Source organism: Phocoena phocoena, chromosome 13 (assembly GCF_963924675.1).
Source record: "Phocoena phocoena chromosome 13, mPhoPho1.1, whole genome shotgun sequence".
Taxonomy (NCBI): domain Eukaryota; kingdom Metazoa; phylum Chordata; class Mammalia; order Artiodactyla; family Phocoenidae; genus Phocoena; species Phocoena phocoena.
The window spans coordinates 64,436,653-64,573,966 of record NC_089231.1 but is presented as its reverse complement, the minus strand read 5'-3'; the positions used below and the strand labels follow the sequence as shown (position 1 = coordinate 64,573,966).

At 53.1% G+C, this 137,314-nt stretch overlaps 7 protein-coding genes and 1 non-coding gene across 9 annotated transcripts; 3 read left to right on the top strand and 5 right to left on the bottom strand.

Moving 5' to 3' along the window:
• Positions 1–28,519: 28,519 nt before the first annotated feature.
• Positions 28,520–31,235, top strand: YPEL1 (yippee like 1). Its single transcript, XM_065890038.1, has 4 exons — positions 28,520–28,636; positions 29,949–29,992; positions 30,344–30,452; positions 31,146–31,235. The coding sequence occupies exons 1-4, from the start codon at positions 28,520–28,522 to the stop codon at positions 31,233–31,235; spliced, it is 360 nt and encodes a 119-aa protein (XP_065746110.1).
• Positions 31,236–35,033: 3,798 nt separating this feature from the next.
• Positions 35,034–57,939, bottom strand: PPIL2 (peptidylprolyl isomerase like 2). Of its 2 annotated transcripts, XM_065889268.1 has the most exons (20): positions 57,830–57,939; positions 56,038–56,087; positions 54,398–54,443; positions 52,618–52,680; positions 51,669–51,720; positions 49,048–49,099; positions 45,721–45,812; positions 45,081–45,170; positions 44,172–44,247; positions 43,311–43,471; positions 42,241–42,316; positions 41,695–41,801; positions 41,449–41,538; positions 41,213–41,246; positions 40,564–40,681; positions 36,371–36,427; positions 35,694–35,766; positions 35,523–35,585; positions 35,295–35,434; positions 35,034–35,130 (listed from the first exon to the last, which is right to left on the bottom strand). In XM_065889268.1, exons 1-20 carry the CDS (start codon positions 57,859–57,861, stop codon positions 35,034–35,036), a joined length of 1,569 nt encoding a protein of 522 aa, XP_065745340.1. In that variant the 5' UTR covers positions 57,862–57,939. The 2 variants fall into 2 exon arrangements, with proteins under 2 accessions (XP_065745340.1, XP_065745341.1); XM_065889269.1 differs by lacking the exon at positions 35,034–35,130 and having other exon boundaries at positions 35,291–35,434.
• A 1,535-nt stretch (positions 57,940–59,474) lies between these two features.
• LOC136132599 (uncharacterized) lies at positions 59,475–69,293 on the bottom strand. The gene is made up of 6 exons (XM_065889493.1): positions 69,151–69,293; positions 65,300–65,509; positions 64,979–65,102; positions 63,396–63,595; positions 62,408–62,471; positions 59,475–59,649 (listed from the first exon to the last, which is right to left on the bottom strand). Exons 1-6 carry the CDS (start codon positions 69,284–69,286, stop codon positions 59,475–59,477), a joined length of 909 nt encoding a protein of 302 aa, XP_065745565.1. The 5' UTR covers positions 69,287–69,293.
• Positions 69,294–72,243: 2,950 nt separating this feature from the next.
• On the bottom strand, positions 72,244–74,188 carry SDF2L1 (stromal cell derived factor 2 like 1). The gene is made up of 3 exons (XM_065890416.1): positions 73,959–74,188; positions 73,465–73,661; positions 72,244–72,643 (listed from the first exon to the last, which is right to left on the bottom strand). Exons 1-3 carry the CDS (start codon positions 74,167–74,169, stop codon positions 72,362–72,364), a joined length of 690 nt encoding a protein of 229 aa, XP_065746488.1. The 5' UTR covers positions 74,170–74,188; the 3' UTR covers positions 72,244–72,361.
• A 3,592-nt stretch (positions 74,189–77,780) lies between these two features.
• On the bottom strand, positions 77,781–83,064 carry CCDC116 (coiled-coil domain containing 116). The gene is made up of 5 exons (XM_065889492.1): positions 82,993–83,064; positions 81,592–82,155; positions 80,883–81,476; positions 78,937–79,717; positions 77,781–77,953 (listed from the first exon to the last, which is right to left on the bottom strand). Exons 1-5 carry the CDS (start codon positions 83,062–83,064, stop codon positions 77,781–77,783), a joined length of 2,184 nt encoding a protein of 727 aa, XP_065745564.1.
• A 2,441-nt stretch (positions 83,065–85,505) lies between these two features.
• Positions 85,506–87,024, top strand: YDJC (YdjC chitooligosaccharide deacetylase homolog). Its single transcript, XM_065890361.1, has 5 exons — positions 85,506–85,666; positions 85,753–85,912; positions 86,109–86,208; positions 86,285–86,462; positions 86,647–87,024. Exons 1-5 carry the CDS (start codon positions 85,509–85,511, stop codon positions 87,014–87,016), a joined length of 966 nt encoding a protein of 321 aa, XP_065746433.1. The 5' UTR covers positions 85,506–85,508; the 3' UTR covers positions 87,017–87,024.
• Positions 87,025–91,675: 4,651 nt separating this feature from the next.
• On the bottom strand, positions 91,676–134,800 carry UBE2L3 (ubiquitin conjugating enzyme E2 L3). Its single transcript, XM_065889652.1, has 4 exons — positions 134,744–134,800; positions 121,023–121,118; positions 97,072–97,258; positions 91,676–92,408 (listed from the first exon to the last, which is right to left on the bottom strand). Exons 1-4 carry the CDS (start codon positions 134,768–134,770, stop codon positions 92,254–92,256), a joined length of 465 nt encoding a protein of 154 aa, XP_065745724.1. The 5' UTR covers positions 134,771–134,800; the 3' UTR covers positions 91,676–92,253.
• Positions 106,692–106,764, top strand: TRNAW-CCA (transfer RNA tryptophan (anticodon CCA)). The gene has a single exon. It is a non-coding gene; the product is annotated as a tRNA-Trp (tRNA).
• Positions 134,801–137,314: the final 2,514 nt, after the last annotated feature.

Here is a 137,314-nt window from a genome sequence, read left to right as displayed (position 1 = left end):
GTACCATTTACAGGGGCACAACACTTGCCAAAATGTGTTATATACAGTTCTGGGTGTTTGCAAGACTTATGCAAAAAGACGTAAAGTGGCGGCTTCTCTCAGGATTTGGTGAGAGGTGCGCGAGGTCATGCAGGCTGCCCAGGTGGTGTGGGGCTGAGCTCCACGCCCAGTGGGCACAGGTGCCACGGGCACTGTAGCCACGCTCGATGCCTGAGGGTCTAGCGGAGAGGAACACTGCGTCTTTCAATGAGAAAGTGTACACTTCCTTTTCCTCCTACAGCATGTCAGCATCTCAAGTTCATTTTCAACCTACAATATAACAGTTTGTAATAAAGCCTCCGTGAGCTCACGACTGGAGCACTGTTCTTTCGTCAAGTGCTCGCTCACGTCTCTGATGTCACCGAGCTCAGGCCGTCAGGAGCAGCTAGAACTAGGTCCTGCGTGCGAGGAGCCTTAGCCCCTGCCCTCCTGAGCCCTCTAGTGTTTGTTCCCGCCGCCGCACCCTGTGGTGTGGACTCGGTGTTCTGTCCCCGTGCGGTGCCTCCTCTTGACTCCCCCACTGCTCTCTGTGGTGAGAAATCTGCCTTGTTCAGTAATTACTGTACCCTCGCATGACTGTTAGAGCTTTCTGTGCGGAGATGACTGTCCAAGTGCCACATGCCTATGATTGAAACAAAAAATCTATTGTTACCTCTGAGTTGTGTTCCACGGAAAATGCTATCCAGCAGATCACTTAGGAAAAATAATTCTATTTTTAGCTTTTCATTTCTCAGCTGTCCTTTTTTTCTTGTTTGATTTTTGACAGCAATGGAGAATGGGTTATATAAAGACTGCCTGCTAATATGAACAGCAATGCACTTGTAATTCATGGAAATAAATGTACATCTTCTATCTTCATATTCATGTTAAGATTCGGTGTTGATTTCCTCTGGATTAGCGGGTCCAAATGGACAGTCAGGCTCAGTCTGTGCTTTAGAACAGAAAGGCTTGCAGGCCTCCCCTTCCCACCAGGCACTGCCCGAACACTTTGCTTTACGTCAGGTGATTTAGAAAGCATTTCTGGAGGGTTCTTTTTTCCTTCCACACAGCAGAGAATCAATTCTGACATGTTCGTTTCTTCAGATCATAGGTCTACAGTGTTCTGTCAGGCTCTGATGAAGCAGCCCAAATGTCTCAGGTTGGATTCTCTGATTCTTTCTAAAGAGGGCCGGCCTGTGTCCCAGTTGAGTGCTGGAAAGGGCTCCACCCCCCACCCCCCAGCCCAGCGTGCTGGTGCTCACCCCTCACGGGCCAGAGCAGGTGGCTGACTCATCCTCAGAAATCAAAACTACGTCTAGGTTTTTGCCCTGAGATACGTGATTTTCACCTCCATGCACAGAGCTGCCTTGTGAAGGTCCACACAGCATTGAAAAGATACAGAGATTGGACTGTTCCTTGATACATTTTTAAAGGAGCATTGATAGTTTTATTGCTCTTGTTTCTTTGTATTTTTTAAATGGAATGTTAGCAGTATTATGAGGTTAACCTGCAGTCCTCTAACTAGAAAGAAAGCCATAGCCTTGGTTACTAATCCCTGGGGACTCTAGGCTCTTTTTCCCTCCCCCTCACTGGTACCATGGAGTCAGATGGGCATGAAACCACTAACTGCATCCTAGAGTCCCTGTAGCCACAGGTTGTGTGCTTTTTACTAATCATGCTAAACTTGGTTTAACAGGTCAGGAATTGTCTTAACCAAGGTACCTGTGAAAAGTACTAGCTGTTAGGTGTGAAAGACTCATCATTTGGATATTTCATCTCTAAAAATGTACAGGTTAGGTCATCTAAATTCATGCTGGTGATCCCGAATGCCTCCATTACTGCTCCACGCAGATAAGTTTCAGACTGATGGCTTTTTTGGTGTCTAAAATGTAAGCAAAAAATTCCTGTCGAAACATTCCAGTCCTTTCACTTAGTATGAAACAAAATACCTAGCAAGCCAGCAGGATGGACTTGAGAGAACTCAGGACGACTGTGCAGACACAGCCTTCAAAGCTGGTAGAGACACGCAGCCCGTGGACACGAGGGTAGAAGATCACTGCGTTGGTGTGCGGTGTGTTCACGTGACTCCTGCTACTGCGTGCACAGCGACAGGTGGGGCGGGGCCACAGTAGTCAGTGGCGGTCCCTGAGGCAGACAGGTGTACTGCCTACGACAAGCCGAGTACCAGCCATGCGCAGACCATTCAGAGGAGACTGACCTTTATTTGCTTACGTGTTAATACAGATTTTAAATTGGTAATTTTTCTATAGTATGGTAATAGTATGTTAATACACATACATATGCACACATGCTTTGGGTCCTTCCATAATACTTTTATATTTGTAAATCAATGTTTTGGAGCAATCCCAAGTTTAAGGGAAATATTTTTGTAAATGTAGTGGTTTTGAAAATCTGAGCAGTCCTTTTGCTTATGTTTTAAAGCATTTGTGCTTTAAAATTGTCGTGCTGGTGTTTGAAATATCCTCCTAGTACAGATGAGAGGCGTGTCCCAGCAGAGGAAGCGCCGTCTCCCTCACTGCAGCCAGCTTGGCATCGTGGGTCAGAGACGGGAAATCCAGAGGGATGCTGTAGGCTTGCACCAGCTTCCCTGAAGCTCGTGGCCTTTTCTGTGCTGTTTATCCGTGTAGAGCACTCAAGATCTGAAACTGCTTTGTTATCTGCTTTGTACTGTTGGTGCCTTCTTGGTATTGTACCCCAAAACTCTGCATAGATTATTTAGTATAATGGTAAGTTAAAAACAAATGTTAAAGGAAGATTTTATTAAGAATCTGAATGTTTATTCATTATATTGTTACAACTTAACATTTATTTGTGGTATTTGTGATTTGGTTAATCTGTATAAAAATTGTAAGTAGAAAGGTTTATATTTCATCTTAATTCTTTTGATGTTGTAAACGTACTTTTTAAAAGATGGATTATTTGACTGTTTATGGCACCTAACTTGTAAAAAAACAAAAACTACAAAAAAATTAGAATCATTAAATTGTGTCCGTGTTACCAAAATAACATAGTACTGTGCATGTCTAGTTTAACTGGAATTTCATACATGAAGATATGGAGTCACCTGGTCCTTTATTACATTTCCCAAGCAAGTGCATCTTCTGGTTTGACTTTGCTCGTAGTACGTGGCAGTAGTACTGTCAGCTGGTGCTCTGGAGGCACTGGAATCCTAGTCTGTCCAGAGTGGTCTTCAGACCTTTGGCCGTAGGGGGAGAAGGCGTTGCCACACGCGTCTCCTCTCATCTCCCTGAACTTCAGCGACCCCGCTGCTGGGCAGGTGTCACTGGCCGCCTCTTTTCAGACCAAGAAATCATGACCACGGGAGGGACTGTTGGACATTTGGTTCCTGTCACCGTTGGGCATCGTGCAGTGGCTTATTTACGAGAAAAGATACCAGCAGTGTCCACAGTGAGACAGCAGGAGCTCGGCTCTGGGCCTCGGACCCACAGCTGCACCGTGGAGCCAGCACACTCGCCTTGAGCACGGTGAAGGTTATATACAGATACTTCAAGTGCCTAGCGTAGTACCTCCAAGCAAGCGGTAAATCTTCCTAAATGTTTTTTTATTTCTTTAAGTTTTGTTGTGAGGCAGCATGACAGTGTCTGCTAAGCAAACTATTTCCTGTTCATCTGAGAGGAAAACTGCCCCAAACGTTCTTCAGGCAAATGAGCGGATCCCACCTGAACTGGGAGTTTCTGAGGGGTGTTTGAAGCACTGGTATTGCATTTGCTTTCCCTGGAGAGGTGAACACGCTTTGCTGTTGTCCCAATCCTTTAGACGATTCAAATGATCCTCCAGTTAGTGGACACAGGAGTCTGATAACCCTATGTTTCCCATTTTAATCGTGAGCCCCGGCCTTAGCAGCAGTGCAGCCATTCTGGTTGGCACTGTAGATGGCATCTCGGCTGGCCCAGTTCACTGTGTTCAGTCAGAACCAGAGTGTCCAGGGCTGACCGTGACTGCAGAGCAGGTGGAGATGGGAGGGAGGGGGAGAGGAGCCGGGGTGTCTGCAGAGGAGTAGCCGAGGGAGGCCTGGTGTCATGGGGGCTTGGCCACCTGCGGGGCTGAGGCTGGGGGGGCGGGTCCAGGCAGACCCAGGCCATGGGGGCGCTTTCTTTGAGTCCAGCGCCAAGGATGGCTGAGGACAAAGCTCATCTTCTAGAAGGGGTGGCAGTGCTCACGACATGTCTGTCCAGGTGAAATGGGAACGGTGTTGTGAGGAGGAGGAGATCCGAGGAGGCCTGCAGTGGAGCTGACCTGAGGGACCACGTCATCAGCAGTGACCCACAGCTGGACGATACGGGGCCTGGGAGAGACGGCTCAGTGACAGCCACGGCCACCAAGGCTGCACAGGCACCTGCCACTGCTGAGCATGCGTGGCGGGAGGTACAGGAAGGTAGGAGGGGATCTGGTGGTGTCATACCCGGGTCCTGTGCAACTGAGGCTCCTGGGGCTCGCCAGGTCACCCTCGGGGGGTGACAACAGTGAGGGGAGGGGAGAGACCCATCACCTTGAGCTGTGACCACCCCTGGAAGACTCCGGTCACACTGACCTCCTGCTGGCCTCAAGTCTGATCTGCTCGCAGTGGACTGGGTGCCAGGCCCTGCCTGCCGGGAAATCCGTGAAGTTGCCGGCCTGTGAGGGAAGGGGGACCTCTCAGCCAGAAGAGGCCCAGAGGACCAGAGTCTACCAGCTGTGCGATAATGACCATGTCTGCGCAGGTCCACAAAGATGTGTGGATTTAAAATCTGAATGATGACAACAGGAATGTGAAAACGAGTCGTTTTTATCAGAAAGCAAAGTTTTGTCTTTTTCTGAGCAGATCAGGGAGACCCTGCGGGTCATCCTCACTCCCTTCATGAGGGCCTTGAAAGCCACCCCAGTGCTGTGGACACAGAAAATAGGCAAGAGCCTCCTCATTTCAAAATTAAGGCATCTTTAATCACTAATGTCTGGACAAGTTATTTCCTGTTTTCTCCTTCCCCTTCATCCTGTTTCCTAAATAATTTCTTTCTAAAATTGGGAGTCTAAGGAATTCTATATATAACAATGTGCATTCACATGTTGGGTGTCGACATGGCTTTCCCCCAGACCAACCAGAAGCAGGTACTGGGGTCCTGACTCAGCCTGTGCTGGGCTGGGTCCGAGGATGGCCTCCAGCTCTTTTCTGCTGTGGCTGCAGGCTTGGGAAAGAGGTGTTGGGGGGTGAAGGTATTAGGTAAGGGGAGCACCGAATTGGGTGGGAGTTGGAGAGGATTACGCTTGAAATTCTTGGCCAGAGGGGCAGGGGAGTCACCGCCCCCTTTTCAGTAAGACCAGAAGGTAACAAGTCTGGTATCAGCTGTGGAAATAGTGGGAGGACCAGAAAGGGTGCAGCGGGGCTGGGGGGTGGGGCTGGGGCCTGGGGCACCGGGGCCAAAGCTTTCAGGTCCGAGCGCTAGCGGGTGGTTGGGGGGTCTGTGCAGCCTGGCGGTGTGGGCACACAAGCCAGCTGTCCGTCCCCAGTGGGTCACCAGGCTGACCCTAAGGCCAGAATTGGGCAGGAACCAGTGGCCACATCGCCACTCCCAGAAATCTATGCCCGCTTTTTACTTTTCTCAAAGCCCAAATGAGTGCTCTTACTCCACACTGAAGTGTTCGCATTCCGTGAGTGTGGGGAGCTGGCCAGCTCTGTAGGCTGAAGCGTGTGGGGTTCCTGAGGTTGAGTCAAGCACCCAGGGAGCAGGAGAACACGGGTGCATGACCACAGCGATAGACCCGCCGTGGGGACCAGTGGGAATGGCACCAGGGAGCCTGAGCTGATTTCTTCTGAAGAGCTGGGGTTTCTTAGATTGCTTTTGAAAGTCTCTGCTGCACTTACACATCCGTTTTTCAAAATTTCAAGTATTTTTTATCACCAGTGCCCTTTCATGAAGTGAACTCAAAATTCACCTGCTCTGAATAAGCAGGGGTGGGGCAGCCCAGCACCCCTACCTGTCTCCATCCCACAGAGCATGATGTTTCTTCCTCAGAAGAACCAAAAGATGATCATTTCAGAAGCCATAGAGAGAAGAGCAGATGCCACAAAAAGGCAGCAATTGAAGAAACAAGGCCACAGAGGACACCACGTCCACAGTGGACCAGGGAGGGCCAGCAGTGTGGGGGTTACCTGCGGGAGTGCCTCACCGGTGGATTAGCTGGGATCAACCTCCTGATTTAAAAGTGCAGGAAACAAGCTCGGCCTGGTGCTCTGTGATGGCCTAGTTGGGTGGGATGGTGGGGGAGGTCCAAGAGGGAGGGAATGTGTGTATGCGTGTGGCTGATTCACTTTGCTGTGTGGCAGAAACAAACAGCCTTGTAAAGCAATCGTATTCTAATAAAAACAAAATATATTTTTAAAAGGGCAGGAAGCATTGTTAAGACCACTGAGAAGTACAAATAGGGAGTGGGGGGATAGATGATAAGGAATAAGAGCTTGTAAGGATGGAGAATGAAGTGTCCAGTGTTGATGCAGCGTCTGGCAAGGGCATGTCTGCAGAGGCAGCTGCGTCGTCTGTGAACATGCTGGTTCAGAAGGAAACGCTGGGCCAAGCAGGTTGCAAGGAGGAGGAAGTGACCGTCAGAGGAGGCCTCTGCTGGCCAGGAAGTACGGGGGGCTCAGGACGGGCGGGGAGGGGGGATGCGTGCTGCCACCAGGGTACATTCCCTGAAAAGACGTAGCAGACAGGGCAGACAGAGCATGTGGGTGAAGTCAGGAGGACGAAAAAGGCAGATGATGGATGTCATGACGGCTGAGCAAACAGGACGCCTAGTCTGCTCTCTCCCAGATGGAGGCTGGGCACGGGGCCCCTCCCTGACCGCCCACCGGGTCGTGGGATGGCCCGGCTGTTCCACAGGGAACAAGGTCTTAGAATAGCCTGGAGCCTAAGAGTTTTGGAGGGAGTCACAGGCTCGTCTCTCCCTTTTTCAGATGTGGTGGCTTAGACTGGCCTGGCCAGAGACACGTAGCTGGGTGACTGTGGGGTCTGACCCCATCCGCCACGGTGGCCAGCAAGGGCACCGACCTGGAATGACCTGTAATGTGCATTCTCTAGTTTCCCACACTGGCTGCTGCAGGTGCGGGTATTCAGCCCACCCACCCACCGCTTGATTTGAAATCGTGTGGCCATCAGGGTAGGATGCCTCGCCTGGGTTCATAGGACGCAGGTCCACGGGCAGCAGGGGCTCCAAAAGGCAGGCAGACTCACCCCTAGTGCCCTGAGCTCCTGCTGTCTGGCCGCTGAGCAGTTGGCCAGGCCCACTTCGGTCCCTGCTGGGGGGAGGGGCGCAGCCCGGCGGGGGAGGGGTGGGAAGAGATGGAAGCCTAAGCCTGACCCTGTAGCTGAGGTACTTCAGGCTCTCGGGGTCTCCACTGGTGAAATTGGGATGGCGGCTCCCAGGACTCAGGAGGACGGGTGTGTCCTGCATCTGCAGTGGGTTCCACACCAGTGCTTCCCCCCTCCCCCCCACACCTTCCTTGTCATTTGTGTTTTGATGCTTGGCTTTGCGTTTTGTTTTCCCTTGAAGTAACAGGTGTACATTTCTGGTTCTGGAAGCAGTATCAGGCCCCCAAGGGAGCTTGCCCCCATCCCTCTGGTCTTCGACACCACATCCCCACCTCTATCCACTTGGACAGCAGCCACGAGCCTCAGGGATGAGATCCCCAGGTCACGGTGATCTCCTACTCAAAACCTCTCCCCTCCTGTGGAGGATCTGCTTTGCTGCCCACCTACTGCTTCAGCCCCATGACCCCACGCCCTTCCTGGTTCTTCCCTCCAAGCCCACCCACTGTCCTGGCTTCAGTGTCAGAACAAACTGGAGGCTGGAGACCACAGGCAGGGAGCAGAGAGCTGAGGCCCCCCCAGGATGGAGGCCAAGCCCCGCTTCGCGACAGCCCTGCCACCGGAACTGAAGAAGAACTAAAGAATTGCACACTTTGACCAGCATCTCCCCATTTCCCCCACCCCCTAGCCCCTGGTAACCATTATATTCTAGTTCATGACAGCTCATCGTTTTCATCGCTGAATAAGAGTTCACTGTATGGGGCTTCCCTGGTGGCGCAGTGGTGAGAGTCCGCCTGCCGATGCAGGGGACGTGGGTTCGTGCCCCGGTCCGGGAAGATCCCACATGCCATGGAGCGGCTGGGCCTGTGAGCCATGGCCGCTGAGCCTGCGCATCCGGAGCCTGTGCTCTGCAATGGGAGAGGCCACAACGGTGAGAGGCCCGCATACCGCAAAACAAACAAACAAAAAAAGTTCACTGTATGGATGGACCACAGTTTGTTTATCCGTTCACCTACAGAAGGACATCTTGGTTGCTTCCAGTTTGGGGCAATAATAAAGTTGCTATAAACACTTGTGTGCAGGTTTCTGTGTGGACATAGGTTTTCAAGTCATTCAGGTAAATACCAAGGACCGCAACTGCACCAGGCACAGGTTTAAGGAAGAAATTATATGGATTCTCTAAAGTTTATTCCAGAAAATAGAAGCAGAGGGAACACACCTAACTCATTCTATGAGGCCATCATTACCTTAATACCAAACCCAGATAAAGACATTACAAGAAAGGAAACTACAAACCAGTATCTTTTATGAATGTAGATGCAGAAGTGCTCAACCAAACACTAGAAAATGGAATCCAATAATGTATAAAAAGAATTATATGCCATGATCAAATGGATTTATTCCAGGCATGCAAGGCTGGTTCAATTTTTGGAAATCAGTTGACGTGAGCCATCACATCAACAAGCTAAAGAAAACTCATATGAGCACATCAATAAACGCAGAAAAAACATTTGACAAAATCCAACACCCATTCATCATTAAAATTCAGCAAATTAGGAATAGAGGGGAACTTGCTCAACTTGTTAAAAAGCATCTATAAAAAACCTACAGGTCACATACTTAATAATGATGCTGCATGCTTTCCTCCCCAAGATGAGGAACAAGGTGAGGATGTCTCCTCTCACCACTCCTGTTAAACATTGTAATGAAAGAGAAAGAAAAAAAAAAAAACCTTGTTTCTTGTACCAGTGAAATTATCCTTCAAAAATGGAGAAATAGGGACTTCCCTGGCAGTCCAGCAGTTAAGACTCCACACTTCCCCTGCAGGGGGCACAGGTTTGATCCCTGGTCAGGGAACTAGAATCCCGCATGCTGTGCGGTGTGGCCAAAAAAAAAAAAAGAAAGACTTTCTTAGACAAAAACTAAAGGAGTTTATTGCTGGTAGATCTGCTTTGCAAAAAACGTTTAAGAATTCTTCAGAGAAAAGGAAAATGTTACAGATCAGAAATTTAGATCCATATAAGCATTTAAAATATTACAGTCCTCTCCTTGCTTGTGTGACTTCTGACAAGAAATCTGCTGTGATTCCTATCCTTGTTTCTCTATAGTTAAGAGTGTTTGTTTGTTTGTTGTTTGTTTTATTCTGGCTTCTTTCAAGATACCCTCTTGGTCTTTGGTTTTCTGCAGCTTGGATATGATATACGTGCAGGGAGATTTTGGGGTATTTATCCCATTCAGTGTTGTCTGAGATTCCTGGAATCACGATTTGTTTTGTCATTAATTTTGGAATATTCTCAGCCATTATTACTTTAACCATTTCTTCTGCCCACCTTTCCTTCTGGAATTCCCATTGTGTACATGTTATACCTTTTACAGTTGTCCCACAGTTCTTGAACATTCTGGGTTTTTTTTTTTTTTTTTCATTTTCTCTGTGTTTTAGTTTGAGAAGTTTCTAGTGGCATATCTTCAAGTTCACTGACGCTTTCCTTAGTGGCATCCAATCTACATATGAGCCCATGAAAGGCGTTCTCCATTTCTGTTAGGTTTTTTTCCCCTAGAATTTTCTTTTGATTCTTTCTTAGCATTTCCATCTCTCTGCTTCCATTACTCATCTGTTCCTGCATGTTGTCCATGTTTTCCATTAGAGCCCTTAGCATATTAATTGTAAGTGTTTTAAATTCCCAGTCCACTAATTCCAAAATCTCATGTCTAGGTCTGGTTCTGATGCTTCCTTTGCTCTTCAGACTGTGTTTTTCCTTTTCTCTCAGCACATGGGTAACTTTCTGTTGAAAGTCAGACACAATCTATTGGGTAATAGAAATGGGGTAGACCGGCCTTTAGTGTGAGGTTTTTGTTTTTCTGGCTAGAAGTAAGGCTCTGCTTACTGTTTGTTCAGATGTAGGTGTCAGAGGCTGAAATGTCCTCCAGTATCCCTGCTTTGTTTCCCCTGTTGTCCCTGGGTTTCCCTAGAGACTCCTCCTTCTTAGGTGGAATCTGAGCCTTGCAGTTCTTTCAGCGGTAATTCTCTGCAGTATACAGGAGCCCTGTTGATCAGTCAGAAGAAACGGAGGGAGAGGAAGCATTTTCTGATCATATGATTAGGTCTCAGTCTCCTAGTGGGCCTGTGCTTCTCGGGGCTTTTTGGCCCCCTTAAGTAAGACAGGCTAGGGAGGTGATTTAGGTCTACCCTTCCCCTGTGTTGGATGAAGCTCTGAGAAAGTCATCTCCCTTCCTTGCTAGCTGACCTTTCTTGTGGACAACAATCTGGGCGTGTTTCCCGATGGTAACTTCCCCCGTCCCTAGTCATGCACAGGGGATTTTGCTTCAGTCTTCACTGTGAGAACCTGGTGGGGTTCCTTGGAGGTAAAACTTGTGAAAGTGTGGGGCCCTCTTAGACTGGGTCCCTGTGACTTTTTAACTTTCAAGCCAGTCCACTCAGCCTCCAGCATTTCTTCGATGGTAACATCTTTGATGTTACCATTTACGGGGTCATTTGAGTGTTCCTGCCAGTTCCTGGCCCCATGGCTTTTGTTGCTGGTAAGCTGTGATTCTCTCTTCCAGTTTGTGGGGTTGGGGTTGTCCTGTGACAACCATCTGATGGATCTAGAACTCACAGTTTATTCAGTTTTTTTCTTGTTGTGAGGGCAGGTGATGACTTCCAAGCTCTCTACATGTTGAAGCTAAAACTGGAAGTTAGTTTTGCACTTGCTGCCCCTCCTAACAAAGGCATCTAGAAGGGCAAGGAGTTGGTGCAGCAGATGTAGCTGTAGAAAACTGTTAAGTCCAGTGTCTTGGACAAACTGGAGGATTGGAGAAAAACATGTCCACATCTGATTTCAACACAGACCCATAAGGACAACAGTGCCGGAGACACCACGGGAGCCAGGGTCACATCTGCCATGGGGACCCAACAAGAAAAGTCTATTTTCCAAAACATAAAAGAAGCTCAAAAATACACCTTGCCTCATTCCCAGCTGATAGGCGATCAAAGAACATTGTCTGCTTACAAGAGGAAAAGTACCCAGTGTCATTAGTAAATAGGGAAATGCAAATGAAAATAAAGACACAGTGCCATTTTGTGCACACCTATTTTCTGGGGGTTTTGTTGTTGGTGGTTGGTTTTTTTGTTTTTTGTTTTTTTAAGCAAAGGTGAAATTATAAAAGCCGAACATTGTGAAGTTGTAAGGCATTGCTAACAGTGCTGTAAATGAGTATGTCCGGCAGAGTGACAGGAACAAATCAGAAGATGTGTTTTGACTCAGTAATTCCTTTACTGGGATTTTTTTCCCAGACAGTAATTCTAGGGAGAACGGCCACGTGTACAGAGGTGTTTGTCCAGCATTATTTGTAAGAGCAGAAAGAAGGTCAGTAGCCTGCATGCCCAGCATTAGGGAATGATCTAGGGGACTTAGCGAGTGGACACAGTGGTGACAGAGTCCGCGTGTCCTCACTCACCTCCCCTTCCCCGACATGCAAAGCCAAGCCTCGCTGGGGAATCAGGTAGCTTTCTGTCCTGAGACTTTGCCTCTTCTCTCATCCACTTGCCAGGAAGTTCCTGGAAAGCATGCTGCGTGGTTTGCTCGTTTGGGTACGGCCGTCGCCTCCCTCAGACTCTGGTACAGAGAAAGTCTCTACTGAAGCCTGATGCGCAAAATAATAGACTGTGGACCAGCAGCATCACTGTCACCTGGAGCCCATTCAAAAGCAGAATCTCTGCTATAAGGTGGCAAACGACGGTATGTTTATTTTCCCACAATTAAACATTAAAATGCAGAATCTCAGGCCCCACCTCAGACATACTGCATTTCGGCAAACGTTTTAACAAATTCCCAGGTGATTTGTTTAAATTTTGAAAGTCTCTGTCCATTGGCTATACAGTTATTCTCAAAATATAAATTTCCATCGTTAGTTACCATTTCTCGTTAAAACGCAGCCTTGATTTTTCTCCCTCACTGCGAGAGGCTGGTTTTAACTTCTCTCGAACCCCTTCATTTGGACCAAGAATGGAGAAGTCACAGCAGCAGCTGACAGACTCCAAGGACAGCAGGATGCCATGGCAACAGCTTCCATCGGTAATTTAATTTCATCTCTGCTTTTACATCTTTCTTTCATCAGTCCTGAAGCTGGGAAATTTTTTTAATTTGGAAGGAATGTAAGATGGCTTGTGGTTGCTATGCCGACAGCAGCTACTTCCTAATGGGCTGGAATATCACACAGGAAACCAGCAGTGACGCATAGATTTTAGACCTCAAGGGGCTACAGCGAACCTTCGTCCCCTCGCTTGGCTGAGGGCTCCAGGCCCCACAGCCACACACCAGCCTGCCTTGAATTCCCTACGCAGGCTGCTTGGCCAGGCCACCCAGGGGTCTTAGGCAGACAGGGATGGAAGGCAGGTGGGGGAACCCTGTTGGAGAATTGCTTTTGGTCTTTTTCTACCCCTAAAACCCAGTGTATTTGCTTGCTGGGGCCGCGATAACAAAGCACCAGAGACTGGGCAGCTTAAATAGCAGGATTTATATCTCACAGTCTGGAGGCTGGGAGTCTCAGATCAAGGTGTCCGCCAGTTTGGTTTCTCCTGAGGCCTCTCTCCTTGGCTTGTAGACAGTCATCTTCTCCCTGTGTCCCTGTATGATCACCCTCTGTGTCTCCATCTTCTTATCTTATAAGGACATCAGTCAGACTAGATTAGGGCCCACCGTAATGGCCTCATTTTAATCTAATCACCTTTAAAGACCCCCATCTCCAAGTACAGTCACTTGAACTGGGGGGGACACAGTTCAGCCCGTTGACACCCACCTGACTGGGTCCTCGCGGAGGCTGCCTGCACCCCTGCCTCCGGGACACAGCTGAGAAGGAACCAAGGCCCTGCCCTCCGTGGCTGGCGTCCTGGTGAGGGGAGGGGGCAAGAAACCAAACCAAGAAGACGCTTGCTGGGGGGTGTTAAGGAGGGAAAACAAATCCAGCGGATGTGAGGGGGTGAGTGGTGGGCATGGTTGTCCCCCGAGCTTGGAGGGCATGGGGACACATTTGAGAAGAATCCCGGGAATGAGGGGCCTTCGGGAGAGGGGATGGCAGGTGCGGAGTCCCAGAGACGGAGCGGAGTGGCAGGAGGAGCTGTGTCTGGAGGCGGTGAGCAAGGGGGGGCTTCCTGGGAAAGAACTTACCATCGCCCCTTGCTTCTGGGAGGTGGTCTCTCAGCCCTCACAAGAGCGTCCATTTGCCTGGGGGACTGGAGCCTGAGATCAGTAAGTCATGCCTGTGTGATGGAGCCCCAGGAAGAACTCTGCCCTGACCGTGTGAAGGCCGAGTTTAATCTGGATCCTTTCTCTGCTGTAAACTGAAACCATGAGTGTGTAACATTTTCCACGAGTCCTTCTCTGAGACGGTCAAACCTGAGGGTCATCTTGGAGACCCCAAGCCTGCAGTTGGTGTCAGAAGTCCTCTCCCAACGTCCAGCTGCCTCAAAGCTTGAGGGGACAGAAGCGGGAAGTTAGGGGAGCTGGGGACCAGCCATGCCACATGGGGCATTGGAGGGACTCTGGCTTTTAGTCTGTGCAAAGCAGAAAGCTTCTGGGAGCTTTCAGAGGTGGCAGATCTGGTTGTTGTTTTAAAAGCATCTGTCCACAGAGAACACAGTTAAGGAGGCAGAGCCTGCAGCTCAGGGCCACATGGGCTGGGGCAAGGATCTAGATGAGAGGAGTGTGGTGTGGCCCTGGGCGTGGGGGCGGCTGTGGGGTGTGATGGGGAGAGAGGAGGTGAGGGGCTGGGGGTTCTGGCCGGTGCTGGGAGGGGGCAGCGCCTTCTGCCAAGGTGAGGAAGAAGGCAGCTTGATGGAGGGTGTGCAGAGCTTGAGGTCTCATGGACCTCTGAGGGGGATGCAGTCGGCAGCTGGACGTGAGCCTGGAGTGCAGGGCTCAAGGGAGTTGTCTGTGCTGGGAGCTGTTGGGGCCCCAGCCTCAGGAGGGTGGGAGAGCCGGTGACGCGGGGCCAGAGAGGAGGAGAGAGCAGAGCCCAGGACCAGAGTGAGAAAGCGGTTAAAGAAGATGACCAGCTGAGTGAAATGCTGCTCGGACTGTCCTGTCAGATGTGGCTAGGATCAGACCCGAGGTTTGGTGGGGAGGGTGGGATGGGAATCTCAGAGTGGGAGGAGCCGGGCTGGCTCTGCAGGGTTGCAGGGAAACATGGTGACAGCGGAGAGGGGTGTGGAGATGACAGCAGGTCCCATAATCTGCTGGGACCACCCAGGGAAGAGGGGACTGAGGATACAGTAGAAAGGGTGTGTGCACTGGTGGACCACATGGACTGGTGGTGGCAGGTGGGCTGGGAGACGGCTGGGAGCAGGACACAGCAGAGGGGGAGGAGCAGAAGGAGGGAGGAGTGCCATCCAGGAAGGGGGCTTAGACGGACACAAGAGGTGTGGCAGGTAGGGTAGCCAGGAGGAGGGCACTGCCCCGGAACCCAGTCTCCCCGAGCCACGCAGAGTCCCATCCACCCGGGACGGGGTCTTCCCAGAAAGTATGTGGTGTGAGAAGGGGGCCGAGGCAGGAGGTGAGACATGAGGGTGGGTAGGTGGGGGGGGGGACAGTGAGTGTGGCCCTGAGTGTGGTGACGGCGGCTGTGGTGGGGACGCCAGCAGGAGGGGGCCAGGGAGCAGAGTGGTGTCCCAGAGCGGGCTGCCTGTAACTGAGGGTATGGAAGGTGGTGACCAGGCAGTGGGTGGCAGCCTGCTGGCTGTGGCGGATGGAGGGCTTGTGAAATTGTGTAGGGAGTCATATGCAGGCTGTGGTTAAGTAAAATAAAACAGGAGAGTATAGAAAATATTAGGGCCTTGCACAAGGATGCAGATTAGATCATGAAACTTGTCCTATACATGTGGGTGCTGGATCATAATGTAGAATGTGTTTTGTACTATTTTTTACTATAGTAAAGCACAATAACGTAACATTTGCCATTTTAACCATTCTTAAGTTTGTAATGCAGTGGTGTTAAGTGCATGCACATTCTTGAGTGCAACCATCCCCCCGATTTTTCATCATCCGAAACAGAAACTTTGTACCCATAAAATATAAATTTTACTGTGGTCATAGTTAAAAACATTTGAAGGGCACTGGTCAGTGGCCAGCGAGGGGGTTCGTGTCTGGAGTCGCGCAAAGGGCAAGATCCTTGCAGGAGAGGGCCAGTGAGCTGACAGGCCAGGGCACTGTGGCTGCACTCACTTCCATTCTAAGGGAAAACTGTGTCTCCAAGAAGGAAGCCAGGAAATGCAAAGAACAACAGCGAATCTGGTGCAAAATTTTTCAAAGAATGAAGGGGTTTGAAGAAATAGTGCAAAACTAATCGAAGTGCCCCACTACCACTCATAGCTAGATATTTAGGTTAGTATTGAGCAGCCAGGAAAAATGTTAAAAAACCTGCAATAAAAAAAAAAACCTGCAATAACAGAAAAAAAGCAGGATACAAAATTATAAAACTTTGGCTCACATTAAAATTAGGATTTTTTTTTCAGCAGAGGACTGGCTGAGAAAAAATATTTGCAATAGCAAAAACAACCAAAGCTTAATATTTTAGACAATCAAAGGAATCTTGAAAATTCACAAGAAAAAAGAAACGCAGTTGGAGATGGAAGGAGACCTGATAGGCTCAATAGTTCATGAAAAGGTGCAAGAACCGTCTTCAAGTCACTTAGCAGCGGGCTCTGTGGAAGCCGGGAGCTGGGGACGTGGCCGGGAGAACGGCCGCGCTCCAACAGCAGATGGGACTCACCCAGAGGCACCGAGAGCTGTGCGGATACATTGCATCGCAGGAAGGAAACAAGATCAATCAAGGGCGCTACCATGTATAGGAAGGATATCTACGCTGTGACGCAAACGGGGTGGGCTGATGCTGATGCTGGGATTTAAACATCAATCTAGGGAGAAAGGCCGGGGGACCCACACAATGAACACAGGGGAGGCCTGCGGGGCGGCGTGCGGACGCGGGGCGGGGCGGGCTGTTCGGGGCTTCCCCACGGGCCACGTGTGCATCCAAGGCGCTCAGGTCCAGCAGCTCGGAACGGCCGCGATGGGGGCGGGGTGGCGACGCGGAGGACCCGCCCTCGGGACGGGGTCGTCGAGGGGTCCGGCCAGGAAGCCCGGCCCGCGCCCCCGCCCCCAGCCCCCAGGGCTGTGAGCCGGCGTGGCCTCGGCCGACCCACGTGTGCCGGGAAGAGCAGGCGACCGCCAGCTTCCCGGACTCGTGATTCAGACCGCCACAGAAACCGCTGGCCGAGATCTCAGCTGTGGGCAACCCGCGCCTGCGCGCCGCGCTCCTCTTTTTGAGCCCGCCCCGCCCTAGTCCCGCCCCATCCCCGCCCCTTGCGGCCCCGCCCCCGCTTCCCTCGACTCTCACTGGCGGGATCCGAGGCCGCGCTCGGCGGGCCGGCCAATGGGAGCGCGACGCTCCCCCCAGCGGCACGTGCGCCCTGCCCTGCCCAGCTGAGGGCGAGCCGGCCGAGCTGTGGGCGGGGGCGCGCGGGGCGGGGGCGCGCCGTCGGGGCGGGGCGAGGGGCGGGGCGCGCGGCGTGTCTGGGGGTTGGGGCGCGCGCTGATTGGTCGGCGCCGCGCTCCCAGGCCGTTAACGGCGGCGCGGCGGGGCAGCGGCTTCAAAACAAAGGGCAGGCGGCCCGGGGGCGGCGGCGGTGGGCATGTCTCGCGCGCAGCCGGAGAGGCAACGGCCGCAGCGCGTCCCGGGCCGCGCCGGGGCCGCCGGAGAGCCGCGCCCGCGCTGAGCGAGGCCGGGCCGATGGGCGCTGCGGGCTGGGGCGCGGACCGGCGGGCGGCGGTGAGTAGGGCGGGCCCGGCGGGCGCACCGGGCGGTGTCGGCCGTGGGGTGGGGGGCGCGCTGCGGCGAGACCACCTGCGTTCGGCGCGGACCGCGACTCCGGGTCAGGAGCGTTTCCCCGGTTCTCCCTCCTCCCGCCCTCCCCACCCCGCCCTGGAGAAGGCTCGGGAGGAGCCGCCCGCCTGACGATAACAGGCTTTTCCCCTAAAAGAAAGGTCGCGCCTGGGGAGGGAAATGAGGACAAAAGGGGCCTCCCAGCGTGTTCACAGAAGGGGGGCGTTTCAAGTTGCCCACGTGAAGGGCGAGGCCGAAATGCCTCGCTCCGCATTCGTTCCCCACTTGTGGCACCGACTGAGTTTCACGGGCGCAGAGCCTGCAGGAGCCTGACTCCTCTCCCGGGCGGGGCCGGTCTCCAACGGGCATCGCCGGGAGTCCAGGTTACGTGTCAAGTTCTGCGTGGGTAAGGGCTGCAGTTCCGTCTTAGATGGACCACGGTGTGGACGACGTTGGCGTCCCCACCCCAAGCTTCTTCTGTGCAGTTGCATTTTTCTTCTGTATGAAATATACATACCTCAACCTGTTGTTTCCTTGCAAAGAATGTTATTCTTTCCACCCATAACCCTCAATCTCCTGAACTCCTACCTAGGCCTCCTTCCTCCGGGGATGGCCTTCAGGTGCGTCCCTGAGCAAGCTGCTGCTCTCCCTGCACCTGTGCCTGCTGCGGCCTCCGCTCTGCTCCGAGATGGAACACACGTTGGTTGAGCCCCTGCCCCTCCGCGGCAGCTGTGCTTAATCCCGGTGTTGAGTGTTGCGATCCTGCCCGGGTCCCCCCGACCCTCGCCGTGGGATCTGGTCTGAGGGGAGCTAATTCAGGCTCTGGGAGCCCCTCCCGCTGCCTCCCCTTGCATCTCAGGGGCTAGAGTGTCTTCTGCGTGTGGGAGCCCCTCAGCCAGGACCAGGGGGACCCCATCTTAGCATAGCTGTAGCACAAGTCTTGGCCTGTAGTGGGCACTTTAAAAAAGTAACTGAATGATCTTAATTACCAATCTGATTAATCGTTTTTCTGATTTTATTTTTTTTAATTTTATTTATTTTTGGCTGCATTGGGTCTTTGTTGTTGCGCGCGGGCTTTCTCTAGCTGTGGCAAGTGGGGGCTACTCTTTGTTGTGGTGCGCGGGCTTCTCGCAGCGGCTTGTTGCGGAGCACGGTCTAGGTGTTCAGGCTTCAGTAGTTGTGGCACACGGACTCAGTAGTTGTGGCTCTTGGGCTCTAGAGCGCAGGCTCAGTAGTTGTGGCACACGGGCTTAGTTGCTCCATGGCATGTGGGATCTTCCCGGACCAGGGCTCAAACCCGTGTCCCCTGCATTGGCAGGCGGATTCTTAACCACTGCAGCACCAGGGAAGTTCCCGTCTTTCTGATTTTAAATCAACTTCTTTATTTTGGAAACTTTAGATTTACACAAAAGTTGCAAGGATAGTACAGACAGTCCTGACGTGCCCCGCACTCCGTGTCCCCGGTGTTACCATCCCATGTTGCCATGGTATGTTTGCCAAAGTTAAAAACTGTTAGAGGTATATGCCTTTGACTAAACTCCAGACATTACTTTTTCCATTTTTGAAGCACTAAAATTTATAAAGCTCTTTATGTTGAGAGCCTTTGACCCCCTACCTGCCTTCACCAGGTTCCGCCAGGATCCTCTCAAGGGGCGGGGGTGGCGGGTACAGAGGGCAAGGACTTTCCATGCAGTGTCTTTTTCTCCCTGGTAGGCTGATGAGTGGAACATAGTTTCAAATATGAAGAAGCAGTAGAAGTCCCCTGCTTTAAAACCTTCTCATCTCTGACACTTTATTCGCAAGTCACTTGCTTTTAACTTCTTAGAAAGTAGTTAGATCTGCTAATCAGCAAAACCTGCAGGGAGTGGGAATTGTGAGCAGAGAGTTGAGTGAGGGGAGGATGGAGAAAGTTCTGAACCGCCAGGTCACTGGAGGCTGAGGGTTCCGGGGAGGACAGTGTGAGTTGAATTCAGCAAAGAAGTCGAGAGAATGAGGTCCAGTCAGCTGCCGGCGACATCACTCCCGTGATAGTGGCACCGGCACTGCTGAAAGCCTGTTGCCGGTGATGGAGCCAAGCCACGTAGTCCATACCTGGGAAGCCTGAGAACCAGGACCAGGGTTCCCCATGGGGTTTGTGAGGCGTTGAGACAGCTTGCCAACCCTCGGCTACTGCAACAGCAACCTGACACCTGGTGTGATTCTTGGATCCTCCGTGGGACTCACGATTCACCCCCATTTTACAGATTGGGTACCAGCTCAGCTTGAGGCCCCACAGGCTCTGCGTATGTGGCTTGGCTGGGTCTAGCCCCCTCAGCAGCCTGACTCCCGCCGCCACATGGCCCCCAAAGCCCCAGCACCGGCCCCATTCTGGCTTCTCTCTGCCTCTCTGTTTTTTCCCTTCCCTTCCCCAACACAGGGATGCTTAATTATGTTTCAATTAGCATGTGCTTAATAAAATGGCATAAGATTCCCAGGCTCTTTCCTCCCACTTCCAGCTGAAGACAGGGCAGCCCTCCCTCTGTCATGCCTGCATCTTCCCTTCTTAGCGAGGAAAAAGGCAACCTCTGCTAGGAGGCATCCCAGGGCCACGGCTGGGAAACTTAGTTAGTGGGAGAAATTAAAAAGAATGTATCACAGGTTCTTAGAAAAGAAAGGCTCAGTGCCAGCGCCCTCCTCAGCAGTCTGGTGGGAGGAGGTGGAGGCAGGCCACGCTGGGGGAATGAGGGGGCTGGTTACGGGGGGACGTGGGGGCAGCTGGTGGGGCATGAGGGCAGAGGGGGCTTCATCTAAGGGCACAGGAGGCGGCCGGGAGAACTGAAGGAGTCTTCTTGCCCCTCCCAGCGGGTCCAGGAGTCCAGGAAGGCTGCGGTTCCAGGGATGTGGAAAAGAGCTTTTCACCCTCTAATTTAAGTAGGAAGTCCATGTGTGCGAAGGGAAGCTGGTACTGCCCAAAGCAAATTGTACACGTGCTGTTGCTCTTTGAAGGACACCTTCCATGCCCCCCCCCAACACCTGTGGGCCCATGTGCTGTGTGTGTGTGTGTTTGTGATCAGTACCTACACTTGGTATCAAAATCAAAAGTTACAAAAAAGTAGATGGTGAGAAGGAAGTGGCTGAGGCCCCACCTTAGAAACAGTTCTGTTAAGTCCATCAGTGCATTTGGCCAGTCTCTTGGTGAGACGGGAGATGGTTTCTAATCTCTAGTTATTACAGGCAATGTTGTAACAGCCTTTTCCTGGGTTACTTTGCACAGGGGCCAAGCAGCCTGCGGGGAAATGCCGGGGATGGACCCTGGGCCTGGGGCCTGCACCTGGGAGCGCCAGTGGGTGCTGCCAGATGGCAGTGATGTCCCAGGTGCCTTCGCCAGTGGGGTTGTCAACTTTAAAAAATTTTTGCCAACCTGCTAGGTTGTAAGACAGGTACAGTGTGCCTTTGGTTTGCATCCGTTTGTGATGCTCACACCTGCTCACGTGTCTACAGACACGTGTTTACAGGGGTCCAGGGTGTAGATTCTCAGCTTTGAATCCAGCTGCACAGCTTGCTTACTAGCTCTCGGGGTGTCCGTTTCCCTGTCTGAACGGTGGGACTAATCAGACCACTCGTGTCTTAGGGCTGCTGTTAATTCATGGGATTCTCATAGACCAGCAGCAGCCTGGGCCACAAGGCTCTTGGGCACCTCGTGATGGTGCTGGATGGGCTGCTCTCTCCTTGCTGGATGGGACAGGCGCGTGGGCAGCACCTTGGCCTTCTGAGCTGTGTTCTTCCCCACTGTTGCCAGCGCTGGAGCTTGTGCACCAGCCCCAGGGAGACCCGCTTCCTTGCCCGCTTGTGCCTCCGTCCCTCCAGATGGGCGAGGCAGGGCTGGGAGGACAAGTGAACCCATATGGGGACGAGAAGGGCCGGGAGCCCACGCCCTCCCGGGAGTGTCAGCTGCTTGCTTGGGAGCTGGTTCTCAGGGTTTGTCTTTGGAAGCGTGGTAACAGCACCATATGGACATGGGCCTGATTTACGCTGTCTTAAAATAAATATCCATGCTTATTTTAGGAGAGAAACTTCTGGAATCCAGAATGTTGTTTTTGGCCTAAGAACTTACCCCACACTAACATCTTCGTGGGGTGGTGGCTGCTCCCCAAACCCCGGGGACACAGCGGCTGCAGTAGAAGTGAGGCACGTGATGCATTGCACCTCAGGTACTAAGGTGGGTCCTGACTTGTCAGCAGGTGTGGTTGGAAGAGCCCGTCTGTGTACTGGTGGCTGGAGAACTTGGCCAGGATTTCCCTGCCTCGGGGACAGCCAGCCTGAAAGCCTAGTTAAATCACGACATGCTTCTCTGTGACTGAGATCCAGCCAGGTTGAGCCGCTGCTCCGCTAGGACCCCTGGGAGGGCGGTGACAGGGGCAGAGGGCGGGACGCCAGGGTGGGAGGCACACCCAGCCTTTGAAGGGTGACTGTAGGTGCTGAGGATGGACCAGGCTCCACAAAGGTGACAGGAACCCGAGAGTGGGGCTGCTCCGAGGGAAGGGGCGTTCAGGTAGGCCCCCGGCATGTGGGGGGCATTCACGGCATGGAGAAATTCAAAGAAACAGAAACACTTGGCAAGTTGCCACTTTATTTTATTTGCGGGATCTTAGTTCCCCCACCAGGGACTAAACCCGGGCCCCCTGCAGTGGGGGACGGAGTCCTAACCTCTGGACTGCCAGGGACGTCCTAAGTTTCCCCTTTAAATAAGAGTCGCCCCATCAGAGGCCACTCTGATTTAGAAACGAGGGGTGTCCTGCTTTCTAATTATGAGTCAGAGTGGTGTCATTTGTCTAAAGGATGGGCTAAGTGAAGCCCGTTTCTTTAGTCTCTGTTCAGGTCACTGGGAGCCGTGCTTCTGCCACTAACGGGGCCCAGGACTCTGAAGGCCTGAACCACCAGGGATAAGAGAGGAGTTTATTCATTTAAGGGTCCTTTAAATACAAAGAGAAAAACTCAGGTGAAGATACTGAAACAGACAACATGTGTTCAGTCAGCACTGCAGTCAGAACAAGCGCTTTCCGTCCTTGCTAAGGCTGGTTTTTCTGTCCTGAGCCGGGATACCCCAGCCTTGGTGAGTCTGAATGACCCTGAAATGACCGCTCCCAGGCCGGCTCCGGTGCAGCACGAGCTCCCCTCTGGCTGCTTCTGGCCTCTGACGTGATGGAGTTCAGGACACGCCACCCCAACGTGTGGCACCTAGGCTTCCTGAGTATCTTAAGCTTGAAGGAGTTTGAGAAAACAGCAGAAGCGGGGTGGTCAGAGTGACCTTCTTCCCTGAACCCGGCCATGAAACTCCCCTTTGAGAGGGCCCTCTCCCTGCACCAGGAAGAGGGAAGGCAGGGAATTGGGGCTGAGAAATCTGTATAAACAAACCTTGTCTTGTCTTCCTAGTTACTCCTTCACCATGGACCACCCCAGCCCAAACCCCTCCAGCCTCGTCAGTTCTTCACAAACTTACTGATTCCTTGTCTAAAAGGTATAAAAACTTCCTGCTCCTGTTACTCTGTTAGTTTCATTTTCAAACCCAGCCAGGGACCCTAAGAGGGTCAAGGAAAACTTTCCCTCCCCTGCAGACACTTGTAAGATAAGTTCTAGACTCAAAGCTCTCTCTGTCTCGCTGACTCCCTGGCTCATTTGTACACACACATACACCCTCCTGGATTGTGATTTGAATTGCATTTAACAATTACTTTGGGGACGGTTCATATTTTTACAGTATCTTCCAGTCCTGGTCATGATTTAGCTCTCCATTGCTTTAGGTTTTTATTATACCCCTCAGAGTTTTCTAATGTTCTCTGTAAAGGTGTTTCTGGTCTTTGAATGTGCTCTTAGATACTTTATTGTTACACTGTTGTATGAGAGTATGTTTTCCCTTATAAGCCTTTTCTTGATTTACCAGCTGGCTGGGACTTCTGGTACCGTTGAATGGAAGTGGCAGTGTAGAGAGCATCCTGGTTTATTCCTGATGTCAAAGATAATGTTTTCTAAGTTTTACCATTAAGCATGATGTTTGCTGTGAGTGGTTTTGGGATTTTTTTATTTGTTTGGTAGATGCCTCGTAAAAGGTAAGGAAGTTCTCTTACAATCTTAGTTTGTGTGGAATGTTTTTTAAATTGTGAATGGATGTTAAATTTTTGTTGAATGCTTTTTTTTTTTTGCATCTATTGAGATAAACAGAACAATTGGTGGTAAATTTTTCTGATATTAAATGATCTTGCATTCCTGTGATAAAATCACCTTAATTATATTGTACCATCCTTTAAAGTACTGCTAGACCCTGTTTGGTCATATTAGGATGTTTGCATCTTGGTTTTTTTGAAGAAACTTACAATGAATTCCTTTTTTTTTTTTTTTCCCTGCACCGCGGGTCTTTCAGGATCTGTTCCCTGACCAGGGGTTGAACCGGGGCTACAGCAGTGAAAGCCCAGAATCCCAACCACTAGGTCACCAGGGAACTCCCCTGAATTCCATTCTTGTACTGCCCTGACCCAGGTTTGGTGTCAGTTTAAGCTGCATCAGATGGTTGGAGAGTGCTTCCCCTTTCTCTTTCCTGAAAGAGTTTGTGTTGGATTGGAATGAATTCTTCCTTGAATATGGTGGAACTCTTCAGGGAAGCTCCTTGCCTGTAGGTGTGTTTGATTTGCATTGATATGTGTGCATATTGGGGGAGGAGACTTTTTACCAGTGATTTGATTTCCTTGATGTTTATAGGATTATTCAGGTTTTCTATTTCTTCTTGAATCATATCTATTTTTTTATTTTTTATTTTTATTTTTATTTTTTTGCGGTATGCGGGCCTCTCACTGTTGTGGCCTCGCCCGTTGCGGAGCAAAGCCTCTGGAAGCGCAGGCTCAGCAGCCATGGCTCACGGGCCCAGCCGCTCCGCGGCATGTGGGATCTTACTGGGGCGTGAACCCGTGTCCCCTGCATCGGCAGGCGGACTCTCAACCACTGTGCCACCAGGGAAGCCCGAGGATTTTTCTAGTTATACTTTATTATTGATTTCTAATTTAATTGTATTGTGGTCATCAGAGAATATACTGTGGTTTCAGTCCTTGAATTTGTTGAGATGTGCCGTGTGGTCAACTTTTGTAAATGTGTGCAGTAAATGAGTCTGTGGTTCTTAGATACAGTTTTCTACATGTATTTTAATTCCAGTTTCTTCATCACAATGTGCAAATCCTGTATATCTGCCCTCGTTTGTGTTGTTCTACCAGTTAGTGAAAGATGCAGTAAAATATATACTATATTTTATACAAATATATACTATGTATTTATATATACTAAATGTACTATAAATATATAAATTACTATGTAAACTATATACTACAATTACTAGTCCTATTTTGATTATAAATTTATCTCAAGGTTTTTTCAATTTTTGCCTTACATATTTTGAGACTGTTATTAGGTAACAGTATTTACGCTTGCTGTTTATCTCCCTACTGTTTTATCTCATAAAGTTTTTCGATTAAATATTACTGTGTAGGGACTTCCCTGGTGGCACAGTGGTTAAGAATCCACCTGCCAATGCAGGGGACATGGGTTCGATCCCTGGTCCAGGAAGATCCCACATACCCCAGAGCAATTAAGCCCGTATGCCACAACTACTGAAGCCTGTGTGCCACAACTACTGAAGCCTGTACACCTAGAGCCCGTGCTCTGCAACAAGAGAAGCCACTGCAGTGAGAAGCCCGCACACCACAACGAAGAGTAGCCGCTGCTCGTGGCAACTAGAGAAAGCCTGCATGCAGCAACAGAGACCCAATACAGCCAAAAATAATTTTAAAAAATTTTAAAATGTTACTATATAAGCAAAATATGAATATATTTAATATAGCTTTTACTTTATTATTATTTTTCAATATTTGTTTTTAGTTTGGCTGCGCTGGGTCTTTGTTGTGGCATGCGGGCTTCTTAGTAGCGGCATGCAGGATCTAGTTCCCTGACCAGGAATCGAACCTGGGCCCCCTGCATTGGGAGTGCGGAGTCTTACCCACTGTACCACCAGGGAAGTCCCTTTATTATTTAAATACCTTTTTCTATCCTTTTGCTACTTTAACTTCTTTTTTTTGTTAATTTTTATTGAAATATAGTTGATCTACAATGTTGTGTTAGTTTCAAGTATACAGCAGAGTGATTCAGTTATACATATATACATATACTCATTCTTTTTCAGATATTTTTCCCTATATGGGAAAGATTACAGAATATTTAGTAGAGTTCTCTGTGCTATACAGCAGGTTCTTGTTGGTTATCTATTTATATATAGTAGTGTGTGTAAATTAATCCCAAGCTCCTAATTTATCCCTCCCCCCCAACCCCCTGCCCTACCTTTCCCCTTTGGGAACCATAAGTTTGTTTTCTAAGTCTGTGAGTCTGCTTCTGTTTTGTAAATTAGTTCATTTGTATCAGTTTTTAGATTGTACCTGTAAGTGGTATCATATGATATTTGTCTTTCTCTGTCTGACTTAACTTCACTTAGTATGATCATCTCTAAGTCAGTCCATGTTGCTGCAAGTGGCATTATTTCATTCTTTTTTATGGCTGAGTAATATTCCATTGTAGAAATATACCACATCTTCTTTATCCATTTATCTGTCAATGGACACTTAGGTTGCTTCTGTATCTTGTCTATTGTAAATAGTGCTGCAGTGAACATTGGGGTGCATGTATCTCTTCAAAGTATGATTTTCTTCGGATATTTGCCCAGGAGTGGGATTGTTGGATCATATGGTAGCTCTGTTTTTAGTTTTTAAGAAACCTTCGTACTGTTCGCAATAGTGGCTGCACCAATTTACATTCCCACCAACAGTGTAGGAGGGCTCCCTTTTCTCCACATCTTCACCAACATTTGTTATTTGTGTTCTTTTTGATGATAGCCATTCTGACAGGTGTGAGGTGATATCTCATTGTGGTTTTGATTTGCATTTTTCTATTTAAACTTCTTTGTGTGAATCACATACATACAAGGTATCCATAAAACAAATATACTGTTAGCAAATAATTATGATTCATAGGTCTGTGTTGCCACCACTCAGGTTCTAGCCATATCTTTTTATCCTTTCTGCATCCTTGTTTAAGGTTTGTGTCTCATAAGTAGCATCTAGATAAAGTTTGTTTTCTGTCTAGTTGAAACCTTCAACTCTAACATTTAGTTCATTTATATTTAATATATGCATTGAAATATTTGGGTTTAAATCTTCCTTCTGTCGTTGTGCTTCCTGTTCTTCCCATGGTGTTTTTCCTCCCTTCCTCACCTCCCTTTACAGGTTTGGAAGTTATACACCTGCTCTTTGTTCTTGCAGAAGTTTCATCAGAAATTACAACATTTATCCTTAATGTACCAGAATCTACATTTAATCCACACGTGGGTCTTCTTTTTTGGACAGTACCCAGACTCTGGGAGTCATTGGTCTGAGCCTTTACCCTGGCTTCTCCTGCTCACATATGAGCGGATCTCTTCAAAGTTCTGTGAGACGCTGCTGCTCTGCCCACCTGCACATTGACCATTTTCTTTACTCACCATTCCGCCTTCTTTTAGAGTCTGAAGTTTAGACTTTAGTGGGGGTTTTTTGTTTTGTTTTTCTGTCTGAATCATATCCTTGGATTTCCTTTAGAGATATTTTGCAGAAGTCAAATTTTTTAGTTGTCTGCAAATGTCATTTCCTGAATTCTTTTTATTTATTTATTTATCTATCTATCTATTTATTTATTTATTTATGGTTGTGTTGGGTCTTCGTTGCTATGCGCAGGCTTTCTCTAGTTGCGTCAAGCAAGGGCTGCTCTTCATTCCAGTGTGTGGGCTTCTCACTGAGGTGGCTTCTCCTGTTGCGGAGCACGGACTCTAGGTGCATGGGCTTCAGTAGTTGTGGCTCGTGGGCTCTAGACCGCAGGCTCAGTAGTTGTGGCGCAAGGGCCTAGTTGCTCTGCGGCATGTGGGATCTTCCCGGACTAGGGCTTGAACCTGTGTCCCCTGCATTGGCAGGCGGATTCTTAACCACTGCGCCACCAGGGAAGCCCCCATTTCCTGAATTCTTGAAAGATATTTTCACTGCATGTAGAATTCTGGGAAAGCAGTTATTATCTTTCAGGACTTTACAGGTACCTTCCCCTACTGCCTTCTGGGTTCCACTGTTTTACTTGGGAAGTTGCTGTTGAAAGGTAATTTTCCCTTCCTTTCTGGATGCTTCTAAGACTGTTTTTCTTTTTTCTTTGGTGTTCTGCAGTTTCACTGTTATGTGATCAGCTGTGGCTTTTTTATTTATCTTGCTTGGGATTGTTGGACTTGTCTGTGGATTGGTGTCTTTCTTCAGTTCTGGAATCGCCTCCTCATCTCCTCACATAGTGCCTCTGCCCCATTTTCCTCTCACTTTACCTTCTGTAAATCCACACACATCTGTGCTTTTGCTGTCAGATCCAAAAAGTCACTGCCAAATCCAACATCATGAAGATTATTCCCTACATTTTCTTCTAAGGGTCTTATAGTTATAGTTTTTACATTTAGTTCCTTGATCCATTTTGAGTGCATTTTTGTATATGGTGTGAGGCAGGGGTCCAACTTCATTCTTTCACATGTCAGTATCTTGTTTTCCCACACCATTTGTTGAAAAGATTGTTCTTTCCACATTGAATGGTTGTGACACCCTTGTTGAAAATCACTTGACTTTATATGTGAGGGTTTACTTCTGGACTGACACGTAATTTCTCAGAGATTAATACTGGATCCATCACACACGTATTCATAAATGTCATGGTGCTTTGAGTCGCCAGTTCCATTGTTTGGGACAAGATGTATGCAGTGCTGCTGGCCTCACTCAGGTGGGAGTCGTGTTGGCTACTGTTTCCCGTTTTCTGAAGCCACACAATATAAGATGTATTTGGGCAAGTTTTCTCAAATTATTTATGTGTAAAACTAGTTCACCTGCCACTTCCAACTAAATTTAGAATGGCTAAGCCATGATTAGCTATTAGTGTTTTATGTACTCATATTACTATTGAACTATTAGATCTTTAACGTCTAGGCCTGCACGTCCCTTCTTCACAACAGGCTTCCTAAACACACTTTTTGTGTTTCGTTCTCTCTGTGACCCTCTGCTCTGTGTTGACTTGTTGACAGGTTGTGGCGTTTTTCTCTCACCCCAGCTGTGTGGACAGAGCCACACGCCCTCCGAACAACAACGGCTCTTGCATGCATGTTCCAGTGTTTCTTCTGTCAGAGAGCCCAGCAGAGCTGCAGCTCCTCCCGTGCCAGCCCTGAGCTGAGCCAGGAGTGCCCAGCGGAGATGGTGAAGATGACAAGGTCCAAAACTTTCCAAGCGTATCTGCCGAACTGCCACCGAACGTACAGTTGTGTCCACTGCAGGGCCCACCTGGCCAATCACGATGAGCTGATCTCCAAGGCACGTGTCTGGTCAAGAACTCAGTAGGCTGTCCTCAGCCATGATCACTGAGGCTAAGTGTAGACAAATACTGAACCACCCCATGGCCTCCTGGGTTTGCTGGGCCCAGAATGTCTGGAGCCCTGTGGATGGTACTGAGGGAAATTGTGTGTGTTAGTGAGGGCAGCTACATCGTGGTCTTGGCCGAGTGGTGGGTTTTGGGGGCCAGGCCACGGGCCTCTGAAGATCCCACAGTAAGATGAGTCAGTGACTTGTAAGAGCAGTTAAATTCATGTAAAGCCAGAGGACGTGGACAGTACAAAGGAAGCCTGGAAAATCTGTGGAAATAGTTTCATAATAAGGGAATTAAGAAAATTTTAAAACTCAGAATGGTTAAGAAGAGAAGAGGCTGCCTTGGGGGCAATTGGATCTTTCAGGAAAGAGCCTGGGAGGGAAGCTCTGCCAGGGCCACGGCGCTGTGGGGGCCACGAGCAGCCCCCTGGGGGTGAAGAGGGCAGGACCTGCCTCATTGCCTTGAACTCTTGACTAGCAGTTTGTCCTGTTTATAACCAACCACTTGGGAACATTTAAAACAATCCCTCGGGAGACAGTGATTGTCCTCCCTCCCCGTGCTTGTGGGTCACGACCCCCACCCTTCCTCTAAGTCTGCCTCCCTGGGCAGGAGCCTTGTGCTCCTTTGAAAACAAAGTCATCAAGAAGTTTCTGGAATCCATGCTTAGGCCTCTTGTTTCAGGCAGTTAGAACATCATCTTCATCTCTGTACTTGTGATAAGGAAGTGACAGGGTCCTTTTTTTGGTGGTGGGGGGACACATGTGCGGCTTGCAGGATCTTAGTTCCCTGACCAGGGATGGAACCCGTGCCCCGTGTAGTGGAAGTGCAGAGTCCTAACCACTGGACCACCAGGGAAGTCCTGGGTCCATCATCTTAAGGGAAAGCCATCAGATAAGGTGGTGTCTGTGCCATCACTGCTTCTGTGGCCCCTCTGTGCATTCAGAAGTTTCAGTGGAAGGGCAGCCCCTCAGCACCAGCTTCGGAGCGAGAGCTGCTCCGGGGCCTCCAGATCGGCCGTGTAGCTCAGGCACTGCTCTGGCCACACGGTGGGGGGAGTGGGTTGTTAGTGTCGAAAAGGAATTTGAGGTGCTTCTTTCAAAGGACCCCAAAGCCCATAGTAAGCTGTTCTTTAAAATAATCAAGCACAGAGGCCCTCTGGGTGGAGCCGCCCCGACGTGGCCTTGAGTTCCAGCTGGTGATGAATGGCGTCACTTCCGTCTGACCACGACAAAGCCTTTAATCCCTCTTTCTTCTTTGCAGTCCTTTCAGGGAAGTCAGGGACGAGCCTACCTCTTCAACTCAGTGTGAGTATCACTGCCTTGGCCTTGCCAGTGCCGTGTCTGCCACCAGGCCCCGCGTGCTGCTTCTGAGAGCCTGCCAGTGCTCGCTGCCATCGAGGGCTCGGAAAAGCAGATGCTTTTTTCCCAGGCTGGGTGTGGTTTGTTTCCCACTGGGGTAGATCTTGATTTCCACTGAGACAGCAGGACTGTGGACCCCTCCCCACAGCCTGTCCCATCCTGAATTCTCGGGGGAGGCAAGAAGTTGTTCAAAGGTGGGGGGAGTCAGGAAGGACACCCTGTGTCCTGGGAACAGCTGGTGGGGGCGGAACTGTGGGCCCGGGGCCCCATGAGGGTCCCAGCGCCTCCTCCCCACAGGGTGAATGTGGGCTGCGGCCCTGCGGAGGAGCGGGTCCTTCTCACCGGCCTGCATGCCGTGGCGGACATCTACTGTGAGAACTGCAAGACCACACTCGGGTGGAAATACGTGAGTGACCGCGGGTCCGCTGTAATAAAGAACACGTTCCCAGTGGAGACAAAACATGCCAGGAAGCGGGATAGGTGCTGCCAGTCAAGGAACACGTTTTAAAACCACATCTTTTAGAGTCCATATACTGGGGGAGGGAGGGATGGTCACCAGCCAGGTGAGAGGTGGGGGACTGGACATGACCCTGCAGTTGTGCTCACAGCAGACCCCTCGGGGCCCACCCCCAGGACCCGCCTGGGCCCTGTGCCCTGGTCCTGTCCCACACACCACCCACCCTCAGACTCCAGCACGGGGGGGCTGTGTCTGAGCCACTGCATCCCTCGCCGAGAAGGGCCTTCCCCTGTCCACCATCTGTGGCCCTGAGGACTTCACTCCCCTGTACCTGGAGTCCCGGGAAGGAGGCCTTTGCTTGGCTTCCCTTCCCAAACTGCCCTGCACGTGGTCGGTGCTCAGTAACAAACTTGAATCAGTAGTTCCCGACAAGTTTCACCATCACTCTGCGAGTCCAGGCCAGACCTGCCCTGCTCCTGAGGGCTGGTCACCCAGATAGCCACCCCTCCCCTGCCCTGGACCACACGGCGCAAGGGGCGTCTGGGGAGACATGATACTGCAGTTATTTTCTTTGCAAAGTGTAAAATGAAGTTGAAAAACAAAACCGATTCTGTCCTGAAACCTTGTCTCTCTTTTTTCAAGGAACACGCCTTTGAGAGCAGTCAGAAATATAAGGAAGGAAAATTTATCATCGAGCTTGCTCACATGATCAAAGACAATGGTTGGGAGTAAAGTGAAAACTTTTGAATACGATTTTGTGAAAGAGACGGTAAAAGTAATGGAAACATAGGCACATCTGATGGCAGTGTTTCTTGAACTCGAGCCTCACAGGCGGCCTCTCCAGGCCAATCCCCTGGGTAAGGCGTCCCTCCGATCTGTGTCTTCTTCAATAACACGGTTATTTCTGAAAAGTTTCAATGCCCTTTTTCTAATTTCTCAAGATGTAGAGAAAAGACCTAACCAACTGGTGACTTATCCATCCAGCTAACACCTTCTTTAACCAATGCCTTTAAGCTAGTTTGGCTGTGCTCCTTCGTGTTTGATAGAAAACCAGACCGAAGCCCCAAAGCCCACAGGGAGGTCTCTTCGGAGAGCCAGGTTCCCCTCTTGTTTGGAGAGAAGGTATGGTAACTTCTCCCCGATTCGCGGAACAACAACGTTGGTTATTCTTCTTGCAGATGAGCTATGAGGGCAGTGCTTACTTAGGAATCTCTCAGAAATCTATGAATCTATGCACCAAGGGTGTTTTTTAGCCTTGTTCAAAAACAGAGGCCACCAGTAATAACATTTTAGATAAGCTATAGAGAAAAGTGTCTAAGGTAACATGTTTATTTAAGCCAGTAGCTTCCTTATCTCACAGGCGAGTGAACGAGTCGTTAGCAGAGACGGTCTTGGGCCAGTGTGCAGGCCCAGGCCCATGGGGGCTCCAGGTCAGGCACTGGGCGGCTGGTCCATGGAGTTAAGAGTGGAACGCGCTGGACCAAGGGAAATCGGGTTTCCTTTTCTACTCTGATGTACTTGAAAAAAAAGAATTTATTTTTTGCATATTCGAAAGAGGCCAGAGCAGGCTAAGCTTCCAAATTTAACATTTGCCAGATAGTTTTAAAATTTTGCAAAAGGTTACAGTTGGAAGACAGGTTTAAACTTTGCAGTGAAGATGTCTGGTTTGCTCAACAGGTCCCCGTGCCTCCCTGGTTCTGTCCTGTGGGCCGACACAGGCAAGGCCCAGCAGCCAGCCTCCCGAGTCCTGCGTTTCTGCCACAGGTTCAAGTTCCGACTTACTGTGCCTATGCACGGAGTGGGCACCACCCACGGGTTCTGGCCGCTTTGCAGAGAATGGAGGCCAAAAGGCATTCCCACAACAGTTTTCGTTTTCAGTGTTCTACCTGGCTCTGGCCAGTGGGCCCAGCCTGCCACTGGGCGTCTGGGGGCCATCAGTGTGGTCACCGGGTCATGAGACTCCTGGGACCCCAGTGCTGAGGGTCAGAGAGAGGGCTGAGGGTGGGGGGGAGAGGAGGGTACAGGCCAGCTCCCAAACTCCTTCAGACGAGGTTAGTCCTATGGCCACAAGCGTGAGCTGGCTGGGGACAGAGAGGGACTGGCTGCCAGTTGGTGGGTGGCCCTCCCCTGACCCCCAGCCACTCACCTGGGCTTCCCTTTGACACCATCTCTGCCTGGACCTGCAGCCTGGATCGTGGGGAATGCGCTGCCTGCCGGGTCGTCCACGAGGGTGACCAGCGGGCCTGAATGCATCTCAAGTTGCCAAGGGAAGTGCTTGGCACAGCGCAGACCTCCACTGCAGGCACTCTGCCGCCTCCCAAGCTGGGTCCTGGGCCTGGTCCTCAGTGCCCCATGAAGGCCCAGCCAGCACCTTCCCTGAGACGTGAGTACAAATCCCTGAGACCCCACCTGAGCCAGCGGCTCCTCAGCTGGGCCTCCTCCCCAAGCTTCAGCCTGTGGCCCAGCTGCTTCTCCAAAAGATGCTTCCTGACGCTGAGGAACCTCCTAAAATTCCTTTGTATACACTCAACTTATATTTAGAGCTTTTGTATGTTCTGGGCACAGTTACTGCTCCTCTGCTCTGAGCACTTTGGTTTTGTGCCGTCTCTGTGGTGGCATCGAAGTGTTTTTACCAGTCGTCCATGATGACTTTTGTATTTTTGTAGCTGACACCAACAAAGACTCTTAACACTTTTCTTGTTAGTCTTCTGCAAAATCCGAGCTACTTTTGAAACCAAATGAACTGACCGTGAGCAGCTTCGAGGACGGACACTCACGAGACCACAACCAGATGTGCTGGTCAAGTGCCGGGATGCGCCACCCTTTTAAATTCCTAAACAGTAAATATCACCCTGTGACTTTTATTTATTTAAGATATTTTTTTTCCTTGCGAAGAGTGGGAGGTGATGCCAGGATTATAAATGCATTTAAGTTAAACTATGTAATGTCTTCTGCACAGTACATATACAGTATTTTTATACCTTAATGCTTATTCTTGATGGCATCTGTCAGATATTAGGAGGGATCAGAAATGGGAGTTGTTTAAAAAGTTCTTTAATTTACCTGATAACCTCACCAGGGAATTAACAAAATCTGAATGTTTTTAATGTCTAGAAAACTACAATTTAAGCTCAAAATGACCTACAGACATGTAAACCCTCATTTGTCAAAGGCTCTGGGCAGGCCTGTCCTTCACTGTGGGTGGCGCTGCAGGGCTGCAGCCCAGGGTGGCCGGCCTTCCCTCAGGGCAGTTGGGCATGGCTGCCAGACAGACGGATGGACAGAAGCCCAGGGCAGCCCAAAGGTTTGCCCCTCAAGCAGGACTGCCAAGCTCACATGCACAGGCTTCCTCTGGCCCCACGTCCGGCTCTCCGTCCTCTGTCTGTGTGAGGTTTAAAAATAAAGCTTCCAACATCCAATGTCTCCTAGTTAGCAGCATCACGGGTCTCGCGACCTGATGGGGTAGCCAAGGAGCTGCTGAGGGCGGAGCCCCCATCTGGGGGTCCAGGCGCCCTAGGCAAGCGTCCCCGTGTGGCCCACAAGAGCACTTAGGCTGGCCGTCACCAGGCCCGGCCACCTCCTCCCCGTGACCCCAGCTCCCGGAGACAGCATGGGCGTGTAAGCCCCTCAATGGAGAGAGGGTTGGGAAGACGTGAGGGACAGCAGCCTGGCCCAAGGCATCGGGGGAGTGGAAAGGTCACCGTCGAGCCCAGGTCCCAGCTGATGGTCATGGGCAGGGGCCTCGGAGGACGGGGCTGCACGGTGGGTCCGTGTGCAGGGAAGGCGCCGCCATCCATGAGGACCTGCACACGAGGCTCAGAGGAGGCAGGTGAGACAGGCCCAGGGCTCAGAAGCAGAGACGCGGAAAGAGCCACAGTACCTTCTAGAACTGTTGGCACTCACTGACGTGAGGTTTCGGGTGAGGCAGGAAAGGAGAGAAACGGGACCAGAGCCCAAGGGGGTGGTGGCCTTGCTGACCCGAGGACACAAGTGCTGAGAGTAGGGGAAGGGCAGTGATGACCCTGTTGGCCTTGCAGAGGGAGTAGACGGGTCCTGGGAGGAGGCAGCTGTCCCTCAGCTTCCACGGGAGCTTCTGGAAGCCGAGGGAGCAGCATCACAGGAGGACTGTGGGATGGAGGGCGCGGAAAGGGCAGGCTTTGAAGATCTTCAGTAGAAAGAGACACCACTGAGCAGGTCCCCAGGTCGTATGTGAGCACAAGGCCCTGAGGCTGGAGAGGAGTTGGCAGGGGCTGGGGGGACGACAGACACCAGCTCCCAGGACCTCTGCTCGCCCTTTGCCAGGAACAGCGGGAGCCAGCTGGCTTTGCCCTCCTGACTGAGGCAGAGGAGCAGACGTGGAGACAGGGCCAGGCCGTCCTACCCAGGGAGAGAAGAGGTGGCCCGTGGACTCCCAAGGCCAGGAAAGAGGACCCAGGCCAATAGACCAGAGCTTTATTGAGTTGCAGCTCAAAGGGCAGACAACTCGGGACACAGTCCAAGTCCCTACCAGAATCCAGAGCAGCCAGCCTGCTACCACGAGCTGAAGTCCCCAAAACCTCGGCTGGGCTTTTTCTTGGCCACGGGGACAGCTGCACTGGTGGAGGGTTCTTCCTCTGCTACCCGTTTCCTGGGGAGAGAAGCAGCAGACGAGAGCTGCCATGTGGGTACCAGGCCCCAACCCCCCTTCCTTCACCCTGCACCAAGGCGCCCCCCAGCAGCGAGCTCATGGTGGTGCCCCCAGCTGCCCCACCCCCCGGCGGTAAGTGCAGGGAGAGCACCGTGGAGACTCACGTGACCACCGGGCTGATGTACTTGCCCACTCCCTGGCGGTACGTCTGGGGGCCCTGGCTCCCCTGCTGGGGCTGGCTGGTCTTGGCTGTGCTCTCCAGGGCCGCTGCCTCCAGCCGCGTCTTCTTCCGCTCCTCAGCGATCTGTGGCAGGCAGGGGAGTGTCTGGCCTGGAGCCCTTGGGCCGGGTGGGGCTCCTGGGGACGGAACGGGCCCCGAGTGCCCCCCTCACCTTGGCATCGGCTTCCTCGTAGGGGTCCACAAACACTGTGGTGGAGTCCATGCGAATCTCCTCCTGGTGGGGGCGGGAGGGGGTGAGCAGAGCCGGCGCATGCCCCCAGCCCGCCTAGGGCCTGCCCAGTGCCAAGCCTGAGGAGCAGCCCCCATGCTCCCGGGCACATACCTTAGGGCGGTCAGTTTTGGGGTCACTCTCCACATTCTCCATGGCCGTCAGTGTGTCAAAGCCTCCGACAACCCTGCAGCAGAGCGATGGGGCACCTGAGAATGTGCCCAGGGCAGGGCGCCCCCAAAGGCCATGTTCCTGTGCAGGCCAGGGGCACAGAGTGGCTCCAGAAGGAGCCAGCAGGACCCAGAGATGAGGGGCGGGGTCCCCGGGGGCCCGGCTGGTGGCCAAGTCCAGCTGCCTGCCAGCTCTGTCAACAAAGATTGATCGGGACCCGTCCACGCTCATAATGCCTGTAGCTGATTTTGTGCTATGACCAGAGAGGGGGTGTGACAGAGACCATGAAGCCACAGAGCTGGAAATACCATCTGGGCCTTCACAGGATGGGTACCGAGCTCCAGACAGGAGATGGGGAGACAGACAGGATGTGGCCCAGCTTTAAGACTCGGGACCATTCAAGGGAGAGCCTGAGGGTGCAGGCAGGGCGCTGGGGAGGCCACTGGGACGGGTCTCAGGTCCAGAGGGCCCAACTCCCTGCCCACCCCCATCCCCCGCCAGAGAAGCCCCAAGCCCCCACTTGTGCAGAGACACAGACGGGGCAAGTGGGAGCAGGCCCAGCCCAGGGGAAGGTAGCCGCCCACCCCCAACACACACAGACCTCACGTGCAGCTCCTTACCGCCCGAAGATGGTGTGCTTCCTGTCCAGGTATGCGCAGGAGCGGAAGGTGATGAAGCTGGGGAAAGAGGGATGGTCAGGGAGAGCCTGTGCCTCCCCACCTGCCTGCCTCGGCCCCCTACCAGGCCGTGCAGGAAGGGGCAGGGGCTCTGCCTCCAGGCCTGACCGCCGCCAACCTCCTCCTGGGCCGACGCTGTGCCCACAGCCCGTCCCATCAAGAGACTGACTACAGGACCACAGACTGTAGCCCGGAAGAAAGGAGGCAACAAGCAAGAAGGGGTCCAGACACAGACACACGTGGGAAGGGGACACAAGGGCCACCCTCAAAAATCTTCATGTTTAATTTGGTATAAAAATGGGCAAATTAGGGGGCTTCCCTGGTGATGCAGTGGTTGAGAATCCATCTGCCAATGCAGGGGACACGGGTTCAAGCCCTGGTCCGGGAGGATCCCACATGCCATGGAGCAACTAAGCCCGTGCGCCACAACTACTGAGCCTGCGCACTAGAGCCCAGAAGCCACAGCTACTGAAGTCCACGTGCCACAACTACTGAAGCCCGCGCGCCTAGAGCCCGTGCTCCGCAACAAGAGAAGCCACTGCACCACAACAGAGTAGCCCCCGCTTGCCGCAACTAGAGAGAAAGCCCGCATGCAGCAACGAAGACCCAACACAGCCAAAAATAAATAAATAAATAAAATTTTTTAAAAAAGGCAAATTAAACTCCCCGAGGACACGGATGTGAGAGCCGGCGGGTTGACTGGCGGGGGCGGGGGGGGTGTAGGGCGCTAACCAGTAACTTCAGACATTAGACGGATGTACTTCGTGGCCACAAGGAAAACGTCTAAGTTCCAAACCAGGAGAGAGCGAAAAGAAGGAAACAGAAATAGAAGAAAAGACTAAGTAGAAAACAAATTAAGATCACCAGAAGCAGCACAGTGACTAGAAAGTTAAATACACTTAGGACTGTCAGGCTGAATTAAAATAAACCAAGATCTAGGTGTGTGCTGTGTAAGATACTGCTTTAAGACTTCAAGAATCTACAAGGCTAAAAGAAGGATGGAAGCAGACAGAAGGGATACAGGCAGGAAGTGTGGCGATGGTCGCAACATGGAGCAGTCCCCAGAGAAGTGCAGCAATGCCCCCACATCCCCACAGCCCGTGCGGGACCGAGCTCCATCAACACGCGTCAGCAGCCGCCCAGGGAGCGCACGCCTTCCAAGCCCATCGGGCTGCCAGACGTCAAAAATCGCGGAATTGTGCATCCCCGACCTCCGGCCACCAGGCAGGTCTCCTATTCTCACTTCTAACACAGTTAAAGAAAAGAGAGAATGGAATAAACCTAAAGTAACAGAAGGAAAACAAAAACAACAAAAGGGAGACCAAGGCATAACAGAAAGGAAATAAAGTCTAAAATTAGCTCTTTGAAAAGACAAAACACCCGATAATATTAGAAATAAAAAGAGAAAACCGCCACCAATCCAGCAGCGGTTTTACTGGCTATTTAAGCAGAGTTGGAAATAATAAAAAAAGGTGACACCACCGGCCCTGCCAACAGCACGCAGAGCACCCACCCAGCCCCATGGGGCTAAGAAACCTGCCACATAGCCCTGCCAGGATGAGACAGACGGAACCACCAGCCACCAGCAAGCAGGGGGCGGGGGACGCACAGGCCGATAAGAAAGGAGAGAACAGAAACCAGGAAGAAGCAATTCGAGGTAGAAACTGAAAATAACTACAGAGAAAGTGAGAGCAGACAACCCTTGTAAGCCCTGAGGAAGAACGGACACAGATGTGGTCAGGGATGGGGAGAGAGGGGGATGCATGGACACAGGCTGAGAATCCAGAGATGGGTGAGTCCCATTCCGGCAAAATGTGAATCAGTGCTTGGCCGGAGCAGCAAAGCCCACCTAAGGGTCAGCAGGACGCTCTGCGGCCGTCCCTGCCCAGCGAGGTCACAACAGCTGCCTCGCCTCCAAAGCTGCTCAGCTGTCCCCCGAGAAGGCGCCGGCCACCTCGCCCCATGGGCAGCGCCCACGGTACTCAGATCCCCATCAAACCAGCACAGATGACCCAGGCCGGCCCCCATGTGGAGGGAGCAGCAGTCTACAATCTTGGCCAGGACAGACACATGGACACAGCAGAAAGGCTGGCCCACAGCCTCCAGGAGAAAAACAGCATATGTTACAGTGACAGACGCTACAGGAAAGCATCTGCAAACTCAGCAACCTCGCTTGAGAAAGTAGGTCCAACAGCAAACCTGATCGGGTGACGCAACAGAGCCCATGTCCTCCCCCGCACAGCCTGATGGTGAGGGGACCATGTTTGCACCAGGAAGGAGAGGACATCCCCTCAAGCTGATAACGTGAATGTCTACGAAGCCTAAGACAGTTTCGGTAAACTACTGGAAATATAAGAGAATTTGATAAAGTGCCTAAATAATAGTTTTTCTCTACATGAACAATAACCACCCAGAATTAGGGGAAAAAAAATGTTTACAAAAATATCACAAACTACAAAATCCTTAAGGAATTGCTTTATCCAGGAAGGCAAAGGACCCATGTGAAGAAACTGTAAAATCGCATTAGAAGATAGAAGACATCCAAGGAGAAGTCAAGGCACATCCTTAGATGGAAACTACACCACGCACGTCTGTTGTTCCAAAGCACACGTCACAAAAAAAATTTTTTTAATTAAATAAATAAATAAAACACACGTCACATCGCTCCAATTAAAATAAAATCCAGATTAGAGAATAAGCAATCAGAGCCAAAGCAACGTGCGAACAAATAGTGAGGGTGGACCTCCTGGAACTCACTGCAGAGCCCAGTGTGGAGCTGGTGTGAACAGGTTAAGTGTAACGTTGGCGGAAGGAACAACAAACAGAGTGAGAGCCAACTCCCACAGGAAGGTGCCGAGTGCCAGGGCACGAGGAGGACGACCCGAGGCCCTCATGGCTGGCGGGAAGTGCCTTCTCTGTGGGAAGCTCTCTCAGGGGCTCCGCTGGAGGATGAGCAGGAAATCACTGGGAACAAGTCACCTAAGACAGGGGACCACCCATCAGGCAGGAGGGCGTGTTCCGCCCTTCGGGGGCCCCTCCCCGCTCCACTAGTGCCCACGATGGCCGGGGGGCCAACTAGCCACCTGACAGACTGTGACGGGCATCCTGACTGTTCAGTTGCCAGCAAGGCTGCCATCCACCTGGGGAGGGGACTGCTCTGAGTGACACCAGCACAACTGGGAGGAAACAAACGCTGTGCCCACGTCACACACAATCACCACGGACAAGCGAGATCCCAAAACCAAAGCCTTCCACAACTTCCCTGAGACACACGCACGATGGCACTGGGGACTCCTTAAGCACAAGTGGAAATGCCACAGGAGAGATGTAAAAACATGTGCCACCTTTCCCCGAAATTTTAAAGTCTGAGAAAATATCTGGAACACAGGTAAAAAATTAAGGATTTTAAGAATCATGAATCAAGAAACGTAGATGAACTCATAAAGCTCCTAGAGAAGGCTGAGCGGGAGAGAAACACTCCCCTTGGGGCCCCATTCCCCATTCCCCCAGGCCACGCGGCTCTGCAGATGAAGCCAGCAAAGGTGCATGCGGGCCGCCACCCAAACCGTCCTCGACGCGCCATCAGTGGCCGTGTGGCCCAAACCAACCTCCACAGGCAGCGTGTGGCTCCTGGGAAAACACTCTCCTCTGCGGCCCCGCAGCTCCCCTGCGCCGCCCCCCACCTTCCACTGACACTTGGACACAGGCCCCCACCCCCCAGACACTTGGACACAGGCTGCCCAAGCCTGTACATCTAGCCTGTTCTCACCCTCTCAGCACCAAAACTTAGACCTACTAGGACCAAGGTGGGTGTCCTGGGCATCTAACGCCAAAACACTCACAGCAGAATTCCCGACCCCTCACTGGGTCTCCGCCCCCCGGCCAGGCATCCACATCCACACCCACATCTGGTGCCGCCCTGGCCTGTCGCAGGCACCACCACGAGGCGTGGGATTGCCGGCTGACTCGTTTTACGTGCAGGTGCACAGGCCCAGCGCTCAGGCAGGTCTGCGCATGTCCCCACACTTTCTGGATTGATTCGGGGTCGGGGGCACAATATGTAGGGCGAGGCTGACGGAGAACCTGCAGGAGCCACCCCCTCCCCGGGCCCCTCCCATGGCCGCCCATTGACTCACAACTGAGACTTGTTGGTGTTGGGCCCCGAGTTGGCCATGCTGAGGACGCCGCGGCCCGTGTGTGAGAGGTTGGGCCGGAACTCGTCTCGGAAGGGCTTTCCCCAGTACGACTCCCCCCCTGGAGGAGGAGGGGGCACATGGCAGCAAGAATGACCAGGTCCCAGCTGAGCGCAGCTCTTGGGACGCGGCCCAGCTCAAAAACCCGTGCGCAATCCCTGGGGTCCTCATCACCAACCCCCCCCCGCAGGACACCCCCGCAGCCCCAGGGCCCTCAGAGCCCCTGGTTAGGGCCCGGCCCACAGAACAGGGAGTAAAGTGCCAAGGAGATGGGTGGTTCCTGCTCACACAACACAGGGCGAGGGATAAGCTGGCCCAAGCAGCTGGCAGGCTAAGGGGGGCTTTGGAGGGGCAGCATCCAGGGTGGGGCCCAACCTCCACCCACTGTAGGCCTCCTTGGTCTGTGGACAGAGGGGGTGCCCCTGGAGGCCCAGCGGGAGGTAATGTGCCCCCAACCCTTCATCTGTGGCTGAGGCCTCACAACCACCTTGGGACGAGGAAACAGCACGTGGGGCTAGCAGAGTCCCCACGCCCCTGCCCTCAGAGCCTGTGGCGCAGCCAGAGTTCCCAGGGGCCCAGCACAAGCACCTACCTGTGCCTGTGCCCGTGGGGTCACCTCCCTGTATCTGCAGGAAGAACCAGCCAGTGAGAAGCTGTGCCCATGAGCCTCAGCCCCCCTGCCCCCCATCCCCCAGCTGCTCCTGGTGAGAATGGGGCCCTCCTGGTTCACCCCCAAGAGGCCTGGTGTGGCCAGCTGGCCCCCGGGTACACGTGGGTCACTGCAGGACTCCGCACGTGGGCACTGGGAGGCTGGCGCACGGCACTCACCACGAAGTTTCGGATGGACCTGTGGAAGAGGGTGCCATCGTAGTACTGCTTCTTACAAAGCTTGATGAAGTTCTCACAGGTCTTTGGCGTCTACAAAAAAGCCAAGGTGCTCCACTGAGGCACATGGCGGCCAAGGAGGGTACCGAGGACCCCCAGGGCCCTTGGGCAGTGGAAGGCGGCCCTGACAGTGAGGAAGGACTTGCAAGGCCCAGCAGCCAGGCACTCGCAGGCGGCCACCTCACCCACCAGGTCGCAGTGCAGCTCCAGGTTGAGGTCACCCAAGTTGGTGTGCAGCCGCACGTAGCCCTTCTTCTTCACGAACTGGTAGCGCAGCACGTCCTCGTCAATGGCGGCTGCAAGCAAAGGCCTGAGCTGCCTGCCTGCCTGCCTGCCCGCGGCCCGGAGCCCCCAGGGGCATCGGGGAGGGTGGGGCAGCGGGGCCTGATGGCTCCTCGACGTAGGGAGGGGAGGGCTGGGGGGAGGGGGGCCCAACCAGCCAAGAACAGGAGAGGAAGGGGGCTTGGGGGCAACGCCAAGGTGGGACTTGGGCTGGAGCCTGAGGTGGGGTGGCCCCAGCATGGGGAGGGCCTCCCATCACCAGGGAGCCCCCTGGACAGCCGCCCCTATCCCAAGCACAAGCCCACTTTCAAAAGGGGCCGTGCCTGGCCAGTCCTGAGCTGCCCACGAGCCCACAAAGCCCAGGCGCGACAGAGCAGCGCTGAGAAGGGCATGGACGAGGGCACCCCACCCTTGGCCGCTGTTAACGCTGGTGGTGGAGACAAAGGCCACTACCTGCTTCATGCGTGGTCTCGGGAACCATGGCAGTGGAGGTGAAGGAGGCGCTGACCTTCCCGGTGGAATAGTGGGCCTGCCAAGAAACCACGGTGGCTCCTCGGCCCGAGGCCACCCCGCTGTTCAGGCCCTGCTCGGTGCCTCTCCTATAGGAAGGTGTCCCTGACCACCACCCACAGGTGCCTGCAGGGGTCTACCAAGGGGGACAGGACAGCCCAGCCCACACTGGCCTCTCCCCAAGGGCCCAGGGAGCAGGGGCACAGTGAGCCAGCAGCCCACGGGTCTCAACTGGGCTGAAGGCCTGGCTGCCAAAGCTCTCACGTTAAGTGAAATCCAGAAAAACACACCAGGCAGAGCCTGGGCATCTCTGGGGTTCAGAGCACCAAGAACTGGAGCTTCTTTTTAAATGTGTTAAGTCCCCACAGGAAAAAATAAGCCTCAATAAACGATTTTTTTCCTTCTAAACAGAAGGACAAAAAAGTTTCTTCCCATGAGAAAGAAATACACCAAAATTCTAAGAACCATCGTGTTAGAGGTGGGATTAGATGATAAACAACAAACCTTCTTTTAGCACGCTTAGTTTTCTGGACAGTTCTTTAGGGGGGCACCTCAGAGGTCCCCCCTCCCAGGGTCCCCCAGCCCCAGCTCACCAGGTCCTGCCTGAATAGAGGAAGGGGGGCTTGACAAGCCAGGGTGCAAATCCTGGTGCCCTCACTGCCAACTGGGGGTCCCAGGACCAACCGTGGGCTGTGTGGGATGAGAAGGTAAGGACGGGTGCCAGGTACCCCCAGTACCACTGGCTCCCTCCCCCCAGCAGCTTGGCACCCCTGAGGTTGCTCTGGGCACTGAGTAACCAGCTTCGCAGGGCAGTGACTCTGCCCATACCCCAGGGAGCTGTGGGGCGAGGAACCACTGAAGCTACCGGGCAGCTGTCCACCTAGCACATCTGCTCCGGGCCGGCCACACCTATCCGTGGCCCCAGGTTTGCCAGGCCAGCCTCAGTGCAGCCCCGTCCCCAGGAGTGCCCCAAGGGGCAAAGAGGGCAGCGGCAAGGCCTGCTGCCTACTCACAGCATTCAGCCTGTCCACCTTTGTCTTCTCGGGGACCTTCATGGTGGCCGCCAGCATCTCGTCCCCTTTGAACTCCTTGTAGAGCTCCTGCAGCGTCTCTCGGGTCTCCGTGTTCGTGTTTTTCAAATAATAAGATGGGTCCTGCTTGGCCTTTTCTTCATCTACAAAACAGCACAGTCGCCCTGAGCAGCCAAGACCCAGCAGCATCCCCAGATGTTGTGACAGGGACAGGAGGCCAGAGCCACTGAGAGCCCCGGCCGGGACACGAGTCTGAAGTGACCAGAGCTTCTGTCACAGTCACAGTCTCCTGGTCACAACAACCCAGGGAGGACCCAGTGGGGGAAGAAAGAGCGAGGCCACTGCCCTGTCCCCAGACCGGCCCCAGCCCCAGGGGTCACAACCTCGCATCACAGGACCCCTGGCCACGAGAAGTCACCACCCTTCATGGGACCTCCATACCCACCCAGCGGCCAGCACGAATGGCCCATCCCTGTGGTGGGACACAATCTCTGAGGAGAAGGCCCATCCAGGCCCCCGAACACATGGGAAAGGAAGCAGCTCTGAGAGACCTAGAGCCAAGTCCTCACGGGGCGGGGGTGGCAGGGAGATGGCCAGGCTGGGCACCATGGTGATGGCCCGGCTGGCACCGACATGTCTGGCCCCCGATGGCAGGCATGGGCCAGGGTGGTCTGCCAACCCCAGCACAGAACAATGGAGCGTGGGCTCAGGAAATGCAAGACCTTTGAAAACCTGGGTGAGACTCCCAGACGCTCAAGCCCCAGGGAGGTAGGGGCTTCGCCCAGGAGCACAGGCTCTTCTACCTAAGTCCCTGGCACCCAGGCCAGCCCTGGCCATACATACCTGGGTCTATTATTTTCATGTTATTCTTAACATGAAAGAAGTTGGAGACATTGAATTTGTCCAAACTGGTGGGGTCCTATGGCAAAAAGAACACATGTGGCAGTGAGCCTGGCACCACAGCCAGACCCATCCTGGGCCGTGTGGCTGCTAGGCAGCAAAGGATGGGTGGACCGGCAGAGGGACCAGGCTGGAGGGGAGAGGCTGGGGGCTGCATGGGCACCGCAGGTCAGCAGGGACTGTGCCCTGTGCAGGGTGACGAGCAGGGGTGGGGCAGGGACAGTGGCACAGATGGCTGCTCAGCCAGCTGCGTCCCCTTCTCCCCGCACACAGCTGAGCACCCTTGGCTGTTAGCGCGGGACGTGGGGTGCCCACCTCCAGGCCTCCTGCAGGCCGCCCCCCTTCAGCCCGGCTGCCAGACTGACCCCACGGTCTGCCCTGGGGACAGCGAGCCCATCACTGGGGAGAGCCATGCACCGGCCTCTGATTAGAACGGGATGAGCCACACAGGAGGATCTAGACACCCTGATTTTCTAGGGCCGGTTCTCATGAACTCACTCGGGGCTCTGACACCTACAGGCACACCCTACACTCGCCCCTGGGTCCTGAGCACACCAGCCCCAGCCCTCAGGCCACCAACGGGGCTGCTGGGACATGGAGGTGGTTCTGGGGGCAGAGACGAGGGCCCTGACACGGCAGGGGCAGCCTCGGAGGGGAGCAGTGAGCCCCGGACTGAGCAGGCAGCCTGTGTGGAGGCCCAGGGTGACTGAGGGCAGGGAGGGTGGGAGGGGCTCTGCCAACGGCCGGGACAGCTGGGAGCTACACAGGCAGGGGGCTGCGAGACCACTGAGGCAGGAGGAGCCAAGGTCCTGGGCGGGTGGTCCCCGGGCAGGCAGGGAAGGGGACACCCACCTGTAGGGTGATGATGTCCTGCCGGGAGAAGGGCTCGTCGGTCAGCAGGTCTCGGAAGTTCTTGGCCTTGATGTTTAGCTGCTCCACCGCCTAAAGCCAGGAGAAAGTCCACTGGTCACGTTGCCTGGCCCCCGACCTGGCAGCCCAGAGCCCACCCAGAGGTAGGGAAAGGACCAAGTGGGGGCAAAAGTGTGTGCCACCAAGGGGCGGGGCTTCCTGCGCCCCAAACAGGTTGCCGTCGTCACACATCTGTCTCCCAATGAGCCACCCGAATCCATGACCCCAGAGCCCCGCGGGGCCAACCTCCACGGATGGGCGTGAAAAAGGCTTAGGGAGGGTTTCCCGCATCATGGGGCCACAGCCCTGCCATCTGCACCCAGCCCAAAGCAGGCCCAGAGCAGGACGGGTGTGGAAATCAGGACCCCCCCCGCCAACATGTGATCCCCTGGGGCGGCACTAGGAGCTGAGGTCCCTCCAAGGTCTTTGCCGATGCCTGTGGGGGGCACCAGGGAACAAGGACCTGCTCAGTGGGCAGAACTGCCCTGGTCCAGTCTGGAGGACACGAGCAGGCCCTGCCATCTCCTGGATGCGCCGGTGGCTCTCACCCCATGAGCCGGCCTGGGGCTCCCCAAGGACCCACCTCGTGGGCGTAGACGTTGCCAGTGGTCCTGATGGCCACGATGTAGCTGTTGTTGGTGAAGACGGTGAACAGCACAGGGCAGTGGTACTTCCCTGGAGAGGAGGCACACGCCCAAGGTCAGAGAGCCAAGGTCAGAGAGCAGGAGAGGCGGAACCCTGCATCAGCACGCCCAGGGTGACCCGGGGGACAGCCCACAGCTCAAGCTCCTCCTCCAAGAGCATGAATTCCCATTCATCCTGCAAGACCCAACCCCTGCAGGGCCTTCTTCAGCAAAGTCGGCCTTGTCAGCCCCCAGCCCACCTGGCCTCCCTCTCCACCTCGGGCATCCGTCACCCTTGCCCACCCACCAGTAGCCTGTCCTTCAGACCCTGCCTCGTCCCCGTACCTCCTGTGTCCCTCGCCTGGGTTACTGCAACCAGCCCCGGCTGCCCTCCGTGCCCTGCCCCACCCCACCAACACCCGCCCACAGCCAGGGAGCCTGTTCAAGTCCCAGCAAGAACACTGCAGAAAGGGGAACACTTAGAGATGAAAGACCTTGAGTTGTATGGACTCTAAAATTCCTGATTTCAAAACTACAAAGAATAATTATGAGAGCATTCTGGAAACTTGACCACTGGCTGGATAGTCAATGATACTACGGCATTCCTACTAACTTTTTAGATGTGACAACGGTATTGTGGTTATTATTTCTTAAATCTTTAGCTTTTAGAGATGCACACTGAAGTACTTAAGCACAAGATAGTATGATGTCAGGGATCTGCTTAAAATCACCTGAGTACGTGCAGAATGCTAGCATAAGTAAAATCAGACACGTTGACAATGGATGGGAGCTGAAGCTGGGGATGGATACAGGGCAGGGAGTCACACAGTAATTCTACTTTCTTTTTTTTTTGGCCACACCACGGGATCCTAGTTCCCAGACCAGAGATCAAACATGGGCCCCCCACAGTGGAAGTGCACAGTCCCAACCACTGGACTGCCAGGGAAGTCCCGAATTCTCTCTACTTTCACATCCCTGAAAATGTCAACTTGGGACTTCCCTGGTGGCACAGTGGTTAAGAATCCGCCTGCCAATGCAGGGGACACAGGTTCGAGCTCTGGTCCAGGAAGATCCCACATGCCGTGAAGCAACTAAGCCCGTGTGCCACAACTAGTGAGCCTGTGCTCTAGAGCCTGTGAGCCACAACTACTGAGCCCACATGCCGCAACTACTGAAGCCCACACACCTAGAGCCCATGCTCTGCAACAAGAGAAGCCACCGCAATGAGAAGCACACCCACCGCAATGAAGAGTAGCCCCTGCTTGCTGCAACTAGAGAAAGCCCACGTGCAGCAATGAAGACCCAATGCAGCCAAGAATAAATTAATTAACAAAAAAAAGAAAGAAAATAAATGATGCTGTCTTTAAAAAAAAAAAAAGGACTTCCCTGGTGGCACAGTGGTTAAGAATCTACCTGCCAATGCGGGGGACATGGGTTCAATCCCTGGTTTAGGAAGATCCCACATGCCACGGAGCAACTAAGCCCGTGTGCCACAACTGCTGAGCCTGCGCTCTAGAGCCCGCAAGCCACAACTACTAAGCCTGCATGCCACAACTACTGAAGCCCACGCGCCTAGAGCCCATGTTCTGCAACAAGAGAAGCCTGAACACTGCAACGAAGAGCGGCCCCTACTCGCCGCAACTAGAGAAAGCCCACGTGCAGCAACGAAGACCCAGTGCAGCCAAAAATAATTTTTAAAAAAATTTTCAACTAAAAGACAAAACAAAGCCAAAAAAAGGCAATCTCTAGATCAAAGTTAGTAAATTTTTTTTTTTTTTTTTTAGTAAAAATTTTAACAAAGGCAAAGTTAGGTCAGATCTTTCTTGCTATAATCTCTGAGTTCTCCCGTGGCCACCCAAGCCCCGCATGACTGCTCTGCACCCCATCCCACCTGACTCTGGACCACAGACCCTGCTTCCCGCTCCGCTCACCCTGATGCAGCAACACTGGACTCCTGGCTGTGCCTCGGGGCCTTTGCACAGGCTGAGCCCACTGCGCAGAATGGTCTCTCCACATCCCCACAGGGCTCCCCTCCCCTGCCCTTCCTCCCCCTCCCCCCAGATGTATACTCAAACCCTGTCAGTGAGTCGTCCTGTGACCCTCTCTCACCCTGCTTTACCTCTGACCTGTTCCATGCAGCACCTGACGCACTACAGTGATCTCATTTCCAATTTCCTCCCTCCCTTTTGTTCCGGGAGAGACCCGCCTGTCTTGGTCTCCGCACACAGCAGGCGCTCAGTGAACACTTGTGAAGGAGACACACCGAGGGCCTCCCTGAATCACCCGCTCTCAGAGCAGGGAGCCACGTGGCACCCAGGGACCATCTATGGGGTGCTGTGCTCCTGGTCACCAAGGCCCGCTTGCTCGTTCACTGCCATCTGGCACCTGCTGGGAGCCAGGCCAGCCTCAGCTGCTCCAGCATGTCCCGGAACACGCCTGCCCAGCGAGCCCCGACACCGACCTCAACCACGGCACCCGCACGCGCCCAGGGCACGGCGCCAGGCCCACAGAGAACCGAGAACAAGGTGGGTGTCCACGGAGGTCGCCTCGGCGCAGGCGTCTGGCCAATGAGAACAATGGAGGGTGTGGAGGAGTGCAGAGCAGGACCCCAGGCCTGGACTGGGGCTTTATGACCAGTGCCAAGTGGAAACCAGCCCAAGAGCCACCTGGCAAATCTGTCAGACTCCCCACACCCACTGCCTGGCTGCCTGCCCTGGGCCGCAGCCTGAGCAGCTTGTCTGCAGCGATGACTGGACCAGAGCCACGGCCAGGCAGGGCCTGTCTCCCATGGGGCCCAGCTGGACCCATAAAGGCCACCGGAGGCCCACACGGCCCAAGTGCCCTTGGGGGAAGAAGTGCCCCAAGCCGGAGGTTTCACCCCCACCCCAGCTTTAAACTTTCTGGACCTGGGCTTCCCTGGTGGCGCAGTGGTTGAGAGTCTGCCTGCCGATGCAGAGGACACGGGTTCGTGCCCCGGTCCAAGAAGATCCCATGTGCCGCGGAGCAGCTGGGCCCGTGAGCCATGGCCGCTGAGCCTACGCGTCCAGAGCCTACGCGTCTGGAGCCTGTGCTCCACAACGGGAGAGGCCACAACAGTGAGAGGCCCACATACCACAAAAGAAAAAAAACGAAAAACAACTATCTGGACCTTTAAGAAAAAATTATTAGCCTTTGAGAAATCAAAAGCAAGCCTCCAGCCTGATCAGGAAGGAACAAAAACTTGGTGAGAGGCGGGGGCCTCGGGTCCTGCGGGCCAATCCTAAAACTGGCTGTAAAGGATTACTCACCTTCACTGTTCTTTGCAAAGTTCAGCTTGATCAGGGACCTCCCGTCCAGTTTCTGAAAAAAGCGTAATTAATAATAAGTAACTCACATGAAAAAGGGCAGAGGCATCCGAACAAACTTTTTGGCCAAATCAATATCTCCTCAGCTGGGCAGTGGGGACCCAGGCATTTGCCCTGCTGTTCTGCTGTGTGACGACCCAAGAAACACCAGGCACGACAACGTGGGGGAAGAGGAGTCAATACATGCAAATGCCAAGAGGGGATGGGACGGGATCCTTTCTCAAAACTTCTGGACTTCGTCTGCGGCTCACCTCTTCTCCAGGAACCTGGACAATAAAGCAAAGTCCAGCAGCTGGAGGAAAGCTGCCCAGTGGGGAGGCCTCTGTCAGAGGAAGTGAGGGGGCAGCAGGGAGACCCTGGATGGGGAGGCACAGGCCCTGCAGCAACCAAGGGCCAGCTCCAAGGGCCACGCGGAAGAGACACCACTGAACCCAGTTCTGCCCCACGTCCTCCCTCCCCTGGCACAGTCCCCGCACCCAGCCCAGTGCCCACTCCCTGAGTCACCTCGGCCCTGCCTTCGTTAGCCAACCACCCCCCCACACACACCTATGGACAGATGGTGGGCGCCCGCCCCAAGCACAGCCAACCCAGGGAGACCCACATGCAGCACCCTCCTCCTGGGGTCCCGGGAGGTGATAGGAGCTCACAGCAGCTGACACCACAGGGACGGTCCTCAGGGCCGCGGCCGCGGGGACTCTGGGCACAGGCCGGGAGGGGCACGGGCCCCACTTGAGGACGCACCACAGACTCCCTGACAGGACACCCGCAGCAGAGGTGATGGCTGGGGGCAGGCGATTGGCATGCTGTGGGGCTGGGGAGCACCCGGGGACCGGCTGGCCACAGTAACCGAGGACAGGGGGGCCAGAGGTGGACGAGGAAACACGGGGGGCTGGGGGGCGATGGCAAAGCGCAGCCCCCACCGACAGAGGAGCGAGCCCCAGCCTCGACACAGCCGCAGCCTGATCCCAGGGGAGGCAGTGCATCCCGAAAACAAGGCCACCGCCCAGGGCCCCAGAGTACACATCCACCTCCAGAACACAGGTAACAAGCGCACAGCTGAGCAAAGACTGAACCCACGACACTTCACACGTCCGAGGCTGGTGACCAGGACCCTGCTCACACCCCTCTTCTGCCTCCCTCCCTCCCCCTAGCCTCACCGCACCCGGGTTCTCTTGGGCCTCCCCAAATACGATGACAATGACAGCCTCCACTCTCCACAGGGCCCCCAGGGTCTGTCACAGAGCTGACCAGGCCTAATCCCGGCAGACAGGGCTCTGACCACCACCCAGCCCAGCTCCCAGCTTCGCAGTGCCAGTCACCACACTGCCCGCCACTCTCCCAACGCAGGCCGGACTTCTATCAGGCTGACACCCTGGGGGAGCCAACCTGGCTTCCAGGGTCTGCAGAAGGTCCCGCCCTCCCTGCTCGCCCACCTCTAGCCCCTGCACTGCACCTCCTCAGCCTGCACCCTAGCCCAGGCTCACCCAGCACCTCTTGCCCAGAAAGTACACGGCCCCTGCTGCCTCCCTGCTTCCACCCTCACTTCCCGGAGGTCTGGTCCCGACACAGCAGCCAGAGCCAGGCTTCCAAACAGGCCAGATCACAGCTCGCTACGGCTTAACCCATCTGGCCTCCAGCCCATCCAGAACGAAGCCAGGCTCCCTCCAGGGCTGGCAAGACCCCCCCGATGTAACTCAGACTATCTGCCACCATCTCCCCTCGTCCCCAGGCCACAGCTTCCATAGCACTGCTCCACAGACGTCCCCAGGTCCCCCATCCTCCTCTGGTCAGCATCCCGTCCCACTCTGCTCACAGTGCCAGGCCCCATGCTGCACGGCTAACCCCTTTCTGTGAGTGAATGGGTGCAACCGAATAAATGTGGCAGAGGGAAGGCGAGCTGAGAAGTGAACAGAGAGCAGCAGGAGGAACGGAAAGTGGGCGCCCTGGGGCTTTACAACAAGGCATGCGGAGGGGCAGGGGGTGTCCAGCAGGAAGTATGCTGGAACTCGACTCCAGATTCTCTCCTGCACCTGTATGTGTGACACATCAACAGCTGCTTAACCTAACTCTCCACAGAGTACACGTCACAGAACGCTGGTGCCCACAAGTTACATCACCCAAAGAGACAGGTGACTCCTAGAGCTGCTGAGGGTCTAGGACATGTATCTCCCCTGACACCGCTGATGAGAGTCTGGAACAGTGCGACTCCTCTAGGGTGCAACTTGCCAGGAGCTACCAAGCCGAAAACGCAGCCCCCAGCGTCCAGCAGTCCCAGGGGTACACCGCATGTGTGACCACCATCTGCAACAGCAGAACTCCAAATGCCCCCCCGAACTGTGCCACCACAGGAGGGCGCACGGACGCACTGACACCTCGGGGGTGGAAGCAAGGGGCAGTGGGGTCACCAATCAACTGCGTCCACGACCGAGGTAAGACAGATGCCTGCACACGTGCACACAAGTGGGGAACACTCCAGAAAGGACCGGTGTGGGTCCTCCACCACGTTCCTGTACCTGACACCTGGTGTTCACCGGCATCACCAAAGCTCCTGCACAGCCACCTACCTCTCCGTTGCTGGGGTTGGTGCCATACTTCTTAAGCCAAGGGACAATGTTCCTGAAGGGAAGAGGACAGTGCGCGTCAGCGGGAGGGCCGGTGCAGCCTGGCGACAGGGCCACAGTGCAGGGGGTCTGCCTCCAGGGGGAGCTGGGAAGGGGCTACACTCCACTTCACTTTTTGCCTCATCAGAGGAAATGGGGGAATATTTCTGGCTACATGGGCTTCAAAGTACGTTCAGGGTTTTTACTCTACTTATGCATAAACATGGATAAATACCATTAACAGAAAAAGACGTACATACAATGAGATACTGGGCCAGCATCAAAAATCACACTTCCAGAGAATTCTGAATGATATAGGGGAGAAAAGCTCTCATCTGAGTGAAAACTGGATCCTGAACTATCTTCTACAGTGTGACCTCAAGCAGGTTACCACAAATGCACTCCCAGAAGAGCACTCCAGACACTGGCAGTGCTTTCCCCGGACAATGCAATTATGGCCAATTTTCCCTTTTCCTTTGAAGTATTTTGCAAATCTTCTAAACTGAATCTGAACTATGAGACAATTACAGAAGCTGGTTTACATTGGGACATAAAACTGAGCATAAAGCTTCAAAGGGAAGGACTAGGAAATTATGCGCCTCAACTATGGCTCTGCTTCATGAAGTGAAAGCTAGTCAGCTCATTAACACTCTAATAGGTACAGGGTGCGAATTAGAGCACTAGGGACCCCCACACGGGGGAGAGGCCAACGCCCCTCCAGGCAGAGGTCACAGCAGCACTGCCACCTCATGCCTGAGGCCCATCCAGGGCTCCCAAGGCTGCTGGGACCTCGGTGTGTCCAGGCTCAGCACTGCCTGGAGCCCAAACACTCCAGCTGGCCCCACAGCCCCTTCCTGAGTGGGTGTCAACAATCTCACCACATCTGTTAGTCAGAAGTCAAGGGAAAACTCACAGCAAGTCAAAGACGACGCCTTCGGGGGTGCAGACCGGGTAGACAAAGGGCTGTAGAGAGAGACTGAAGAAGGACAGGGTCACTGCTGAGCACTGCCCCCTCCCATCCCAGGAGACTCTGGGGGCAGGGGGTTACCACGGTCTGGAGGAGCCCTGCCTGCTCCTGGCTGCACAGCAGGCTCCGTTCCCGCCATGTTTCCAAGGAGCGGGTAAGTGCTCAGACAAGACCTGATGCCCGGGAGCCCTGGGTAAGTTCCAGTGCAGGGATATGGGTGTCGAAGGCCACTTCCTGCCTCGTGGAGGGTCTGCTTCAGAAAAGCAGAGCCCACAGGTGGAGGAGGATGGTATCCAGTGGACTTCCTTGAGCCAATAACCTTTTCTTCTGGCATGGGGTCTCCATCACTAGTCATCAAGAGCCCTGGCTGACCTGGCTTGTTTGTATATCAGTCACCTACGAGTTTGGTCAGCACAGGTCAGGCACCAGGACCTGGACAGCCTGGCGGCATTGGGGTCACCTCCCCGAATGCTGCCCCAGGGAGCCCTTGTGGGAAGTCCTCACCACCGCCCCCTCTGGCCCAACCTTCTACTCTAACCCAGTAGTACTGCTGGGGACCAACCAGAGCAGGACCCAACAACAAGGCAAGCTCCAAACAGCAAGACAGTGAACATGTGTCTTCTCCTAACAGGGCCTGAAGGGCACATTCTCAAAGCATGTGTTACCCAGAACCCAAGGTAGTTACAAAATGGGCGAGACACACAGCAGAGACCTCTTGGAAGAACTGGGAACCAAAGATTTCCATAGAACCAATTTACAAGACTACATTTCCAGGAGGCTGATGACAAAACTGGTGGCGGTGGTGAGAAATGCAGCTGATGATGTCTGGGCCTCACTTGTTCATACTTCCTGAGCCAAGTGAAACAGGTGAAGCCCTCACTCACCATGTGGGGAGCCTCCTGGAAGCCCTGGGCAGATTCAGCGGCTGCACCCCCAGCCTCCCCTGTCCCCTCACTGCCCTGTGGTATCGGCTGACCTGCCTCACCACAGTTCTGGGATCACCAGGAGAGCTTGGTCAGCTCTCAAGGCTCACCCTGACCTATGGAATCAGAACTTTGGTCAGAGGGAGAGGAGGGCAAGATGGGGAGAATGCTGTGTAGACACGTGTGTCCAGGACAGAGCTGACTACTGCTCAAACTTGGGGAAACTCAAGCCCATGGGGACCACCAGACCTGCCCACTCCCCCAAGCCCCAATGTGTTGGGGTTCATTAGTCTAATAAGGGTGGGAAGAGACATCCAAGTGGCTGTGCAGCTGGGTCCCTCCCCGCCCCCACAGTGACCTGCATTCTCAGGGAAGGGGGAGGGGCCACAGTATCATGACTCTCGGGGCTGCTGTTACTACTCAAACTCTGGACCAAAAGGAAAGCATTAAAGCCCTGGGCTCACAGTCAGACCACTTCCTAGATGGGATACCTGGGAGAGGGAGCTCACTCTTCGAAGCACTGATTCTCTCAACTATAAGGCAGGCTTGATGACAGAGCCTACCTACCTCTGTAGGTAAGAACAAGGTTAAAAGACAATGCACATAAATGGAGACACAGAACAAGCAGAAAACCATCATCATTTCTTTCCATTGCTGGGTCCCTTCTTCCAGTCCACGGAAGATCCGGGTGGGAGAACGCAGACAGAAGCTACACCTGCATCTCCAGGGATCAGATTCACTGTCAAACAGTTGAGTACCCGAGAACAATCACGAGGGAAATGTTAAACTCTCCAAACTCTTACCTGCAGTGGTCAAAAGGTAGACGACGAAAATCTGTTTGTGCGATATCTGTGTAAAATGAAAATAAAGGACAGAAAACTTACTCTGTAAAAAATTTCACGTATGTACTCTATCAACAAGTCAACTACGTTTTAAGAAAAAGTGCATGTAAGTCATGGGGATGAAACACACGGCATGGGGACTGTAGTCAATGATATCTTAAAAATTGTGTGTGGTGCTTCCCTGGTGGCTCAGCGGTTAAGAATCTACCTACCAATGCAGGGGAAACGGGTTTGAGGCCTTGTCCAGGGAGATCCCACATGCCGCGGAGCAATGAAGCCCGTGCGTCACAACTACTGAGCCTGCGCTCTACAGCCCGTGAGCCACAATTACTGAGCCTGTGTGCCACAACTACTGAAGCCCGTGCACCTAGAGTCCATGCTCCTCAACAACAGAAGCCACTGCAATGAGAAGCCCACGCACTGAAAGAAAGAATATGACCTGCTCGCTGCAACTAGAAAAAGCCCACGTGCAGCAACGAAGACCCAACACAGTCAAAAATAAATAAATAAATTTTAATAAATTAATAATAATAATAATTGTGTGTAGTGACAGATGGTAACTAGACCTATTTTGGGTTTTGTTTTGCAAGGCACAGAAATATCAGACCACTGCATTGTGCACCTGGAAGTCACTCAGTGTTACAGGTCAACAATACATCGATAAAAAAATAAAAACCTGTTAAGATCAAGAAAAAAAAGAAAAAAACAAAAGAAAATGCTGATGTAAATTACCCAGTGCAAAAATTGCTGTGTACTAAAACCTTTCTCTAGACAGAACCAAAACGTGGGGTACATCAAGAAAGAGCTTAGAGGAAGAAGTACATACTGCAGGTGGGTTTCTGCCACAACCCTAACTAACACCCCTGCTGTGGGGCTCCCTCTTGGCTTTGCTTTCCAAGAGGCTGGGCCAGTTTTGCTTCCACCAGTGACCGTGACAGTGCTCTTTTGACTGCAGCCTTGATAGCTTTAGGTATTATTGCTCTTTGCATTCTTTTTTTTTTTTAATTTATTTATTTTTGGCTGCATCGGGTCTTTATTGCTGCACGCGGGCTTTCTCTAGTTGCAGCGAGCAGGGGCTACTCTTTGTTGCAGTAAGCAGGCTTCTCATAGCGGTGGCTTGTCTTTGTTGCAGAGCACAGGCTCTAGGCACGTGGGCTTCAACAGTTGTGACATGTGGGGGCTCAGCAGTTGCGGCTCGTGGGCTCTAGAGCACAGGCTCAGTAGTTGTGGCACACAGGCTTAGTTGCTCCACGGCATGTGGGATCTTCCTGGACCAGGGCTCGAAACCATGTCCCTTGCATTGGCAGGCGGATTCTTAACCACTGCGCCACCAAGGAAGTCCCCGTTCTTTGTATTCTTTATTAACTTGACAGAGAAAATATTATTGTAACCTATGTTAAAAAAAAATCACCACCAATATTAAACATTTTCTCCTATGTTTAGTGTATTTCCTCTTTTGTGAACTGTGTCCTCAACCCGTCTACTATAGTTTCCATGTTCTTATTAACTGTTCATTTTTACACTTACTGCATTGTGAAGGCATCATTCCTTAATTATACCCACACACACACCAAAAGGAACAGAAGGATTTCATGCCTTACCTGGTTTCTTGCCACCATAGAAGTGAGTGTATTCAGCACAGGTAATGTACCTAGAGAGAAAGATAATCTTACTACCACCTCTTTATAAAAATAGTCTCTGGAAGTAAGAAGTTGATAACCGAAATCATTTCACTCATTTGGAAAATGCTTTTTTAACACGTACTATATGTCAGGCACATAGTGAAAAACACAACAGAACAAGGGGATACACAAACTATTAAGCAAACCCAAACGGTCCTGCTCCAAAGAGCAGGGTTAACAATGAGAAGCAGCTGGCCACACCAAGACCTGGGGAGAGAGCTTTCGGAGGCCGAGGGACCAAGCCGACTAATCACGTATAAAAGCCCTGAGGCAAGGGCTTCCCTGGTGGCGCAGTGGTTTGAGAGTCTGCCTGCCGATGCAGGGGACACGGGTTCGTGCCCCGGTCCGCGGGGATCCCACATGCCGCGGAGCGGCTGGGCCCATGGGCCATGGCTGCTGAGCCTGCGCGTCCGGAGCCTGCAACGGGAGGGGCCGCAGCAGTGAGAGGCCAGCTTACCGCAAAAAAAAAAAAAAAAAAAAAAGCCCTGAGGCAAGAAAAGCTAGTGTGTTTCCAAAGAAGGGCAAAGCCACTGAAAAAGAGTGCACATGGGGGCACAGGGCCACTGATCATGGAAGCGCAGGTGGTGGTCGTATCACAAGGGGCCTCAGGGGCCGTGGGAGGACTCTGGATTTGCTTCAGGCGGGATGAAAGGACCCTGATCTAGCATGAGTCCTCAAAGCATCACTCTGGCTGCTGTGTGCAGAGGGTCAAGCAACAGGCAGCAGAAAACCAATCTGAGGGTGACTACAAAGGTCCAAGAAGGAGCTGGCATCAACTTCACCTGCGGGAGGACTGGTGGACGAGTGAGAAGTGGTCAATTCCTGGAAGAGCCAGCAGGATGTACTGATGGACAGGAGGCAGAGGGAGCTAAGGGAAACTCCCAGGCTTCTGACCCCCAGCGAGGAGAGAGCGGTGTGACCACTGAGATGGGGAAATGGGGGAGGAACAGGCTCAGGTGCTGAAAATCAAGAGTTGCTTCCCCGTGGGGCACAATGAATTCGAGAAGCCCATCGGATCTCCAAGTGGAGGTGTCCTAAGCAAGACTGGAGAGATCCCACCGGGCAGGATGTAAATGGAGAGGAAGCCTGGGGGAGGAGACGTAGGAGGTCCGGAACAGGGGGAGGAGGATCCATCAGAAGAAACCAACAAAGAAAGACCCCTGAGGTAGCCTGAAAACAAAGAGTGTGGTGTCCCAGGCACCGTACAAGGGCTTCAGAGGGAGAGAGGCGGTCAGCCGCGTCCTACGCTGCTGAGAAGCCCAACAAAACGAGGACTGAGAACTGACTGACCCCCGGATGGAGACGCACGGAAGTTACAGGATCACGACAAGAGCAGTGCAGCGGGCAGAGCCCGACTGGAGTGGTTTCAAAGGGAAAGCAGAAAACAGCCGATCGACACAGATGTTCCTCTTCTTGTCATTAAAAAAATCAAAGAAACTCGATGGCAGCTGGTGGTGCCAGGTGGGTTTGTTTTAATTGGAAGGTGCTGTAGCCCGTGAGCAGGCTGGGGAGCGAGAACCGCGCCCGGGGAAAGCCGGCGGGGTCAGAGCTGGAGAGCTGAGGGGCCGAGGGGACAGGACTCCGAGAGACCCGCGCCTGAGGGAGCCGCCCCGCCGGGGGACGGCGGAGGCTCCCGGGGAAGTGACGTCGAGAGGGACTCGGCGCGGCGCAGAGTGCGGACAGGCCCGCTCCCGGCGGCGGCTCAACTTACATCTTGTCCTTCTGGTGCTGTCGCTTCCCCATGGCGGCGGCGGCGGCGGCGGCGGCGGCGGCAGGACCAGCGAGCGAGAAAAAACAACGGCACACAACTCACACCGCGTCCTCTCGGCCGAGCTCCGTAACTACTTCCGGGTCTCTCGGACCCGCCCCGGAAGCGGGCGCTGGGCACGCCGGGAATTGTGGTTCCTGGTGCCCAAGCGCATGGCCGGCTGGAGCAGGCGGCTCCCTGGGTCCCTGGGCTGAGCTCGCGGTTGGCTCGGCCACGTCGGGGCTGAGCTGCCTCCGCCTCGAAACCCCGTCTTCCTGGGGGCCTCTAGCTGGACCGCCTCGCCCCACCGGCCCCGGCTCAACGCCATTCCCGCCCAAACCCGCCCTGGATACTCAGGTCTTAGGCCTGGAGCCCCAAGAACCCCCAGCCTTGGCCCCATCACTGCTCCCCGCCAGGCCGAAACCTCCAAAGCGACGTACACATTCGCTGCCTGCCCACTTACCGCCCATTTGGTCCCCACCGCCTGCAGGCCTCTCTCCTGGGCGGCCCAGGGGCTGGTGCCCATGAAGCCTGAAGGTCCAAAGCCCTGATGACCCCTTCGGTCTCTTCTGACTGACCCTTCCTTCGGCTGGACCACCACGTTTGTATGCCCCGGCCGAGCCCTGGACCTCCCTCTACACTCAAGCACTGGGTGACCTTGCCCAAGCTCATGGCTTTAAACACCTGTATCCCTTGTCTCTGAACACGAAATGGCCAGCACTTCTGCCTTCTGACCTCTACCTGGGCACCGACTGAACTCAAATTTAACATGTCTGGTAAAAGCATAATTCTCCACCCGCTTCTACTCCTAGTGTCCACTCTCCTCAAGGTACCACTGTCCACCCAGTCACCCCATACACCTCGATCTCAGCTCCCACAAGGGCTTATCACAATTTGTAATCCTGTACTAATTTATCTATGTACTGGCTTACCACACACATATGGATGGGACATAAGCTCCTTAAGGGCCAGGACCCCAACTGCTTGGTCTATTATTTCCAGTCGCAAGCAAGGTGCAGGGCATCCACAGGGCTCAACTGACATCTGCTAATGGCCAGCATCATTGGGCACTTTGTGAGGACTCATGTCTCACATGCAGGTTTGATTCTAAAGTCAGGGTGGGAGGTAATCAGAGTCACGTGTCTTTGAAACTCTTTAGGGAGGTGCCAAATTGGAAACTGACACACCAGCTCATTTTCCTCCCAGGAGGGAACAGACCACTGTTTCTAAACTTGCACCCAGATAAGCCTTGTGTTTAGGAGCCAGGTGTAGCAAAAACTGGTAGTCTTGCAACTCAGTGGGGTCAAGTGAGGCACAACAGGGCCACAGAGTTACTGCAGGGAGGGGCAGCACACTCCCCACACTCAACACTCTTTCAAAGTGCACGGGACTGAGTTCCCAGGTTAGGTGCAAGTGAGGGGACTTCACTGACCTGACCACCTACTGTGTGCAGTCTCAGGCCAAAGAACCTCAGGCTTGCGCTACCCTGACCACCTCTTGGGGTTGCAGAGAGCCCGTGGGACTGCACGGCCCCTGGGTAGCGTGGCACGAGGAAGGCACCACCAGGGGAACTTTATTCATTCTCCTGCCGTGGTCTGTACAGAAGAGGTTATGGGTCCCTCTGGTGGGGCGTGGACTCTGCCCTGCCAGGGTCATTCTCTGATTCATCTTTGGGTCTGGGCACAGGCTGGAACTTGAGCAGGACAGGCGGGGTGAAGATGGAGGCCTTCACAGATGGGGATAGCATCTCCTCGGTGCTGGCAGAAGCACTACAGGCTGAGGGCCTGTTCAGGAAACACGCAAGACATGGGTCCATGAGGGGGACACGGCATACAGGGTCATCAGAGAAACACACGACAAAACCCAGGCTGTGGGATGGCTCTCGATACATTACTGCTGCTGGAAATCCCTCCCATGGATGTTTGCTCAAGGCTGTTCGTTGCAGCAATGTTTGTGATTGTGTAAACCTGGAGACAATCCAAATGTCCATCAGGGAACAGCTAAAAAAACCATGGTACAGGCATGCAGTGGACTATTCCACAGCTGTTTAAGGAACAAAGTTGGTCTGTACATCCCAGCAAGTAAAGACACCCCAATGGTACAGTAATGGAAAGAACAAGTAGCTGAGAAGTACGTGCAGTATGATCCTGATTTGATTTAAAAAATTAACCAATGTATTAGGACTCATATTTCATGTATTCATTTCTATATTGTGACCTTTTTTCCATAGAGTATGTTATGCTTTTGTAAACTTTTAGAAACCAATTTAAAATAACCCATTTTGGGGGATAGTGCCAACACAGCACAGCTCACTCAGAAAGCAATACATAACAGGAGGCTAAAAATTGTCCCCATTAATGAAATATTTCAACAAGCAAGGGTAGTTGAGTAAATGATGCTCCGTCCACACAATGGGGTGGGTATTCTGCATCTATGATTACTGGTGAATTTCTAGGTATTTTTAATGACAGGGAAGCAACATGTTCCAGAACTGGCTGCAAAACTGCTCACAGGACGCTCCTGATTACGTGACAAACTACTACCTGTGCACGTACACTCATGTCCATGGGGAACACCTACAGCGAAACAGGGATATGTGCCAACAATGGTTATTTCTGACCTTGGGAGTGAGAGTGATTGGCGTCTTTTTTGGGTAGTTTTCAAACTGTCTACAGTAACTAGATCCTGTTTCAGAATCTGAAAAATGGTAGTGCTTTTGAAAACTGTTCCTACCCTTTCCCTTGTAATTTCACTTCTGGAAATTCATCTTGAGATTCAGGGACAGCTTAGCACATAAAGATAGTGATGCCAGGGAATTCCCTGGCGGTCCAGTGGTTAGGACCCCACATCTCACTGCCAAGGGCCCAGGCTCAATCCCTGGTCAGGGAACTAAGACCCCACAAGCCGCGCAGCAGGTGCAAGAAGGGCATGTTGACCTTCACCCGTTTTCTCTGGAAGTGGGAGATAACATATTTATGCCCACCCACCACACGCATAGACACACACGCATGCACACACACATGCTGAGTGAGGGTACCGCACATGCTGGACGTCTGTCACATGGCCAAGGAAGCTGACCAATTTATGGTATGGTTTCATTTATACAAAATGTCCAGAACTGACAAACCTACAGCGACAGAAAGTAGGTTAGTGGCTGCCTAGGGCTGAGGGAGAGGGAGGGCCAAATAGGCAGAGGACTTTTGGGGCAGGGAAACTACTCCATACAACACTGTAATAGTGGACACATGTCATTATACATTTGTCCAAAACGATAAGATGTACATCACCAGGAGTGACCCTAATGTGAACCACGGACTTTACATAATGACACGTCAATGTGGGTCACAGTTTGTATTAAAGGTCCCACTCTCTGGCAGATGTTGATCGCAGGGGAGGCTGTGTGGGGAGGGCAGAGGGATATGGAACTCTCTGTACTTTCAGCTCAGTTTTACTGTAAACGCTAAACTACTCTAAAAAATGAAATCTATTTGAAAATTTTAAAAAGAATGAGTACTGCTACAACATGGATTAACTGCAAAAACATTAACCAACTGAAAGGAGCCAGATACAAAGACCACATATCTTACAATACCATTTAGAGCAAACGTCCAGAACAAGCGAATCTATAGACACAGAAAGTGCTGAAGAGGGGCGAATGGAAGAGTGAGGGCTATGGGTTTCTGGGGTGACGAAAGTGTGCTAAAATTAATTATGGTGATGCATTCATAACTGTGAATATACCAAAGACCACAGAATTGTGTGTTTATTTATTTATTTATTTAATCATTTTTGGCCACACCATGCATCTTGCGGGATCTTAGTTCCCCAATCAGGGATGGAACCTCGGCCCCCTGCAGTGGAAGCACGGAGTCCTAAGCACTGGACTGCCAAGGAAATCCCAGGAACTGTATATGTTAAATGGGTGAATTATACCATGTGAATAATACCTCAATAAGGCTGTTTAAAAAAAAGTCATCTGATGCAATGAAGCAGCCAATCTAAACACTCAATGACGTGGGAAATACTTGACAAAAACAGTAATAAAAAAACCCATATTCAGGGGCTTCCCTGGTGGCGCAGTGGTTGAGAGTCCACCTGCTGATACAGGGGACACGGGTTCATGCCCCGGTCCGGGAAGATCCCACATGCCGCGGAGCGGCTGGGCCCGTGAGCCATGGCTGCTGAGCCTGTCCATCCGGAGCCTGTGCTCCGCAACGGGAGAGGCCGCAACAGTGAGAGGCCTGCGTATCGCGATAAAACAAACAAAAAAAACCCCATATTCAGTAAATCCCTGCTTTGCAAAACACACATGTAGATAAAGCACGGGGCTGCCCACAGCTGATTGAATCGTTCCCTTCTGTTGGCCTCTGGGCTGTTTGTTTCTGGTTTCCCACCAGCACAAACTAGGAAGGGGGAGCAACTTTCCAGCACACCTGACGACATTAGGGTCCATCCTGGAAGTGGGAGCGACCATCACACTGAATATCCTTCCAGCCCTCATGCACGCTGCTCAGAGGCCAGATGGTTCAGGGGCACACTTACCCGGGGAAGCCAGGGCAGTGGAGCTTGTGCGCATTGTTCCTGGCCAAGTACGAGAAGTGGAAGCCTCCAGGATTGAGGACCAAGGGGGTCAGATCGACTACGCGGCTGCAAGACAGGGCGGGGCAGGGGACACACTCAGCTCTGGGCTCCTCCGGGGCAGGGGGTGCCTCCCCAGCCTCGGCGGGCACGGGGGCCGTACACAGGCAGATCTCTGAGCCCCAACTCCTCCCCGGGACCAAGAGGGGAAGGACCACTCAGGACTGCGGGATGGATCCACTACGAGAAGGGAGGGAATCACAGCCCAGCTGGCACACAGCAGGCTCTCCCAAACCCTCCTGTCTCATTTGCCTCAGGCCCGGGATAAATCCTCCCACCTCTTTGGGTTCGATGACAGGCCGGTCCAGTTCAATTTTGCTTCAGACCTCGAAACTTCCAATTGCTCCATCTTCAGCAAACAAAAGAAACTTTAGGACAAGGGTGGGATCCTCATCATGAAGAGAAACACCTTCTCCAAGAACTATGAGAACGATGTGCCTTCCAGTCAATCAGCAAACACATCAGGCTCATCCTCGGTGCCACCTGGAGCTTGGTGTTAGGGGGATGGGGCCCGGCGTGCGGGCTGGGAGCCAAGAGAGGAGATCCCAGCCCCGCCTGGGGGACAGGTGACGGATAAGCGGGAGTTAGGAAGGGCAGGCGAGTCGGAAGGGCACTGCAGAGGCACTTAGAGGGTGGCCTGGAGAATGACACCCACGGGGAGAGGCAGGCTTCAGGCGTCCCCTGGAAGCCCCAGGGTTGTGCTGACTGCACTGAGGCCAGGCAGGCGGAGCCCTGTGTCTCCCCCAGCCCAACTCTGCGAGCAGAGCAGCCCCCTTTCATCTATCTACTGCTGCCTGCAGAGGAAGTTCTGGGAATCACTGCTGTAGGCCCGGGCATCGTTAGGGTGCTTCTGAGCAGGGGGTTAGAGGCTGCCGCTCCCAGGGCCACTGACCGATGTGCTGGGCAGCGGAGGGAAGGGGCCAAAGACCCTGGGCAGAGTGTAGACAGAGGTTGATGGGGCCACCATGGAGGCCATGGTAGTGGCAGGCAGTGGCAGCAGGGTTGGTGGCAGGCACGGGGAGGTCGACCCGTCCCACAAGAAGATGGGTTCTGGTTTCTTCGGTTTTGGCTTGCTTCTCCTCTTCTTGGCATCTGGGACAGAAGGTGTCGGTGATCACCTATCCCAAGGCCCGAACAGGTTGGGGGGGGCACCAAACACAGGCCCTCCAACAAGGAGGGAGGCAGGCCCACAAAGGGCACCACTACTGACAGGCACGAACACACACCACCTCACTGGCCCCAAAACCACCCCACAGGGAAATGGTACTTTTGTCTGTATCTTACGAGTGGAGTGGTAAGCTTGAACTATACAAGGCCCATGCAGGGGCCACGCCAGGCTGTCTGCCTTCCAGGACAGAATTTCACAGGAAGTGATGGAGTGTCACCGCCAAGGAGGGCTGGGCTTGGCCCGAGCAGGTTGGCCTGCCACCCACCCTCCCAGGCATGGCACAAAGCCCTGGAGTCTGCCAGCAACCCAGTGGGTTGTCCAGTCCCCAGACAGTGAGCCCACCGAATACCCGCAGCTCCGGGTCATCCTGGGGGTGCGCAAAGGGTGCATGGGGAGGAAGTCTTGCAGAGGTGGGCTTGGGGAGGAACCTAGGGCCTGCACCTCCTCTCTCCTGTTCTGATGAGTCTGGGTCTTTCTACTGTTCAAAGCTGGGTCCCACCAGCAAAGTAGGAGGTAACAAGCCCCTCCTGCAGCCTCTCAGACGGCTCATCTAGAGTGAGATAAGCACTGCCAGGGAGCACTGGCTGGAGGCGGAGCACCAGCCCTGAGTCTCAGTCCAGCTCCACCACACCTGGGTGGCCTACACATGCCGGACAACCTCCCCGGGCCTCCATTTCCTCTTCTGTAAAACAGGGATAAATAACACCACACCAGCATCTTGGGAGACCGCGGTAAGAGTTACACATGCTGTGGGTCCAGCTGTTGGATGAAACGGTGCTGTGGGACCCCCTCCCCCAGGTGAGCTGGGCTCCCCGATGTGAGGCGAGACAAAGAAGCCCAACACCACCATCCATCCCTGAACACGGACACTCCCAAGGACCAAATCCAAACCTCATCAAGGCTTTAGAACGACTATTCAAGAAATAACAGGCAGAGGGGGAAGAGCAAACACACCAGTGGACCCAGACAACAGATACAAACCCATCGAGTGGGTCCCCCAAAGGACAACACAGTTCTTTAGTCCATAGCATTGGGGAAAGGTGAGGGCGCATCCCGCGTCAAAAGGAACTTCAAAAGACGAGGCCAGAATCCCCACCTGCCACCCTGTGTGGCCACTAATGAGGTCACCTCTCATTTCACTCTCCCGGGGCCTGGGGTGTACACGAATTTGCCTCCCACCCAAACAGTGTGCAGGCCTCGCTGAGTCCTGATTGACAGACCAAGCGTAGATAGCCTTCTGTGGACCACCAGGGAGGTGTGAGTCAGGTCAACCAGGCCGCTCGAGCCCAGCGCGGATGGAGCCTCACCCTGGGAGTATAAGTGCACGCGGTGGATGCGCCTCTTGAGCTGCTCCAGGCGCTGGTGCATCTCCAGGGCGCCCATGCTGTTGCAACAGTTCAGCTCCCCCTGGACGGCACACGAGACCTTGGCCTGCGACGACAGCGGGAGAGGAAGGGAGGAGGAAGCCGGACGCGTGAGCCGCCTAGCCGGGGCCGCCTCCTGAAAGACCCCTCCCAACAGCTCAAGCAGGGCGGACACCGGCGCCCCCGCCCCCACCTCGGAACCCCGGAGCCCCGCCCTCCCGGGCCTGCACCCAGAGGAAGGACAGGAGCCCACACCGCTCGCACTCCGCCTGCTTGCCCTTGCGCACCACCCTCTCATCCAGCGCCGGGTTGCGGTCGAGGCTAAGGAAGAGGAGGCGCAGCGCGCTCTCCAGTGTAGGTCGCCGCTTGCCTCTCGAAGTCCTCCTCGGGGATGAGCTGGCAGAAGGTCACACTGCGGGAACTCGCTGTCGAACTCGTCCAGAAGCTCCATTCTCAAGGGCTTCGGCTGCCCGGCTGTCTGGGGGCGGAGCGGCCGTCGGGGCGGGGCCCCGGACGCGCCCACTCCACCGGCCCCAGGAGGGGAGGAGGGAGACCCCCCCCCCCCCCCCCCCCCCCGCGAGGGCCAGAGCTCGGGTCACTATCCAGGCGGGGCCACCAGGGTCCGGGCACGCCCACCTTCCCGCCCAGGTCAGGGAGAGGAGGGGGTCAGCCCCAGAGGGCCAGGCCCGGGGACGCACCGTTGTCCCCTTTCCGCCGCGCCACGCCTACGCAGGAACCCTCCGCCCGCCCCACCGCACGGACAGCTCGGGCCAGTCTCGGGAGACCGCGGGCCAATCCGCGCGAGACGGCCACACGTGACAATGCCCGCTGCTCTGCGCATGCGCCTTCACGCTTCGACGGGGCAGACGGCGGGACGCAGCTACCCCTGGCGGAGGCCCATACCCCGGGTTCCCGCCCATGGCCAAGCCAACTCTCACAACTTCTTTAAGGCGCTCGGCCCCCGGCCGGACTCCAGTACCTCCCATCCTGGCTGCTCCCCTCCTCCTCACCGTCTGTAGACAAGGCCCCAAGAGTTCTTTCTGCCCCCAACTCCTCTAGCCCCGGACTTTTCACGCTCTTCTGACTTCCTCTCCCGCTTCTATCCTGTCTCCTCTCCTCATGAGGGTCCTGTCTTTACCATACCTTCTTGGACATCTTACCCACTTCTTAGTCCCAACCCAGAACTGACTTTAACCCCAAGTCCCTTGAGTTACAGACCCACATCTAAGTGTCCCCAGGGGACGTTTCCTGGGCATCTCACGCTCAGCACATCCGAATTGGCATGCATCTTCTTCCCTCCCACCCAGAAATCTGCTTTTCTTTTCTTTTCCCTCTCCTACTTGGTCAGTGGCCGACCCCACCATCCACCCCCCTCCTAACCCAGCCCCCTCTCCATCAGCCCTGTGATCCATGGAGTGCACCTGAGATTTTTTCACTTCCTAACACCAAACGGCCAGCCCCAGCTCTCCCCAACACAAGAGGTGGCATTCACTTCCTCTTGCTTTGATGTCACAGATCAAGATGGACACAACCAAAAAAAAAAAAAAAAGATGGACACAACCAAGGAGGGAGAAGGTATGGCCTGTGCATCTCGCCTACAGGTGCAGGCAGACTCAGATACACCTGCATCCAAATCTCTGCCACCATTCTGCCACCTGCCCCGGGCAGGTGGCCCCCGATGTGAGGCGGGGCCCATATGACTTACAAAATCAGATTTGACTTTAAAATACATAGTAGGTGCCTTTTTAAAAACAGGACAAGCATCCTCTGAGAGGTCAGGCAGACCCCTGATTAACACCCCCATCATGTTATGCTTATAATACTTTACACTTTTTCTGTTTATTTGGATTTTTAAAGTGTATTGTGCCAGGTACTGCCAAACTACATGCTCCCTGCCTTCAGGGGCTCCCCGTTTAAAGAGGGCTTCAGCCACAGGGAGAAAAATGTGATCTAACATGCTCTGGTGGAGGAACATTGGATGTCTTGGAGCCCAGGGAAGGCTTCCCATAGGAGGGGACATTTGAGCAGTGCCCTGAGTTCACAAGCCTCTCCCAGCAAGGGCAGGAGACAGCTGCATGGGGGTCTTTGGCCAATGGGTACATAATCTGCACGAGAGCAAGAGGTGGCCACCTCCAGCCATGGGCCTAAGTCAGGTGACCTTGGGATGGAGGAACCCCAAGGGGTCAGGCCTAGGAGACAGAGGAGCATGTGTCATTTCCCCTCATCCTCCCCGGGATGCCAGGGCTCCTACGCCCAGGGTGGGGGTGAAGCCAGGGTCCCTCTGTGCTCAACCATTGGTGAGGGGTACTCCCAAATGCCCATCCGGAGACCTGGGCCTCCTCTCAAGGAGACAGGCTTGAGTGGCTGTCACTGGGCACATCAAAATCTTTTGTGTCTGGTCCTGATGCTGAAGGTAACCCTGCAAGCACGCCTGGGGCCAGGCTTCTTGGCAGTTGGGCTCTACTCCCCCCGATTCCAGCTGTGAGGGTGGGCATGCCAGGCACCTCACAGTCTCTCCTGCAGGCTCAGGGCAGCACACGTCCCTGTAAGAGAACAAGTGGGCATGCTTGGAGGACGTGAGCTGCAGGCTTTGTATCCCGAGTCCACTGTCCACCCAGCTAGTGCTGCTCCTGCTGAGAACCCAGGAGAACATTCTCTCCAGAGTTTGGCCCTCCCCAGGCCTTCCAGGAAGGCTGCGCCCAGGGCACCTCCACTGAGTCAAGGTTGTTGAGCTGGCTCTGAGCCAGGCCCGGGCAAACCCTCCGTGCAAAGCAATGGGCCTCTTTCTCCACAGGGCCCTGACCAAACCTCAAGCCCACAGGCTTACCTGGGAGCTGGTTGTAAAGATCCTCTTCAAACCATAGCTTTTCTGAGTCAGAGGCCTCTGCCCCTTCCCCCTGTCCAGCCATGACCCAGATGGACAGGTTGGCGGAGGACCGCCCAGCTCTGCCCTCACCTGATCCTCCGATGGAGAGTCCAGACCAGCTCCGCACCTGCGCCTTACTGCTGGTTAGTGGAGTGAGGCAGCAAGACTCCCCCCCACCTCCCAGGCACTGTGGGTGGTGGGCTGGGCCTGACTGATGCCCTTTCATCATTGCACTGCTTCCCAGTGGCCCACAGTAGTGCAACAGGGAAAGAGTGTCAGGCAGGCCTGCCAGTGCCTCTCCCAGTGGTAGGTGGGGATCTGAGACCTGGAATGCAGGCCCACTGGGGCCTGGGGCGGGGCCTCTGCCTGGGGAAAGGGTGCCCTCTGACCCCAGAGGCCCAGGCCTGGCCAGGATCTCAAGTTTCCATGGAGAAGGGATAGGAGCTGGGCAAGGGGGAGGGGAGGGCCTGCAGGTCCAGGGGCCAGGCCTGGGGAGGGAAAGTAGCAGTGTAGGGGAAGGGGTCCCCAAGGCTGGTCCTAGATGCTTTGACAATATCATTGCACTGCTCCTCAAAGCACAGTAGTGCAACCTCGTCAGAGCACCTGTGGCCAGCAGGGGGGAGCCCCATCACCCCCAATACACGCAGAGCGGGAAGCCCAACCGTAGGTGGGTGGGGCTAGGGCCCCATTCCTAGACAGCAGGGCGGGGAGGGGATTTCAGCGGGGCTGCGGTCCTCGGAGTCCTCAGGACCCCAGAGGGGCCGGACCCTCCCCAGCACCCTCCAGATTGCCGTGGGGTTGCGACCCCAGACTGAGGGGCAGCTCCACACCCTGAGCGGGAGCGCGCCCGGGAAAGGGCGCACACACAAAGGAGAGGGGCCCGCGCTTCAACGCGGTCCGAAACCCACTCGCGCCTGGGGCGGGAGTGGATATAGCCCGAGACCCTGCGCCCTCCCACAGCCTGAGGCTCCGGGAGAAGAAGGGTGGTCCCACTCCGGGCCGACGCGCCCCTGCCGGCTCAGGCCCCCGTCCTTGGCCTCTGGCTCTTGGCCCCCAAGTTGGGCTCCGCATTCTGTCCCAACAGATTCCCTGCCCGGCGGCCCAGAGTGGAGAAGAGGAATGGGGGCTTCCCGCCCCTCTGAGGTCCCCTGCCCGGAGGGGGCGCCCGGGGTTTGGGCTGCGCCCCTCCACACCGCCCGCCGGGTAGGGCCGCCCTGCCCGCGCCCCCACCTCGGACCCAGCTACTCACGCGGCGGGACGCCCTTTCCGTCCCGGGCCGGGGCAGGACTCGGGAGGTTGCGGGGACAGGTCCCGGCGGCCGTCAGCCCGCGCTGCCCCCCAGGACCACCCCGCACCTCGTGGCGCCCTCCCGCCGCCGGCTCCATCTTTAACTCGCTGACAGGCGGCGGCCCAGCCCCCGGCTTCTTAGCATAGCGCCGCGCTCATTGGCCGGCGCCGGCGGGGGCTTCGCCTTCTGCACGCCCATTGGCTGAGGCCGGAGAGATTTCAAAATAGCCTGCGGGCCCGGATTGGCCCGGCGCAGGCAGAGGCTGAGGCTCCGCGGTTTTAACAATGAGTTCTACAAACACTTTCTCCCCATTCATAACTTATCAAAGGGAACTTTGCCCGCCTTTTCGCAGCTCTAGTCTCGGTGAGTTTTCTCGCCGCGCGGGCGAGCGCTCTTGGTAGCCCAGTCGGGGGCGCCGGCCGCGCGGCCAAGCCCGCTGGGGAGGGGGCTACGACTGGAGGAAAATGTCCGGACCCGCAGTCAAGCCTGCACCAACCGGGCCGCAGGCTGCCCCGTTTTGCAAACTGAAATTGCTCCCTGTGCCTCTCGGATGGCATGTTCGGCTGCGGTGGGCTTCCTGGCTGGGGTAGCCACCTCCCCACCCAAACCCCACCGCATCGCCCGACTTGACCCAAATGAGATTTGTCTGAAGCCCAAGGGTGGGCCTGGGCTGCGGGACCCGGTCTTGGAGCCCCTGGAGGCTTGTGGATCTGTGGGAGGCACGGGGAAGGGGGCGTCGCTTGGGTCCCTGCGTGACTGTGGATAAGCATTCATTAAATGCTTTCGCAGAACTGATGACCCGGAAGGATGTACGCGGCCCGCCTGGCCCTCATAGAGCTACAGTGTGTGTTGGAGCGGGTGGTGCTTAGGCTACTGTGCATCTGGGCCCCCTCCTCTTTTATTCTCTCAGTCCGGTGGCTGAGAGCAAATGTTTTGGAGGCAGGCAGAGCTGGGTTTGAATCTTTAGCAACCTCGGTTGCCCCCTCTGCAAAATTAAGATGACAGTTGAACGTGCTATGCTTCATAGGGTTGTTGCCAGGAGCAAATGAGATGCTCTGTAAATCGTTGGCCCAGTGCCTGGCACTTAGTTTTCAGTAAATGAGAGCTCGGCTGCTGCTGCGGTTTTAATTTTTGGTCTTGTACTGCATTCTGCCTGCAGCCCTCTCACCTGCTTCCACAGCTTTGGCCTTGATTTCCCAAGGATTTTTACACGCTGTGTACTGTTGGAGTCTGCTCTTAATTAACACTCCTCACTTTTGTATGTGTGGTGGTAGGGAGGTAACAGAGGCAGAAGTGGGCTCTTACAGCCCAGAGGGGCCAGGGGTGGATCAGAGGAATGCCCCTTAGATTTGCAGTGTGCGCCACACTTTTGGTGCCCCGCCTACACCCCCTTGGCACTCACCTCTACCAAAAGGATGTTCCCTGCTGGCACCTGCGGCTCTGCCTAAGGTCTTCATTCTGGCTGTAGAATACAGGGCAAGTGGGAAGTGCTGCAGAGTAATCCTCCCACCTGCCCAGCAGCCCTCAGCCAATGAGAGAAGATATGCTGGTTGGATAAGTACCCCCACTTTCTTGCCCCTTGGTTGGGACAACTTTTTTTTTGCGGTACGCGGGCCTCACACTGTTGTGGCCTCTCCCGTTGCGGAGCACAGGCTCCAGACGCGCAGGCTCAGCGGCCATGGCTCACGGGCCCAGCCGCTCCGCGGCATGTGGGATCTTCCCGTACCGGGGCACAAACCCATGTCCCCTGCATCGGCAGGCGGACTCTCAACCACTGCGCTACCAGGGAAGCCCGGTTGGGACAACTTTGATGCATGTTCTACATGGGGACCCAGTGCTCCCCGGTGGGATGAAGCCCTAGTTGCCCCCAGGGGTGACTTGCTCAGTAATGCAACCTTCACCAGCTGCCTTGCCTGCTCCTCTGAGCCCCACTCCTCTGCCCCAGTGTTTTCTGGGATCACTTCCCAACCATCTGCTTGCACTCCTGTCTCAGGTCAGGTGAGTGATGGGAGAGAAGTGGAGACTTGTAGACGATGCTCAAGAGGTTTGAGCAGAGCAGGACCTCATGGGGGAGGGGGCAGGGGCATAAAGGGCCTAATTATGACCCTCCTCCCCTCAGGTCTCACAATTGGCTAGAGCTTTTCTCCCACCCCTTAAGGTCAATCGATTTCTCAGAAGTAAGGTGCTCTGCTCACCCTCCTCTAAGACCCTTCCAACCAGTTGCCACCCCCAGCCTCTCCTTCGGCCCTTTCATTCTCCTGCAGGAAAGTGGCAGCTGCCCAAGCCTCTCTGACTGTAATCTCCGCCATAACCTCTAGAGGTCACCCACGCACCAGCAAAATAGCTATTACCTTCCTTTATCAGGGCCCGCCTATTTATTTCTCCTTTCTTTAAATTGCAATGCTTTGCCGGCTCAACTTGTGCCTCTTCTTCCAGGAAGCCTTCTCAGATGTCTGCAGCTGGCAGTTCTCTGTGGTTACCTTCCCTTGCAATATCTTTTGAAGTTTTGTTAGGGCCTCCGGACTTTGGAAGGTTAGTGGGGCGTGAGATGCCACACGTCTGGGCTGGCTGGGTGTGTGGGGTGCCATCTGCACCGAGAGGGATCCTGCGATGCGAATTTCCAGCAGATGAGCAGAGTCCTGACCTAGTGCTTGGTCAAAGGCAAGTGTCCAGACTGTCACAACTGCCAGTGGAGGGGTGCCAGGAGGAGGGGGTGCACCTCAAGGGATGAGGGACTGGAGAGCTTGTGCCCATCCCAGCTGGTAGGGAGTGGGGCCCCTGCTACCTCGCTGAGGCCCCAGCCCTCATCAGGAAGGTTCATGAAGCTCAGGGGCTGGGGAACAGGGGTCACTGGGGCCATTGGACCATCTGAGGGTGGAGAGGGAGCTGTGATGGCCCTGGGCAGTGTTGGGAGTGCACGGAAGAGCATCAGAGAAGTTTGGATGGGTTAAGCTGCCATCTGTGGGACAGAGGATTTGCACTGAGGAAGAGATGCTGACCTGGGCCAGCTGGCAGCTCCTGGTCGCCCTCAGGCTCACAGCAAAATGCAACCACAGGCCAATATTCTTTAATCATAAAGGCACTTGAGAACCCCTACAAACTCAAAGTCTCCCCCAAGAGTGGCCCTGCAGATGACCCACCCTGCTGCCCTCCACCCGCAGGTCCACAGCACTCAGAGTTCATCGTGGCCTGCAGAGGCCTCCACGCTGGGCTTGATGAAGATGCCTTCCATGGCCTTCCACCTATTGTGGGTGTTGGCGCTGGGCATGCCGTGCACCTCGAGCTGCCCCCGGATGGGGCTCCCGTACTGCTCGCCGGTGACCGACAGGAACACGGAAGTGCCCACGTGCTGGAAGCGCACGGCGGCCTCCCGCTCCCAGTGCTGCCCCGAGCAGCGTACCGTCCACAGGTCCAGGTCATCACCCTCGCCGTCCTCCCCAAAGGCGCTCACCTCCTGTGGGGGCGGTGGTGGTGTGGGAGGACAGTGGTCACGCATGACAAAGGGCACACTGAGTCTTCCATGGGCAATTGCCTGGCAGCTGCACTCACACCCAGGTCCTTCCCTGCACCTCTCTGAGCCTCAGCTTCCACAGCTGCAAACTGGGACACCCCCACCCCCACCCCAGCATCCAGAAGGGCCCCTCCAACACCAGCTCTTCAAATACACGCACACCCCACCTCATCTGCCTGGACGGTGACCAGTGGCCCCCACAGAACCAAGTCATCCCCCTCCTTCCTCCTCTGGGTTTCTCCTGTCCTAACCCCTCTGACCCTCACTCAGCATCAAGTCTACCCTTCAGGCTGACAGCCAAGGTTCTATTATATCATCCTTTCCTTCTGATAACTTCCCCAAAGCACCCTCTGTTCCAGTACCACCTCCCACCCAGTTCCAATGAACTCCGCTCACAGGCTCTTCCCCAGGCTTGGAAAGATGCCCTTCTCCTCTCTGCGGCCTGGCGGACTCCTACTCATCCTTCCAGGCCCAGCCCCAGTTCCTCCTCCCCGCGGGGTTCCCATTCCCCACCCCAACGGCCATGCGGATCCCCCTCCTGTGTCCAACTCGCCCCCAGGGGTGGAGCTATCCAGACGGACAGCTCTTCCTGTTTGTGTCCCCGCTGGGCTGAGGGCTCCAGGGGACAGGACCCTGGCGTAGTCACCTCTGTATCCCCCGAGGGGGCGCTCGGCAAACACTTCTGACTTGTAATTCCCGTTTCACCCAGGAAGCTGGGACTCCGAGCAGATGCCGGGCCCCTCGCACACACGCCAGGGGCTCACCTGGTTGTGGGACAGCGGCGACGGGAAATGGTGCGTGTGCAGGTTCTTGCCGGTGAGCACGTGCGTCAGCCGCACAGCCTGCCCGCAGCGCACCGGGGACCCGCGCGGACACCCGCCCTCGGAGCCGCCGCGGATCCGCCAGTAGCTGTTGGCGTCGTCAGACGCCTCCACGCCGGTCACCGACTGCTGGCCGCTGCCTGGGGGGCGACATCCCACCCCCGGGGTCGCTGTCAAGGCGGGAACTCCGACCCTCGACCCGGACACCATCAGCTTTCCCGGACAACCTCAACCCTGGGATCCAACGGCTCCCCCAGCCCCCGCCCGCCTCCGGCCGCACTCCAAGTCCCTTGGCCCGCAGCTCCGAACGGCATCCCGAAGACCCCCTCGAACCGCCGGCCTGTGGCCCTCGGCCCCCAACTACTCCAGCCCCTGATGACCCCCAGCCCCCTGGTCCGCAGAACCCCGACGTCAGACCCCAGCCCCGGCCCGCGCACCGGATCCGTATTTGATGTCGTGCGAGTGCAGCCGCACCCGGTGCTGCGTGTTGAGCAGCTTCAGCACCGACCCGCAGGTCACGACCCCCGCGCCGGTCTTGACGGCACAGCTGCCCGGGACCAAGATCGCCAGCAGCAGCGCCAGCAGCAGCGCCAGCAGCAGCCCCAGCAGCGCCGGGCCGGCAGCTCGGCCGCGGCCCGCGCTCCACATCGCCCCGGCCGGGCTCCGACAACTCGGGCCCTGGTCGCTTCCGTCTCCGCCGCCGGCCAATCCGGCTCTGACAGGGCCCGCCACGGCAGCCAATCGCCAGCCCGCACGGCGCTCCGCCTGCACTTCCATTGGGTCCGCGTGGAAAGGACCCGCCCATAGCTTTCCAGAGCGGCGGCTGGGAGGGGACTGGAGACACGAGGAGTGTTTTGATTGGTCCACGCTTCCGAGGACTCACTAATGAGTAGGCCAGGGCAGCGTCGAGCGGAGGGAGTGTGGACAAAGGCGAGGGCGACCGTCCAGCGACCGCCAGGTCCCGGGACACTCGGTTCGCCAGTTCACGAAGCCCCGTGATCCTAGACCCCCGAGCCCTCAATCATGGTCTCTCCCTCGGACCCTGGGCCCGCAGCTGCAGGGTCTTGAGGTTGCTCGACCACTAGATTATGTGGTCACAAGTGGAGGCATCTCAGATACTCAGTCACCTGGTCCTTCAGTCCCTGGACCCCGGGATTAACTAATCCCCCAGTTGCTCGGTCATTGCCCACTCTCTGACATTGAGTCACCTCAGTCCCTGGACCCTGGAGTTTCTGAATTCCCTGAGCCACTCATTGACCCCTTCCAGGGCTTCTCATGGTCCCTAGGCCACTGGGCAGCAGAGGGCAGCAGGGAGCTGTGATGTAGAGGGTAGTGGCAGGTGGTCACCAGAAAGCCCCAGAGCTGTCTTGGGAACCTGGAGCCCTGGGAGACCAAGCGACTGGGAACCAAGCCTGGGTGACTGTGTGTCCCAGGCTTGGGACTCACTGCCTTCTCAGAGGTCTGTCAGCTCAGTCGGCATAAGGGGGGAAACTTAAACCACTGTTTATTTATTCATTCGTGGAACATTCTTACACTGAATTCACTCCAGACCCATCAGTTCAGCCCAGCCCAGGAACCGGCTCTGGGATATGTTACTCAATAGGCTGACCACCCGTGCACTTGGTGCACCAGCAAAGCAGGGAGAAAAATTCGTGTTTAATTAAATCATCCAGAATTTTGCATTCAGAAAATCCAGCATAGAGCCATTTTAATTACAGCAATGGGTTATTTTTTGGTTTTCATGTCTCCCTACCCCCACCCCTGGGGCCATGGGGCTTGTGGGATCTTAGTTCCCTGACCAGGGATAGAACCCAGGCCCCCTGCAGTGGAAGCACAGAGTCTTAACCACTGGACAGTCAGGGAAGTCCTGGTTTTCATGTTTAACATTGTCTTTATTTTGAATTCTATATGGGTCAAGGTGTCTTGATCTTTTCAGTGCTTAGAGTGTCTAATATGCTTACGGTAACTTCCCTGGTGGCGCAGTGGTTAAGAATCCGCCTGCCAATGCAGGGAACACGGGTTCAAGCCCTGGTCTGGGAAGATCCCACATGCTGAGGAGCAACTAAGTCAGTCCAGTGCACCACAACTGCTGAGCCTGCGCTCTAGAGCCCACGAGCCACAATTACTGAGCCCACATGCCACAACTACTGAAGGCCGTGCACCTAGAGCCCATGCTCTGCAACAAGAGAAGCCACCGCAATGAGAAGCCCGCGCAACGCAACGAAGAGTAGCTCCCCCTCGACGCAACTAGAGAAAGCCCACGTGCAGCAATGAAGACCTAATGCAGCCAAAAATAAATAAATAAATGTGTGTCTGTTAAAAAAATGCTTACAGTCTGCCCTGGATTTGGTAGACCCCGCCCTTGAGGGCTAGAGTACAATCTGGGTGTGTCTTCTCGGACACACCAACAAGCATCTCGAACCTAATATGCCCCAAGCAGGACTCCCCGGTCTCCCTCACACTGCTCCTCCCCCAGGCTTCCAAGTCTCAGGAACAGCACCTCCATTTACAAGTTGTTCAAGCCCCAAACATGGGATTCATCTTTGATTCCTCTCTTTACCACACTCCTCACATCTACCCCAGCATGTCTTGATGGCTCTGACTCCAAAACAGATTGGAAGGCATCTCTCCTGCGTCCCCCGTCACCACCCTAAGCCAAGCCACTCCATCTCCCCTTCAGATATCGACCACCCCTCCTAGAAGATTTCCCTGCTACTCGGGCCCCTCCAAGACATTCTCCACCCAGGAAAGTGATTTCTGTCTTAAAAAGCATAAATCAAGGCACTTCCCTCGTGGTCCAGTGATTAAGACTTTGCCTTCCAATGCAGGGGGTGCAGGTTTGATCCCTGGTCAGGGAGCTAAGATCCCACATGCCTTGGGGCCAAAAAACCAAAACATAAAACAGAAGTGATACTGTAACAAATTCAATAAAAACTTTAAAAAAAAAGTATAAATCGGATCATGCCAGGTGCCTGCTGAAAGCTGCCAACAGCTTTCCATTGCACTGGGAGCAGACAATGGTAAGGACACAGCGAGTAGTCTCCCTGACAGGCAAAGAAAGGGTTCCAAGAGCAGCAGAGACCCCAGGGCTGGAGTCGGGAAGCCAACACGGCTCTCCCTGAGTCTCTGGAGCCTCATGGCTTCTCCTAACTGTTCCTTTTTCCTGCTCACCTCATGGGCAGATGCTCGGGGCCCTCCACCTGGATACCACAGTTTGTCTCCAGGTTCAGATTCTCAAGAGGGGACGTGATTGACTCAACTCAGTTCCAGGCACTGCTCAAGGTGCAGTCAGCCAAGGAGGATGGAGAGGTGTTAGTTTCCAAATACATCTGCTAACAATGCCTCCCACCCCTGTGAGCACAACCTGCTCCTCTCCCAAGTCGTGGAGTCCCTTCCCCCTCCGCTTGGATCTGGGCACGCATTGTAATTGGCTTTGACCACAAGAATGCTACAGAAGTGCTGTTTGGGAACTTCAGAGCACAGGCTGCCAGAGCACTCACTGGTGGTTCTTGCTTCCTCCCTCTAGGAAGCCAGCCCCTGCCCAGACAGACCCTTGAATGGCCAGGGGCAACGGGGAGACAGATGATGTAAGGGGAGGGTCCACGAGGGATGTCCTAGCCTCAGCCCAGTCCCCAGCCGAAAGCAGCACTCCCACCCCAGCCGCTCTGGCTATACCACTGCCAGCTGAGCCCGTAGAACCCCCTCAGAATCATTACAGATGATGATTTTGTTTGAAGCCACTTAAATCTTGGTTTGTTACATGGCAACAGATGCCTGAAACAGGAGCTAAGGGGAGCGGTCTCTAGCATCATGTGCCCGTGGTGCCCAAAGGGGCTGCTCCCACCCCAGGGCCTAGATGTGTGCCTCTGAGGCTGGGGTGGGGACATACACTCTTCTCCCTTGAAGACTGGGCAGCAGGACCTGGAAGCCAGAGGGTATTGGATGCACCAGTAGGGCCAATCAACAGTGGCCAAGTGATATGGCAGTAATGTACAAAGCAGCTGTTGTGGCCTCACATGGCGGCGGTGGTGGCAGTGGTGGCCTCGGAGGATAGGCATCAGCACCAAGCATGTGCTTTGAAGGATCCTTGTCACAACAGTTCTGTGGGAAAATGGGTTCCTGACTCCCCACCTAGGACCCTGGCCCCTCTGCCAGTCAGAGGAGCAGGTCCTCCTCCCCGAATCGCGGGGTCCTCCCTGCCTGGTTCCAGAGGAAGCTCTATAGTTGCTGTGTCCTCACCTGTGGGCCACTGAGCACGGTCAGGCCGAGCCGAGTAGGTCTGGCCTCTGCGCACCTGGCGGGCTCCAGGGGAGGCATGAGAGATCCACCAGCCTCCCCGAAATGGCGGCCTGCTCAGCGAGGCTAAGCATCTTCTCTCCACCATAGGGGCAGGGTGGGGGTAGGGGTGGAGCTGCTCCCTGGGTGAAGATGCCTGAAGGGGAACAAACAGGCTGCCTGAGGAAGGCAGAGGGGAGGAGCTGGGGGCACCGGATGGCCAGAAGCTCCAGGAGAACCTTGGACATGAGATCCTCTGAGCACAGCACCAGCTGAGCCCATAGACCCTTCAAGAGAGAGAGCTGCCTTGCCCAGGGCCTCTGCGGAAGGGATAGTCACACAGCCAGCTGGGTCAGCCAATCCATGGCTTGACCTACCAGCAGCCCCTGCGCGACCTCAGGAGCACGAGCTGAGAAATACAAATTAGGAAGACAGGGGCTTCCATGGTGGCGCAGTGGTTGAGAGTCCGCCTGCCAATGCAGGGGACACGGGTCCGTGCCCCGGTCCAGGAGGATCCCACATGCCGCGGAGCGGCTGGGCCCGTGAGCCATGGCTGCTGAGCCTGCACATCCGGAGCCTGTGCTCCGCAACGGGAGAGGCCACAACGGTGAGAGGCATGCGTACAACAACAACAAAAAAAATTAGGAAGACAGGTAGTGGTGGGAGCATCAGGAGAGGGAGGATACGCCCTGGCAGAGGAGGAGCCCTAGGGAAGTGGGAGTATGATGCACAGGGGCTGTGAGGGAGGGGACCATGAGTCCTAAGAGGCTTGAAGAGGCAGGAAGGTGCAGACTGGAGTGCAGAAGAGCCAGCAGCAGAGCCCAGGAGGTCACAGGGCTCAGGGCACCGGCAGCTGCCGTGGAGGCCTGGCCCAGCTCTCCAGAGATGCTCCCCGGGAGCAGGTGGTCAGAAGGATGGCTGAGATCTCTGACAGGAAAACCGTGTTCCATCAACACAAGCTTTATTTCTCCCGTTGGCTCCCCTGAGAGGCTCAGCAGAGCTCCTCGTGGGCACCAGCTGCTCTGACCTCTGCTCAGGGTGGGATGGCTGCGAGGGCAGTGGCTGCTGGGGCGGAAGGAGTGGGGAATGGAGCACTCGGTGCACTTCAGGGGCCCCATGGGCAGTCACCATGGCCCACACCTGAGCCTGCCGCCGTGGCACTGACCATGGCCTCCTCTTGAGGCTCCAGGGAGCTCTGGGGTTCACCCTCATCTCCAAAGTCATCCTCGTCCTCTTCCTCCTCCTCTCCATCCTCCTCCTTGTCCTCCTCCTCCTCCTCGATGCTCTGGTGGTCCTCCATGTCCATTGTCTGGGCGGACTGATGGGAGGCCACGTTGGTGTTGGCGGGGGACAGGAACAGCTTGGGCTCTGGCGGTCTGGCGGGCTCCTGCTTCGCGGCTGCCAGGCGCTCCTGTGAGGCAAGCAGCCGGGGCCCTGGGGACCTCATGTTGAGGCAGGACCCTGTGGGCTTGTCCTGGACCCTGTGGGTCCTGGCGGCCAGCTCGGACAGCGCGGTGGGTGTCTGCATGCTGCGCTGGGGGGTGCTGCTGTGCTGGGAGGTGTGCCGGGAAGGGGGCCGGGATGCCCGCTGGGGTGACCGCTGGCTAAACTCGGCCTCCTCCAGCCTGTGCAGCAGGCAGCTCCAGTCGATTGTGGAGGACAGACGGATGCGCGAGCCCTTCACCTTCCTGAAGCCCAGGAAGAGGTCCAGGAGTGCCTCGGTGATGGGGAAGGAGATGAAGCCCAGCTGCCCAGTGAGGTCCTTCTCAAACCTGTACTTGCAGGCAAGCAAGGACACAGCCTGGCCCTTCAGGTAGTCAACGAGCTCCTTGTGCCAGGGGTTGGAGAGGCGGGACATGGTGGTGGACTTGGACAGGATGGAGGGCAGCGTCTTCTTCTTGGTGAACTTGTAACTGGGGCTCTGTATGGCAGCAGGGAGGGAAAGGGAGACACGTCATCCACTTCTGCCTGCCACCCTGGGTGCCCTCCCGCCTAGAGCATCCTCCGCATCACCCACGCGGCGCCGCACTCAGTCCACTCAGGGTGCGGCCTCACCGCATCTGCTCTGCTGGCCCGATGGAAAGCTGAGCTGGGGTCCTGTGTGCTGGCCCACTGCCTACTTACCACCCTGTTATCATGCCAGCCACACCAGTCAGGCCTGGGACAAGGCCAGTGACATCAGTCACTGTATCAGCCAAAAGGGAGCCTGCACAACCCTCGCCCAAGCCAGGGTTCAGAGGAGGGAAGCACGCCTGGGCCTTGATGAGTGAAAGCAGGGTCAGGGGCCACACTGGGGAGCCGCCAGGGTTAAGCCACCAAGTCCTCTCCGCACCCTTCCCAAGCAACTCCCTCTTGGCGGGGCAGACACACTGGAGAGTCCTGTCCTGCGCAGCAGGACCAGAGGGGGCTAGACTGCAGACACAGGGCCCTACTCTGGGCTCAGACCACTGTCCACGAGGGACAGGACCCTCCTCACATGGGAGGGCCTCTGAGAGTCACATGCAAACGTTAAAAAAATACCCAGAATAAAAAATAGCCTTTATTCATCTTTGACAACATGTGGTAGTAGCTAGGCCAGGATTCCTGGTCCCCTCATCAGATCATCTACTACTCAGGTGGTTTTCACAAGGGCAGGGTAAGAGACCTGGACCCTGGGCACCTGCTAGTGACAGTGGCCGCTAGGAGTGGTGGCGGTAGGAGCCCTTCCAGTACAAACCCGCCCCTAAGAACCCTGGACCCAACCTTGAGGAGGTCACCTCCGGATATGGCACAGCAGGAGATGGCAAGAAGCCCCTTACCACGGAGGTGTGGGGTGAGAACCTGGGGAGGCGGTGGGAGGAGGATGGGAGGGAGGAGGCCAGCGGAGCTGAGACCGGGGTGGTGACATGGGTCAGTCGTGAGGGCACTTTCACCACAATCCCGGTGGTGGGCAGGGTAAGGTGCAGGTTCCACCAGGACTGGGCCCTCTGGCTGGAGCTCAGGGGCCCAGAAGTGGGCATGGGTAGTCTCTGTACTTTGGGGTCCTGGTCAAGCCCCTCCTTCCTGGGGTGGGGTGAAGGGACCCTGGGCTCTTCTGTGGGTGTCACCTCAAGGCAGAACCTGGTGGCCACTTGGGTGCTAGACACCGGGGAGCCACCTTCCTTGGACTTGCCGCGTCCCCTGTACTTGATGCTCTTTCTGTGCTCCATCCTGGGGCTGGAGGTTGTGGTGGGCAGCAAATCGTAGGGCTCCTCCCCATCAGTGGGTGTGGCCAGCTTGGAGCTGGACTCTGGGGAGGGCTCCCATTCTGACGGGAAGAGAGGGCAGCCGTCTCTGTAGCAGGCACCACTGAGCTTGTCCACAGCCTGGCTGACCACGTCCTGCAGGGCGGAGAACAGGTGGTGCTCAGCCAGGAAGTCCAGGGTCCGATGGGGCTCTCGGAGCGCACAGTAGCCGGGCAGGTCAAAGGACCCTGGCTGGCTCAGCAAGGACTTCATCTTCTTGTTCAGCTCTCGCTTGAGGAAGATCAGCTCCCGCTCTGCTGGTCCCAGCTCCGACGCTTTGGGCGTGCCTGAGCTCGAGCCCAGCAGGCCTGAGAACCAGGACAGGGGCTGCTCTAGGGTCCACTGGCTGCTGGTCTGGCTGCCCAGTGAGTCCCATGGCAAGGAGTCCCCATGGGGGCAGGACTGCCCTTGGCCTTTCTGCAGAGAGAGGAGGACTCTCAGAGGCATCCAGGGGCAGCCAAGCCAGGCCTGGCCCTGAGCTCTGGGCTGGGGTCCACCCCCGCCCCACCTGGGCTGCAGCCCCAGACCTCACCCCTCTGTTCTCCAGCTGCAGCAGCCGTTTGAGGTTCTTCTCCAGCAGGAGTTTGTCCTTCATGGGTGGCAGTGCACCTAAACTGCGGGCACCCAGGTCGCTGTCCCAGCTATGGGAGCCTGGCCAGTTGCCCGTGAAGCTGCTGTGGGAGTCGGACATGGAGCTGGAGCAGGACGGGTAATTGTTGGGGCGCCCCATGCAGAGGCTCGGCCGGGTGCAGTGCTGGTGCACGGTACTGAGGATGGGCCGGGCCCGCGTCTGACGCCCACCCCTTGGCACCTCCATCGGGTCCTCCACCTCCACCAGCGGCACCCCAGCCTCTGTCATTACGGTGGCCATGAGCTCAGTTGCCTCCTCCACCACCGTCTGCAGGCTGTCCAGCACCTGACCCTCGACAAGGAAATCCAGGAAGCTCCTAAAGGGTCGAGGGCCCTTGGGGTTTCGGCGGTGGCTGCGGAGCCCTGAACTGCCTGAGGGGCCGTGCGTCGAAGTGGGGTGTGGTGTGTGGCCCAGCTTGGAGGCTTGCCCCATTTCCGGGAACAGTGACTTCTTAGGTGGCTGGACCTGAGCAGACAGGCATATCACAGTGGGCAGTGATGGCCCATGGGGGGAGGGGTCCCCTGGGGTCCTCCTAGGGCACCAGGAACTGGGTAGGAAGTGGGCAGTGGAAGAAACTGTTTTTCCTTTTTTTTTGGCCGTGCCATGCAGCATGCAGGATCTTAGTTCCCCAACCAGGGATTGAACCCGTGCCCCCTGCAGTGGAAGCATGGAGTCTTAACAACTGGACTAGGGAAGTCCCAGGAACTAGGTTTTGGAGCCAGGCAGCCCTGGATTTGGACCCTGGCTCTGCCAGCTTCAGGCCATGTGACTGTGGGCACGAAGGCCCCTCTTGAGGTCCAACTTCCTCTCTTGTAAAGTGGGGATCTGTTCAGGGTTGCCCTGAAGGCTCCCTGACATGTACATTTCACATACCCAAGACCTGGCTGGGGAGTCTGAAAGCCCACTTCTGCCCTCACCCAGGACGTGAATCACAAAACCCCTTAAGCCCCGTCCCCACTGCTGGTCTGTACAGACTACCTGTGGTCCTGAGCCCTGTGCGCCCCATGGCTGCTTCTGCCCCTCGAGCCGTAGGCCCCGAGTAGACTCTATGCTTCCACTCTGGGGTTCTAGTCCACCATGCCCCTCCCAATCCGAGATCAGGGGACACAGGTAATGAGACGGAGACCGAGGTGACTAGGTAGGGCCCAGCAGGGGTAACTAGGAGTGGTCAAGGCAAAAGGTCACTAAGAGGTCCAGAGAGGACATCAGTAGGAAGTGAGAAAGGGGGCTGTGATCTGGGGCGCCAGAACTGGTGAGGAACATGTTGGAGGCTCAGAGTTGGGCCCTGCTGGGAACACTTACCCGGGCCACGTAGGTGGTGTGGCCAGACTCGTCGTCCGCCAAGTATCCCGAATGGTGGCGACAGCTGGTCATGGTGCAGGTAGCCGGGCCCACTGCCCTCTTCCTCTCTCGTTGGTTCCGCGATGCAGCCGCAGATTCCTCTCTGAACCGGTCGGGGAGATGGTGTGAGGGTGCCCCCAGCCCTCCGTGGGTCTGCGTCTCCCTCCGTCCGTGGGCCGCTGGTCCCTGGCTCCCCGCACCCCACGTCCTTCACATGTCCGGCCGGTCTTCTGCTCGGAGCCCCGTGGGCGTCTCAGCACCGTCCGTGTCCAGAGTCGTCGGGGTTGGGGTCCCCGAGGGAGTGCGCATCCAGTCTCCGTCCATCTCTGGGCCCAGTGGGTCCGCCCTCCGTCCTCCTGGCCCTGGTGCCCTGGCCCCGGGAGACCCGCTCACCAAGTCCGCACCCGCTGGGCACACGCTCCAGTGCGATCCGCGCTGGGATCTTGGCGTCCGCGCCGCTCTGGGCCGCTGGCGGGCCTGCTTATTTGCATGCCGCGTCCTGATTGGCTCGCGCCGCGCCGTTCACCGCCCGCTCCCGCGACACAATAGTTGGGGCGGGGCCCACGCGGCTCCTCCCCCACTTTGCCGCTTTTGCCCCGCCCACATTCTCAGAGGGAGCGGGCGGCCGTCGCTGCTGCTGACCGGCTTGGTCCGGCCTGGAGGGGAACCTAAGGGACAAAGCCACGGCCTGTCCCGGTGACACAAGCACCTTCCTCGGCTCCCCTCTTGGTCGCTGTGTTGTCCTTGGCTCCTGCTCGCGGACTGCTCCTTTCCAGGGTCCTCCCCTCGCCCAGTGTGGACACCCCAGGGTCTGTCCCCAGTGCAGTGGGAGGCGTCCCGGCTCTAAGTCACAGACGAGCTTTGCTCTTTCCTGCCGGTGTGACTCAACTTCTTTAATCACCTGCTCCTTCTCTGTAAGTGGAGCTGAGCGTCCTTCCACATGGGTTTGGAGAGTACACCAAATCTTCCTACAACACACCCGCACCCTGATAAGACCCTGTAAATCTTTACCTCCTCTCCCTCCTTTCCCTCTGTCCCGGAGGCCTTCCTAATGCAACCCCCCCCCAGGTGTCACCTCCTCGGAGAAGCCTTCCCAGAGGGCCTGTCCCCCCAACAGAATTACAGCACACCCCATCCCAGACTCTGCCACACCGTGTTGTTACTTGATTGTCAGATCGCGCTCCTTGGAGACAGGAACTGCGGTGCTCACCCCTAACCCCTAATCTAATACCAGTAGGTGCTCAATAAATGTGAATTTCCTCCTACCAGCAGCGGACCCTCAGGGCCTCTGGCCTTTCCAGGACCAGCTTCCCAGTGGCTGAGATCCCACACTTTAATCACCACTATTGAACACAATAGTCCTTATGCCAAAAACTTGGTGAAGGGCTCTTTGAGGCCTCCAATTCTTACGTCCCCACGGAGGTGGGTATTATCTGTTATTTTCCAGTTCGGCTCTGTCCTCTTGGCCCCTGACCTGGGGGCCATCAGGGCATAGAGGAGCAGAGCAGACCAGAGGCAGGCCAGAGCTCCGGAGGTCAGTTCCAGCTCCACTGCTCCCCACAGAGTCACACAGGGCAAGACACTACCCCTCCTAACCTCAGTTTCCTCATCTGTAAAACAGGAATGACATGACCAACCTCATAGGCTGGATACAAATACTGCACTTTCCACTGGGAAAATCAAGACAGCCACATCACAATGAAAACCCTGGCTGTCAACCATGGTGATTATTTGTAAAGTCATTGGTAAGGAAAGCTTTTCTAGATCACAGAGGAAAAAAAAGAGGTCATGAGTGTAAAAGTTGTAGCCTGGCACAGAGCTCAAAAGATGGAATCTGGGACTCATGCTTTCTGAAACAAAGCCATTGGTGTACATGCTTTCTTTCATGTTCTTATTGTTCAGAGCTTTTACAAATCAAGAAGAAGCCTCAACTTCGAAAATCAGCAAGACAAGTAGGCAATTTGAAAAAGAAGAAATACAAATAGCTAATAACATGAAAAAGTTCAGTCACTATCAAAAAAATGAAACACTACAAGAATGAGATAACACTGATGTGATCATTGTCTTCTCAAAACAACACAAAAAAGTTTGTGGTGAAGGAGCAGAAAACTTGGGTGTATTTATTTGCTTAGAGAAAATACCGGGAGACAGTACCCGGAAAGTGAACGGTGGTGATCTTGGGGGAGGGTAAGAGATTTTTTTTCTTCAGGTTTATTTTTCCGTTTTTCATATTGAACATTTCTGCAGTCACTGCAAGTTTCGCGTTGCCATAAACCGGGCCGCCGTCCGGGTAGGGCGGGGCACTTTGGGTGGCTGGCGGTTGCAGGGATCCCCGGAACCAGCAGGTGGCGAGAACAAAGGCTAAAGCGCGGGCGCGCCGGGCGCGTGCGTCGGGGCGGGGCCTCGGGCCGCGTCTGGGGCGGGGCCTGGACTGTCCGGCCCTAGTCCCACGGGCCCGAACAGCAGGTGGAGGGACCATGGCCCGTGTGCGGCTGGTGGTCACGGCAGATGACTTTGGTTACTGCCCGCGGCGCGACGAGGGCATTGTAGAAGCCTTCCTGGCGGGAGCTGTGACCAGCGTGTCCCTGCTGGTCAACGGCGCGGCAGCCGAGAGCGCGGCTGAGCTGGCCCGCAGGTGAGCAGCGGCCCTCTGCAGGGTCCGGGCGGGCTTGGGGGCCGCCGCCCGCACCTCCGGTGCTCCCGCTCGCGCTCCGCCCGCAGGCACCGAATCCCCACGGGCCTGCACGCCAACCTATCCGAGGGCCGCCCCGTGGGCCCGGCCCGCCATGGCGCCTCGTCGCTGCTCGGCCTCGAAGGCTTCTTCCTTGGCAAGATGGGATTCCGGGAGGCGGTGGCCGCCGGAGAGGTTGTCTTGCCCCAGGTGCGGAGGTGCGGCTTCAGGAAGATGCTCGTGGTGACTACCCCAAAGCTCCGCCCCGAGGGTACCGTGCGCAGAATTGGGCTCTGGATGCCTAACTGGTTCAAACACAGGGGCGATCACAGGGGACCACATGGACGGGGTCCTTCTGGGTAGCTGCTTCCGGACGTTCTGTGTGCCGATCACCTTCTTACTTCAGGTTCGAGGAGAGCTGGAGGCCCAGCTGAGCCGTTTCCGGGAATTACTGGGCAGGGACCCTACTCACGTGGACGGGCACCAGCACGTGCATGTGCTCCCAGGTGCGTGGGTTGGTGCTCCCAGGACGGGGTGGGGGGGTGCTGCATGTGCCTCTCCCTGACTCTGCCCCGCCCGCAGGAGTGTGCCAGGTGTTCGCCGAGGCGCTGCAGGCCTGCGGGGTGCGCTTCACTAGGCTGCCGATGGAGCGCGGGGTGGGCGGCTGCGCTTGGCTCGAGGCCCCAGCGCGCGCCTTCGCCTGCGCAGTGGAGCAAGACGCCCGCGCCGCCATGGGCCCCTTTGCCCGCCACGGCCTGCGGTAAGGCCCCCTGCCCCCTGCCGGGCCCAGGTCCCAGTGTGTCCAGCTGGCCGTTCACCTTGGCAAGCTGTGTCCGTTTCTCATCCTCGACCGGTGTAGTCCCCACCCCAGATCCGTCCCGCCCATGGCCTACCCCTGCCCATTGCGGCCTGCAGCCGTGCCGCTGATGCCCCGGCATCTACAGGTGGACCGATGTCTTCGTGGGCCTGAGCACCTGCGGCCGGCACATGTCCGCTCACCACGTGTCAGGGGCACTGGCTAGGGCCCTGGAGGGTATACCCACTGGACGCGCAGTGACAGCCGAGCTGATGGCACACCCCGGCTATCCGAGTGTGCCTCCTGCTGGGGGCAGCGGTGAGGGTCCTGATGCCTTTTCCTGCTCCTGGGAGCGCCTACACGAGCTGCGTGTCCTCACAGCACCGGTGCTGTGGGCTCAGCTTGCCCAGGACGGCGTGCAGCTCTGCACCCTCCACGAGCTAGACTCCAAGAGGCCCGGAGAGGGGACCCCCAGCGAAGCCACTCTGGAAACCTTTCTGGAGCCCTCCCCACTGTGACCCTGGCAGACAGCCAAGCATTAATGTCCCTTGGTGCCCAGGAAGGGAACTGGGTCCCAGAGCAGGCTGTGACTTCCCGGGCTGGATGCTGCCACCTCTGTGCCCAGGTCCTCATGGTTCAGAGTGGTGGCAGAGCTTCTGCAAGCCCTCTGGCTGCAGCAGGTGACAGCCGTGACCTCTGGGCCTGGGGCCTGCCAAGCATTGTGTGTGTGTGGGGTCACAGTGCTGTGTAAGCATCTTCCTTGTTTGGGTGCACAGGGCAGAGATGGCTGTATTAATAAAGTAACATGTCCTGTAAACTTGGGTGTTTATAGACTGTGCCTGGGAAACCTTCCCAGACACAAGAAGGACACGAAACTCCTTTGGGGCCCACTGAGGTCACTGTTCCAGAAAAGATCTGCAGTGCCTCTACCTTTGGCGCTGTTTATGCTTAGGCTCTCCTTATTCTTTTCTTTTGGTGGGGGTGGGTAGGAGGAGAGGAGTGAGGGGTTGGAAGAATGTCTCACTAGGCTACTTTTTGGGAGGCATATTATAATCTCAATTTTGACTTTAAAGACATCACCTGTTCGAAGTAAGCAGCCCTTTGCCATCCTAGGGGATGGGTCTGAGGAGGTCCTGCAAACTTGCAGGAGTGTGTTTACGTTTTTCCAGGAGGGATGGTCTTCTACGGAAATGGCACCCCTGGTGATGTGTAGATGCCCTGTAACTGGGGCTCCTGTGGCCTGGATCAAGGCGATGCCAGGAGCAGATGGAAACCCATGTGGTCCTTCTTGTCTCATGTAATCTCACATCATAGTGCCTCTGTGCAGGCACCGGTGCCCCCATTTTGAAGATCTAGAGATAGTAGGGAAGCAGAGCTGTGAAGCTGCCTGTTCATTTACTCAACATGCCCTGGGCCTGAGTCTGTACCAAGCATGGAACCAGGGCCAAAAGATTTCTGCACTTTCTAAAGGGGTGAGGGTAGGGCCCCATCCCCTTGACTGGTGGCTTCAGCCCGCTCTTTCTGTCTCCATCCTCTACCCCTACCCTTCCCCTGACTTTGACTTCTCCAGCCGCAGGCCCTTTCCTCCCCCATTTCATCCAGGGCTGTGAACTGGAATGGCTGTGAATGTGGCCCTGGCCTCCCCGCCCCGGCCCACTGGGGTCTGGCCGTGCTCCCACAGGCTGCTGGCTGGAGCTGGGCAGCAAGCACAGAGGCACCTCCCTTGAGGCGGGTCTGTTGTTCTGAGAGGAGGGGCTGGCTGTATGGCTCCAGGGCCCAGGAGAGGTGTGGGTGACAAGGGAGAGACTGGGGGGTCTGCACAGATGCTGGACGAAGCTGTGGGAGTGGCCAGTGTCACTCAGGGAGCCAGAGAGGGAGCAGCAGAGATAAGGGCCCAGATCAGCCCTAGGCCATGGGCACTGAAGAACAGAGAGAAAGGGACAAGAAGGCAGAGGGCCCATTTCGAGGCTGGCCACTGGCATCCCACCAGGGAGATGGGGTATTTTTCACATAAAACCTGCTGTGCCCCAGGACGGCCCAGGCTAGGGGTTTACTGTTAGCCACCAGTTCATCAGGCACGGAGGATCTGCTCCATGCCAGGCCAGGCCTGGGAGCTGGGACACAGCTTGCAAGGAGCTCACGGTCTGGTACACACATGGGGGCAGTCCTGTGACCGGGCTGCAGTCGGGGGTGGGAATACACAGCAAAGCATGGGGACAAAGCCTCTGCGATGTTCAGGAGACTTCCACTCTGGTGACAGCCCGCACGGCACCCCCAGGAGACCAGGCTGCCAGCACCCAGGAAACAGCCATCTACCAAGTGCAGCCTGGGCCAGGCACTGTGCTGTGCAAGATCAGACCTTCAGCTCTGCTCCTGGGGCAGGTGTGCCGTTGCCCCTCGTGCATGAGGGAAGCAGGTGAGGAGGAGCCAGTGCAGATGGGCAGGAGGACTGAGGCTCAGGTGCAGCCCTGCAGGGTGCGGCACGGACATGCTGCCAAGGGAAGACAGCGAGAGCAGGGCTGAGGCCACCCACTGTGGACTTGGCACTGGGAAGTCCAGGGCCCTGGCCAGAGGAGCGCCAGGGCAGGAGGGCGCCAGAAGCCAGGCCGAGGTGATGCAGTCATTGCGTATCTTGAGCTGAACAGTGAACAGAATGAGGAAGGCGAGAGGATGGTGGCCACCGAGCGGAGGGAGTTGAGAGGGTTTCACAGGCTTTGGGGAGGGTCCGTGGCTGTGTCTGGGCTCAAAGGGAGCCAGTCGTGGGAGGCAAGGGCACTGGAGCCAGGCTGTAACAGCACAGGCCCTTGACCGAGTCACTTTCCTCCTCTGTGAAAGCAGAGTAATGGTGCCCGTGGGTCTGTCCTGAGAGTTAGGACAGCGCTAGGATGAGTAGAGTCCCCACTGATGATCAAGGAAGGCCCCCAGCCTACTTACTTTCTGGTGCCCCAGAAACTTGCCCCAGGAAGTTCCCTCTTGGACTGCAGACCTAGCTGTCAGGGTCTCAGTTGGTGTCAGACTCCAAGCAGAGGACTCAGCTGACAATAAGTGTCAGGGCCTTGGCTGGCCTGGTGCTGAGTCAGCACTAGGGCTGCAGTCGCAGTCAGGAGACTCGGAGGTGGGTTTGGGCTGGAGCTATTCAAGGAAGTGGCCCAGCCCCTCCCTCGGGCATACCCTCACCAGCTCCCTGAACTTCTTCCAGACAGCACCCTCCTCAGGGCCCCAGTCTGCTCTTCCGTTAAATGTGGCTGAGGTGACACGTATACAGAGGTCACTCTCCCCTCCCCAGACACCCAAGGGTGTCTCTGCAGCCCTTTCTGCTTCCCTCAGCATGGCCAGAACACCTCTGTGCACCTCTCCTGAAGGTCAGGTATGGGGAGAAAGCCAGAAGAACCTGCCCAAGACCCCAGGCCACTAGCACTGCCCACCCCCAATAAGGAAGAGACCCACACGACCAGACGAGTGTCCGAGAGCATTTTTATTAAGGGCAGCAGAGTAGATCGCAGCATCTTAGAAAGCCTAGTCCCCACCATAGGGGGAAGGGCGGGGGGACCGGGCAGGAGCGTGTATTCCCATGGGGCCCATCGGAGATGTGGTGATCACAGCCCTCCCCTGCTCTGGGGGATCCAGCTGTCTGGCCCCGGAGCAGCAAGGCGCCTGCTGGCACGCTTCATGCCTGCCCGAGGGCTCGGGGAGTGCCCGCTGGTGGAGCAGGAGCCCAGCCGGAGAGAGGGACCGTCCACCACCCAGCTCTCGGAGGCCAGGCCCCTGCTGATGGGCGAACCCCGGCTGTGATGCCAGGGGATGCAAGTCCCTGAGGGGCCGCCGGCTTCGACCATGGTGGACGTCCTCCTGGTGGTGAGCAGAGAAGGGAGGGGGCGATGGGCGGGCAGAGCTATGCTGGTAGAAATACAAAGCAATGGGACAGTTTCCAGGAATGGCAATATTTCTGGATTCAGAGAAGCGACGAGAACAAATGGTGGCTTATCTGGATAGCTTCTGACAGAATTTGGCATTTTATTACAAATCTGCGTGTGAGTGAAATAAAGTCCATCATCGCCTTTCTGCTAATGAAGAGACAGACGTGGATGTGCTGGCCAGCGCCCTCACCAGCCCGGGCGCACGGGAGGCTCCAGAACGTGCCTCTTGCGTACCTGGGACTAAAGAAGTTGCGTTCATGAGACCCGCTGCAGGCTGCACGCATGCGGCCTCACCCACCATCACCCCACCTCTGCACACAAGCCACCTCAGGTCTGCAAGCCTGGAAAGACCTCAAGTTATAGAACTAAAATTAAAACAGAAAGCCAAGTTTAAGTCATCTTCTCCACAGGATCTAGCCCCTGGAGTGCCCAGAAGGGAAGCCACCAGTGGCAGAAGTGGAGGTGGTGACACACAGTGCTTGGACCACTAGCTTCCCCTGGGTGTCAGTGACAAGGACTCTACTTCAGGGACAGTCCCACTTCCTTTGAAAAGACATTAACATTCAAATCCTTACAAGTTCATCTGATGATAAATTCTAAGGTCAATTTTTATTTCTACAAAAAAAGGCAGTCAAAACAATATAAAACATGTAAAGGATATTACTGAGTGAGCTTCACGTGGAGCCTGACTCCGCCAAGGCCATGAGTCCAGTGGGAGGGGGAGGCCGTCCTGTTCCTGGGCTGGGCCGTCTGGATGCTCCAGAGGAAGGGCCAGTGGGGCGCCGGCGACCCCAGGCTGGTGCCGGTGACAAAGGAGTCTGCCAGAGGGTCAAACGTGCTGAGGAAGGGCCGCGGTGGGGCTGCTGCACTGAGGACGCAGAGGGTGAGCTCTGAGCTACGTCGGGTGGACACGCTGGTAACACGTGAGCGTGGAATTTCAAGTAGACACTCTGGCTTTAGCACTGTCCGCAGGGACCTGGACATCTTCTAGAACAGCTGCAGAGAGGAATGGCAACCTGTGGCCTCGGGAGCCTCTCTGGTGAAAAATTCCTCCCACAAGTGCACCGTGCTCTGGCTGGCACACGCCTGGGGGCTGCCGCAGACTTGGTGCTGGGGGTCTCCCTAAGCAGGCCGGCCCAGGTGGAGTTCATCATGACGCGGATGGCAGGGTCTGCCAATCTGGTCAGCATTACTGGGGTAACATTAGCCAGAGTTTTGCAGCAGAGCTAGGCCTCCCTTTCCACAGCTTTGTTTTTGGGAGGGGGTGGGAGTGGAGATGGTTGTTTGCTTGTTTTTTAATTTTTTTAAAAGGATATTATAAATCAGAGTCAAGAGAAACTTAACCGACTCCCACACCAGGCCGCGTGCCAAGGAGGGGAGCAGACGAGCCGCAGAGGCCTCCACGGCCCCTCCCGGCGGGAGGCAGGGCCTGGGTTTGGGGAAGTGAGTGAAAAACAAACTAAATGCAAAAAGTGGGAGTTGCAAGGGCAGGGGAAGAGGGGAACCACAACTTTTTTTTAACCTTATGGGCTAAATGTAAACTGAAGATTTTGGATAAATTTGGACAGCAAAAGAAACACCATTCTTTTAAAGTAGACTGAAGCAGTGATTTTTAAAACAAAGAAAGCAGAACTAGAACATCTTAAATTTTTAATCCTTTCTTTACAGGTCACCTAGACCACTTTTGATTAAGAAAACTGTAGAAAGTTAGTAACTGCCACAAGCAGACGCCAGGCGGTGGCACATGTCAATTTTCCATAGAGTCCTGCTTCGTGGGGTGTCTGAATGCACTGCTCGGCATCTCTGCTCACACTTGCTGGAATCAATCGCGGCAGATTTTAGTCCACAGGTCGCTTTTCCCCATATTTCTTTGTAAACTCTTCAGCGTTCTTACAGAATTTTTTACGGTCCTTAGAGTATTCTTCAGCTAGGTCAGCCCGGAGCGGGTGCTCGGGCTGGGGGTCGTTCACCAGTGCTATGAGGGACTGGATGACTGCCAAGAAAAGGACAAGGCACCGCTGGTTAGAAGCCCCTTGGAAGGAGCATGGCAAGAAACATAGCTCTGATTAAATGTCTATATGCTTCTCAGACAGAGCGGTCTCCCATTCATGCAAAATTCTAACCACCAGCACTCAACCCATCATTCCTGTGATGAGAAGAAAGTGATGGAGGACATCTACTACATCTACTGTAGTGGATAACTAACCATACAGAGTGATGCCACGTTCTCTTCCTCCTCCTCCAGGAAGCCTTCCTGTACTGACACACTGGGGATGTATGTCCCAGTCCCCAGTCATTCTCACCCCTCTCCTGAACTTTGGAGACCCAGGCCCACCACTGACACCCCCACTCTCATGCAGGTGAAGCTTCTCCAGGGCAGGGACTGGGCAATGTGCCCAGCACTACACTCGGTTCAGGGTGTGTGACAGGCCTGCACTGTGTAAATGGATAATGAGCCCACCCTGAAAGACCCCTAGCAGCTTCTGAATGGCCGAGAAAGGTTCACTCGACCACCCTGCGTTAACCACTGGGAGGCTGTAGCCCTCATCAGCACTGCACAGTCCATTCCAGAGGTGGAAGTCACACGGATGGCTCAGGGTGGATTCCACAATGCTCCCCCAAAGGGCAGTCAGGCTCAGATGTGCTAGACGGCGAGCCCTGGACAGGAGGGCCAGGAGGGAGTGGAGGGTGGGGGAGGGGGAAGTATGGAAGGTCCAGGAACCCCTGGACTCCTCAGAAGTGGGGTGCATGCAGCCACCAGGCTTCCACACACGTCCCCTGACTCCCCCCAACCCCCACCAGGACCAGCACCCCCACTGTCCCAGCAAAAAGGCCCCTCTCCTCTGGACTGCCAAAGCCAGGTGCCTTTATTGGGAGCCCACGCTCTTCATCCCAGTATCACAAGGAATGGGTTAAAAAAGCTTTTTGTTCCAGTTTCTCCTTGTCTGTCACAAATCCACATGGAGCTTAAGTGATTATTTACTTAATATATTTCTTTAAATCACATCAAAAATATTTTTTAAAGGAAAGTTAACTATTAGTAACTCTTATGGAAAATCACTTTCACTTGCCATAAACTGAAGGCACGCGTCCATAAACATGAAATAAGCACCTATGCTGCCTCCTTCCCGGCCAGAGAAAGCAACCACCGGAACAAACACTCTTCCGGGTGGTTCTTTCTCAGCATCTCTGAGGCACCCCAGCCCACTGCACTCCAAGACTCTCCACACCACGCTCAGCTGTGAGACTGCTGTTCTTAACTTTTGGGAAACCTGAACCACATTTGCCCTATAGCACATTTATAAGGTGGTTTCCCATCTTTTTCCAGGATTAGAAATGGTTCTGTAGCAGAGTTGACACTGATGAGTTTTCAAGTTTTCCTCCATTATGGAGACTCAGGCTGTCTGCTTCTCACTATGATCATATTAATACCTAATGTATTAGCATCAAATACATTCATCGTTAAGACGTGCTTTTCAAAAGATAATTCACTTTGCAAGTTTGCAGTTTGTCTAATTCTTTTCAGAGAACTTGCTTTAAATATTTTCAAGTTAACTAAGTAGTTCTGATGAGTGCTTCATTCTTTCTCTACCCCTGTAAACTGTAAGAAAACCCAGCTGAGCTCGTTTGTTTCCACAGTGAGAACACCGACAGCTACAATGCTTTCCAAACCACAACCACAGCCCCATCCATCACTTTCACATACAGGGGGGGCACACTCATTATGTTTTTTTTTTTTTTTTTTTTTTTTTTAGTATGCGGGCCTCTCACTGCCACGGCCTCTCCCATCGCGGAGCACAGGCTCCGGACGCGCAGGCCCAGCCGCTCCGCGGCATGCGGGATCCTCCCAGACCGGGACACGAACCCGTGTCCCCCGCATCGGCAGGCGGACCCTCAACCACTGCGCCACCAGGGAAGCCCACACTCATTATGTTTTACAAATGATCGAGCCCTGGCTTCTTGATCTCTTCCTTGACCCAAATGCTACTCAGAAGGATCTTTCCCCCTCCAAAATGTAGGGGCTTAAAAACATTATCAAAACTTACCTCCTTTCTCACTGTACATGATCAGAGACTAAAGTCTATAAAATTTCCTTGTTTTTGTTCTTTCTGACAGTTTGTGATGGAGGATGTAAACCGTACCTGTAACTCACCCCTTTTCATGGGGACCCAGTGAGCTCCATTCTCAGAGTAAAATGTGACCCATACCTTCCCCCATACATGAAGGCGTACAATGCAGTGGTCTTCCATGGATTGTGCTATGAAGGGTAAGTTTATTAATCTTATCCTGTTTATTGTATTTGAGTCCTCTTTCTAAAGTTTATCTACTTGATTTGTTATAAGACAGCAAATGGGTATGGGGGGACTAAAACATTTGATTTATGAATCTGACTTTTCTGTTTATATATTTTTGTTGCTGTGTTGTTTGGTTCGTATAGAGGTCAGTATTACACAGGCTTCCTTACTGACTATATTTCATATGGCGAATCTCTTTCACCACCAAACAAAGCCCTTGCTCTGTTGATAGGTACGTACCAGAACCAGACACACTGCTGAGGAAAACTCTGTTTTTACATCCCTTCTTCTGGTTATTGTTATTATTGCCAACTCCTACTACCTTTCTGTATGATACAGGTTTGCCTTGTTTCTTGACTTTTCTCCTATTTTTGCTCAATTTTTAATGCTTCTTTACTTTCTTTTTAAAAATTGAGATATAATTCACATACCAAAAAATAAACTCTCCGAGAAGTATGCAATTCAGTTGTTTTTTAGTATATTCACAAAATCGTGTGAGACCACCACTATCTAACTCCAGAACGTTTTCATCATCCCTAAAAGAATGCCCACTCTCCTTAGTAATCACTTCCTAGACCCCTCCCCCAGCCCCAGGCAAACACTAACCTCCTTTCTGACTATAGATCTGCCTATTCTGGACATTCCATATACTGTTGCTTCTCATTATTTGCAGTAGTTATCCACTAAAAAGTTGCTGTGAATGCTGAATTATAGTGAACCATGAGTGACCCAAGGAATGACCAGCTATAGAATCACCCAGCTGAGCCCAGTCAACCTACAGAAATAGAAATAATAAACTGTTGTTCATTTAAGCCACTAAGTTTTGAGATGGTTTGTAATACAGTAACAGGTAACTGAAACACGGGGGACACGGTGTCAAGTCCAGGGACGACATTCCTGAAGTGTGTGAGGATAAGTTCAAGGCCATGCCAGACGAATCTACAGAATGATCTAGAGAGAAACCCTGTCTCCGATCACAAAATAGCAATTCTGCCCGGTGCTGCATGTAGAACAGCACCGTGTTTAAGATAAAAGTTTTAACTTCAAAACCTAAGTCAGCAAGTACAAAAGAATAAAAAACCTCTCTTAGGTTTATCTGACTATTTGAAAAAAGCACCCACAACCTGGAAAAGCAGAGCATGTTGGCTGCTCACTGAGACCTGAAGCTGAAAACAGGACCGGTGCTGCCACAGCCCTCTTGGGCAGCCTGCCCTGTGGGCAGAGAGAGGGGCAGAGCACAGGTACCTGCGCCCAATTCTCAGGTGAGGGAGGAGACCCGTAACTCTCTGTGGTCTGGCCACCTGAGCAAATGCAGCAACTGCAGGCTTACACACAGAGCTAGGAGTTTGTGTGCTTAAGAGCAACTCTGTCAATCTTTTACAGACATCAGCTTGTGCACGACCAAGCACCAAGCCCCCTGGAGACCCCTCCACTGTGACTGCACGCTTGGTACCCACTGCTTTCTGCTGCTCAGCTGTGGGAGCCTGGTGGATGCCTTTCATGGTGGATGTTTCAGTGACTCTTTCAGGGGTTCCACTGGAAAATGACTGTGTATATCAGTCACCAAAAAAAAAAAAAAACAACACTTGCAGCCTCTCAAATTACAGCCTCATCCATTCTCCTTAATCTAAAAAGACCGTAAGTGGTTCAGGGAGTTACTTACAAGAAAGCCACCAAAAATATCAGGTTAGGATTGCAAAAGAAAATTCTAGAATTAAGAATAAAAACTAGACGCAGTCTATAATAAAGTTTAGTCACCTGCCGGGGAAAAGAGGGGGGCGACCACAGTAGGGAATCAAGTACTCTTCCCAGAAAAATGAGGGCACCCAGACCCAGGGACACACAGGGAGTTCCAGGCCCACTAAGGCTGACTGTGTGCTTTCACGTGGGCACACTGTCCTCAAGTCTGGCCGTGCCCTCCCAAGACACCCCAGCATCCTGTGGCCTGCCACATGGCTCCGGCTCAAGCCCGCAGGCCCTCAACACCCTCCCTTCCCCCTTCCAGTCTGAGTCCATGTGCTAACTGCTGTGTGAGGCCACTTCCCCCCGCCCCAGGCAGCCCATAATCCTCACGAACACTCCCAGGGACAGGGTCACACCCCTCCCTGCATTGGGAGTGAGCGCTGGTCTGGTCTGTCTGCGCGGGTCCCCCTTGGGCTGCGAGCACAAGAACACCTGCGTGGGCTGAAGCTTAGCTGAGATGCGCCAAGCCCATGGAACAGTGAGACCACAGCAGCCTTCTGTGGACACGGTGGTCAGTGCTATAGGATTTCTCTGGACTCCGTGCGATGTGGTGTCAGAAGGGACCTAGAAGGCCCTGCCCGCAGCAGTGTCCCCAGAAGACACGAGGAGACGCCTTACCTTGGTCAGTTTTGGTTGCTGGCTTCCAGTTTTCAGCACTAATTACCGGCAGACAGACCTGCCCCTTTTCATCAATGTTCGGGTGATAGATCTTCGTTTTAAATGTGATCTTCGGTGGTTTGAATGGGTACTCTGCTGGAAAGTTGATTTCAATTCTGAAGGCCCCTTTATCATATGGAGGGTTGTCCTGGAGGGAAAGGAAAGAGGGCGGAGTGAACCTGTAGCTGAGACAGGAATGTTCTAATTGTTCACTGGAAAAATTACTTTGTTTCAAGAGGTTGTATCAACTGAAGCCTTGTCACCTTCAGGGGAACAACAATCAATCTGTATTTCTAGAGCAACATGTCTGCTAAACTGTGAAAGGGTCTGAGATGGATGCCCTGGCCTCTTTACCTTTTTTTTTTAATAGACTTCTTTTTTTTTTTTGAGTAGTTTTAGGTTTACAGCAAAACTGAGAGGTAAGTACAGAACTCCTACACACACACACAGCCTCCCCCACCAGAGTGGTACACGCATTACAGGTGATGGACTGACACCAACACATCATCACCCACAGTCCACAGTCTACAGCAGGGCTCACTCTCAGTGCTGGACACTGAATGGGTTGTATAAAGTATTATACCCTATGGTTGGAATCATGCAGTATTCAGCCCTTTCAGACTGGCTCCTTTCACTTAGTAATATGCATTTAAGGTTCCTTTGTGGCTTGTTAGATCACTTCTTTTTGTCACTGAATATTAATCCATTGTCTCGATGTAGTTTATCCATTCACTTCCTGAAGGTCAGCTTGGTTGCTTTTGGCAATTATGCATAAAGCTGCTATCCACAACCGTGTGCAGGTTTCTGTGTGGACATATTATTTTCATCTCCTTTGGGTAAATACTAAGGAGCACAATTGTAGGTTAAGGGTATGCTTAGTTTTGTAAAATATCACCAATCTATCTTCCAAAGTGGCTGCACCATTCTGCATTCCCACCAGGACTGATGAGAGTTCCTGTTGTTCCACATCCTCGCCAGCATTTGGTGTTGTCAGCATTCTGGATTTCCACCAATCTGACAGGTGTGTAGTTGCATCCTGTAGTTTTAATTTGTAATTCCCTAATGATGTGGTGTTGACTACCTTTTCATATGCTTATTTGCTATCTGTATGTCTTCTTTGGTAAGAAGTCTTTTCAGATTTTTGGTCCATTTTATTATTATTATTATTTATAAATTTATTTATTTTTGGCTGCGTTGGGTCTTCGTTGCTGCACGTGGGCTTTCTCTAGTTGCGGTGAGCGGGGGCTGTTCTTTGCAGTGCAGGGGCTTCTCATTGTGGTGGCTTCTCTTGTTGCGGAGCACGGGCTCTAGGTGCATGGACCTCAGTAGTTGTGGCACACGGGCTTAGTTGCTCCGTGGCATGGGGGAATCTTCCCGGACCAGGGCTCGAACCCGTGTCCCCTGCACTGGCAGAAGTATTCTTAACCACTGTGCCACCAGGGAAGTCCCTGGCCCATTTTAAAATCAGGTTCTTTGTTTTCTTGTTATTGAGTTTTAAGAGTTCTTTGTATATTTGGGGTTAACAGCCCTTTTTCAGATAATGTCTTTTGCAGATATCTCTTTATCTTTTTTGAAGGTATGAAGAGTTACACCAGGGGTAAATAACAATCCAACCCAGACCATACCAAGTGCTGAAAGGCCAAAGAGGTGGCCACAATTCCAGAATAAAGCCAGCACTCAGCTGTACGGCTGGCCCCTGAGGAGCTGAGCTGGCCCCTAGCTGGTCGCCAGGTAGGGCCAGAACCATGCCCCACCCCTGTGTCCTTAGGACCACTCAGAGAACTATCCCTCAGGGCCTGCACACTGATGGCCCAGGAGCCTCTGAGAGATGCCCCAAGAGAAAGAGGCCAGCCTCTCTCCAGCTCTGCCTCCACGTCCAGAGCTGAGCCAGCCCTCTAGTCTGTGGCCTCCTGGCCCCGGACTCTAGCTCTCCAGGGTCCCAGCCCACTCAAAGAAGGCCCAGCTTCACTGAGTGCCCAGGAATGCACAGCGCTGCCTCCTCAAGCCCCAGCATGATGAGATATTCTCCAGCAAATAGGATTCCTCTGCTGGGGAGTGAGGCCAGCACACGCCAGATCCCCACACTGTACCCTGGTCTATCCCCACCCAAAAAGGGTAAAATTAGGGAAGGCTGAGGGGTGGGAGAGGCCTTCCCAGCAGAGAGGACTAAAAACTAGGATGGCAGGGGCTTGGAGGGGACAGCATGGAACAAGACAGGAGGCTGGGGCTGAGTTTAGGCGTCTGAACCACCCAATCGAGCAGCTGGATCCATGGTCGGAAGATGAACCTACAGGATGCACCGCAGGAAGGTGGTGCCTCAGGGGCAGGTGAGGGAGGAGATGTCAACACCTCGGGCGCTGCACCTGGGTGAGGAGACAGACCCATGCACACCCGGAGGGGGTGGGCCATGGCTGGACTGGGAAATCATTTTCACCCCAACAAAACCTTCCCTAATCCCTTCTTTAGGGAACACAGAATTGTCTAGAACACTGTCCAGCAGTTAAAGTGGCAGCGGACTCCTCCCAGGCCTTGTCCTGACTGCTCACTACCTAGGAGAGCTAGACTCACCATTACCAACGAGCCCACGGGAACACAGAGATTTTGCTTCGGGGTTTTAAGAAGGGACCTGCTTCAGCCACGGAAAGAGCCTTCCTGGATGACCCTGGCTGCTGAAACCCACCAGATATGTTCAACCATCACCCAGGACTGACCAACCACCTGGGGCCCGCCGCATGCTGGGCCATGTGCCAGGAGCTGGAGACAAGGCAGAGTCAGGCCAGCCAGGCAAGCCCGGGACATTCCCCAACATCTGTCATGTGGGAGTGACCCTGAGGTAGGAGCCACCCACATTGCATGCTGCACATGGGCAAAAAGTCAGGAGAAGCAGCTCTCTCGCTACGGGACACAGGACAGGCCGAACCTCTCGCTGCCCAGGGAACGTATCTTAACTCCTCAGAGACTCTGTCCCTGTCCAGGGCTCGGGGTGACCAAAGGAGTGGCTCCAAAACCCTAGGGATTTGTGTGGAAGGGGGTGTGCAAAACTTCAACACAGTACCTACCCTGTGGATAAAGGCCTAAGTGCCACACGTGAGTTTTCCACACATTAGAGCTAAACTTATTCTGTGGGAAGGCAGCTCAGAAACTAGAAGGGGCCTCAATGAGAAAACACAGCTTTGTGGTAGAAAAATAGTATTCAAAATTTCAGGAATTTGCCTCAGATGGTCCTCTCCAAAAGCCATGGAGAGCTACCCGCAAGGACAGTGCAAACCTTGGCTCCCCCCGCCCCTCCCGGCTCTCACCCCACCCTCCCCAGGCACAAAGCCACTTTGGAGCAACTAAGACCAAGAGGAGGCTCCTCCAAACCCCTTGGGCCTTTCCCCCACGGGTCCACTCCTGGCCTGCAGGCAAGCCGGCTCTTTCCTCCCCAGGGCAACCTTCAGGAACCCTGAGACCCCACCGCACCCCACGCATCTCTTAATCCACTGAAGACCCAGAGTCCTTCCACCATTGTACATCAGTCACAGTTTTGTGTCACCGTTGTGGCAGCTCTCCCTGGGGCTCCGGGAAGACACCACACAGCTCTCTGGCAGCCACTCCCTGACCTGGACAGCAGCCACACCAAGTCCCCATGGCGCATGCCCAGCTGGTGATCTGACACCACACCACACGGGACTCGTGGCTGGACTGATGTGGACAGGCAGCTCCTAGATGGATCCACTGATGACCGACCACGTGTGTCGGCCGGTGGAGAACCCTCAGCGGTGTCCTTTCTGCGGGGTAACCCTTCACCCACAAGGAACACAGCCCGGCCTGGCTGCCCCAAGGACATCTACCCAGGCCTGGCCCAGACCCACCCTCAGGCTGCTTGCCCCAGGGTCCAGTTACAGAGGGATGCGAAGGCGGGCTTCCTTGCGCTCTAACCTTCACAGTCCACTAGAGGGCCTGTTCGACAGGCAGGAAAAGCTCCTGGCCTCTGAGCACAGACTGTCTTCTCACCCCCTCTAACTGTCAAGTGTTCATTCTCTCTTATCTCTTCGTGGTTGCCTGAATTACCAAGTCTGCACAGTGAGCAGAGTCATCGTCTGCTAACTTTGCTTTCTGAAGATGACCTCTTTGTACTGTTTCCAACAATTGGGTTCCTAGCACTTTTCACAGTACAGCTCTTTGTCAATGAATACTCTGACATTTAAAAATTCCATCATTTTCTCTTTGAAAATAAACATTTGTGGAAGTATTTTTAGAACAGATTTCCCAATCTTTCATGACCAAACTACCCTATGAATTACACCTAAATTTAAAATCACAATCTCTAAACCATAATGGAAAAGAATATGAAAAAGAATACATACATGTATATAACTGAATCACTTTACTGTACACCAGAAACACAACATTGCAAATCAACTACACTTCCGTAAAATAAATTTCAAAGACAAAAACTAAAGAAATTAGGTTGGTCACTAAGTTTCAAAATGATTTCTTAAAAACCCAATAAAGCACGCTGAATATTGCAAAAAAAAAAAAAAAATCGCTGTCTCCAATAAAACGGAATTCCACAGGAACTTTCCCTCCTCTGAACTCATGGGCACCTTTCACGGCATGATTCACCTTCCCTTCAAGAAAAGAAGTAGCTTTATTGTTACTTCTCATAGAAATATAACATTCACACCAAAACAGTAGTACTAGACATTCCGCCCCAGGATAAGGGCTGAGCGTGTCCACAACACAGCCTGCGGCGCACAGCAGTCAGCACACTCCTTGGTCAAGGGACCCGGATTCTGGGAGGGCGGTGCTCTTGGCTGCACAGCCTGTGCCCGCCCACGCATGGGGCAGATCACACTTCGCTTTCTAAGACCCAGCCACAGAACTACTAACGTCGGAGAATTCCTTGTCTGTTGTAGAAAACGTGTGGTGTGGGCCAGCGCCCTGGCACGCGGCGCTCCTGCACACACACACATGCGGTTTGCTGCTGGCAGCACCCACTCGCCTGCCCTCGGCGCGCCCATGCCTTCACTAGGGCTGCAGCGTATTCCACCATCAGACGCGGCACAATTTCCTTACCCCCTCCCCGTTGCCAGGCGAGAACTTGCTGCACTCGTGAAGAGTGTCTGGACCCAAACGCTTCCTTACCAAAAACATAAAGCGACCACAGGACCCGCAACCCCACTCCTAAATATCCTAAAGAAATGAAAACGCATGTCGACATAAAATCCTGTTCACAAATGTTCACAGCAACATCATTCATAACAGCCAAACAGAGGAAACAACCCAAATACCTATCAACTGGTGAATGGATAAGTAAACTATGATATATCCATTACAACAGAATATTATTTGGCAATAAAAAGGAATGAAGTACGAATATATGCTACAACATGGATAAACCTTGAAAATATTATGCTAAGGAAGGAAGCCAGACACAAAACGTCACATATTATATGATTCCATTTATATGAAATATACAGGATAGCTAAATCTACAAAGTAGATCTGTGGTTGCCTACACCTGGGGGACTGGGGGTGATGCTAACAAGGGGAGGTTTCTTTGAGGAGTAATAAAAAATGTTCTAAAATTGTGGTGATGGAGAAACAACTCTGCAAATATACTAACAGCCATTGAATAACTGTACACTTTAAATGCATGAAACGCAGGGTTTGTGACTCTCAATGAAACTGTTAAAAAGGAAATCAAAGCTAACTCAGAAACAGGGTTTTCGACTGAGGACAGTGTTGTCCCTCCTGGAGAGGTTTAGAAATGCCTGAGGTTGTCCCAATGACAAAGGTGGCTACTGGCATCTAATGAACAAGAAACAGAGACAACCCTGCACAAATAATCCACCTGCACACACCAAAATGTAGTTTCCAAGGCTCTCTGAGAACTACAAATTCAATAACTTACAGACTGTTTGTGGGGCGCCTACTCTGTGTAATGCACAGTGCTAGGGACAGGAAGTGGGAGGGAAACAGATAAAGGTCTCTGCCTGAACCAGAACTCGCTGAGACGACACCCACACCACCAGTTATAAAAGCAGAATTAGCCCTCTGAGGAGCCCCAAAGAGCGGGGGGGGCTGGACCACAGCTGACCCCAACGGACTGTCCAGCCAACGGCTGCTCCCGCTGTCTCCTTGCTGGCAAAATCCCAGTTTTGTTTCCGTCCATGCTGCCCCCTCATTGTGAACCGGGGTAAATCCTGACTGGTCTACACCTGTCCCATCCAATATGGTGGCCACCAGCCCAAGTGCCTATTGTGTACTTGCAACAGGACTCTTCCGAATTTAGATGTGCTATAAGCGTAAAATACCACCTGGATTTGAGACTTTGTGCAAAAAAAAAAAAGAATAAACTAGTTAATAATTATTTATATTGATTACATGTAGAAGAATATTTTTGATATACTGTATTAAGTAAAATACTTACCAAAGTGAATTCCACCTGTTTAATTCCCTTCCTTCCTTCCTTCCTCCCTCCCTTCTTCCCTCCTTCCTTCCCTCCCTCCCTCCCTTGCTTCCTTCCTTTCTTCCTTCCTTCCATGTTAGTTCCCTGACCAGGGATCCAACCCACACCCTCCTCGGGCCTTCAGCAGTGAAAGCACGGAGTCCCAACCACTGGACCGCCGGGGAATTCCCTCATTTTCATTTTTAATGGGAGTTCTGGAAAATTTAAAAGCACGGCTGTGGCTTGCAGTATACTCTCTTTGGACAGCACAGTCCATCATGGTACTGCCCACACCTCGGCCAGTGACAGACCAGGGGTGGCCACGTGTCCTGGTTCTGGATAATGAGGAGTGAGGGGTCTGTGGTGGGCCCCTGGGATGGGCGTCTTTGTTTTTGGTCTCACCAAACTACACACAAACACACGTGTCACAGATGGAGAAGTCTGAATGGGGTTGGTGGACTGATCAGGATCCACTTCCTGGTTACAGCACTGCACTACAGTTGCACAACAGGTGAAGGCTACTGGGGAATCTCTGTTATTTCCTACAATTGCACGAAAATCTACAGTTATCTCAAAATAAAAAGAGATAACTGGAGAGAGAGAGAAAAGAAGAGACCGTCTCTTCCTTCCGGGAAACTGTGAAGCCCATGCAGGTCTGTGCTCTCCCCTCGCCGAGCCGCTGGATGGCCAGCCCAGAGCCCCTGCCCCAGGACTCTGTCAGGGGCAGCAACTTTCCCTTTTCAAAGCCACACTAAGTGGGGGGTTTCCTTACTTGCAGTCAAAAGCGACCTCACTACTATGAATTGTGAGTGGAGGGAACAGAGAGGAGGGAGTGATTCACTGAGACCAGGGAATAGAGAGCGTCAGGAAGACGCAGGTGCAGGAGGATGACCAGTTGGAAGGGGTACACACGGCTTCACGAACAGAAGAGGAGGCCTCTCTCTCTGAAAGTTAACAAGCAGGTGTTTACCTCAACAACTGTCAGCTTTGAGCAGCCCAGACCCAGGACAGGGGAGCAAAAGCTCCTCGAAAGAGGCTGGGGCCCGAGCCCAGGTGGGGGAGCCAGGGCCTGTGAGGTGCTCAAAGAACCTGTGAGACGGAATGGCCTGCACGGAGGCAAAGGCAGTTACAGCTTCTGCAATGGGATGTGATCGGTGTACCTGAGGCTCATTCCCAAAAACACTCTGCTGCGCGAGCCTCGGGGCTAGTGCAGAAGCCAGAGACACTGTGATGGCAGAGAGACTGCGTCCTCTCCCAACAGGCTGGTGAAGTGACCACCAGGGCGGTACGAGGCCTCTCCACAAAACTCAATTTCATTTTAAAAACAATTATTGACACAGCTTTGGAGATGCAAGGCCTCAGGAATACAAAGCTGACTCCCAAGTCTGTGCTTCTGAAGCCCAAAGGCAGAGAAATCCAGGGCAGTCTGACTACACACTGACAAGAGGCAGGCATTTACCAGCTCCTTTTACAAATGTGGGACAGAGGCACAGACAGAAGAAAGACACTGTCGTTGTTGAAACGTTGTCACGTGTGCATGTCTTACCTCCTCAATAAAAGGTAAAACCAGCAGCAGCACCCCTGTAAGTCCAGGGTGACAATGACATGGGTAGGGAGCAGCCCAGGCAAGAAAGGAACTCAACTGGGGATGAACACCCCCCACCAAAGAACTAAGCACTCAAATCATCAAGTTAGAAAAGAACAAAGAGGGACTTCCCTGGTGGCGCAGTGGTTAAGAATCTGCCTGCCAATGCAGGGGACATGGGTTCGAGCCCAGATCCGGTAAGATGACACCTGCCACGGAGCAACTAAGCCCATGTGCCACAACTACTGAGCCTGTGCTCTGGAGACCGTGAGCCACAACTACTGAGCCCACGCACCACAACTACTGAACCTGCGTGCCTAGAGCCCGTGTTCCTCAACGAGAAGCCACCACAATAAGAAGCCTGCGTACTGCAACAAAGAGCAGCCTACCGCTCACCGCAACTAGAGAAAGCCCACGTGCAGCAACGAAGACCCAATGCAGCCAAAAACAAATAAATTTAAAAAAAGCAAAGAGCAAACAAATACCAAGGAAAACAAAAGACAAAACATAAAAGCAGAAATTACCATAAAAGCAAAAATTAGCAAATCAGAACACAGAAAAAAGAATGAAATTTCTACTTCTTGATACATGAAGTCAGTATAACCATCTATCAAAATCCACTAAACAGGGCTTCCCTGGTGGCGCAGTGGTTGAGAGTCCGCCTGCCAATGCAGGGGCCACGGGTTCGTGCCTTGGTCCGGGAAGATCCCACATGCCGTGGAGCGGCTGGGCCCGTGAGCCACGGCCGCTGAGCCTGCGCGTCCGGAGCCTGTGCTCCGCAACGGTTGAGGCCACAGCAGTGAGAGGCCCACGTACCGCAAAAAAAAAAAAAAAAAAAAATCCACTAAACACAGAAAACACAATCCAATCTCACATATGACCACAGATGCAAGCACACTAAAGACTAGGAAATTTAATACACTGGAACATTTAAAAACAGTCCATTGTAATGAAGGGGGAATTAATCCAGAAAGCAATGAGGGGCTTAATTAACAGGCCACTTTGAAAACCCACACCACAAAACCTAATTGACAGTAATATGGCCTTTAATGAAATCCACTCATTCCTGATTAAAAGAGAAAAATTTAGGGTGTAACATCAGCAAAATGGCAAAGCAGGCAGCTCCAAACTCCCATCCTTCCATAGAAACAAACAAACAAAATACTGCAGAAACCATCGGAACCAACTTTGTCAGAACTCTGGAAAACAGTCAAAGGTTTACAGCAACCTTTGGCTGTGAATGCAGAAACAAGAAAAAGGCAACTAAAACACAGTAGGAAAGCTTTGTGTCGACTTTACTTGCCCTTAGCCTGGCCGCTCCCTGGCTGGGCGACAGGCATCTTGAAGATGGGTGAATGATGGCCACCTCTGACTACCACGTGGGACCCACGCCCTCCATTCCAGAGAAGCAGAGCAGACCTTATTCACAAATTACTGTCTGTCTGTTCTAACCAGTCCAGGGCTACCCGGAGGGCTGACACAGGTGCTCTGTTTTGCCTCGCTCAGAACCCACAGAGCATGGGAAAAGCATAGGAACTGCTCAAGAAGACTGTAGGGGACTTCCCTGATGGTCCAGTGGTTAAGACTCAGCACTCCAAATGCAGGGGGCCCAGGTTCGATCCCTGGTCAGGGAACTAGATCCCGCACGCTGCAACTAAAGATCCTGTATGCTGCAACAAAGATCCCATTTGCTACAACTAAGACCCGGAGCAGCCAAATAAATAAATAAATAAAAGACTGTAAGGCCATGAAAAACTCACAGCTGCCTACAGCAAAGGATGGCAGGTGAGACACAACAGATTGCATAAAGCCAAGGAGGTAAAGCCACAGAGAAACCCAGGGATATCAGGGCATTCAGAAGCACCCAGGTACACTGCGGAGCTGAGAAAGTCACACATATGCCTAGGACAGGATACATGCTAAGAAAAGAACTGAGAAGATCTGAAGCTTTCACCACCAGCTAACCATAGGCTCAAGGAAAGCAGGAAGTGAAGAAGGCAGAAATGTAACTGGCCTGGCTACATGTTCAAGAAGTACCCTAGCACAGAACCAATCTGCAAAGACTGAGAGACTTTTTTTAAGCTCCTGGCATTCAAGGAAATTTCAGTCAAAACACTGGTGGAACACAAGAGAAGAAGTGCTGTTTTAACACTCAAAAACAGCAAATCCTGCAGGGAGGGGGAGAATCTGATTTCCGCATTATAATATTCAAATGTCCAATTTTCAACAGCAACAACAAAATCACAAAGCATACAAAGAAACAGAAAAGTATGGCCCGTTTCAAGGAAAAAAAAAAAAACTGACAAAAACTATCTCTGAGTAAGCCCAGACATTAGACTTACCAGACAAATTATTAAAATCAACTGTCTTAAAAATGCTCAAAGAGGGAATTCCCTGGCAGTCCAGTGATTGGAACTCAGCACTTTCACTGCCATGGGCCCGGATTTGATCCCTGGTTGGGGAACTAAGATCCTGCAAGCTGTGTGGCCAAAAAACCCAAAAAAACCCCAAAAACAGTGCTCAAAGAGGTAAAAAAAATCATGGGCAAAAAACTAAACAAAACCAGGGACTTCCTTGGTGGTCCAGTGATAAAGAATCTGCCTTCCAATGCAGGGGATGTGGGTTCGATCCCTGGTTGGGGAACTAAGATCCCACATGCCGTGGGGCAACTAAGCCCGCACACAACTCCTGAGCCCACAAGCCTCAACTAGAGAGCCCGAGTGCTGCAAACTACAGAGCCCATGCACTACAACTAGAGAAGAGAAAACCCACACACCACAACTAGAGAGAAGCCCACTTACCACAACGAAGAGCCAGCACGCCACAACTAAGACCCGATACAGCCAAAAAAAAAAAAAAAACAAACAAAAAACTGAACAAAGCCAGGAAAATAATGTCTAAACAAAATGAGAACACCAATAAAGACACAGAAATTATAGAAAGGGACTCAACAAAAATTCTGGAGAATAATACAATAACTGAAATGAAAAACTCACTAGAGCAATTCAGTAGTAGACTTGAGCAAGCAAAAGGAGTCAGCAAACTTGAAGTTAGGATAATTCAAATTATCCCATCTAAGGAGCAGAAAAATGAAGAAAAGTGAACAGAGCGTAGGGACATATGGGACATCACCTAGCACACCAACACACATATTATGGGGGCCCACAAATGGATAAGGAGAAAAGGGGTAGAAAGAATATTTAAAAAAATAATGACCCCAAACATTCAAAATTCCATACAAGATATGAATCTACGCATCCAAGAAGCTCAATGAACTGCAAGCAGGATCAACTCAGAGAGATCATACCAAGATAGTCAAATCATCAAAGGACAAAGAGATAATCTTGAAAGCAGCAAGAGAAGTAACTTGAAAGCAGCAACAACTGATTTCTAACCAGAAACCATGGAGGCCAGAAGGCAGTGGGAGGACACATTCAAGGTGCTAAAAGGAAAAGACTGTCAGCAAAAACTATCCTTCAAAAATGAAGGTGAGGGCTTCCCTGGTGGCGCAGTGGTTGAGAGTCCGCCTGCCGATGCAGGCGACACAGGTTCATGCCCCGGTCCTGGAAGATCCCACATGCCGTGAAGCGGCTAGGCCCGTGAGCCATGGCCACTGAGCCTGCGCGTCTGGAGCCCGTGCTCCGCAATGGGAGAGGCCACAATAGCGAGAGGTCCGCGTACCACAAAAAAAAAAAAAAAAAATGAAGGCGAGGGACTTCCCTGGCAGTGCAGTGGTTAAGAATCCGCCTGTCAATGCAGGGGACACATGTTTGAGCCCTGGTCTGGGAAGATCCCACATGCCTCAGAGCAACTAAGTCTGTATGCCACAACTACTGAGCCTGCGCTCTAGAGCCCGCAAGCCACAACTACTGAGCCCATGTGCCACAACTACTAAAGCCTGTGCACCTAGAGCCCTGCTCCACAACAAGAGAAGCCACCACAATGAGGAGCCCTAGCACCACAACGAGGAGTAGCCCCCCACTCAATGCAACTAGAGAAAGCCCATGTGGAGCATCGAAGACCCAATGCAGCCAAAAATAAGTAAATAAATGAATAATTTTTAAAAAGAAAGAAGAATGTGAGGGACTTCCCTGGTGGTACAGTGGTTAAGACTCCACACTCCCACTGCAGGGGGAGCGGGTTCGAGCCCTGGTCAAGGAACCAAGATCCCACATGCTGTGTGGCATGGCCAGAAAAAATTAAAAAATAATAAAAAAATTTTTTAAATGAAGGCAAAATTAAGATATTCCCAGATAAAAAAATCTAAAAGAGAAAGAGGGAATGAATTCATCACGAGTAGATGTTCTGTAAAGGAAATACAAAAGGGAGTCTTCAGGCTAAACAAAAAGATACTAGACAGTAACTTGAAGCCATAAAAAGAAATAAAGAAAAATGGTTAAGAAACTATACAAGATAATATAAAACCCAACATTATTGGTTATTATACTTTGGGTTTGTAACTTCTCTTTGTGACAGTAACAATATGAGGGGTTGGGTAATGGAAATATACGGGACCAGAGTGTTTGTAACTACTGAAATTAAGTTGGTATTATTCAAACTAGGTTGTTAAAAGATTAAGATGTCAATTGTAATCCCCAAGACAGGCATACAGAAAAGAAAAGAAGAATGGAATCAAAATAATATGCTACAAAAAAATCAACTAAATACCCAAAAAAGGCAATAATGGAAGAATTTAGGAACAAAATGCATACATGACATCCAGAAAACAAACAGATAACAGAAGCAAATACTTTCTTATCAGCAATTACTTGAAATGTGAATGGAATAAACTCTCCACTTAAAAGATGGAAATTGCCAGAATGGATAAGAAAACACAATCCACCCATATGCTGCCTATAAGAGATTCACTTTACATACAAAGACACAAAGAGGTTAGAAGTAAATGACGGAAAAAGTACAAGACACAAAGGACATTATATATTGGTAAAAGGTTCAATCCATCAAGAAGATATGACAATTATACACCTATATGCAACTAACAAATTATGAACCAAAACACATGAAGCAAAAATTGATGGCACTGAAGGGAGAAATATGTTATAAAGTAATAGTTGGAGATTTCAATACCCCACTTTCAATAACAGAACAAGACAGAAGATCAACAAATATCTTTCTGACCACTATGGAATACAACTAGAAATCAATAATGGAAGGAAAGCTGGAAAACTCACAAGTATGAGGAAATTAAACACAAACAACCAACTGGTCAAAAAGGAAATCACATGGAAAATTAGAAAATACCTTGAGATGATAAACACAAGACATCAAAACTTAAGGATGCAGCAAAAGTAGTGCCCAGAGAAAAATTTACAGCTGTAAATGCCTACAACAAAAAAAGAAGGATCTCAAATCAATAATCTAACTGAATACCTTAAAAAATGAGAAGAGAACAAACTGAACCCAAAACCAGAAGAAAGAAGTAAGTAATAACAATTACAGAGGAGATAAACAGTGCAGGAAAAAAATAGAGAAAAAAAAATTCAATGAAAACAAGTTGGTTCTTTGAAGAGATCAACAAAAGTGACAAACTTTTAGCTAGAGTAAGGAAAAAAGAGAGGAAATCCATATTACTAAAATCAGAAATGAAAGTGGGAACATTACATTTATTATAGAAATGAAAGGGATTACAAGAGAATACTATGAACAGTTGTACACCAAAAAATTGGATAACCTAGATGAAATGGACAAATTCATAGAAACACACAACCTACCAAAACTGAATTGAGAACAAATCTAAATAGACCTATAAGTAGTAAAGAAACTGAATCAGTAATCCAGTAATCAAAATCCTGTCAACAAAGTAAAAGTTCTGAATTGGATGGCTTTTCTTGGTGAATTCTACCAAACATTAAAAAAATTAACACCAATCATTCTTGAACTCTTCCAAAAAACTGAAGAGGTGGGAACACTTTCTAACTCATTCTGCAAGTCTAGCATAACCCTGATATCAGAGTCAAAGACACTATTAGAAAAGTATATGAATTTTGATGCAAAAATCCTCAACAAAATACTAACAAACTGAAATTCAGCAGCATATTAAAAGGATCATACACCATGACCAAGTAGGATTTATCCCAGGTATGCAAGGATAGTTCAACATACAAAAATCAATCAATCAACAAACACACCATGTGTGTGCAGAATAGAAAAGAATAGAATGAAGGAGGAAAAAAAGATCATCTCAATTGATGCAGAAAAGTATCTGACAAAATCTAATACACTTTTGTGATGAAAACACTCAATAAACTAGGAATAGAAAGAAATTTCAACATGAAAAAAGCCTACAGCCAACATGAAAAACCTACAGCCAACGTCACATTGAATGGTGAAAGTCTGAAAGCTTTTCTCCTAAAATTAGTAACAAGACAAGGATGCCGACATTTTTTATTTTTTGGCTGCACTACACAGCTTGCGGGATTTTAGCTCCCCAACCAAGGATCAAACTTGGACCCCGGTAGTGAAAGCCCCGAGTCCTAATCACTGGACTGCCACCAGGGAATTCCCAAGGATGCCCACTTTTTTTTTTTTTTGGCTGCGTCAGGTCTTAGTTGTGGCACGCAGGATCTTTTGTTGCAGCGCGTGGGCTCTTTAGTTTGTAGCACGCAGGCTCTCTAGTCGAGGTGCATGGGCTCAGTAGTTGTGACACACAGGTTTAGCTGCCCCGCGGCATGTGGGATCTTAGTTCCCCGACCAGGGATCGAACCTGCGTCCCCTGCATTGGAAGGCAGATTCTTTACCACTGGACCACCAGGGAAGTCCCAAGGATGCCTACTTTTGCCACTTATAGTCAATACAATATTTGGTAGTTCTAGCCAGGGCAATCAGGCAAGAAAAAGAAATAAAAGGCATCCAGATTGGAAAGGGAGAAACAAAACTACCTCTATTCAGAGATGAACTGATCTCATACATAGAAAACTAAAGATTACTCATACACAAACTGTTAGAAAAAATGAATTTAGCAACGTTCCTGGATACAAAATCAACACGCCAATATCAGTTACATTTCTGTACACTAACAGTGAACAACAATGAATCCGAAAAGGAAATTAAGGAAACAATTCCACTTACAGTAACACTGAAAAGAGTAAAATACCTAGGAATAAATTTAACCAAGGTGGCTGTTACAGACTGAATGTTTGTGTCCCCTCCGAATTCTTATACTGAAGCCCTAACTCCAGTGTGGCTAGAGAGCAAGGAAGTAATTAAGGTTAAATGATGTCACAGGGTAGAGTCCTGATCTGACAGCATTAGTATCCTAAAAAGAAGAGAGCTCCCAGGACTCCCTTGGTGGTCCAGTGGTTAAGACTCCATGCTTTCACTGCTGAGGGGACAGGTTCAATCCCCGGTCGGGGGGACTAAGATCCTGCAGGCTGCGTGTTGCGGCCAAAATAAAAAAAAGAGAGCACCCTTGCTCTCTCTCCCTGTGCACTGAGAAAAGGCCACATGAGGACACAACAAGAAGGCTATGGAAGAGTCCTCATCAGAAACCAACCGAATTTTTTAAATGTTTGGTAGAATTCACCAAGAAAAGTCATCCAATTCAGAACTTTACTTTGTTGGGAGGTTTTTGATTATTGATTACTGCCAGACCTGGAGACCTTCTGGCCTCCAGAACTGTGAGAAAATTGAATTCTGTTGTTTCAAGTGACCCAGGCTATGATTTTGTTTCGGTTTTGTTTTTTCATCCTGAGCTGAAAAATACAGAGGTGTAAAAGTTGTACACCAAAAATTACAAAACACTGCTGAAAGAAGTTAAAGAAAACCTAAATAAATGGAAAGACATCTTGGGTTCCTGGACTGCAAGTCTTGCTTTTGTAAAGATGACAATACTGCCCAAAGTGATCTAAAGATTCAATATAATCTCTTTCAAAACCTCAATAATTTTTTTTTCAAATGGAAAAACCCATCCTAAAATTCATATGGGATCTAAAGGTGTTACTGAACCAAACTTAGGTCTGTTTGCCCATACTCAGTAAAACCAATCTATTGACACTGAGTTGTGGTGAAGGAAAGTGCAGGGTGCCAAGCAAGGAGTCCAGGGCAGCTAGTGCTCAAAATACCCAAACTCCCCAATGGGTTTCAGGAAAGCATTTTTAAAGGTCAGGTGAGGGAGGGAAGTCCCAGGGTATGTAATCAGCTTGTGCACAATTCTGATTGGTTGATGGTGAGGTAACAGGGTAGTGTCACAGGGGTTAACATTATCAATCCTTAGGCGCCAGTAGGTCTGGGAGCTACCTACTCATGGTCATCAAGTAGTTAATTTCTTCCATTTGGTGGTGGTTTTAGCAACTGTAAAACAACTCAAGAAATGTGCATCAGATACTTTTATCTATGTACTTCAGGGAGGAGCTAAAGCAGAGGATATGGGGTAGGGGTCTGCTCCGGGAAGGCCCCATAGGGTTCTGCCCAGTTACACAGGGGCCCTGGATAGTCAAAACAATCTTGAAAAAGATCACAGTTGGAGAACTCACATTTCCTGATTTCAAAAACTTACTACAAAGCTACAGTAATCAAAACAGTGTGGTACTGGCATAAGGACAGACATTCAGACCAACAGAACAGAATTGAGGGACATCCCTGGTGGCGCAGTGGGATAAGACTCCATGTTCCCAATGCAGGGGGCCCGGGTTTGACCTCTGGTCAGGGAACTAGATACCACATGCATGCCACAACTAAAGAGCCCATGAGCCACAACTAAGGAGCCCTGGAGCCGCAACTAAGGAGCCCACCTGCCTCAACTAAAGGAGCCCTCGTGCCGCAACTAAGGAGCCTGCGAGCTGCAACTAAGGAGCCCACCTGCCGCAACTAAGACCCAGTGCAACCAAATAAATAAATATAAAAAGGAACAGAATTGAGAGTCCAGAATTAAACCCTCACATATATGTTCCATTATTTTTTTTATTTTTATTGGAGTATAGTTGACTTACAATGTTGTGTTAGTTTCTGCTGTACAGCAAAATGAATCAGTTATATGTATATCCACTCTTTTTTAGATTCTTTCCCCATACAGGCCATTACAGAGTACTGAGTAGAGTTCCCTGTGCTACACTGTAGGTCCTTATTAGTTTTCTAGCTCTATTAATTTTTGACAAGGATGCCAGAATCATTCAATGGGAAAAAGCAGTCTTTTCGACAAATGGTCCTGGGAAAATTGTACATCTACATGCAACAGAATGAAGTTGGACCCTTACCCTATACCATTTTAAAAAACTCAAAATGGAACAAAGAGCTAAGTTCAAGAGTTAACACTAAAAATTCTCAGAAGAAAACATAGGGCAAAACCTGCATGACCTTTGGCAATGGTTTCTCAAATATGACACTGAAAGCACAGGCAACAATAGAAAAAATAGGTAAAATGGACTTCATGAATATTAAAAACTTTGTGCATCAAAGGACACAGTCAAGAGAGTAAAAAGACAATCGAGTGGGAGAAAATATCTGCAAATTATATATCTAGTAAGGGTTTAATATGTAGAATATATAACGAACTCCTTTAACTCAAAGACAAAGAGACAAAAAACCCAACTCAGAATGTGTATAGCAGCTTTATTCAGAACTGCCAAAATCTGGAAGCAATCAAAATGTCCTTCAGGAGGTGACTGGATAAACAAACTGTGTACATTCAGACAACAGAATATTATTTGGTGCTAAAAAGAAATGAGCTATCAAAACACAACGAAATCTTAATTGCACATTACTAAACGAAAGAAGCCAATGTGAAAAGCTGCTGTATGATTCCAACCGTACGACAGTCTTGAACGTCCAAACTATGAAGACAGTTAAAAAAAAAAATCAGTACTTGCCAGGAGTGGGGAAGGATTGAACAGACAGAGCACATAGGATCTGAGGCAGTGAAACTACTCTATATGATACTCTAATGGTGGATACATGTCATTATACATTGTTCAAACTCACGGAATGTACACCAAGAGTGACTCCGATGTAAACTGTGCCCTTTAGGTGATTATGGCGTGCCAACGTTAGGTGATTATGGTGTGCCAACATAGGTTCATCAGTTATAACAAATGCCCGGCTCTGGTGGGGGATGTTGATAATGGGGGAGACTATGTGGGGGAGGGGGGAAGGGGTATACCTGAAATATCTGTCCTTCCTCTTAGTTTTGCTGCAAACCTAACACTGCTCTTAAAAAAAAAAGTCTTTAAGGGATTTCCCTGGTGGTGCAGTGGTTAAGAATCCACCTGCCAATGCAGGGTACATGGGTTCGAGCCCTCCAGGAAGATCCCACATGCCACAGAGCAACTAAGCCCATGCGCCACAACTACGGAGCCTGTGCTCTAGAGCCTGCGAGCCACAACTACTGAGGCTGTGTGCCACAACCACTGAAGCCCACGCGCCTAGAGCCTATGCTCCACAACAAAGAGAAGCCACCACAATGAGAAGCTCGCGCACTGCAATGAAGAGTAGCCCCCGCTCTCCATAACTAGAGAAAGCCCGTGAGCAGCAATGAAGACCCAATGCAGCCAAAAATAAATACATAAATAAAATGTTTTTAAAAGGAGGGGGGGTTAAAGAACTTTAGACATTCCCCCAAAGATATACAAATGGCCAATAAAAACGTGAAACAATGCTCAACATCCTTAATCATGAGGAAAATGCAAATCGAAACCACCACTGAGATTCCAATTCACATCTACTAGAATGGTTATAACTTTAAAAAAAAAAAAAAAAGGAAAATAATTGTTGGTGAGGATGTGGAAAAACTGGAATACTTGTGCACTGCTGGTGGGAATGTAAGATGGTACAGCCACTGCAGAAATCAGTCTGGCAGTTCCTCAAAGAGTTAAACACAGAGTTACCATGTGATCCAGCAATTCCACTTCTACATATTACCCCGAAAAACTGAAGATGGGACTCAGGCAGATACCTGCATACCAACGCTCACAGCAGCATCACCCACAACAGCCAAAGGTGCAAATGACCCCAGCGCCCATCAACAGATGGATAAACAAAAGGAGGTGTACACTGGGACATCCCTGGTGGTCCAGGGGTTAAGACTTCACACTCCCACTGCAGGGTGCACGGGTTCGATCCCTGAACAGGAAACTAAGATCCTGCATGCTGCAAGGTGAGGCCAAAAAAAAAAAAAAAAAAAAAGGTGGTGTAGACATATAAAAGAAAATTATTTATCCATAAAAACGATGTTCTGATACATGGTATGATGTACATGAACCTTGAAAAAATTATGCTGAGTGAAATAAGCCAGATAAAAAAGGATAATTTTTTTTTTTTTTTTTGGTGGTACGCGGGCCTCTCACTGTTGTGGCCACCCCATTGCAGCTCCAGACGCACAGGCTCAGCTGCCATGGCTCAAGGGCCTAGCCGCTCCACGGCACGTGGGATCTTCCCGGACCGGGGCACGAACCCATGTCCCCTGCATCGGCAGGCGGACTCTCAACCACTGCGCCACCAGGGAAGCCCAGGACAAACTTTATATGATTCATTTATGTGAAATATCTACAATAAGCAAATTCATTGACATAGAGAGTAGATTAGGGAGTACTAGGGGTTGTGGGGTAGGAGAGCAGAGTGTTATTACTTCATGGCTATAGAATTTCTGTTTGAGTGATAAGTTTTGGAAATACAGTGATGATGGCTGCAAAACATTTTGACTGTAATTAATGTCACTGAATTGTACACTTAAAAAGTTCTGTAATGGCAAATTTTATGTCATATATATTTTACCACAATAAAAAAAAATTGATGAAGCAAAATTTTTAAATTTTTTAAAAGAGAAACTTTAAAATTAGGAATTTTGAATAAACAAAATTTAAAAGAAAACACTAAGCTGAAAATTATTTGTCCCAGACACAAAGGATTAATACACAGAATTCCTGCAATTTGACAAACATACTAAAACCTTATTAGATAATAGACTGTAGAGACATAAACAGTCAATAAATAAGTGAAAAAACCTTCAACTGCAAAAACAAAATTTTAAATACAAATTACTATGGTCCGAATGTTTGTGTCCCTCCAAATTCCTATGTCAAAACCTACTGCCCTGGACTTCCCTGGTGGCACACTGGCTAAGAGTCCGCCTGCCAATGCAGGGGACACGGGTTCAAGCCCTGGTCAGGGAAGATCCCACGTGCCACAAAGCAGCTAAGCCCGTGAGCCACAAATACTGAAGCCAGCACACCTAGAGCCCATGCTCCACAACAAGAGAAGGCACCACAACGAGAAGCCCACACACCACAACAAAGAGTAGCCCCCACTCACCACAACCAGAGAAAGCCTGTGTGCAGCAACGAAGACCCAACACAGCCAGAAAAGCAAAAACAAAAACCTACCCCCCCCAAGGTGATGGTGTGGGGAGGTGGGGCCTCTGGAAGGGGATTAGACCACCAAGGCAGAGCCCTCACGAATGGGACTGGTGCCCCTTCTGCCAAGCGAGCAACAGCCTGTGACTTGTGAGAAGAGGGTCCTCACCCAACTAGCACTGATCTCAGACCTACAGCTCCCAGGACTGTGAGAAATAAATTTCTGTTGCTTATAAGCTCAGCTATCTAGTATTTTGTTATACAACAGCCCAAATGGGACAAAGACACAAATCAAGCTGAGAACTTTTGCACCTATCAAACTGACAAGAATTTCTTCCTGCGTGTTGTTTCATGGACCCTCTGTTAGGGCAAACAGCGTTCCAGAGAGCCCCCGAGTGAGACTAAGCATTTAACATGTGCACTTACTGAACTTTTACAACAGCCAGAAGGGAAGCGCTCCTTTTAGAGGTGAGGACGCTGGGACTAACTGTGTAGCTGGCCCAAGATCACCACCCCTCCAGTCAGAGGCAGGGCTGGGGCTCTCCCCTTGGGCAGCGGGACCCCACAGCCTGGGTGCTGAAGCATGTGCCGCTCAGAACCCCCTTTAAAAATGCTCAGCAACCTCCACAACAGCCAAGGACACGTGTGGGCACTTGTGGGCACTTGTGCAGACAGTACCTGTAGGAGTATAAACTAGCACAACCTTTCTGGAAAATAATTTGACAACATATATAGCCCTAAAGATGGTTTTTCCTTAAATATAGTACAACCCTGATCCTAATGGAATATATAATACAGAATACTGTATCTTAAGATCAGAATCTAAAATAAAGATGACTATATTGTACACCTATAACTTATAAAACATGGGCTATTGGATAGTTACTAAAACTTATGTTCATGAAGAGTTTCAAGGCAATGACCAAATAATGATAAAATTATGATATCAGCAACTGGCCCATTAAAGGGAGTGTGAGCACCCGGTTAGGGGTGGACACGCCCACTGGGAGAGAAGCCTCAAGAAGGTTCACCACTAGGCCCCTGTTCCTGAAGGGCAGGTGCCAAAAACTCACTAAACTGAATTTCTTCATAATGGGATTATGGGATTCTTTTCTTCCTTAGACCTTACATCTGAATTTTAAATGGAAAAATGTTATATAAAAACAAGTGTTTAGGGCTTCCCTGGTGGCGCAGTGGTTGAGAGTCCGCCTGCTGATGCAGGGGACACGGGTTCGTGCCCCGGTCTGGGAAGATCCCACATGCCACAGAGCGGCTAGGCCCATGAGCCATGGCCGCTGAGCCTGCGCGTCCAGAGCCTGCGCTCCGCAACGGGAGAGGCCACAACAGTGAGAGGCCTGCGTACCGCAAAAAAAACACAAAAAAAACAAGTGTTTAAAGGGAATCAACCTGAACTGCCATGGTAACGATGAAGTGCCCTCGCCGTCGCCCCCTGAGGTCTGGGCCTGCCCTCTCTCTGAACTGCAACCAGGGTGGATTTGCCAGGTGGCTTCCCCAGGACCAGCAAGTACCCTGTTGTAAAGGCCCACTTCCCAGGGGGCCACATCTTTATCAGCCTGGCCCTGCTTTTCACTCCAGCTGGATGGATCCCAGGTGAGTTTGGGGAGAAGACCCCTTGCTGACCCAGCCCCTACAGAGCAGGAAGACCCGAGGCCCAGGTGTGGGGTACTAGTGGGGACCCTGGACAGAGCAGTTGCCAACTGCTTCCTTGAAACTCTCCTCACGCCAACCCAGGGGCCAGAGAAGTAGGAAGAGGCAGCGTGAGCAGGGCGAGAGGAGCCCTGGCCACAGCCCTGTCTCCAGGCACAGCTTCCCCAGATGCTCCAGACACTGCCTGGAGCCTCGGCCCAGGCCACTGGGACTCTACCAGCCATCTCCACCCGGGGCTCAATGAGAAGTTGCCCGTTCCACAGGCTCTGCCGATGCAACACCAGGGAGGCGCCTGCCAGACAGCCACCTACCCTTGGAGCCGGCTACTGAGCTCCCACGGTAGGCTGCCCAGCCTGACCACTTAAAACTGTCCCGGTCATTCTTATCATTTTTCAAAAGATCCACATCTTAACTGTTCACCTATTTTATCAGTAGGAAACAAAATCTCAATTAGGAAAGTGCCAGGGGTCAGATGGTCTTGGCCATCCTTCCACTCAACATCTAATAGGTCCCCACAGTGGGCAAGGGCTGGGGGCAAAACCATGCTGGACGCTGCCAGGTTTATAATTTTTGGTGTGCACTGAAACACTATAAAGCATATCTTTCCTTAGTTATCCAAATGATTATAAAAATAAACTACAAATCCAATATTTGCTGTTCAAGTTCCAGGGACTGTTAAATAAGCATGACCTAGAACCAGTGTCAAGAAGGAAGCATCTCTGATCAGCGTGCTCTCTGCTTGGCTCTGGCAAAGTGACCCATCTCTTCGTAAGGAGCGATTTTACACTGGGCGGCAGGGTGGGGGGGTGCGGGGGGAGGGGTGAGGCACAGGGGAGGGGGGATGAAAGGAGGCGGCGGGAGGTGGGAAGAACAGGAAGGAACAGGGGTCACTGGCACAGAGGGTCTCTGTCGCAAGCCGGGGACATGGAAGGCACATGACGTCCAAGTAAGGCTGCCTCCGGCAAGCGGGCAGGAGCAGAGGCCAAGATGGGCAGGAACAGAGGCCAAGACGCACCCCTCCACGTCCAGCAAGAACCCAATGACCTGACACTGGAAGAAGCAAGGTCCCCAAGAGACAAAACAGAGCAAGAGAAAAGCAAGAGGCTGGACAAGAGCCATGGCTAGGAGTTGAGAGGAAGTGGCAGGACAGGAGTGAGGACCTCAGGGCCAGGGCTGGACCTGCCGAGCCGGGGCTGAGGACGTGGGCCAGGTGCTGCCAGAAGCAGTTCTGGGAGGGCAGGGAAACCAGGGTCACAGCTGGAGTCAGCATGGGACAAGCCTCTGGAGGGGGAGATGAAGGGCTGCAGAAAGAGTAGATGCGGAATCCAGAGGGCAGGGAGGCCATAGGAAGCCGTGGTGAGGAGGGGGCCCGAGCGCCCAAAGGAAGTCTGGGCGACAGGGAGTGGGGGCGTGGGGGCAGATGCCCCAGAGAAACACTGGGGGGCCACTAGGCCAAGGGACTTGAGACCAATGGGAGGCACAGACTGGAGGGTCCCAAGAATAAAACCTGGAACACAGGTGTCCAGAGGGTTAGAAACACAAGACGCAAACCCAGGCAGGAGAGCAAAGAGAAGACATGGATGAAAACACCCGCTACCTCCCAAGAGAGGTCGGAGAAAGCGGCCCGTCTGGACAAACGCGGCCAGGCAGAGAGAAGCCAAGGAAGAGCAGGAGCACAGACACACGTCCTTTCCGGGCCGACCCTCACAGGCCTGGAAGGCTCGGACCTCAGAATGTCAGGAGACCAGAGCCCACATGGGCTCCCCTTCAGGGCCCTGCCCTGTGAGCCTCCGCGACAGCCGCCTCGGGCACCTGCTGGCCGCCTAGAGTCAGAGCCGCCTTGGGAGCAGAGGGAGAAGCCCGCAGCACACACATCAGCGTAAAGAATAATCTGGTAAGAAGTGGAGGTGTTCAATACTCACAGGAACAATAAGCCCTTGCCAAGTCAATAAATTAGCTTCATCAACCTGGATGTTACGGAAGTTTTTCATCCCACATTTGCGGATTTCTTCAAGCTCCTGTTGATTGACAAAGCATAAAGGGGTGTCAAATAGGGGAAAGCACCACACGTTAGATCCCTCCTGACTCCCTCAAATTAAACCAAGTGCCGACACCGCCACCAAGGCCATCTCAGAGCATGGCTGGATGCCCTGGCCTGGTTAAGAGGCCTGGAGCCGCAGTGGCCCCCTTGACCCGTACTCCAGACCAAGACAAGCACCCACCTCAGTGAACCCACAGCCCCAGTGGACGATCCCCTCCCCTATGGGCTGTCCCCACGCAGCAGGGGCACAGGCCAGGTGCTGCAGACCTGACTCCTTCCAACCCAGATCTATGAAGCGCTGCCTCCGTGTAAAGGTGAATGGAACTGGGGAAGAGAAGCAAACAAACCCACAGTTTTCCACCCAACGCCGGAGTGCAGTTTCAGAAGGGCTCTCCCTCCACAGGGCACATGGCTGGGGCCTGACGACCCAGTCTGGGGCTGGAGGGGGGGTGGGGGAGGATGGAAACCTTCACTAAGCCTCGGTTTCCTCTGCTGCAAAAGGGCATTGAGACCCAAAGATGTAGACAAGGAGGGGGAACCATGCTATGTGCAAGAAAACGCCTTGCAAATATATGAGGGGTTGTTATCATACAAATGCCACTTCATCCAGAAAGCACGGCCAGCCAGGCGACATCAGGGCCCTGTCCCGTCTCTAGCCTAGAATTGTCTGTCACTTGTTTTTCAAAGCTGCACTAGCCTGACATTTCCCACCGCTTCCCCAACAACTCGAGTGACCGTCCAACAGGTGTTATGGCCCAAGCCACCCACTGCACAGCCACCCGCCCACCTGGGTCCCCCATGCTCCTCCATCCTCAGAGCCTAGAGTGAGGCGCTCCCCCACCACACCCTGACCCGGCTCTCGTCCACAACACAACAGCGTCCTCCGCATCTCCTGGATGCCTCTCTCTCCAACCCCACAGCACCACCCAGCCCAGCCCTGCCTCCTCCGCAGGGCCCACAGGATGGCGTCCCACAGCCCGGGCTTCCTCCTCGCTGGTCTGGCCCCCGCAGCCCTCTAGAACCAGGAAGCCCCTTCATGTTTGGTGCCGTGGCGCAGGATGGCATGGAGGCTCTGAACCAGCCCCCCCAACCTCTGCGTCCCACATTCCCATCAAACGGCCAGTGTACAAGGCACCCTGGGGGATACGAGATAAGGAAGGAGAAGAGTCCCGAGAAAGGGGGCTGAGCCGATGTTACTGGTGTGCCTGGCACGGGGCAGGATAAGGAGCACAGTACATCAAGTGACCGCACAGAGGAGACAGGTGGGACACGCTGCTGCTTGGTGGCAGGGGCCAGGCTGAGTCTCTTCCCACAGGGAAGACTGCTGCTTGCCAGCCCTAGCTGCCCACCACACTCGTCGGCCTGGGCCCCAGGCCCAGAAACTCTGGTCTAGCAGGTGTTGGGTGGATAGAAATGGGGATTTTTAGCAAGCTGCACAGTGAGAGGATGAGCAATTTCTAAGCAATGCTCAGCTTCCACGAGGAAGATGCTAGTGGCCACGGCCCCAGCAGTGGGGGAAGGGGTGGCCTGGCCCCTCTTCCTGAGCCCGCAGGAGCGGAAGCATGGAACCTGAGAGACCACCCGACCGGCCAGCTGTCAGCTGGTCCTCCTACTAATGCCCAGGGCTCATCAGAAAGGCTCCCCTGGGGATTATGAAGCCTGGGCACATTCAGGAAGGGGAAGAAACAAATCTCACACCCACGCTCCCACTCTGGTCCACTCCCCAAACAGAATGTAAGCTCCAAAAGAGGAGGTGCACGGCAGGGGTCAGGAAGCCCAGGAGCCCATGGTCACACACAAATACAATATCTGCTTAGTGATCTGGTGAGTGATCGGATGGGAAGCAGGGGATTGGAGAGGGGCGAGGCTCTGGGGTAAACAGGGCTCTCTATGTGCTGGGACCTTCAGGCCCTTGGCTCAAGGCACTAGAGTAAGATTCTTGTCTAGAAACAGAAGAGACCAAGTCCCGTAGCGCTGAGTCCTACCAAGCTAAAAAATGTTTAAACCAAATACAGATGGGAAAAAATTCCAGATAGAATTGTGAAATTAAGACAGTCAAACAGGGACTTCCCTGGTGGTCCAGTGGTTAAGACTCCATGCTACCACTGCAGGGGGCACGGGTTCAATCCCTGCTCAAGAAGATCCTGCATCCCGCATGCCGCACAGCAAGGCCAAAAAATTAAAAAAAAAAAAAAAAAAGAGTAAGAAAGAAGAAACAACAGAGAATAGATTCAATATTCATAGGACAAAATAAATTTTAAAATAATCTATAAATATACTTTACAGCTTCAGAAATCCACACACTAACACCACAAGGTATGGGTAATAAACACAAGGAGGTACATTTCAAAGGAAATTACAAAAACGTGGCAGGTAGGACTGTCCACCGTAACTTGGCAGTGAGAAACTGAACCTTGCTCAAGAAACGGAGGAGTGGCGTGTTGGCAGGGGTGCAGGGTGGGCAACTATCATGCTCTGATATCAAGAGACACGGGAACAAAGACGGGAGCTGCTCAGTGCGAGGAGGACAGCAACCCTGCTCCCCGCCCTGCCCCCCACCACCCGCAGGAGAAGATGGTGATGCTGTGACAGCAGAGCTGGGAGGCTTGGGAAACCCGGAGCACGGTTACCGGGTAAGCTCAAGTCACCTCGCTGTCAAGTGACGCTCAGCAAAGATGACGAGGCAGGTGCCTTTGCATAGTTCTAAACAACAAGAAGTGGGTATAAGGCAGAAGTAAGAGAAACCAAGACAAACAAGCCGGCCATCCAGTCCTGTCATCTTCAAGGAATGCCAGGCAGCCCCTGGGAGTTTCTCAACAGGGCAGCGCTGAGCCCTGCCCACTAGATGCCAGGCCTGTGACACTGCTCCACCCAGCTTCCCACCCTCCAGAGCCACAGCCGCTGAGAACCACTGACACTCTTGGGGGCCGGGACGCTGAAAGTCCTGAGATGCACAAGACAGTCCCGCAGACATGAACTGATCAGCCCGAAATGCCAATCACGCCTCCACCGAGAACAAGCTGAAGACCGACTCAAGTCATTCAGAGAAGAGACGGGGGTTCCCCTGGTAGCACAGTGGCTAAGAGTCTGCCTGCCAATGCAGGGGGCACGGGTTCGAACCCTAGTCTGGGAAGATCCCACATGCCATGGAGCAACTAAGCCCATGCGCCACAACTACTGTGCCTGTGCTCTAGAGCCCGTGAGCCACAACTACTGAAGCCCGCGCGCCTAGAGCCTGTGCTCTGCGACAAGAGAAGCCACCACAATGAGAAGCCCGCGGACCACAACCAAGAGAAAGCCCACGTGCAGCAACAACGACCCAATGCAGCCAAAAATAAATCAATTAAACAAATAAATTTATAGGAAAAAAAAAGAGAGACGGGTTCATCTGAAGGCCTAACAAACCCTCCAGCATGATTGCAGCCTGTCACTGAAGATGAAGAACGGGGGAAGGAACGGCAAGGAGGCCACATCGATTCAGAGTTGGAACGTCCGACAGATGGTGGGAGAAAGAGGGGTCCAGCTCCAGAACGAAGTTGGGAAGACCAAAGCCAAGAACCACAGGGACTGACAAAACATGCCCCACAAAGGTCTGCGACAGTTCTGCGAGAGCAGTTGGTTGGCTGCTTCAGGCAGATGGAACAATGCTGACAGGCCGAGAGAGACACCGGGGAAGGAGAACCAGACACTCACACGTCCCCCTCCTGGTGGGGAGCGGGCTTCCTGGGCAGGGTGAGTGGCAAGGGAGAGAGAGGGCTGCACTCCTCAAAGCCCAGAGGGAGAACTTGGCGTGTCGCCAACACTCTAGGCCAAAGCGTGGCATCAGGCACAAGCGACCACTGCCCGACAGCCCCACGGGCACCAGCAGGGGACACGGTCTGGCCCCAGCAGGAGACTTGCTGGTCCCTGAGCAGAGACAGGGAGCAGGACACATTATACACAGCACACCCTCGTCTCTCAATGCAGTGTACACATCTGAGCTGGGGAAGAATTAACCAAGTCTCTGTTTCTTTCCTTCTTTGATATTCGACTGTTTACAGTCTCCCTGGGTAATCCTCACACACTTGAGGAGCCCTCAGGAGCCAGTGGTTCCTAATCAGTGTGAGGCCATGGTCCTCTTTAAGAAATCCAGACATACTATGTGTAAAACAGATAACCAACAAGGACCTATTGTATAACACAGGAACTATACTCAGTATTTTATAAAAACATATAAGAGAGGGCTTCCCTGGTGGCGCAGTGGTTGAGAGTCCGCCTGCCAATGCAGGGGACATGGGTTCGTGCCCCGGTCCGGGAAGATCCCACGTGCCGCGGAGCGGCTAGGCCCATGAGCCATGGCTGCTGAGCCTGCGCGTCCAGAGCCTGTGCTCCGCAACGGGAGAGGCCACAACAGTGAGAGGCCCGCGTACCGCAAAAAAAAAAAAAAGAGAAAAGAAGTTGGAAAAGAACATATATATGTGTATATATATAACTGCATCACTGTGCCGTACACCTGAAACACAACACGGTAAATCAACCATACTTCAACAACAAAAAAGAAAAATGAAATCCAGACAGATGTACAAAGGAAAAATCAGCTGTCTGAGTCATGGCTGCTTCAGATGTTAAATCAATGCTATGGACAGCAAGCGTCAAGGTAGGGGGCACTGGTTACAGTTTTTTAAAAAGGTATATTTAAGGGAAAAAAAGGCATATTTAATATCATGGTGTAATTTCCTATTTGCTAAATGGAAAAAAGCACAATGCGCCCCTAAAGAACTTCAGAAAGTAAAGCTGAAGGTCTTCCTGGCTGTTGAAGCTGGGTTAAGAGAGCGGAGCTGCTCTGGGGACCTACGGGGGTGTGGGTGGGGGGGGCCTACAGCAGAGGCCAACAGCTTCACGGGAGAGGCTGACACCAGCCCTGAGGGAGGGGGAGGATGGACCCTCGGGTGAAGAGAATAGGTGTCCCCGTGGGAGACGCAGGCAGAGCCGTAGAAGGAAGGAACCCCTGGGTGGTTCGGGAAGCAACAGGAACAGAGCTTGGCTGGAAAGGCTACTAATTCTGGGGACTCGGCCAGGGTGTGGGTCCCAGGCGCAGAGGGGAATGAGGGGTGCCTGACTCCCGTGGACCCACAGACTGAGAACCTCCAGAGAGCACCAGGCACCTGGGCCAGGGGTCCTGGGCCACAGTGAGGGGCACCCCTCCTTGAGAACAACCCAGCCTTCCAGCAAAGAAGAGACCAAGTCCCTGACTCAGTGTCACTTCCACATCTGCAAACAAGCTCCTACCAGAGCAAAGGCCTCCCACCGGGCCAGCACACAGAAGCAAGGCGAGGAGTCCCTCTGACAGCAGCAACAAGTCTGCGCCGACAGAAACCCGGAAACCGGTCTGAACTTTTCTTAGAAGGTGCATACTGTGACTTATATTGCTTATTCTACTGTTGAACCTTCTCTGCTGAACCTTCCTATGGGCGATAAAAGCAGAATATTTCAATCCCCAACCATTCTCTTCAACATTTATTTTATATATAATACACAGAAACAATATTTTGATTTGGTAGGTGGTTGCTTCAACAAATCATCAGTGGACCAGGAAGAGCAGAGGACTCTGGAGTCAGACAGGCCGGGGCTCAACCCAGCCCCACCCTTCACACCACCTGAAGCTCGAGTCTAGGAGTCTAGTCTTACGGTAGGAAGCTTACTCCATAGGGCCCTGCTGAGAATTACAAGAATCGCTGGATGTTGCTGAAGCTGGCAGGAGGTACTCAATTAGGGTTCGGTTCATTCCCCTCCACAACTGTGTCACCACACTTCTTAAAATCTAAGAGTGTCAGGGCACCAACGTACATATTCTATCTGTTCTATATAACAGGACATACACATGATATGACATTGGTGTTGACAGCCTACGACCAGAGCTCACGGGGGCCTTAAATGAGAAATGAAGATGTTTACGGTTAGCACAAAGCTTTCAGAAATGACCTGATCCAATTAAAAAGAAAAAGACAAAGAAGCATAAGACAGGGGCCTGCCAATGGCGCATCACACTCCCCTCCACAGGGCATTGTCACCTTCAAAATCCCAACAAAGCAGAACAGGAGGAGGCATGCTAGGGAAGATGCCAGCCTTTGTGCAAGAGTCGCACACCCCACCCAGCCACGTGAACAGCAGGAGCCAGACCCCAAGTGAGAAGCAGAGACCAGAGCCTCACGATGCCCCTGAGTGGGGTCAGGCCAACCCGCCAGCTTTATTTGACAGGAGGGAAGGCTGGAGAGAGGCTGAGAGGGGCCCAGTCACAGACAGACCTGGGACAGGGCAGAGCCAGGACTAGAGCCCGAGCCAGAGACGTTGTTCCATGGATGTCCAGCCACAGAGCGGTGGGCAAGGGGGGCGGGGGCTCCCATTCCCTGGTCAGGATCCTGGGGGGCCTGGCGGCCCTGGAACTGCACTTTCCCAAACTCTCGACCACAAAAGGACAAACATACACAGCCTTCACCTGAGCCCTCCATTTATGGTGAGTCACCCTGCAACTGTTTCTTCTGTGCCCGGAACACTTCTAGGCTCTCCCATCCAGGCAAAATGAAACCCGGCAGGTAGAGCCCAACGTTCAAGGTAAAGTACAAGATCCCTGTCATATACCAGCCAGGCAACTGGTGGGACATTAATAATTTGAAAGAGCTACTTCTTGCTTGTGGGACTGTATCAAAGTGACTAATTTTGACAGAAATGCACTTTCCAAGCTTGCACAAAGGAACCAGTGGCAATGACACTCAATTATGACCTTAATGTAATTCAATACACTGTAAATCTAAAACATAAGGCTTCAAAGCTCCAGGACACGAGTCTCTTATTTCAGTGACTGCTCAGCCAAGGGGGCCCCACCACCACGTCTCCACAGCGAGCCAGTGGTGTGCCAGCTATGTCACACTCAGTTACTGCCACGATCGACACACTCAGCGATGGTCCTCACTCTATGAGGGAGTGTCACTGTCCCTTTGGAGAAATCAGGACACTGAGGCTCAGGGCGAGGACACAGATGAGCCTGCGGCAGAGATGAGGATCTGACCCAGGTCTTGGAGAACTCAACCACAGCACGCTGCTCCAGGGAGCAGGCCGCCTGCGCATGGTCGTGCCAACAGGACACGGCTGCAGGGGACACTCAGCGCTGCCCACACGCTCTGGCCCACTCTGCACGGTGGCCTCACTCCGGGATGCGTGTGTGCCTCCAACTGAACGGGGGTGGGCCTGGCACTCTGACCTGCACCACACACTCTGGAGTTCAGCATCCCAGGATGGAGACAGGGACAGTCATGTGGACCACGCAGCGGATCCACCTGTAAAGTGGCTTTCCTGTGCTGAGTTTCCCAATGACTGGCACGGGGGGCAGGGGGGGCGGGCGCACACATTTACAAACCATCTCAGGAAGGCTCAGGGGCCATGTGACTTTGGAGCTACAGCCACTGCCCAGCCCGCTCAGACAGGGAGCACCAGCAGAAGCACTGGACCTGATGCCAGTCCCTGCTTTGGCTGCACATGTGTCCACTGGGCCAGGGGCTGTCCGGCACACTTCACCCCTTTGCCGAACTTGCTAGTGAGAAGCAGAAACAAAATCTGGCAAGATAAGGAGTACGGAAAACTCCAACTGATACAGGCCTGGGACTATTCAAAACAGCACAAACCCCACCACCACCTAACCTGAGACGAACTTTACTCTCCATCCCGTCCCTTCTTACGGGAAGCCATGTGAAAAGCAGGAGAGAAACCCTGAGAGCAGGGAGCACCTGGCGGCCCCACCCGTGGGTGGTGGCCGGGCCTCAGCCTCCCGCCTGTCAGGGCCCTGCAGCTCTGGACACTAGAGACTGCGGCCAAGGCCTGGAGGACCTGGAGCAGGAGACCAAAGGCACAGTGTCCTTGACGGGACCGCCAGCCCAGCTCAGCAGCCTCACTGGCCCACACACTCAGCACAGGAAGAAAAAACACATGGGTGAGATTCTGAGACACTGATTTTGAATTCAAGAGCTGTGTAATTTTGCCGGAAAAAGTAAACATCTTTAAACAAAGACACGTTCGCACAGCTGTCTCAGGAAACCTCTCACTAACCCTAAGGAACAGGTGACTTCAAGAGTCGGGAGGGCATGTGGAGAGGGGGACTTCCTGTCCTCCCTGCCCCAACCCACGACCCCCGAGGGCAGCACCATTTCCTCCAAACCCTCCCTCCCTCCCACCAGGCCACTCTCCTGGCTCCCGTGCTGACACCCACACTTAGTACATGCCAGGCGCTCTTCTGAGCGCTTGATATGTAGTAACTCAATCTTCACACTCATTCTTCACACAGATGACATGACTAATGCACAGAGAGGTTAAGCAACTTGCCTGGGTTCAGTCAGCTAAGACGCGGTGGGTCAGGACACACGCTCCAGCACCTGAGCTCTTAATCGCTCTGCAGTATTCCACTCTCAATAGCTCTGCCCTGAATGGAAGACCCTTCCCTCCCCCTTTCTCCCGGGCGAGGGTGAGGCTCGCCCAAGCCCTCGAGAACACACAGAATGAGTCTGGACAGGAGACACATGCCAGCAGAGCCCTCATCAGCGAGCGGCCGCTTCTGGATGCCGCACCTGGGGCTCCATTGGATCCTCAACTGAAAGGCACAGCGTCTCTCTGCCACCTGTCCTGAAACCCACCCGTGCTGGCCTCGTGAGGCCCCTCGTGGAGAGGCAACTCTGCCAGCGGCGGGGCCGATGGAGGGAAGGCTTGTCCTGGAGGGCCAGGCGCGTTGGGCACGCTGAAGAGGGTAAAACCAGGTCAGTCCCCAGTGCTTCTGGAAAGCGCCACAGGGGTGGCCTCCCTAAAATTCAAGGACGGGACCGAGCAAGGTAAGAAGCACACGGCCAGGGGTTACTACATCTGTTCTGAAGGATGAAAGCTCCTCACCCTCACCAGCTGCCCAGTAAGCTACCAAAGCCCTGCTCAGAGTGAAGGGCCAGACCAAGTTCGGCCTCCTCCCGCCAGAGGGGCTTATCCGCCCCCCCTCACTCCTCAGCTGGCAGGCGTCCAGCACACACAGGCAGCCCAGGACCTTTGTTCTAGGCTGGGCCGTTCTTCTCCCTCCTTCAGCTCCTTGAGGGCACAGTGCAGAGGAGACCCCCCCCCGGAGCTGAGTCAAGGAGTCGCCCTGGTGCAGAGAGATGAGCCGGGTGGCCCCCGGAGGCCGAGGAGTGCAGAGCTCGCGGGCCCAGGGGATCCCAGGGCAAGCGGGGGAGACGAGACTGACAAGCCCAACCCCGGACAGGACACGCTGAGGAGTGCGGGTCCTGCCCTACTGAACCCGGATCCGGTTTCTGGGGGCAAGGCCTGGGCGTGAGCACTTCTCTCCAACGCACTGCCGCTTAGGGATGACGTGGGAGTGAGGAGCTGACTGGGGACGAGCACAAAGAACCCACTGAGCGATCCCAGGCAGGTGTCCACCACAACAGGGACGGCCTGCATTAAGGGCATGGCAGTGGAGATGCAGAAAAGACAGAAGGAGAAGGGAGATAAAGGCCTAGTTCAGCAGAATCTGGCAAGTGGCTCAATGTGGAAGGAAGGGATGAGGCAGGTTCCCCCAGGTTCTTCCTTGGTGATGGAGTAGACAAGTGGCCCATTAACTAAGGGAGGCAAGACAGATGTGGGGGCACAGGCAGGGCTCAGACCCGGAGGCCTGCAGGTCTGGCGCCATTCAAAGGAAACTCCTGAGGAGGGGCGGGGGTATGGGGTGTGGGGGACCACCAGAGTCCAGGCCCAGGAGGGAGGGCTTTGTGGTTCTGTAAGCTTTAATTCCCAACTTACTGTTGCATCAAAGAAAAGAGAAGTTATCTCTTGAATATTTAGTGATACTTTCCAAGAGTGAGAATACTTTCAAGTGACCTGATGTAATAAAACACTAAATCAACAGCCTCTTAACTTAGAGTTGTAGCAAAATCAGAATAGGTCTAAGTACCCTGAAACAAGTGTTTTTGTTCTCGTGTACACCTCAAGAAAAGGTTCCAATATTGCAATAATGAGCATACTCTCTTTCCCAGGGCCTGTCCCAATTGTCTCTTAAGAGAGAAACATTTACAAAGAGTATCATTAAGGGAGGCCAAAATAGCCCCAACTCACTGCGATGCATGAATTTAGGGTAAAAAATGCTGTGCTTTCCTCGAGTCCCAAAAACCCAGTGGATTCAGAACACGGACACCATCTGTAAAACTCCCCTCACGCACAACACACCCACCAGACACACGCACCGCTCCTTGTGTTCATTACCCAACCTCAGGGAGTACTATACCTGCACTCAAGAGCAAACTAGTTCACTGCTTAGTACAATGAATTCCAAGGAATGAACTATTATTTAGCAACTCCTCCTACTCATTCACATGTGATTATGGGCTGAAAGTACACCAATATGGAACTCTGAGTGAGCAGTATTTAAATAGCATTAACAGGCTGCTACAAATCTCAATTCCTTATCTCAAGAGTTATGCCATAATAACTAATAAAATGTCACTCCTCTTTTAAATCTACAAATTTCCCCACTGAGAAAAGCCCTTCTGGGAAGATACCCAGCTGGAGGGCTCTTCCAGGAGATGTGTGCAATTGAGAGGCTAAAAAGAAATGAACAGACTGCAATCAATTTCCCTCAGCCACACCTACAGGTTTCACTTTTGTAGGTTTCCCCTCCTGACTGAAGCAATGGTTACAATCTGGTGGTTGCCATCAATGCTGAATTAGCTGCTTGCAAATTAAAATGTATTTAATGTTTTATTAACATTGTAATTCCTAAAAAGTGTTCTGAAAAAGGCTAATCCTTCTGGCAATTGCTTTTTAAATTAAAGACTTTATCATATTCACTTTGCCTAAAATAACTTCTCAGCCTGATATATGCAAATCACTCTACTTTTAATAATGTATTTTACACTATCTGCAGATAGTCCATTGTTACAAAGAAATCTTTGACTCCAAGTGTCTCAGAAAATGGTTTTTGAGGAAATTTCCAGTTCTTTAAGATGTAATCCATTTGATTATTCAACATGTTTACTTTTCACCACTGAAAATCCCTTTTATAATCCAGCCCATGTACTGACCAACCTGATTCAATAATTTTTTTTCTAAATTAACCAGGCCTGAACACTGACTCTCAGAGCCAATGATTACCATCTTGTAACGAGCATCCCCTACTAAACTGAAAGAATCTCCAGGCAAGAGTCAGGAATCAACATACTCCTCCCTGCATCCTTGGAATAAGAAAGGAGGCCATGTGATAAGGGGCGTGGAACTTGGGATATGGAGACAGGGAGATGTAGCATCTCATCTCTCCCCAGGATGGTCCGCTAAGCCTCACAACCTTCTCGTTGGTAAAATAAAGATGACAACACACTACCTTTAAGAGTTATTGAAAACATTAAAAATATTTACCTAAATGATCTAGCACTTAACAAGTACTCAGTTAATGTTACATGTTTTTTCCTAAGCTCTAATTTTTTTGAAACACAAAAATAATTGAAAAACCATAGTAACTCCCCTCTCAGACCCCTGGGAGCCTGGGAGCCCCAAACTGGGTCAACTGGCCTAGACTAAGGGATACCAGGATGAATTAGGTCAAGATCCCTGCCCTTGAGGAACTCAGACCCTGGTAGGAAAGGCAAGTCTAACACAAATCCGATTGTGACAAGTGCTCAAAGAGAAACATAAAGAAAGTGCTGTGGTCACACAAAGGCGGAAACAACTCATTCTGATGGGGGAGGCGAGGCCTCAGAGTAGCTGGCCTCGGAGTTGAACCCAGGACTTCCCTGGAAGGGGATGAAAGGCGAGGGGAAGGCAGCTTTTCTCAGGGAGAGCAAACAGCGTGTGCAGAGGCCACCTAAGGGCCGGGGGCTCTCGGGTCAGACAGAACTAGTCACATCACAGCTCACTCTCTCCCTAGCTAGAAAACTGGGGCAAGCCAGCGATTCTCCCTGCATTCCATTTTCTCACCTACAAAATGGGAATAATAGGGTCTACTTCACAGGAAGGATTACACACCATCATAAACATGAAGTACGGAGCTGCACAAAGTCAAGGCTAAGGAAAATGGCAGCTACAGTGATTAGGTGCAAGAGTGATGGCAAACCAAGGAGCAGGAGGTGTGGCTGAACAGATTACTTTCCAGCAGTCTAAGGGTCTTACTGCCAGGAAGTTAGGATTAACTTCCGAGGACAATAAAATCACGGAGGTTAGGACAGGAGCATGAAAGGATTAAATATCTGCTTTAGAAAAAGAACTGTGGTGGCCAAGAAGGCGAGTCAGAGAAGGAGAGAACTCAGAAAGGCACCTGAGAGGTGAGGGTATGGATTCAAGTAATCTCAGTAAGATTAGATAAGTCAGGAACTCAAGAAACCTTTAAAGTAAAATCCGAAAGGCATCAAGGATGACTGCCTCTGGGAAGTACAGAGGGAAATAAATGAATAACAGTCTTCCCATCCGGACGACTGTGTGGACGGTGGTGTCACTGACAGAGAAGAGAGAAATCTGGACTCTGCTGACTCTTCTTTTGTGCCCACTTCCAATCCACTCTTATGAAGTTCAATGTCGTGTCTAGTCCTTAGGGAACAAAAGAAAGGAAACGTTCCCAGGGAGGGAGGGCCCGGAGGCTGGGACTCCAAATTCAACGTCTGGCTCTCCGGAGCACTGCTCTGCCCAGGAGGAACCCCAGCCCTTTATCTCCCCCCAGGAAATCAGCTCCTGGGCCCTTTGATTTTCGGCCCGGTGCAGCCCGGCAGCACCACCGGCAGGGCGGCCGACTCGCAAACCTAGGCGAGATCGGCTCTGGGGGACGCCGGCAAACACACTCGAGAAAGGACTGGGCCCGGGTGACATCTGTGCTCCTCACCCGGCGAGCCAGCGAGCAAGAATGCACCCCGCCGCGTTCAAGATACAAAGTAGCAAGTTATTTTTATAAACTTTGGTTGGTTTTGACTCCCACTCCCACCCCTAAAATGGCACTTTGCTCCAGCAGGGCCCGGAGCGCGGATGACGAGGACCGGGCAGGAGGCCCGCGCCGCGGCCGGCCGCCCCCCGCCCTCCACCCTCCCGCTCTCCTGCACCCCGGGGCCGAACTTGCCGCTGTGTGACTCTGCAGTTGCAGCGACAGTCTGCCGGCAGTCGCAGCGACAGTCTGCCGGCCCCCGCACACCCAGATCGCCCGCGGCAGCCCGGCCTAACTTTCGCCCGCCGGCCCCCGCCCCGAGCCCCCTGCCCGCCCGGCCCGGCGGCTTCCAGCCCGGTGCGCTGTGGCCCAGGGCGGGGCAGCTCCGCGGCGCGGGCTCGGCGCTCGGGCCTCCCGCGGGCGTCCGGTGGGCCTCCTGCTGCCTCCGCCGCCTCGCGGAGGGAGCCCGCGGGCCGGGCGGGGCAGCCGGACGGCCGGCGAAGGGCCGGGGCGGCGCGGCCTGGCGCTCCCTCCTGGGCTGCGGCCTAGCGGCCGCCTTAGCTCCCTCACCACACGGCCCTGGGCGGCGGCGCCACGCGAGGCGGGGGGCGGCGGCGGCGCCCCGACGGGTCCGGGCGGCCGCGCGGCCCCGGCCGACGCCACTCCCCGTCCGCCCGCCGGCGCCGGAGAATGGTCTTTACCTTCATCAGCCTCCTGCTGGCCGCCATCTTGGCTCTGGTGCTGCTGCTGGCCCAGAATGCATCGCGGCGGCCGGCGCCGGAGCCCCCGCACTTCCTGGAGCGGGGGAGGGGCGGCGGCGCGGGCGGGCGAGGCGCCTACTGTGTGCGGGCGCGGTGCGGGTACAGCGCCGGCGGCCTGGGAGCGCCGGGGCGCAGGGACCGGCGGGGACCCTGCCTTTGCGGGGCGCCCAGTGCGGTGGCACTGGGAAACAGGGCCCGACACACAGTAGGTGCACAGTGATACTGGCTGCGGGAGATGGGTGAAGGGGCAGGATTATTTCAGGCACCAATCAGCGCCGAGGTGATGGGAAAGTGACTGTGGGAACCTGCTTCTCATGGGGGGGGGGGGGTCGGGGGGGGCGATCAGGGAGTCTCACTGAGGAAATAGTGTAATTATGGCCAACACCACGAACAGCCCCATTTCACAGGAAACAGAAGCATAGTGGAGGCCAAGGGTTTGCCCAAGGTCATGCAACCCGCAAGGAGCAGAGCCCAATTCTGTTCCAGACGGGGCTGCTGGCTCCACAGCCACCACTGGGACCTGTGAAGGGTGGGGAGGAGCAGCTCTGAGAACGGAAGGGCAAGCGCATGGTCAGATGCATGCGTATAAGGAGAAGACTCTGGTTGGAGAATGGAGGATGAGGTAGGTAGGGGGTAAGAAGGGGAGCAGGGCCATGTACAAGCTGTTTGTGGCCATCCAGGCAAAGAGGTGATGGTGGTTTGGACCTCGGTGGCAGTGCAGGCAAAGTGGAGGATGCAGCTTCAGATCATTCAGGCCTTGTGAAGGAGTTTTTCTCCATTCTGAGAGCAGTTGGTTTCCCACTAGAAGACAGAGGAAAAGAGCACTGGAGATGGATAGCCTGGAATAGAGCCGGCCTCCCACCCAGAGACCTGAGAGCCCAGGCTTAACACGGGGAGAGAGTGGGGAAGAAACTAGATGATAAGCCTCATGCAATGAGGACCCTGCCTGTCCTTTATCTACCCCCAGGGCTGGCACACAGTGAGTGCTCCTAAACATTTGGCAAATGTGGGACTTCCCTGGCGGTCCAGTGGTTAAGACTCCCCCTCTCCACTACAGAGGGCGCGGGTTCGATCCCTGGTTGGGGAACTAAGATCCGGCATGCTGCACAGCGTGGCCAAAAACAAAAAACAACAAGGGACTTCCCTGGTGGCACAGTGGTTAGGACTCCACGCTCCCAATGCTGGGGACCCGGGTTCGATCCATGGTGAGGGAACTAGATCCCACATGCATGCCACACTAAGGATTCACATGCCACAACTAAGGAGCCCGCATGCTGCAACTAAGACCTAGCACAACCAAATAAATAAAAAAAAACAACAAGACACATTTGGCAAATGTATGAGGGACTCCATCAGTTACTCCCTAGAGCTGCAGGGGACCTGGGAGCCTGGCCTGGGAAATGACTTTATGGTCCTCCTGTGCACTGGGCCTGGTGCTTAGCGGGCCCAGGTCAATGAAAGAACACAGTTCTATTGGGAACTGCTTCCTCAGAGGGAAGGGGACCCTGCCCTGAAGAAATCCCAAGCCAGCTGAGGAAGTGCAGTGCATACCCTTCACCTTGACCTGCTAAACCAGGAATAGAGGGGTGGGATTGGAAGAGGCCGAGTGCCAAGAACTAACCTTTGCTGCAGCATCTCCTGTATCCTCACCCCCATCGCAAGATGGCTCCCTGGCACCCACTTTGCAAGTGGGCACAGGCCCTGGAAAGCAGAAGGCCATAAACAAGCACACAGTCCCGGTGGGACTTTGGGACCCTTCTCTGGGTCTTAAACCTTCATTGTTCCGCATAGCAGTCCTGGCTTCTGGTCACACCAGCTCCCCTCCACTCAGCCATCCTGTTTATCCAGACCTGACCTTTCTGTGGTACCTCCCCGAGCCTCCCATCAAGAGTGACCTCTTCGGGACTTCCCTGGTGGCGCAGTGGTTAAGAATCCGCCTGTCAGTGCAGGGGACACGGGTTTGAGACCTGATCCAGGAAGATTCCACATGCCGCAGAGCAACTAAGCCCATGTGCCACAACTACTGAAGCCCGGGCGCCTAGAACCTGTGCTCCTCAACAAGAGAAGCCACCACAATGAGAAGCCCATGCACTGTAACAAAGAGTAGCCCCTGCTCACCACAACTAGAGAAAGCCCACACGCAACAATGAAGATCCAATGCAGCCAAAATTATAATTAATTAATTAATTAATTAAAAAAAAAAAGAGTGACCTCTTCCTCCTCTCCCTCCTCCTTCTGGGTTCCAGGCCCTTCTGCTCAAACTCACCACCTGCTGCTCCTTTCTCCAGTCAGCACATGTCCTGGGTGCTCACCTCTAGGTTCAGGGAGGAGATACAGGTCCCTGCCCTCAAGGGGCTTGTTACACCCCGGGGAGGCACCAAGGAAAATGACAGAGGTGTGAGGGTTTGTTGAGGTACTCAGGCTCAGACAGGGGCCCTTCAGAGGACAGGGGAGGGGCCAGGAATGGGAGGAGGCATTGCAGCAAGAATGAAGTGCCTCTGGCAAGGCAGG

Coding starts and splice junctions, on each gene's coding strand:
- YDJC (XM_065890361.1), top strand. CDS start 85,509: ATGGCCCGTGTGCGGCTGGTGGTCACGGCAGATGACTTTGGTTACTGC. Junction 86,209..86,284: donor GCACGTGCATGTGCTCCCAG/GTGCGTGGGTTG, acceptor CCCCGCCCGCAG/GAGTGTGCCAGGTGTTCGCC. Junction 86,463..86,646: donor TTTGCCCGCCACGGCCTGCG/GTAAGGCCCCCT, acceptor CGGCATCTACAG/GTGGACCGATGTCTTCGTGG.
- YPEL1 (XM_065890038.1), top strand. CDS start 28,520: ATGGTGAAGATGACAAGGTCCAAAACTTTCCAAGCGTATCTGCCGAAC. Junction 28,637..29,948: donor ACGATGAGCTGATCTCCAAG/GCACGTGTCTGG, acceptor TCTTCTTTGCAG/TCCTTTCAGGGAAGTCAGGG. Junction 29,993..30,343: donor GCCTACCTCTTCAACTCAGT/GTGAGTATCACT, acceptor TCCTCCCCACAG/GGTGAATGTGGGCTGCGGCC.
- SDF2L1 (XM_065890416.1), bottom strand. CDS start 74,169: ATGTGGAGCGCGGGCCGCGGCCGAGCTGCCGGCCCGGCGCTGCTGGGG. Junction 73,662..73,958: donor CGACATCAAATACGGATCCG/GTGCGCGGGCCG, acceptor GTCGCCCCCCAG/GCAGCGGCCAGCAGTCGGTG. Junction 72,644..73,464: donor CGCCGCTGTCCCACAACCAG/GTGAGCCCCTGG, acceptor CCGCCCCCACAG/GAGGTGAGCGCCTTTGGGGA.
- CCDC116 (XM_065889492.1), bottom strand. CDS start 83,064: ATGACCAGCTGTCGCCACCATTCGGGATACTTGGCGGACGACGAGTCT. Junction 81,477..81,591: donor TGCAGCTGGAGAACAGAGGG/GTGAGGTCTGGG, acceptor CTCTCTCTGCAG/AAAGGCCAAGGGCAGTCCTG. Junction 79,718..80,882: donor CCACCAGGTTCTGCCTTGAG/GTGACACCCACA, acceptor GCTGCCATACAG/AGCCCCAGTTACAAGTTCAC.
- LOC136132599 (XM_065889493.1), bottom strand. CDS start 69,286: ATGGAGCCGGCGGCGGGAGGGCGCCACGAGGTGCGGGGTGGTCCTGGG. Junction 62,472..63,395: donor CTCCGCTGCCCAGCACATCG/GTCAGTGGCCCT, acceptor TCAATCCTGGAG/GCTTCCACTTCTCGTACTTG. Junction 59,650..62,407: donor CACTGCCCTGGCTTCCCCGG/GTAAGTGTGCCC, acceptor TTTCCTGAACAG/GCCCTCAGCCTGTAGTGCTT.
- PPIL2 (XM_065889268.1), bottom strand. CDS start 57,861: ATGGGGAAGCGACAGCACCAGAAGGACAAGAT. Junction 41,802..42,240: donor CGAGACCACGCATGAAGCAG/GTAGTGGCCTTT, acceptor CTTTGCTTGCAG/CCGCCATTGACGAGGACGTG. Junction 35,767..36,370: donor AAGCACACCATCTTCGGGCG/GTAAGGAGCTGC, acceptor GCTCTGCTGCAG/GGTTGTCGGAGGCTTTGACA.
- UBE2L3 (XM_065889652.1), bottom strand. CDS start 134,770: ATGGCGGCCAGCAGGAGGCTGATGAAG. Junction 121,119..134,743: donor CCAGCAGGAGGCTGATGAAG/GTAAAGACCATT, acceptor GTCAATCAACAG/GAGCTTGAAGAAATCCGCAA. Junction 97,259..121,022: donor GGCAAGGGCTTATTGTTCCT/GTGAGTATTGAA, acceptor CTTTCCCTCCAG/GACAACCCTCCATATGATAA.